The sequence below is a fragment of the Convolutriloba macropyga genome, chromosome 8, assembly GCF_964194025.1.
Source record: "Convolutriloba macropyga chromosome 8, txConMacr16.3, whole genome shotgun sequence".
In the NCBI taxonomy this organism is placed as follows: Eukaryota; Metazoa; Xenacoelomorpha; order Acoela; family Convolutidae; genus Convolutriloba; species Convolutriloba macropyga.
This window is the reverse complement of record NC_134475.1, coordinates 46077499-46221677: the sequence shown is the minus strand read 5'-3', so window position 1 is coordinate 46221677 and position 144179 is coordinate 46077499. Positions and strand designations below refer to the sequence as shown.

General features: G+C 36.9%; 3 protein-coding genes across 6 annotated transcripts in view; 2 read left to right on the top strand and 1 right to left on the bottom strand.

The window, feature by feature from the left end:
- LOC142344760 (kinesin-like protein KIF2A) overlaps positions 1-30574 on the top strand; it is a 127684-nt gene extending 97110 nt beyond the window's left edge. For 2 of the 4 annotated variants that reach the window (XM_075396673.1, XM_075396674.1), the window contains exons 5-11: positions 3490-3681; positions 4021-4202; positions 15451-15700; positions 22873-23175; positions 23911-24012; positions 24484-24619; positions 29390-30573. In XM_075396673.1, the coding sequence (XP_075252788.1) occupies positions 3490-3681; positions 4021-4202; positions 15451-15700; positions 22873-23175; positions 23911-24012; positions 24484-24619; positions 29390-29478 (1254 nt within the window). In that variant the 3' untranslated portion in view covers positions 29479-30573. Of the gene's footprint in view, positions 1-3489; positions 3682-4020; positions 4203-15450; positions 15701-22872; positions 23176-23910; positions 24013-24483; positions 24620-29389 lie in introns of all 4 variants that reach the window. The other 2 variants (XM_075396672.1, XM_075396671.1) reach the window with 2 other exon arrangements.
- A 34031-nt stretch (positions 30575-64605) lies between these two features.
- LOC142344150 (uncharacterized) lies at positions 64606-69159 on the top strand. Its single transcript, XM_075395676.1, has 5 exons — positions 64606-64741; positions 65513-66210; positions 66672-66908; positions 67735-67877; positions 68343-69159. The coding sequence occupies exons 1-5, from the start codon at positions 64720-64722 to the stop codon at positions 68800-68802; spliced, it is 1560 nt and encodes a 519-aa protein (XP_075251791.1). The 5' UTR covers positions 64606-64719; the 3' UTR covers positions 68803-69159.
- Positions 69160-74617: 5458 nt separating this feature from the next.
- Positions 74618-142999, bottom strand: LOC142344149 (uncharacterized). The gene is made up of 10 exons (XM_075395675.1): positions 142779-142999; positions 125808-126365; positions 119090-119290; positions 111224-111424; positions 110354-110690; positions 109693-109901; positions 84969-85150; positions 78708-78857; positions 77607-77794; positions 74618-75062 (listed from the first exon to the last, which is right to left on the bottom strand). Exons 1-10 carry the CDS (start codon positions 142984-142986, stop codon positions 74741-74743), a joined length of 2556 nt encoding a protein of 851 aa, XP_075251790.1. The 5' UTR covers positions 142987-142999; the 3' UTR covers positions 74618-74740.
- Positions 143000-144179: the final 1180 nt, after the last annotated feature.

Below are 144179 nucleotides of genomic sequence, written 5' to 3'. Positions count from 1 at the left end.
GGAAATTTCATCTGTTTCAGAAAGCCAGGTTTCAGTTAAGCAAATTACATCAGGTTGTACATCCAGACTATAAATAAAAGCTTCTAAGTTCAACAAATTTTTTCTGAGAGATCTCACATTTACATTGAGGATAGACATAGTTTTTTTTTGCTTTTATGTATAGAACATTCAGTATTGGGGACGAAAAAAGATCTTTCTCCAGAACTTTGGTCCGAAAATCTGAAATTTGGACAATTTGAGGGCATCGCTGAATGATGTTGGGTTTTCTGTTTCTCGTATGTGAAAGTTGGCTGACGAAAAGTTTGATTATTGATATTTGCGCGTGGTGGTGGAATAAAGGAGTTGAAGCAATTTAGTACACTTTCTATGCTCTAATTGAGATCAATTCCACCTTCGTACAAACCATGAATTTTGTAGGCTAAATTGTCGTATTTCCACTCATAGAACAAAGTGCCCTCCCTTGACCATACTGAATTAATTCTATTATCTGCCTTCATCAAGTTGATAAAATTAACTCTCGCTTTACTCAAGTCTTCAAACACTTTGACGTTTTTGACATAGCAACATGACACCACCCCCTTTAGAACCCCTATTCGTGGCTACAAAACCATTGTATCCAGTAACAAGATAGTTGGAAATTTCATCTGTTTCAGAAAGCCAGGTTTCAGTTAAGCAAATTACATCAGGTTGTACATCCAGACTATAAATAAAAGCTTCTAGGTTTAACAAATTTTTTCTAAGAGAGCTAACATTTACATTGAGGATAGACATAGTTTTTATTTTGCTTTTATGTATAGAACATTCAGTATTGGGGACGAAAAAAGATCTTTCTCCAGAACTTTGGTCCGAAAATGTGAAATTTGGACAATTTGAGGGCATCGCTGAATGATGTTGGGTTTTTGTTTCTCGTGTGTGAAAGTTGGCTTACGAAAGGTTTGATTATTGATATTTGCGCGTGGTGGTGGAATAAGGGAGTTGAAGCAATTTAGTACACTTTCTATGCTGTAATTGAGATCAATTCCACCTTCGTACAAACCATGAATTTTGTAGGCTAAATTGTCGTGTTTCCACTCATAGAACAAAGTGCCCTCCCTTGACCATACTGAATTAATTCTATTATCTGCCTTCATCAAGTTGATAAAATTAACTCTCGCTTTACTCAAGTCTTCAAACACTTTGACGTTTTTGTAGGTTTCCGGTTGCGCCAAGTTTCTTTATTTTCATGAAGTCAAGTTTTGTTACCCTGCGCACAAATTTAGCTATAATTGGTTTTCTTTCGGAATTTGAAGGCAGACGGTGCGCAATTGAGATGGGTTCCTCCTTCAAATTCATACCGATGTCCGCTGCAACATCAACAACTAACTTCGATGTCTGTTGATAATTTTCTGTACCATCAGTAGAACATGGAGATAACCCAAGCACTTTGATATTATCTCTTCTGTTTCCAAGAGCTCAGATTCAGACAGTTTTTAGCTTAGATTTGGTAGCTTCTAAGTTGACTTTGCCATCGAGTTCATTACTTAGATCACTAATTTTGGCATCGACAATCTGATAGTATTGCGCAGTTCGGTCCTAATCGTTTCAAGTATACACTTAACTAAGTTATCAATTGATCTTTTAATGCTTGATTCTACTGTCTTCTCTAAATTGTTATCTGGATTTGCCTCTTCCACCGGACTAAGAACAGTACAGCTCCTTTTAACACTTTTTGCAACGGGATTATCAAGGTCTTTACCATTTCTAATTGGTGTTTCTCCATGAAATCTGAGTTTGGGCATTGCTTCAGAAATTTTGCGCAATTTTGCCTTCCAGGACTGTCGAATTCCGGGTATCGTTGAATGCGCTCCTATCCATTCGAACTTCATTTCCAACAGAGAATTTGTAGCTTCTGACATCATTAGAGGAATTCTAGTCGACTACCGAAGTTAAAATTTAAAGACAGATTACATAAATTTACAAAATCAAAGAACAAAAACAAATTCATGCAGAATAAACACGAAAAGTATGCAGAATAGTATTTACACTTCAGTCGAAAAGAATGTAAACTTCATTATCTTTTGGCAGCTTCAAGATATCTAAAACTCAAAAACTGCCTGTGCTGATGAAGCAAAATATCAAATTACTACGGAAGCATTCACTATTGTTGAGCGTTTCATAAAAATATAAGCAAAAATCGACTTCACTTATAGCACCACAGAGTCCATCCCTCAGCAATGATCTCAGACGGCAGCTCCAAAATAAAGAAATCTCAAAAGTGGCACCAGAGATCAAAGCTAAGAAACCGAAACTGACTAGCAAAGTTAATCATAAACCAAAAAATTGAATTACGAAATGTTTTCTTTCTTTGATTTTTTCTCATTTTTCCTCTTTCTGGTTTTTGATCTTTTCTTCAAGATTAATTTGTTCATTGTACGTTGGTGCTGAATAACTGTTCTTAGCAAATTCACTTCAATTCGTGATGCCGGATGAATTCGCTCTAGTTCTGCTTTATAATACTGCGACTTCTTCTTTCTTGGGGAAATCAAATGACGTCTCACACTAATAACAGGAGCATTTTTCAGATCGCACAGACTATTGAAAAGATGGGGTGCCCCAAAACGATTACAGCAAACGAGGCCTAATATTTGATCGCTCTATTTCGTCAGGATATGTTTCAATTCGTTGACAGATAAAGGATTGTTTCTATTGCTCTTGTGCTGTCACTGAATTATTCCGGAGATCATGCCAGATTATTGTCATTTCGTTGTTTCAAAGGCGATTTTTCGAGCAGCTGTTGCAGATGCAGGCCAGCGACGCTTCTATGATTTAAATTCAGACCTGATTTTGAATAAGTATGTCCTAGAATGTTGTACTGCTTGAGAAGAATGTAAGGGGTTCGTGTGACGGCTCTGTTAACGCGACTCGAACCAATAATTAGAACCATAAGGGGAATATACTAATCGGATCCCAGTTATTTGGGCCCCAAGTCTTTTCCGATTCGTCGGCAACTACAGCTGAAAAGAACTTATTAAACAACAACGAATTACTATTTAATAAGTTTATCACAACGATTAGGCTATTAACTATGCCATTCACCGAAACTTTTGGATTTGGAGGACATATGCATGGTTTGAAGTCTGAAAGGTGGTTCTTAAAATTTGAACTTCCTCACATTTATTTCCAATCCCCCTCCGCCGCTCTCCACTTCACCCCAACCCCCACCCACATCACCCCCTCCTAGTCTCCGCCCCCTGCACATCATTCCAACCGTAACCGATCCCGCTCGATCCCCCATGTCCCTCGTTCGCTCCTCCTGTCCCCCCATTTGCTACCCCCGTGCGCTCCCACCATCCCCCTCCCTGTGCCCCCCCCGCGCTCTCGCCACACCGCTTCAATTAAACTAATGCTAGCCTCACTAAACCGTAGCTAGCTAATGATGACGCGAAGTGGTTGTCAGTGGCTTTAGAGTAATTCACGCGACGTTAGTCGGTTATGTTTTGTTTGTTTCAGACCATGGGTGGTGACTTCACTGGAAAGACTCAAGACTCTACAAAGGGAATTTACGCATACGCAGCCCAGGATGTCTTTAAACTCCTGGAATCACCTAAGTATGCTGGCCTAAACCTTCTGGTGTCTTGTAGCTTCTTTGAGATTTACAGTGCCAAGGTGTTTGATCTCATCAACGAGAAGAAACGCTTGCAGGTAAGCGAGAGAAAAGTGTCAGAATTTTTAGATCTAAATTTTTGAAGTACATGCTTTGGCACAGTTGGAATGAGGCAGAATTATATCTTTGGTTCCAAGGCATTGTTCTTACCTTGGCAAAGTGATGTAATAATATCAAATTTGTGTCGTGACCGGTGAACAGTGATAAATATTTATGATTTTCAAGATGCATGTGATGTAGATGGTCGATGATGGCACGGCGAATTCGTTATAATCAAGTTAATTATTAGTTCGAATTCGGCAATTTCCCCCTCCATGAAGAACTTTCACGGTGACTTGAATTGAGTCTTTTGAAAATCCTGTGTTTGTGGAGTGTAGGTTTTGGAGGATGGAAAGGCGGAGGTGCACGTGAAGGGGTTGATGGAGGTGGTGGTGAACAGTGTGGAGGACATAATGCAGTTGATCCACTTGGGAAACAGCACCCGTACAAGTGGCACCACTTCAATGAACAACCACAGCTCACGCTCACACGCAGTCTTCCAAATCATACTTAGACCCAGGTATTCACAAACTTTTCTATTTAGGTTATACCAAATGCTGATGCGAGAGCTTTTTTACGCGAAACTTTTTCTGTATTTTACATTGCTGATGTTACTGCAACTTCTCTTTTGTTTTGTTTTTCGTGCTGGGTTAAAACGGAGAAAAGACGAACTGAAGCCGGCATAAATTAAGAAGTTAAAATCTGCAAAAGATAACCAGGTTAAGTTTATGTGTCTTTGGATCAACAAATTTGAACTCCAGAAACTAAAGTTTGAGAGCAATTCGCTCCACAGTGGTCGGTTATTAATTGCTCTCAAACGAAGTTTGTAGCAATTATATTAGTCCTGTCGGTCTTTTTTATGCGATTTTTCGCTTGACCAATTTTTCGTCTGACGCTTTTGACTTTTCGTCCTCAAAAACGGGATAAACAGGTAGCGCCCAGCGGGCATTAAGTGCTCTTAGAGCCTTTCAGCTCTGTTTCAGCTCAAACTGTTTTGCAGACTTATACTTATGGTATGAAGGGTGGTTCCTAGAGGTTGAAGACAACCCACCCCCACTGCTGACTCCCCAACTATTGCCCCCAAACCCCCCCCCCCCCCCCCACCGCCCCCGTGGCTCTGTTCGAACAACCGATCGCTAAAAACACGCAATTTTGTACTACTTTTCACAATTTTTAAGCTTTTTGAAAATTTTGGGTCTTTTTTGAGTTTTTCAGCCCTAGGTGTCAAAAAACCTCCTCTGTTGTTTCATATTAGGTTATTAGTTTCTATTGGTATTGGAAAGGTTTCAACATTTTAATATCACGAATTTTATCATTTTTTTTTGACAAAACGTGCAATTTTCTTTTTTTTTTACTTTTATTGTCATTATTCAGGTTTTTCACCCTAACAGAAAATCTCCATTAGGGTTTCATAATAAGTAATTGGAAACTGTTTTTTGGCCATGGATTAGTTTTTAACTTTTATCACAAATTTTAGCAGTTTTTTTTTATGCAACTTGCAATTTTTTTTAAGCTTTTTGAAAATTTTTGTCAATTCTGAGTTCTTCCAGCCCTAGGTCTCAAGGAACCTCCGCTAGGGTTTTAGAATCGGTTACTGCATAGTGGTAGTGGAATGGTTTCCACATTTGAACATCACGAATTTTTAGCATTTTTGACAAAACATTGACAAAGCAATTTTTTTCAGTTTTTTGACATTTCTTTTCCACTATTCACTTCTCTCCAGATGCAGGTGTCAGAAAATGTCCTTAAGGGTTTGATTATAAGTTACTGAAAGAAATTTATTTGCCATGGAATAGCTTTTAGTTTTTTAATATGACAAATTTTTAACAATTTTTTTTTTGATAAAGTTTTCAATTTCAAGTTTTTTGAAAATTTTTGTCGGTTTTTAGGTTTTTCCAGCCTCAAGAGCGGAGGAACCTCCTCTAGGATATGACAATTCGTTAATCTATAGTTTCTAAATGCAATGGACTGTTTTTCAAGATTTAAATAACAGCAATTTTAAAAAAAATGTTTGCAATTTTATCAAGTTTTTTGAACCTTTTTGGTTTTTATTTTTGTTGTCACCAGGGTCTTAGATACCTCCTCCAAGATTTGACCATAAACTGTCGCATTTTTTCTAGAGTTGATGGAATGGTTATCAGTATTTTGATGACTCCAGCTTAAGCAATTTTATGATAATATTTAATTTTTTTTTCAAATTTTCGGAAAATTTTTATCTTGTTCCAAGTATGGATCTTCATGAGCCATCGAAACTAATTAAAGCTTGAAATAGGGATGCTGAACAATCTCTGAGACAATGAAATGGTTTTGAAGATTTTATTATTTTGAATTTTAGCTGGATCTTGTTAAAATTTGGGGTTGTTTTCAAATTTTTTGAATATTTTTGTCCTGAGTTCAACGATCATTACTGGTCAACGAAGCTTTTCAAGTCTTGCAAACGGTTACTTGACTTAACGCCAAAGAAAAAAAATATATTAAAACATTTTCACTGAAATCTGGAAGAGTTTCTTTTAAATTTTATAATATTTTAACTTTTTAAAATACCAGCTTTTATTTGATTTTGTTTGACAAGATTTTATTTGACAAGGCTTGAAAACTAAAAGTTGAAGGGTCGAATCAAGCTAAAGCCAGCCTCACTAAACCGCGGCTAGCTACAGACGAAGCCAACCGCTCGCCGTTCGTTTGAGAGCAATTCGCCCGACGTCAGTCAGTTATGTTTATGTTTAATAGCCGTGATAATGGCTATTATTAGCTGGTTTCTACGACTCGAAGAGGAGTATTGGTTTTCTTAAGTATTTTTTTGGAAGTACTATTTGTTCAGATGCTGTTTTGACCAAAAAGTGCAAGTGAGTAAAATTGCCTTGCGAACCTATTTTTTCTGAGCGAGAGAAGTTTTTGATCATAAGCTGTGGTTAGTGAATGACTTTTTGACTTTAAAAATTTCTTTGACAGAATGGCACATATAGATAACCGTTTTTAGTTAGGCCTTTCGTCTAAATGGACCCGTTTTTTGCTTGTAATTTGGTATTTTGTTGAGATAATTTTTACGCGATGCCATGTTGAAATGTAACCCTCAGAAATTGATACCACATTTTTTTTCGGAGCCTGACAATGCGTATCAATTAAAATTAAAACGGGCACATATTTCTTTGATTTTTTAGTTAATTTTTGGCTTTTATCCATTAATTTCTTCATGTTTGTTGCTGCGAACCTGTGAGCTGAGTGGAGCTATATTGCGGTGCTCATGGTTTTTTAATAGCGGCGTCAGCAATTCCAGGCGGATATTATAGCGCTCCTATATTTTTTACTTCGTCTAACAGATTTTTGTTTCGTCTTACCCTGACTTCTTGGAATTGTCGTTTTCAATGACTTTAGTGACTTGTACTACTTTGCAGTTTAATTTTGTGTTCGTGACGTAATTTCTGCTTTTGGGTCAATTGCGTGGCTTACCTCACTCGAAAAGGTGACTTCTGAACTCATTTATGGAACTTTAACTTTTATGGACATTTACAAATTAAAGGTCAATAGTGCGCATCTAAGTAGTTCCAAACATATATGCCCTAATTCCAGAGTAATAGAGTCTTTAGTTTTAATCCCGAATATAATTTTTGAAAAAGCTCCATAAGGGTTTTTTCCTTCTAGAGCAAATGCGTCTCGTAAAATTGGCAGTCCGAATCTAACCCAAAAATTCTCATGGTCTATTAAAAAGCTGGTGGTCGATCTGTCAATCTTATTTCTTTAGTTGTTTCAATTCATGGTAGGCCACAAGAGTCTATCTCGGCTTTTTTCCGGCAATCTGCCGGTTATGTTTTTGTTTTGTCGTCTGACGCTCTTTTTCGTTTTACATTTCACACAGCAAAGTTGAAAGTCAAAATTTCTGAATAACTTCTTCCCCTCACTAACGGCGTTTGTGCGCGTGACATCATTTCTCAATCTCTTTGGCAAAGTTCTTTGCGTGATTAGATTTTGATCACAAGTGACGTGCCTCACTCAATAAAATGACTTTTGCACTTTAAAACTTAAGTTTAATTTGAATTTGTTTCAGTTCAAAGGAACTCATATGTGCAGTAAAAGTCCCTAGTAAGAGGCTTCTTTGGGATGAATTTTAACAAGCTTTTTTAATTTATCGCTGATTGTTTTTTACCTAGTTTTTTGAGCGGCGTCGATTTTTCAATTTAGGTCTGTCTCTGTTTCTATCTCTTTTATACGGCACGCAGGTCTATTCTTTTGCAGCTATTCTGGCAATCTGCGAGCTATGTTTGGATATTTCAGCCGTCTTTTTTTTCAAAAATTAGTTTATATGGCAACTTCGCATTGATAATTCATTTATCAACGCCCCGTCCTACCTCGAGCTAATTTTGTTTTTATAAAATAGTACACATGCTAATCCGATTTTGGTAGTTTTTTGTTTACAATTTTTCTGTTTTTTGTTTGTATTTTGTATTTTCTGTGTGTTCAAGAGGACGGCTCCTTGTCGCGGATGGATCTTTGTCTTTTCGATGTCTCGAATGCTAAATAATAAAATGTATTCGTGTTTCTGCATATATTTAATTTGGTTTTTAACTTTCAAAAATCAAGTAGACTTTTTGTTTCGGTGTTTCTTACATTGTGTCCATATTCTTAACATTCTAGTTTGTCTTATTCTAGCACTGTCCTGGCACCTATATTTATATTCGTTATATTGCTTTTTTCAGCTCTTAAAAAATTTATGATTTCAGATGTCTCTTAGATTTTCGTCATTTCTTTGGTTTGCAATTGATTTCATTTAGTATTATTATATCTTGAGTATTAGTATTGAGTTTTTGATTTTGCATATCAATTTTGAAAAAGCTTTATTGGGGCTTTTCCCTTTTAGAGCGTGTGAGCGTATGTATGTCTAGTGGTCTATTAAAGGACTGGTGATCAGTCTGTCTATCTTATTTCTTTGGTTGTTTTAATTCATTGAATGCCAAAAGCGTCTATCGCGGCCATTTTCCATCAATCTGCCGGCGATGTTTATTTTTCGTTTTGCTGTTTTGAATCTTTGAACTGCAATTTTTTATCAGTGTCTTTTTGTACATCCCTTTAACGAGTGTCTATTTTAAGATTTTTCTATTTCCGCTGTGTTTATTAAAATAAGCCGAAAATTTACACTTTAAATGATTTAAAGTTCTCGTTTGGCCAACTATTTTGTGACTTTGTTTTCAAAATTGAACGAGAAATTTTTACAATTGCAATATAAACATCTCTTTGTATGTTTTCGAAAGTTTCTCATTGATTTGAATCCTTGTATTTGATTTTCAGTGTTTTATTTCCAACAGACTGACAGTGCAATCAGTTTTAATGCTAGATAATTATTTTTAGTTATTTATTCTTTATAAACGTTTAAAATTAATATTTGGAAACTGCTTAAGATGTTCCTATTTTTTTGCGTTGTATACGTAGACGCTTCATACTAGTCGTTTGCGCCTTATCGCTTCTTGCAAAAGATTATTATTAGCTGCAAAACGATAGCTGAGGCTATTATTGCCCTTCTCATTTTTTATTGCGTCAAGATTTTTGTTACGATCATATGACGTCACTCTTTTTGTTCATTCATTCATGCTATTTCAACTGAATTGGGTGTGTTATGTCATTTTTTCACTCTGTTTTTTTTTCATTTGCGTGATTAATTTTTTGGTCACACGTGACTTACTCACTCAGAAATTGTGTGAATTTCTTAAATTTAAATGTGAAATGCAAAGAAATGTTAACAAACTCTGGTAGCTAGGCAATTATCAACTATTAAGTTTTCTGTGCTTTTTGGGCTAAAGTCTCTTAAACGTTTTCAAACATTTTTTCAGCTATTTTTGTCCAGCTATTTTTGTTCTTACAGAGCATTTTTCTCATTAAATTGTTACCGAATCAATGATTTCCTCAATAGAATTGCTATCCGCAACGACGCTCCTCTTTTGTTATGCTGATACAGTCTACAGTCCTTGATGTAATGTTGATCTTTTTTTTGTCGAGGATATTTTTGCTCTCAATCACTTGATATCTGCCTTTTTTCCATTTATTCATGCAATTTCAACTGAATTGCGGTCGTGACTTCATTTTTCACTCATATTAGAGAGAATTTTGTCCATCATTGGCGTGATTAAGATTCTGGTCACATGTGAATTACCTCACTCTCATAAATGATTTCCTCACTCTGAATTTGACTTTTCTTCACTTAATTTTAAAGAAATAAGGTCAAGTGAATGTGTGTCACTATGATGGAAGCTTATTTGAGGGCAGGTAATAGAAGAAACAATAATTTATTTAGATTCCTAATCAAAATATAACATCAGCATATAATATTTTTTCTACTTCTTTTGCTATCTTTTTGAGACTGCTGATCTACGAAGCTTTTACCGCTTTTCTTCCAGCTTTGTTTGCTATTTGAGGCTATGATTTTGTGATCTTTTTGTTGTATTCATTTTTATTGAATGATTTGAGCCTTGAGTATTGGAGAAGTCGGTCTTTCACTTTTATTGGAGTGAATTTTGAAGTAGGAAATGTAGCGCGTAAAAAAGTTTGGAGCGGTTTGGGTGCTGAACAAAATATAAGAGTGGAGGGAAAAGAGTGGTTTTTTGTTCACCGGTGTTTTCGAGGGTGCGACAAAAAAAGGTGTGAAAAATTTTTTTGTTCACGTGAAGATTGTTGTTGTTAATTTTTTTTTTCATTTTTTGTTATCATTTTGATATCTTTAAGGATTGTTCGATAGTGGGTTGAAGGTTTCTGGTAATAATAATGATAATAATATGAATTTTATGCCAATTTGTATGTTTTTCATCTATTTTGCTCATTAATTCATCAATTTTAGCAAATCTTAGCCATTTTTGGCTGATTGTTTTGTTTTACTGCCTTAAGTAGGGTTTGAATAGACGCCTACTGCTTACGGAGTTTCAAGATACAAATTGAGTACACATCTGTTGTTACAAAATATGTTTTTAGTTCAAATTATTTTTCAGCATGATTTTACTTCAAATATTTTTCGCATTAGTAGTTTAGGTAGATACTGTTTTTCTGATTGGTTAATTCTGTTTGGTTGGAGTTGTTTCCCGAATTCTTCTGGATATGCTTTTTTAGGTCGTCAATTAAAAATTAGTTGCGCTTGACCTCATTTTGTCGCTTTTTTGATATTTTGCTTGAATTTTCTTTGACTTCTCTGGGCTAGTTTCATTCTTCGCTAATTCTTCTCAAAGTGTTTTTAAACAGCAGTTACTCAGTAATGTAGTATAAAATGAATAGATTCAGTGGCGAAAAACGAAATCCAAATAGAAACGGGATAAACCACTGCCCAATTTTAGCTACTTGAACTTTGTTCTTATGTCTTAGTTAACATTTTTTTCTTTTTTTTGGCATTGACAATAGCCCCTGTACCCTCTCATTAAGAAATAGAAGTATGGCTAACTACGAAATCCAATCAAAGTAGTTCGCACACTCAAAATGTTTTAAATCAAAAAGCAACCAATTTTTGTTTTAAATCAGTGGCGGCCATTTGCTGGCCATCTGCTGGATATGTTTAATAGCCGCTCTTATCTTCTCAGCCGGCTTTTGTAGCGTTCTTTTTTGTACTCCATCGAACAGAAATTTGTTGCGCTTTGCCTGATTTTTTCGCTTTTTCGACATTTGAAATCTTTTTGACTTCTTAAGGCTGATTTCACTCTTTTCTCATTCTCCTCAAAGTGCTTTTAAGCAGCAGTTGCCCAGCAAAAGACTTCAGAATGATTATAGTCAGTATAAGAAGCGATATCGGAAATAGAAAAGGGATAAACCCATAAAGCCCATTTTTAGATGCCCGTTACTTGAACTTTGCTCATAAGTCTAAGTTAGCATCTCTAATGCTTATTGGTATTGATACTAGCCCCTGTATCCTCCCACTAAGAAACAGGAGTGTATTCAACTACGAAATGACATTAAAATAAATTGCACTTTCAAAATCTTTTCATACAAAAATCAATTTTTTTTCCATTTCAATTTCATTTTTTGTTCCTCAATCCCAATCGTGGTTATGCGAGTCAACGGCGGCTATTTTCCGACAGTCTGCTGTGTGTATGTATGCTTATTGTTAGTTGACTTTTTTTAATATAAGGCAGTTTATAGAATGCCTTGGTATTTTGGTATTTCTATTACGTAATGATTAATCTCTTTGGACCTATTTCGTGAAACCAGTCTTTGGTTGAAGCTGAGATTTTTTGCTTTAAGTTTCGATGTTTCCCTGGCCTTCTTCCTGTGTTTAAATTTTGCAGGTGGTTGAATCTTTTAGTCAACTATTGCTCCAACAGGGGAACTACTCTTGAATTTTTGGCATTGATATCTTGGTAAAAACCGAAAGTTATGAATTAATATTTCCGTTTTTTTCGGAATGTTTGCTGTTTGAGACCAAAATTGCTTTCTCAAAAGCTTAAGTCATTTTTTTGAAAATTTTCTGCTTTTTGGGTTGCATAGTGGTTTACGGGGATCTGAATTTTCGAGAACTAATTTATTTTTTTAGAAAACTAATAGATGATCATCCTTTTTCGTTTGTCAGTTTTTCCATTTTAAAAATTTGGCTATTTTACAAATTTACCAGCTAGTATGCTTTCAGTTATACAATACTTCGCATTTCATAATTACGCAGTAAGTTTTAGTTTCTTCGAATTCATGGAAGATTGAATTGTCTCCTTAATATTTTTTTTCTGTGATTTCCGTATGATCTCTCAAAGACTATTTGATTTTACTTGTTTCATGATGTCAGTGCTGAAGTTCCTATTAACATTTAAAATTTTAGTGATAAATGTTTTAAGTATGTTGTGGTGTGGCCGAGATTGGTTGTTTCGAGAAAGAAATTTTTTGTTTTGGCTTCAGTGGTGATTACTTTTTTGCTCCTAAAATTCATTTTCCGCCTCATTTTTTTTACTTTGGTTCAACTAAATTACGAATAATGAATTAAGTGCTTAGATTATGTGGGGTTTTCCTAGTTGTGTGATGAATTGAAGGTTTTTTGGGAATTCGCAAAGCTTGGAGTTGACTCCGGGATTCTTTCGGCTATGTTTTTATATTCATGTGATGCTCTTTCGTTTTGCATTTATTCACACAGCAAATCTAAAAATTCTCTGAATGGACTTCTTCTGACTGCTTTTACTCGCGTGACGTAATTTTTCTATATCTATCTATCTATCTATCTATCTATCTATCTATCTCTCTCTCTCTCTCTCTCTCTCTCTCTCTCTCTCTCTCTTTCTCTCTCTCTCTCTCTCTCTTTTAAGTCATTTACGTGGCTAGATTTTGCTCAAATTGACTTATCTCAATCAAAAGAAATTAACATTTAGCTCATGAAAATAGACTTTCCATCACTCAAGGAGATAACGTTTCGAAAGTTTAGCAATAAAATTAGCCCGAATGTTTTTTTGTGTGAATATTTGCTGGACTGATTCTTTGTTTCTTGTTTTCGCTCAAAAATGGGATCAAAAGGTAAAGCCCGCTGGCCAATAAGTGGTTGAGAAACTTTCTTAGATCCTTACGCTTTGCTAGTTCCACAGTATGCCAGGTTCACCCAAACTGTTTTGAGGAGAGAAATTGTGTGAAGGGCGGTTCTCAATCGAATAATCTGAGTCACCCCCTCATCATCCCTATCAATCTTCCCCCCACTACCACTCCCCTACGTCCACTCTCCGCAACCTAGAGATTTGCCCCCCCCCCCCCCCCCGTCCAGCCCTCGCAAACCACCACACCCCGGCATGCACGACCTAACGCTCGCATCCCTTGGCCACAATTGACTAATAGGGAAACTCCAGCTGCGTATAATGTTGTTTGACAAGTCTCAATAATGTCAGGTGACGCCGAGGTTCCAACGAAAACACCTATATAATGTTTTCGTTGGTCAGTTTAAGGTATTTACGAGTTTGAGTTATTTACGATATTGATACTTGTTTTCGTCAATTTTTAGTTAAGTTTTGCTAAATTTGTTGCTTTTTTCTTTGTTTTTTTTCTCGCCACTAGTAATAATGACAGTCTTCACTCTTAATAATGACAGTCTTCACAGTTTTATAATAAGGCATAACTGAATCTAAATTTCTTTTTCAGTTGACAGCTAATCCTTTCAGTTTTTGCTTATTATAGTGAAATAAAAAATTGATCTCAAGGGTAGCAATCTCACTTGCCTACTCGCCTGTCCTTTTTTGAGAATTAATCAAAGTTTAACTGATAAAACGTGAACTGCTTGTTATTTTCTTGAAAGTTTTCTATCTCTTCTTCAATTGGTAGATAATTGAAATTAGAATTTTAATTAGCGGGATCGAAACATTATGTGCCAATGCACTTAAGCGAGAATCCCGGTTAACTATATGAAGCAAGAAAATGTGTCGAAATAGATCGCTGCGTAAGTTTTGCTGAAAAAGTAATTTATAAGCCGTAGAATGAGTTTGTTTAATTGCTCTCAAACGATGTTTGTGTCAATTATATTGGTCCTGCGGTTTTTTAGCAATTTTTTGTCTGACCCTTTTAATTTTTCGTCTTCCAAAACAGGATAAACAGGCGAAGCCCGGAGGGAATTAAGTGGCTGAGATCTAAGTATGCGATTCACCTGTTTTGAGAAAATTTTATAGTTTGAAAGGAGGTTCTTTATTTTCCCCGCCCTACACCCCAAACACCCCCCAACGCGCCCCACGTCTACCCTCCGGCACCTGGCAATTTAACCCACCTCTTGCAGCCCTCCCAACTCCTCTCACCCCTCCCCCACATATAGCATCCTAAGCCCTAGCTTGCTACTACCGAAGCCAACAGGTCGTTGAGGGCAAATCTGACCACCCTCCTCAGTCTGGCTATTTCAAACCTCCCTCCCCCCCTCACCCCAAAGCTTGACCCCCCCCCCCGCTCACGCCCTCCCTGATGCTAGCATCCTTACGCCCCAGTTGGCTACCACTGAAGCCAATTGCTGGTTAGTAGTATGAGAGCAATTCGACATAGGTTCGTGATTTTGGTCACGCCGAAACAGGAAGTGGAGCGAAAAAATGAGTGGTTTTGCGATGTGAATTTTTTCACTCCAATTCCAAAGTAGAGTGAGAGAATAGCGTTTGAGCAAAAATTCGGTTTCTCAATTGTGACTTTTTGTTCACATATGGCAGTTTGGCTTGGATTTGCTATTTTTTTTCGATTTTTGTGGTTTTTTAAGTGGTTTTCTCAATACATTTTTTTGTACATTCTAGCTTTTCGGCTATGTTTTTTAACTTCATCGAATAAAAATTAGGTTTGCTTTACCTCATTTTGTCGCTTTTTTCGACATTTTGCATGAAATGTTCTCTAGGCAGGTTTCATTCTTCTGTTCAGGGGGCTTTTAAACAGCTCATCTAAAATGAACGGAGTCAAAAAGGAAATGAAACATAGAAACGGGATAAACCCAATTTTTCGATGACGGCTACTTTAATTTTCTTCTTAAGCTTAAGTCTTTATTACCATCTCTAATGCTTCTTGGCATTAATAATAGCCGCAGCCCCTGTATCCTCTCATTAAGGAACAGGAGTATGTCTAACGACGAAATGAAACAAAAAAGTTTTTACTTAAAAGTTGTAATCAGTTTTCATTTCCTTTTCTGTTTTTTAATGCAAATTGGGGTAAGGGAATCAATGGCGGCTGTTTTCCGGCAATCTGCCGGGTATGTTCATGGTTTCTTTGTCATCCTGTTCAAGGCCATGAAATTTTTATTGCGATTTACGAACAATCTTCAACACTCGGTATTTTGTATTTTTGGCTTGATTATAAAAACTCTCCAAAGTTGGTGTGTTTAGCAATCAGACGTCAAAACTGCACGGCAAGTTGTCTCTGATTGACTTGGCAGGAAACGAAAGAGGCAAAGACACCATCAGTTCTGACAGAGGCACTCGACTAGAGGGAGCGGAGATCAACAAGTCCCTCCTTGCCCTCAAAGAGTGCATTCGGGCTCTAGGGAAACCAGGAGCACATCTGCCATTCAGGTCCAGTAAGCTGACCCAAGTGCTGCGAGACTCATTCATTGGTGACAATGCCAGAACTTGTATGGTTAGTGTCAGCTTTGTGGGCTTGATTGATCAGGGGTAGACTGTTCTGTTGTGCACTTTTGTTGACAATGAATAGTCAGCTGGATTTTTGCATTGAAATTGGCTACAATCTGAAAAGGTAAAGAACGTGAATTCAAAGGTTTTTAATAGCCGCACAACGATAGCTGGGGCTATTACTGGCCTTCTTATGGTTTTTACGACTCGTAGAGGAGTATTGGTTTTCTTAAGGTTTTTTTTACCGGAAGTACTATTCGTTCTGACGGCGTTTTCACCTAAAAGCGAAATAGAGTAAAATTGATAACATTGTTTTTGAGAGTCTGATAATGCGTTTTAAATTCAAAATGAGCACATATTGTCTTATTGCTTAAATTGTATTTTATCTTTTTAATTGCTTCCAAGCGAAGTTTGTAGCAATTATATTAGTCCTGTAGTTTTGCAGTTGGATTTTTCGCTTGGCCGATTTTTAGCTCATTGTGTTGTTAGATTGAATTTAATGGTGAATGAATTAAAGTATCATGACGGTGAGCTCTTTTTACTACAGAGGTCACAAGTTGCTTTTGCTGGAAAGTTGTCTCTATGTTATTTGACAAAAATTGAGAAATTTAACAAAATTTTTCCCCATTTTTTCTCCTTTTCTTCAAAAATAGAGATATTTGTGAGCTCATTAAGACTTGGCTGATATTTTTTGTTTGGATAAATAGTTTTATTGCTTGAAACAGCGTTTTATGTACTTGTCTACATGAAAATCAAATTGAATTTTACTAAATTTTCATGTTAATTTACTCTGCATGGAGACATTAGCTTTTTTGACAACCGGTACCCGATGCTGTGAATATATTCTCAACCCTGGGATTTTCACAAAAAACGATTATGCCTCTGCTAGCCGTAAAGTTACACAATTATAAATGCTTTTAAAAGCATGCTTGACGGAAATTAACGAGGTAATGGCAGCTGAGGTGCAGCCAATATTCATCTAATTAGGTCTAATTAAATCTAATGTTTGGTGTGAAGAAGAAGAACAGATTCTCTGGATTCTTCTATCTGTAGTATAGCAAACATTAGATACATCAGAACCCTAATTGGATGATTGATATTGCGGTATGAATGTAATTCGACTCTTTCCTTATAGCTGCGAAGCTACATTCTAATACTCCTTCTTTTTGAAATCCAAAAGATTTGGATTGTATTGGCACCGGGATTAAATTGTATTTTTTCTCCCTTTTAATTGCTTCCAAGCGAAGTTTGTAGCAATTATATTAGTCCTGTAGTTTTTCAGTGGGATTTTTCGCTTGGCCGATTTTTAGCTCATTGTGTTGTTAGATTGAATTTTATGGTAAATGAATTAAAGTCTCATCACGGTAAGCTCTTTTTACTTCAGAGGTCACAAGTTTCTTTTGCTGGAAAGTTCTCTCTTTATATTTCATTTGAAAAAAAAATTAAGAATTTTAACAATTTTTCCCCATTTTTTCTCCTTTTCTTCTAAAATAGAGATATTTGTGAGCTCATTAACGCTTGGCTGATATTTTTTGTTTGGATAAATAGTTTTATTGCTTGAAACAGCGTTTTGTGTACTTGTACTACATGAAAATCAAATTGAATTTGCCTAAATTTTCATGTCAATTTATTCTGCATGGAGACATTAGCTTTTTTTTTGACAACCAGTACCCTATGCTGTGAATTTACTCTCACCCCTGGGATTTTCACAAAAAACGATTATGTCTCTGCTAGCCGTAAAGTTACTCATTTAACAATGCTTTTAAAAGCATGCTTGACGGAAATTAACGAGGTAATGGCAGCTGAGGCGCAGCCAATATTCATCTAATTAGGTCTATTTAAATCTAATGTTTGGCGTGAAGATCAGATTCTCTGGATTCTTCTATCTGTATTATAGCAAACATTAGATATCATCAGAACCCTAATTGGATGATTGATATTGCGGTATGAATGTAATTCGACTGTTTCCTTATAGCTGCGAAGCTACATTCTAATACTCATTCTTTTTGCAATCCAAAAGATTTGGACTGTATTGGCACCGGGATTAAATGGTATTTTATATTTTTTTACCGGAAGTACTATTCGTTCTGACGGCGTTTTCACCTAAAAGCGAAATAGAGTAAAATTGATAACAGTGTTTTTGAGAGTCTGATAATGCGTTTCAAATTCTAAATATTGTCACATATTGTCTTATTGCTTAAATTGTATTTTATCGCCTTTTTAATTGCTTCCAAGCGAAGTTTGTTGCAATTATATTAGTCCTGTAGTTTTTCGATGGGATTTTTGGCGTGGCTGATTTTTACATTGACCCTTTTAAAACTTTCGACTTCGAAAACGGGATAAACAGTTAAAGCCCGGAGGACGGTAAGTGACCCAGTAACTCTCTTAGAGCCTTAACTATTTATCCACCCCCTCTCCTCAGTCACATCACCACTCGCTCAGCCAATCCCCGCCTGACGAGTTGGTCCCCCTCCTCTTTCAGCCACTCAACACACCCCTCATTAGTCGCCCCTCCGTTTTGGTCCATCCCTAACACAGCACACGTGATCCCCAGGAAACCCCCACCCCCAAATATTTGCAGTTTGCATCCTTAAGCCCCAGCTGGCTGCTACCAAAAGCAACCGCTCGCCAGTTGTTTGAGAGTAATTCGTCCGACGTTAGTAAGTTATAATGACCTCTTCCACTTTACATACGTTACATTTTTCACGTTTGGCTTCTGACTTGTCTCAGTCACTGTTTCAGAGGAGGTAAACCAGTAAAACCCGGCCACTAAGACTTAATGCATTAAGTTATCCAAGCTTTTTTAGAGTATACCGCCTATTCCTATTAGTATTAAGCTTATTGTCCTCCAAATTGGAGACTGGATTCTCAATATCTATGGAATCTAAAACTGTGTACCATATTAGAACGCTTTTTGACGCTTAGGCTGTCGTCAATGTTTCTATCTTGCCAATTGTTTTAATCCCAAAATTGGGAAGTAGGGTCAACAGTCGCTATTTTCGGGCAATATGCCGGCCATTTTTAATTGCTCTCAAACGAATTTTGTAGCAATTATATTAGTCCTGTTGGTATTTTTTCATGCGATTTTTCGCTTGACCGATTTTTTGTCTGACCCATTTGACTTTTCATTCTCAAAAACGGGATAAACAGGTGGCGCCCAGCGGGCGTTAAATTCTCTTAGAGCCTTTCACCTCACTAGTCTCCAAGTGTGCGATTAACAGCCAAAGACCCCCTCCCACTGTTGCCCACCCACGGTGCACCCCCTCCCCCCGCTGCGCTCACCTCAGGCGCCTTCAATTAAGCTACAGCTAACCTCACTAAACCGTGGCTAGCTACCGACGAAGCCAACTGCTCGCAGGTTGTTTTAGAGCATTTCGCCCGACGTTAGTCCCTTATGTTCTAATTCAAAGTTTTATGCAATTTTTTGTTTTTGCCTTCTTTCTTACATTTTAACTAAGTTTTCGAAGAGCTGCCAAGTTATCTGGTCTCGGAGTTTAGCGTTTTTGATATGAAGCATTGGTTTTCAGTTTCTCAATGTTTGCAAATATTTATATCTTCTCTAAATTTCTGAAACTTGATTTCTGGTTTGTTTGGCTTTAGTCTTCAGGTGTTTCGTCGTCGGATGCTTTTTTATTCAAAATTTTTTAACGCTGAAAAATTCAAATCAGGTGAAATATTTCTCACTAGGGGCATTTGCGGGTGGCGACATTTCTTACTCTCTCGTGCAAGAGGTTTTATTTTGAGTAATTAGTGGCTCTCGAACTAAATTTGAATTAATTATTGCAGGCGTGTTGGCAGTTTTTTAAGCAGACTTTTCCCTTGACCGTTTTTTCGCTTTTATCGAACATTTTGACTTCTTGGGTGACTTTTTCACTTTTTAGTTCTTCATTTTTGAGTGGTCTAAATTGCTTTCGTTCTGAAATAAAGTTCGTTTGTAAAAGCGACTGTAAGCGACAGGAAATCAAAGGCGTTGAGTCTGAGTAGTTAAAATGTCTGAGTGCCAACCTGGAGGTCAGTTATTCGAATCCCTATTTTGATCTAAATTGCGTTCGTTCTGAAATAGTTCTTTGATAAAAGCGATTGTAAAGGACAGGAATTCAAAGGCATTGAGTCTGAGTGTTTAAGATGTCTGACTGCCAACCTGGAGGTCAGTTATTGGAATCCTTGTTGGTTATTCAAATCCCTGTCAGTTATTCGAATCCCTGGTTCATTTTTTTAGCACCCATAAAAACATTTCTAAGCTCCACTCCATCTTAATTAAACTGCCCCCGCCTGTCGTTCGAGAGCAATTCATTCCGAATGTTCTGAGTTTGGCCATATGTCACTTCCCTTGTTAAAAAAAATATTTTTCACTTCAATATTTTTCACATCAAAACTTAGTACAGTTTGAATTAGTTTAAGGTCAAAGAAAAGCTGCTCATGACGCTTTTGATTTTTCCGTCTTCAAATACAGATAAACAGGTAAAGCCCGGAGGCTGCTCAATCGCTGAGAAACTCAGAAACTCTCTTAGAGGTTTACTGGTCTAAATGTACAATCGGACAAAGCGCCGAGGATGCTGTTAATGGAATTTTGGCAGCTGCCCCCGCCACCCCCCCCCCCCATCGTCGAACCCCTCTCCGCTCCATTTTCATTCACTCCAGCCACCTCTCATTCACCGCATGCCCCCTTAACCTCACGCACCCCCACCCAACCCCCCCACCACACACACCCACACACACAAGTCAGGGACTCTTGCGTTTGCTTTGCATTTTCTGAAAATATTGTAACAGTCATTTCGTTTGTCTTGCTCTAGCGTGGAGCTGAATGTTATATCCAACTGTTCAATGTGACAGTTTTGCACTTTTCTGTTAATCAAATCAACGCGTTTTCATGTTCGGATTTGTGCAGATTGGAATAAGCGTGATTGTGAAAACATTCAAGCTGTGCAATTTCCTCCCCATGATAAACTTTGTGCCCGTCTTGTTCGAAAATATTTCTAGCAGTTCTTTTAGTTTCGATTGCTTTGTTGTTAGCCGATAGTGTTCTGTTTCCGAATAATAATGATTTCGATCCAGGTAAGATTTTTGTGTTTTTCAATGCATTTGATATTTTATACATTGTAAAGGTTTCATCGTTTTGCAAATAGTGTTTAATAGCCGCCTTCATCTTCTCAGCCGGCTATTATAGCGCTCCTATTTTTTTACAACTCGAAGAGGAGTATTGGAGATGTCCTTTTTTAATCAGTTTTATTGGAGTGATTTTTGAAGCGGGAAATGAAACGCGTGAAAAAATTAGGAGTAATTTTGGTGCTGAACAAAAGTGAAGAGCGGAGCGAAAAGAGAGTGGTTTTTGTTCATACCGCTGTTTTTGAGAGAGCGAGAAATTGATGTGTGAAAAAATTTTCTCTAAGCGAGCGAATTTTTTTTGTTCACGTGCGGCATTTAAAAGCAGTTTTTTCCAACTTTTGACGGTTATGAGGTTTGAATATGATATTGTATTAGTTTTAGTATAATTGAAAATTTCAAGTAGTTAATTAGAGTTTAATGATAATTTGTAGGTTTTTGATCAGTTTTGCTGATTTTTGGACGAAATTTAATGCTTTTTTGCCTATTTTTTTTGTTTTAATGCTTTAAGTGGGATTTTAATAGAAGCTTGTTACTTAAGGAATATTCAGATACCAATTGACTCAAGTTTTCTTGGTATGAAATATGTTTTTTTTTTATTAAAACTGACAGAAAAATTGAACCAATTTTCTTGTTTTTTTTGCAGTTCTTTTTTTAAATCTTAGACAAGTTTCTTAGCCTATTAAGACTTGCCCATTATGTTGCGAGGTTTTCATTGCTCTAATTGCAAAGGAATTTTACTCGGCTCTATGTTTCCTTGAACTATTTAAAAAAACTCATTTAGTTTTTCTATTTTTTTTGTTCAATTTGTTTTTGAATGCGGTTTCTATTCTTCCTTATTTTTAATGGCATTTGTAGAGGTTCAGGGTTCACAATAGTTGTTCTATTTGTTTAGTCATAAGTATGGACAATTTTCTCCTTCGAGTCGTTTCCGGAATTCTTCCGGCTATTTTTTTTACTTCGTCGAATAAAAAAATGTTTCGCTTTACCTCATTTTGCCGCTTTTTCAACATTTTGCGTGATATCTTTTTGACTTCTCTAGGCTATTTTCTCTCTTCTCTCATTCTGCTAAAAGTGATTTTGAACATCAGTTGCTCAGCAAAGCAATTCAAAATGAACAGAGTCAGTATTAAAAATTGAAATCAGAAGTAGAAACGGGATAAACCCATAAAGCCCAATTTTAGATGCCCGATATTTGAACGTCGTTCCTATAAGTCTTAGTTACCATCTCTAATGCTTATTGGTATTCATAGTAGCCCCTGTAGCCTCTCTCTAAGAAACAGAAGTACGTTATGTTCAACTACGAAATGCCATCAAAATAAATCGGACTTAAAAAATGTTTTTGTACAAAAATCTTTTTTTTTCAATATCTTCTATTCTTTTAATCGCAATCATGCGGCTATTTTCCGGCAATCTGCCGGGTATGTTTTAACTTTTCAGAACTAAAGCACAGTATTTGCTGCCCCGTATTATGATAACCATCAAACCTAACTAGTCAATGGTCAAATCAGATTAGCTCAGATTCCAAGTAAAAGCATAGGGAGAGGTAATGAAGACTTGAAAACGTTTTGGATACTTTCTTGAAGGATAAAATAACAAATAGAAATATTGCCAATTAAAGGTCAGATCTCACATCATTGTCAGATTTTGAGGTTTTTGTTTGCATTGTAAAGAGCTGCTTGTTTTACTAGTAGTGTCATAACTTTGCTAAAATATGCATCTATCAATGATTCGCTGGATGGAGTGTTCTGATTCGAGCGTAGTAACTCATTGGACAGTTGCGAGACTATTCCCAAGTTTCTCCAAAGGGTTGGCATGCAATTAAAGTTTGCACTGTATTAAAAACTGCTCGTGTGACGTGCGTGTTACAACTGTGCAATATTAATTGTGCATGGTTCGCTGGCCTCTGTTATAGACAGCGGTGTAGTTAACCTCGCTACAAAAGCGTTGCAATTTTAGTTCAGAAATTTAAATATAAAAAGTAATCTCATGCAATAAATTAAGCCAATTTTCTAGCGGTGATCCGCCTGCTTTGTTTATTGTTGCCCAGATTTGTTGATGTTTGTATGTGTTTAGATTGCAATGATAGCCCCTGTCTTTTCCTCATGTGAACATACGCTGAACACCCTGCGATATGCTGACAGAGTGAAGGAATTGGGTGCTACAGACACAGCCATAATGGAGGAGGCAGAACTAGAGGTGTATGACCCAGACGACCCTCTCAATTCCCCAAGTCCATCAAGGAATGGAACTGGGAATCCGCAGGAACACGGGGGTAAGAAAGGAGGGGACGCGTCTAAGAAGCGTCGATCTCACAACAGTTCTATGGGATTGCTCAGAAATGAAGATGTGGAGGCTAAAATGATGCGGACCCAAGATGTAAGTGTTTCTTCATTTTCCTAGGATCAGGTTTTGGCCCCAGATTTATGAACTGCCTTAGAGTTGGGGATAATAAACTGCCTTTGAGTTGGGAGAGAAGAGATCAAATTTTCTGTAAACAGTTGTGATTAGGTAGAATATATCCAACGCACGCACGTATGAGGTGCTTTATAGTGCGGTAATGATGTTCAATTGTACGTTAGGCTAAACATGCTATGATGAAATAAATTGGAGAGATTTCATTATCTATTTTGATTCGATTGGTGCACACCTGAAAAAATAGTTGTGAAATATTCGCGAGCATTTTTTTTCATAGGAATTGAGAGCACCAATTTGGATTACTGGCATGAAATATACAAATACGACTTAATTCCTCATTGGCTGATGCCAGCACCCATTTCCTACTTCGTATTAACTATGAACTCTGAATTGTGGCGAAATCCCTTTGCCCGAGTAAAAGGTGATCGCTAGATTTGACAATACTTGATAGATGTTTCCTTCGCCTTAAAATTTTTGTTTTAGTAAATTATTGTGAACAAAATGACTGTTTCTGCACTGATTATGATTTCTATTGCATTATGATGGCCGCGAGTAGCCATTTTATTAATCTATAAATTCCATTATAAGCTTGTGAAAAGAACAATTATAGATGGCTATAATCTATTTGGTAAAGGTAAACAGCACCCAGATGACTGTTTGCAGAAAAAGGTGAAGGAAATTGAATTGTTTCTTTAGGACGAGGAGATTCAGGAGGATTGGTATGCAGTAATGCCTCTGTGCGATGAGTTAAGGGAGATGGAGGAGAAGCTACTTGACAATGTCAGAGCTCATATCGAGGTTAAAAGCTTACTCTCAATTTTTCTGCTGTTCGAACTTAATCGCAAATAATTGTCATAGTCCAGCCAATTTAGTTGGCGTATTTAATGGTTATTACCGATTTGACCAACAGGGGCTGACAACTAAAGAGTGAGCCCACAACCCTTTTAAGCCGACAACCCGAACACACCAATTGTGTAATGGCTGCACAAACTATTGATAATTTGACCGATGCGAGTTTTTGACCGGCACGAACTAAGCCTGGGTTAAATTTCTCCATTTTTGCTTGTCGGCTGAATTCCTGTCGGTCAATATTCCCAGCACCGTATTTAATACAGTTATCTGTACGTTTTATTATGAAAGTGATATTTTATAATTTGCGAGGTTCCTCTTCCATATAAGAAATGAACCTTAAGGTTAAGTTTGGGGTCGGTTAAGTTTTTCGATACAGACATCTTCTTTGATATAGAACAGACTAAGAATTGTTTGTAGAACGAGATGGAATTATCTGAGCAGAAGCGCAACCTGTACAATGGGACCAACAATCCAGACTACGACATTGACGACTTCTCTGCGCAGATGGAACGAATGGTCGACGGACAGCTTGATGAACTCCTCAAAATCAAAGGTAATTATCTTCACTTTGAGTTGCTCAAATTAATGTCTATGGTTGTTTCGCGCCATAAAAATTGTTGAAGCTGAATTTAGATGCTTAATTTTGTTCAAACAAAGTTTTAGAAATTTAGTGCGGTTGCTCTTTGGATTGGTCTCCAACGAAGTTTAACAATTATTAATAGCGGCCCTCATCTTCTCAGCCGGCTATTATAGCGCTCCTATTTTTTTACAATTCAAAGAATTTGAATTGTATTGGGGCGCTGTCTTTTTTTTTAAGATCTGTTCACACATTTTCATGATTTTTGAAGTCAAATTGGAGTAGTGATTTTGGTCACGCCGAAACAGGAAATGGAGCGAAAAAGCGAGTGGTTTTGCGGCGTGATTTTTTTTCGCTCTAATTTTAAAGTAGAGTGAGAAAACGGTGTTTGAACAAAAATTCGCTTTCTCGCTTGTGGTTTTTTGTTCACATGCGGCAATTTCACTCTGATTTTTACTGTTTTTTTCGATTTTTTGGATCGGATATTTTTTCTAAATGGTTTTCCCAATTCATTCACAGCTCATTCTAGACCTAGTTTTTTTTGAATTAATTTTTCATTTCTCGCTAGTGGTTTTTTTGGTACACATGCGGCATTTTGACATTGATTTTCTGTTTTTTCTTATTTTTTTATCTGTTTTTTTTTCTAAAATGGTTTTCTCAATTCACTCATAGTCCATTCTAAGTCTAGTTTTTCTGTTTAGTCAATGAAAATTCTTTGAATTGTACGTCAGGACTTGTCCTGCTATGTTTTTTTACTTCGTCGAATAAAAAAATGTTTCGCTTTACCTCATTTTGCCGCCTTTTCAACATTTTGCGTGAAATCTTTTTGACTTCTCTAGGCTAGTTTCTCTCTTCTCTCATTCTGCTAAAAGTGATTTTGAACATCAGTTGCTCAGCAAAGCAATTCAAAATGAACAGAGTCAGTAGAAAAAATTGAAGTCAGAAATAGAAACGGGATAAACCCATAAAGCCCAATTTTAGATGCCCGCTATTTGAACGTCGTTTTTATAAGTATTAGTTACCATCTCTAATGCTTATTGTTATTGATAGTAGCCCCTGTAGCCTCTCTCTAAGAAACAGAAGTATAATCAACTACGAAATGGCATCAAAATAAATCGGACTTAAAAAAATTGTTTTTGTACAAAAATCTTTTTTTTTCAATATCTTCTGTTATTTCAATCCCAATCATGCTTATTGGAATCAACGGCGGCTATTTTCCGGCAATCTGCCGGGTATGTTTAAAACACTCACATGCACATTTTAAAATACTGAAAGTCTGCAGTGACACAAGTTAAAATGCCAGAGGTTCCTACTTAGCCACAAGTTGACTTCCGCCTTTTGTGCGCGTTTCGTGTCTTAAGCATGGTTACGTGCAGAAGTCACTTCGAAATTCTGACTTAATATCTCAAGCTTTTTGAAAATTTATGTCATTTTTTTGGTTTCGCTAGCCTCAAGAGCCAAGAAACTTCATCTAGGGTTTGATAACAGGTTACTGTATAATTTCTAGATGTAATGGAATGCTTTTTTTCAAGAATTTAGCATCACGAATTTTAGCTTTTTTTTTTTACAAAACTTCCAATTTTCATTTTTTTTTCGACATTGTCATTCAATTTTTTCCAGACCCAGGGGCCAGGAAACCTCCTTATGGATTTGATAATAATGTACTGAAAAATTTTTATTGGCTATGGAATAGGTTTCAGCTTTTTAATCATAAAGTTAAGCAATTTTTTGATAAAACTTGCAATTTTTTTCAAGTTTTCTAAATTTTTATTTTTTTTTAATGTTTCTCCGGGCTCAAGAGCCACAGAACCTCCTGTACTGTTTGATAATAGTTTACTGTGTAGTTTCTAGATGCAACAGCACGAATTTAAGCATTTTTTAAACAAAACTTCAATCTGTTTCCAATTTTTTGGACATTTGTTGTCATTATTCAGGTTCTTTCTGCCTCAGGGTTCAGAAAACCTCCTCAAAGGTTTGATAACAAGTACTGAAAAACTTTTTTGACCATGGAATAGATTTCATTTTTTAATATCACAATTTTTAGCAGTTTTTTAATAATTCATCTATGTTTTGACAATAGATTACTGCATAGTTTCTAGTTGTAATGGAATGTTTTTCAAGCTTTTAATACCACTAATATCAGCAATTTAAGAAATAAGTTTTTTTGATATGGTTTGTCTTTTTAATGTTTCTCCAGCGTCAAAAGCCAAGGAACCTCCTCTAGGGTTTGATGATGGGTTATAGCACAGTTTCTAGATGTAATAGAATGTTTTTCAAGATTTTATTTTCACGAATTTAAGCAATTTTTTTAAAAAAGTATTTGCTATTTTCAAGTTTTCAATATTCTTGATTTTTTCAAAAAAATTTTGTGGCACGAGGGGCCCAGGACCTCATCCGAGTCTTGATAATAAGCTGTTGCATAGTTTTTAGATTTAATGGAATGGTTATCAATATTTTAATGACTCGAGTCTTAGCAATTTTTTGATAAAGTTTAAATTTGTTCAAATTTTCGAAAAATTATTATGTTCCAAGTTTATGGATCTCTATGGGCCAGTGAATCTATTTAGGGCTTGAATTAGGATACTGGATAGTCTCTTGAGACAATGAAATTGTTCTGAAGATGTTAATGTCACGAATTTTGTCAAGGTTTTAAAATTTGATATTTTTTTTCAAAATTTTGAATATTGTCCCTTTCTGAGTTTAACCATCATTACTGGCCAAAAAATATTTTTAATTTTTGCTGATGGGTTAAATGACAGAACTCCAGAGACAAATAATGGTTTTGAACAATTTTTTAACTGCGAAATGTGGAAACTTTTCTTTTTGAATTTTGTTCTTTCAGTTTTTCTAAGTTGCAGAGCCGATTCTCATTGTGGAAAATATTCCTAGCTCGCTCTTTCTGTTGATTGAGGTTTCTTTCCTTCTGTTTCTCGTTCACGTTTTATCTCTCGCTTACTATCTGTGTGTGTGTGTCTTTCCTTAACCCTTTTTTGATGCTGCACTTCAGCTGCACTGTTATGTGGCGTCGTCATCAGCTATTACCCTCACCCCACGCGCTTTGAACTGAGCTTAAGCTAGCCTCACTAAAACTAGCTACGGACAAAGCCAACCGCCCGCTAGTCGTTTGAGAGCAATTCGCCCGACGTTAGTCGGTTATGTTATTGTTTTAAAAAAGCGTAATTTGCATATGCGTTTTTTTTAAATCCTTTTCCGTATTCCAGTTGACTCCATGGCACTCAGTAAAAGTTGTTTAACCGACAATCTGACGATCAAATTCGGTTCAAAGTAGCCTAATTATCAAAAAGAAAAAAGCCACAAGTATGAGGACATTTGTTTTTTATTTAAAAAGGATTATCTTTTATTGCTGCAAGTTTTAATAACTTTCCTCTCATCAAAATCGTATGCCCGCGTGACTTGATTTCTCAATCCTTGTAGCAAGAGTTTATAGGCCACGACGTTGTAGGCTTAGCACAGATTTTTTGAGATACTCGTGTGTTTTTGACTCTTCGTTTTAAAGTGCTTCACGCAGAAAAGCTAATGAAGTCAGATTATGCAGTCAAATTATTAACTAATAAGTAGAGGGTCATTTTCTTCATTAATGTCATGCGCTTCTAGGCATCTCTCTTTGTTTCCAGTGAGAGTTTTTGTGGCATTTTCGTGAATTGATTTGATCGAAACTTAACTGACTCCGGACCAAAAATGACTTTATCATTTCGAATAGTTGAATTAATATTCGTTTAAGGTCAAGAAGCTCATTTTTGATATGAAAGTACTTAATAACAAGACATCCGTGGAATGAACTCATTTCTGAATAAGCTTGTAGCAAGTCTTACGGCACGTAACTCTATTGCACAGCTATATTCGGCAGTCTGTCGGCTTTTTTGAGGTCATTCACGTGATCAGATTTTGATCATGGATGATTTACTGCTGTCAACAGAGCGACTTTTGCACTTGAAAACTTTTTTAGTTTTCAATAATATTGAGGTCAAAGAAACTAATTTTTATAATGGAGATCAGTTATAAAAAATGTTCTACGGAATAAAGGTTTTAGTAAACAGGTGTGATGTTTAATTGCTCTCAAACGAAGTTTGTAGCAATTATATTAGTCCTGTCGGTCTTTTTTTAATGCGATTTTTCGCTCGACCAATTTTTCGTCTGACGCTTTTGACTTTTCGTCCTCAAAAACGGGATAAACAGGTAGCGCCCAGCGGGCATTATGTGCTCTTAGAGCCTTTCAGGTCTGTTTCAGCTCAAACTGTCTTGGAGACTTATACTTAATGTGTGGTGTGAGGGGCGGTTCTTAGAGGTTGACACCCCCCCCCCCTTTGTTGACCCCCCACCCCCATGGCTCCACCCTCTCCCCCCCCCCCCCCACCCACCCAATGCTGCCCCCATCAGCCACCGGTGCACCCCCCCCCCCCCCCCGTGGCTAGCTACTGACCAAGCCAACCGGTCGTTTGAGAGCAATTCGCCCGACGTTAGTCGGTTATGTTTATTGGTGTCGATGCTGTTTCTCTCATCCTCAAACAGGTGTGTGCCTATTTGCGAAATCAGAATGCTAACAATCACTAACTTATGAGTAGTGGAGGACACTTTCAAGTTGTCTTTGTCAAATTGAAAAATTCTCCAAGTCGGCAAATGTACATAATAACGTCCACAACAGTTGCACCGTTTTGCATCAGTGTTATGATGCTCTGGCCAGTTGAGGCTCTTTCAGAATGTACCAGTGTGATTTCTGTGTTTTAGAAGACCTGGCCAATATTAGACTGAAGATCAAACAAGAAGAAGAAACAGCGAAGCAAATCACAACTAAAAAGCAAAGCGGCAAAAAGTAGCAATTCCTACACTAATGTGTGGCTAGGCACTATTATTTTAAACTATGCGCTTCGAGATGAAATTACAAAGCTGCAGTTCGGAAGTATTGATCATGTATCTAAACTTGCCGGATGTCATTTTGACTCCCCTCGCCCCCACGAACTCATAAAAACACAAATCGACTAAATTAATTTAACTCAACTTCAAATGCACCCATTTAGTTTTTATCGGCAATCGACTAATTATATTTTATTTGTACAAAGTGAAGTAAGTTTAAGTCCCCCCGAAGTTAAATTACATCTTTTATCTGCTGCAGAATTTTGAGTGCTTGTGTATTGAAGTATGGCTTTCGGAGATAAATTATGAACAATGAGTATCAACATAACTCAAAAACGAGTGTGCTTTCTTTGAATTGCCTTTTAAAAGCTGAATATTTTAAAATTTGTTCCCGTTTTCTACAGGTTTTTTGGTGCTTGTTATCCTATATATCCCTATAAAGTTATGCCCACCCACCCACCAATAACTAACTTAAGTTTTTTTTGCGAAAAAAGGATCTGTTTCCTTTTCCAGCCGCGTGAACAAAATGACTTGTTTATCGTTTTGCACCTATGATAAGTGGCATAGCCTAAAGAAATGTTTATTTCAATAATTATATAACATCATAAGATTTAAATGTTAATTATAGAAGGTTAAATTTTAACAGTTCCAAAGGAAACGCTCCAAAGTTCTTTCCTGACCGATTATGTTGTAAGGTGTGGTATTAGAATACTTAAGTATTGTTGCAATATTTTGAAAGAATTCATTTTTGCGCGTGTTTTCACTTGACTGGATCGAGTATGTACAGATGATGATGTTGATGATATATGAAAAGTAGTTTTGTATGTTAGCCTGTTCGTATTTTCAATTCAAATCACCCTGCCTTCATTATAGAGATTACGTGCAGAACTTTTTGGTGGAATATTCTGTTCAACTTTTGTTGAGTTAATGTTTTTATTTTTACGGCAACTACTCTGGAATCATTAGATCATTTATTGTTTTACTCTTCGATTTTGCTTTCATTAAACCATAAATGAACTTCTGTTAGACGTGTGATAATAAATAATCTCTTTAGCTTATCGACGAGTTTTATTTCCTCCCATTTGGTGATCATGAAGGTGAAATGTTTTGAATTGGTCAATTTTTTAAGCATTTTCGAATAGTTGCCGTAACCTTCAATTTTTGACCAAGATGACAAATGTTGTGGAGATATGGCTACTGTTGTAAAAATGAAGTAGATATTATTTTTGCTGTCTTTCATTTGATGCTAACTTAGATGCATAATTAAGTTTAATTGAGTTTTATCCAGTTTGCGGGCAACCAGACAGGCTCGAGTTTCCTTTTAGATTGCTCCGAGGTCACTGCGAAATAATTTATGCTCAGTGTTAAGTTTAATGATAGCCGCCCTCGTCGAATAAAAATTTGTTTCGCTTTGCCGTAAATCAAAGCTTGTTCATCGCCGCTCTCATCTTCTCAGCCGGCTATTATAGTGAGCTCATTACAATCCAAGAATTGGATTGCATGGGGTTCTGTCTTTTTACTGTTCAAAGAATTGAATTGTATCGGGGCGCATTCTTTTAACAATCCAAGAATTGGACTGTGTTGGGGCTCTGTCCTTTCATGATTCGAAGAGGAGTTGGTGGAGCGTCTTTTTAATTGCTCTTGAACGAAGTTCATAGCAATTAATGTAAACGTGTGTCCTTTTTTATGCAAAATTTTCGCTTGACAATTTTGACATTTCGAGTGACTTCTACGCACTTGACTTTTTTCGTTTCGCGTGATCTAAAATTCTCAATCACAATTTCAAGCAGCTGAATTCAATTGGCGGCAATTTAATACTAAAAGTCAAATGAAAAGTGCACCGAAACTGGTGCCATTTTTTACTTTAAATCTTAATAGTGGTATATTTTAACCTCTAATGTGGTTATTTGAAGCCCACTATTGAACTTTTTAGCCCCATTTAGGCTCCCCTCCCTCTCTTCTCCCCCCTCCCCCGACTGAAGCAGGCTGCAATTGATTAGAGCTCCCACTAGTCGTTCGAGAGCAATTCTTCTGACGTTTAGTCGGTTATGTTTTATCGATGATTTTTGGAGTGATGCAGTAGTCAATGCCGAACGTGTGAAAACAGTGTTTAGGCCAAACGGCTGAACGAACTGAGGACTAGAGAAAAGAGTGAATTTCTAGTCATGCAGCGTTTTTGAGAGCGAAAAAAGTTTATCGAATAAAGTTTTTTTTGATCACGTGAGAAGCTATTGTAACCTTGTTTGTCTTTTTTATGCAAATTTCTGGCTCGATCGTTTTTGCGCTTTTCTAGAACATTCTTTCACTTTTAAAGTGACTTTTTTGCGCTCCCGTTCTTGATTTTTGATCTTTATTTTTCTTACTCCGAAGTTAAGCTTGTTGCTAAATTAAAATCGGTTGCGGCAGAGAAATAATAAGGGCCTGATAGCCGATTGTCATTGCTTCTGATTAGGGATCGGGAGTGCATTGGTTTGAATCAGGCCGTGCTCAAATGTTTTACCACCAGCCTGTCTTTCGAGAGCAAATCTTCCGACATTAGTCGCTGTATGTTTTTTCTGTTTCCTAGCAACAAGTAAATGTGTCTCTGGGAGCAGTTTTAACCATGCAAACATTTACTAGTGTTTGGATTTGGAGTTTTTTGGATTTCGTCTGTTTGGATGTTTTTCAGCCGTTCTTAATGTCTGCGAAAATTGTTTTTGTTGAAATTACGTGTGCCTTGTGACTTGTACCACGAGTTTTGTGACTTCGAGTTTTGATCTTTAAGTATCAATTTAAGTTTGTTTTTGTTAAACAAAATGGGTCAAATTTGAGCATTTTTTCGCTTACTTTTTCTGTTCTGAGTTTTTGCCTAATTCTTTTTTTTCAGTACTTTCAAAACATTTTTGTAATTTCAATTATGTATTATGAAGTTTTGGTATCGGTAGTGTTGCTAAATGAAATCAAAAGCTTGATCGAACATATATTTCTAAAATAAATAAATAAATTCATTCAACCCCAAATTTGTAGTTTTCACCTCTTTATCGTTATATTTCTTCTAACTGCTCCCAAAAATGTTCGGAGCAATTATATTAATCCTGTCAATTTGTTAATGCGATTTTTTGTTTCTACGATTTGTCATCTGACTGGTTTTTTATTTTCGTCCTCTAAAACGGGATAAACAGGTAGCTCCCAGCGGGCATTAAGTGCCCTTGGAGCGTTTCAGCTCACCTGTCTCTAAGTATGCGATTCACAGAAAATGTTTGAAGACTTATGCTTATGGTCTGAAGGGCAGCTTTTAGAAGTTGTTCGCATCCCCCTCCCCCCCAGAAATCCTCCCTCCACTGCAGGTCGAAGATATCTCATTGTGAGCCAAAATCGACCATTGGTGGTCCTTAGAGGGTCAGGCATGTCTTCGAATCGCGTCGAGAAGTAGGGGGGGGGGGTTGGAGTTGGAGGTTGGTCAATTTTTCTCAATTGAATATTTACGTCATAGCGCTGTTTCGACTTCATATTTTGGCTAATTTAAAGTTAATATCTTAATATGTCAAATACTGGTTTGCAACTGGTTAATCTATTAAACAACTGAATGGAATCCCAAACTCTCTTTACTGATCTGACAATACTAGAAATCTATAGTTTTACGAGTAACTTCAAACCTATTAATGGTACCAATAGTGGGTATTGCAATCCCACGTTTACGAGTAAAATAGTTTTAATTGCTCCTTTACAAAGCTCATAGCAACTATTGTAAAGTTGTTTGTCTTTATGCAAATTTTTTGCTCGACCGTTATGGCGCTTTTCTAGAACATTCTTTCACTTCTGTAGTAGAGTCTTTACACTCTCGTTCCTCATTTTTGATCTCTATTGTTCTCACTCCGAAGTAAAGCTTGTTGCTAAAATAAAATTGATTGCAGCATAGAAATAATAAGGTCCTGATAGCCGAGTGGTCATTGCTTCTGATTAGGGATCGGGAAGGCAATGGTTCGAATCGGGACATGCTCAAATGTATTCCCACCAGCCTGTCGTTCGAGAGCAAATCTTCCAACATTAGTCGCTTTATGTCTTTTGTAAACCCTATCAACAAGTAACTGTGCTTTTAGGAGCAGTTTTGACCATGCAAACGTTTAACTAGAGTGTTTTAAGCAACCTTGATCTTCTTTTGGGATTTCGTCGGTTTAGATGTTTTTCAGCCGTTCCTAATGTCTGCCGTATTTGTTTTGGTTGAAATTAGGTGTGCCTTAGGGTTTTGCGACTTCGAGTTTTGATTTTTTTAAATATCAATTTACATTTGTTTTAGTTGAAGAAAATGGACCAAATTTCAGCAATTTTTTGCTTATTTTTTCTGTTTCTTATGTTTTTGCCTAATTCGTCTGTTTTTCTGCACTTTCAAAACATTTTTGTATTTTCAATTGAGTATTTTGACGTTTTGGTATCGGTATTGTTACTAAGTGAAATCAAAAGCTTGATCGCAAATATTTGTCTAATATAAATGGCTAAACTCAATGAAACCCAATTTTTTCCATAACATCACCCCTGCATTTCGTCCAGGCCGTTACGGCCCCGTGCAGCCAAAAACCGCCCTCCCACCGTTGTCCCCCGATGTTGCCGCCATCAGCACCCCTGCCTCCACGCTGCACTCGATTCACGCCCCTTAAATTAAGCTAAATTAGCCTTACTTAACTGTGACTAGCTACTGACGAATCCAAATGCTTGCCTGTCGTTTGGGAGCAATTCGCCCGATTTTAGTCGGCTATGTTTCGATGAATTGGGGTGTCGTGCGGGTATGGAAAAATTTGTGCGGGTTCTGCAGTTGTGTTGGGAGCAATTTTTGAGAAGGCAGTTTTCGGAGTGTTTTCAAAACTTTTACAGATTTCGGTTCTTTCCCATTATAGCCCCTCATAAAAATACAGCCCCCCATTAGGGTATAATTACCATGATTGGGTGGTATAGGTTATTTGACCACCAAGCCCAGGGGGGTTATTATGGGAAAGACCCCATATTTCTTAGGTTTTGTCCTCTAATTCTTCTCTTTCTTCTCTTTCATTCAAATGTTGCGAGATCTATTTTGGTTATGATTTCCCATCATTTGTTGAGCAAAAATTAATAATGCATAACAAATCTGGTTTCCTAGATTGTTTGCAATTTGAATGTTTTTCCAAGAAAAGTTTCCATGAAGTTTTGTTTCCATCCGTTTTGTTTCTCCGTGATAGTTCTATTCCTGTTTGTTTTTTTTTTCAATTTAAGCGATGGAATGAAATTAGGTAATGGTTACGTGACTCTGCTTGAAGTCACTGAGAACTTCTGGCATTTATCGAGAACCAACCGCAAAGCGGTTCGAGCTATAATGTCAGAATTTCGAAGTCACTTCTGCAGAGTCACGTAACCATTTTAAGACAAGCACTGTGCAAGTTCAGTCGGAAGCTTTGCGGAAGTGATTTTAACCGATTGAACAATCAAAATAGAAGTTTTTTTCCGATTGATGAAACGGAGAATGACTTTCGCAGACAAATGGCTCTTTTTTTTCCAAAGCACTATAGGAACAAAACAATTTCTTAATTGCGTTGTTCTTTGATTTTTCTGTTTGATATAAAAAAGAGCCAATTGTCCCTGAAAAAAAATGACCGATGATAATTCCATTCTTGCAAAAACAACATGTGACAAGATTTGATGGTTGGAGAATCTGTGGAAACAATGGGTTCAAGTTAAAAAAAGGGAAGATCCAGAATTTTTTGAGATATCTATGGATATGATTTTCGCGAGGAGTCTTGACCTAGCCGACCAATACCTTTGTCAATTCATTCGGGGGATTTTGTCCGATTCTCAACCCCCCAAGATTTATTTCGTTTTTGCAAGCCCACCCAACCCCTCACCCCACACCCCCACCCATCAGTACTTTAATCCTCATGTAAATCAGAAACAACACAATTAACATTACACAATGAAAAATCCAAAATCAAAATCCTGTTAGGGGAAAAAATTATATGAACCAACAAGCAGCAGCAAAAAAGCGAAAAATTTTTTCAAGAAATTCGAACAGTTAAAGGAAGAAATATCACCCAAGCTTTCTCTACAATATTGCCATGATGATTCAAATATATATCAACGAACGTGTAGATAACAGAATCAATAGATTGGAGGACAATGATTTTCATGGTTTTGTCACAAATTGACATACCAAATACGTTTTCATTTGATGGAGCTGCTTTTATTAATTGCACAATTAATTTTAAATAGAGAACGCTTTTTAGATTTTTTTGGAGTCAATTTTTAAAAATTTCAACTTCTGGCTAAGTATATAGGAACTTCTGGCATTTCAACTTCTGGCTACGTATATAGGAACTTATGGCATTTCAACTTCTGGCACTCGCGACTTTCGGCATTGTAAAACTTAGACTTGCGTGTTTTCATATGTTCCTCAGTTAGTTGTGAAATATGGAGGTTGAAAGTTATATTTTTCTTCGAATCGATTCCTTAATGTTCGGGCTATAATTTTAAAGTCTTTTAAACATGTAAGGGAGAAACATCGGGATAAACATGTAAGGCTCCGTACCCAATGAGTTACCTTAGAGGGCCAAAGCTAGCTTGAGTAGCCCCTGAGTTGCTTGGAGAGGTGCCGTTGTGGAGAAGGCCTTAATTTAATGTTAGAAGGTCATTTTAGGGAGTTTTTGAAACCAAAATGGTGAATTTTTTCACGTTTTTTGATGTAACATCGCATTGATTATGTTTGAGGTTTTGAATTGACTTTCGTCAAGTTTGATAAAGGTTTTTACCAAGACATAATTACTTTTTTTGAAATGTTTATGAGCTATTTGTTTTGGTACTTCAGACATAACCACGAAAAATTCCACTAACTTTTGCAGTATTTTTCAAGTTTTGAAAGTCATTTTTTGAGTTTCTCTGGCCTCAAGGGCTATAGAACCTCCCCCAGGGTGCAATAATAGGTTACTGGATAGTTTTTACTGGAAATTATTTTGTGTTCAACACTTTATATCACGGATTTTATTAATTTGTTGTAAAAACAAACAATACATAAAATATTTTGTGAAAAAATTTGTTTTTCTTCAATTCTTCTTGCCTCAGTGGCCACGTTAGCTCATGTTGGGTTCGATAGTATGTTTCTGCATAGCTGCTAGGAGCAATGGAGTGGTTTTCAACATTTAAATCTCACGATCTTGTGCAGTTTTTGATTGTTTACTTGATACCCCTGAAGACAAGGAAATGGTCCTGCAAATATCAACAATACGAATTTTAGCATTATTTCATTTAACTTTGCATTTGTTCCTAATATTTGTAAGCGATGGAATGAAATTAAGTAATGGTTACGTGACTCTGCTTGATTTCGCTCAGAACTTCTGGCATTTATCGAGAACCGCGAAGCGGTTCGAGATATAATGTCAGAATTTCGAAGTCACCTCTGCAGAGTCACGTAACCATTTTAAAACAAGCACTGTTCAAGTCCTGTCGGAAGCTTTGCGGAAGTGATTTTAACCAATTAAACAAGCAAAATAGAAGATTTCGTCCAATTGATGAAAAGGAGAAATTTTTTCGTAGACAAATGGCTCTTTTTATTCCAAAGCACTATAGGAACAAAACAATTTCTCAATTGCGTTGTTCTTTGATTTTTCTGTTTGATATAAAAAAGAGCCAATTGTCCCTGAAAAAGAATGACCGATGATGATTCCATTCTTTCAAAAACAACATGTGACAACATTTGATGGTTGGAGAATCTGTGGAAACGATGGGTTCAAGTTAAAAAAAGGGAAGACCCAGAATTTTTTGGGACATCTATGGATATGATTTTCACGAGGAGTCTTGACCTAGCCAACAATACCTTTGTCAATTCATTCGAGGGATTTTTTCGATTCTCAATCCCCCAAGATTTTTTTCGTTTTTGCAAGCCCACCCAACCCCTCACCCCACACCCCCACCCATCAGTACTTTCATCTTCATGTAAATCAGAAACAGCACAATTAACATTACATAATGAAAAATCCAAAATCAAAATCCTGTTAGGGGAAAGAATTATATGAACCAACAAGCAGTAGCAAAAAGGGGAAAAATGTTCAATAAATTCGAACAGTTAAAGGGGAGAAATATCACCCAAGCATTCTCTTCAATATTGCCATGATGATTCAAATATATATCAACGAACGTGTAGATAACAGAATCAAAACATTTGAGGACAATGATTTTCATGGTTTTATGTCTCAAATTGGCATACCAAATACGTTTTCATTCACTGGAGCTGTATTTAATAATTGCACTTTTAATTTTAAATAAAGAACTCTTTTTAGATTTTTTTGGAGTCAATTTTTAAAAATTTCAACTTCTGGCTAAGTATATAGGAACTTCTGGCATTTCAACTTCTGGCTACGTATATAGGAAATTCTGGCATTTCCACTTCTGGCACTCGCGACTTTCGGCATTGTAAAACTTGCACGTGCGTGTTTTAATATGTTCCTCAGTTAGTTGTGGACTAGGGAGGTTGTAAATTATAATTTTCCTCGAATCGATTCCTTAATGTTCGGGCTATAATTTTAAAATCTGTTCACAATTCTTTCAAGATTTTTCAAGTCAAATTGGAGTGACGATTTTGGTAACGACAAATAATGTAATGGAGCAAAAAACCGAGTGGCAACGTTTTTCTTTTGTTTTCACACATTTTTCAATGACTTTGATCAATCTAAACGGGATAAACATGTAAAGCCCCGTACCCAATGAGTTCCCTTAGAGGGCCAGAGCTAGCTTAAGTAGCCCCTGAGTTGCTTGGAGAGGTGCCGTTGTGGAGAAGGCCTTAATTTAATGTTAGAAGGTCATTTTAGGGAGTTTTGAAACCAAAATGGTGAATTTTTTCACGTTTTTTGATGTAACATCGCATTGATTATATTTGAGGTTTTGAATTGACATTCGTCAAGTTTGATAAAGGTCTTTACCAAGACATAATTACTTTTTGTGAAATGTTTATGAGCTATATGTTTTGTTACTTCAGACATAACCACGAAAAATGCCACTAATTTTTGCAGTTTTTTTCAAATTTTGAAAGTTTGTCATTTTTTGACTTTCTCTGGCCTCAAGGGCTCAAGAACCTCCCTCAGGGTGCAATAATAAGTTACTGGATAGTTTTTACTGGAAATTATATTGAATTCAACATTTTATATCACGGATTACATTAATTTGTTCAAAAAACATACAATACATAAAATATTTTGTGAATAAATTTGTCTTTTCTTCAATTCTTCTTGCCTCAGTGGCCACTTTAGCTCATATTGGGTGGACAGTGTGTTTTTGCATAACTGCTAGGAGCAATGGAGTGGTTTTCAACATTTAAATATCACGAACTTCTGCAGTTTTCGATGGTTTACTTGATACCCACTGAAGACAAGGAAATGGTCCTGCAAAAATCAACAATACGAATTGTAGCTTTATTTCATTTAACTTTGCATTTTTTCATAATATTTTTTGGACCTTTTTAGTTTGTGCGCTCCGGCTTAGTGGGTGCATTTTATTTGCACCTCCAGGCGCACGTGTCATATTTTTACGTAACAACACATTATTTGTAACTGGTGGTCATAAAAAAACACGCTATAGGGGGGGGGGGGGGCAGAATAGATCCTAATTGTAATATTTCTTGAAATTTGTCCTTCCTTTTTGACCAATAAAACTCTTTCAAGGCTTCTGCTCAGGTTAATGTGTACATCATTTATATGGATCAATTTTCGTTTTCAGGGTAATGCAAGAGTTTTAGCAATGAATACGTTTTTGTTTAGTTTGTTTGATTATTTTTGTTTCTCAACTTTTAATATTGTTTGTCTTTTTAGCTGGCGTTGTTCAATTGATCTGCTGGTCAGATACACTACTTCTAAGTTTTTCATTAAATTCCTTTGACTTTTCTCTATTTTAAAGATCTGCTCAGATTTTTTTTGGCTTTTTTGCGTCAACGAGAAGTTCAATTAGAGCGATGGTTTTATTCACGCTGAAGTAGTAAAGGGAGCGAAAATGGTTTTGAGGCGTGATTTTTTCAAACTGCCTTTAAAGTGGAGTGAAATGTTTTAAAACAAAATTTTGGTCTTCCAGAGGGAGTTTTTGTTCGAGTTAGTCAATTTGAATTCTGTGTCCAGTTTCTTATCTCTCTTGAGTGCCTTCAATATGATAAATATGTGCTCAGGTTGCGCATTTTCGCATTTGCTTTAATTCATCAAGGGACAGTTAATGCTTGTTATCACTTTGAATGAATTAATAGTCATAAGGTATTAGTGAACTTTTTTTATCTTCGCCCGGTTTTTAAGTGTTTCTGTTGTCTTATCGCCTAATGTCATCGATGACAGGTCGGATTGACAGCTAATGAGAGACAATTAAAAATGGCTAATGTTCCCAGTGAACGGCTGCTGGTTGTCATGACATTGACAGCATACTCAAAGATTTTCAGTGTATTTATGCTAGGAAAAAAATCAGCATTTATTTTTTTGAAAAAAGCGTCAATATCAAGCTGATACTTTTTGATAAACAAACAATGTAAAAAAGACAGAACTTAGCAGCTACGGTGGTAAAAATTTTTTGGCTGACTTTTATTGACATTATTGAACATGTCATCTGTCATTATTGAGACTAAACGATAATTCAACAAAGTGGCCAAAAAACGTGCCAAACCCAAAAATTCGGTAAGTTTTCTACAAAACTATCAAAATCATAAAAAGTACGGGGCTCGAACAGAAACATTTATATCGATTCACAAAAAAATTTATTTAGCACCCATTGAAAACTGTCCTCCAGCAGATTAAATGATTAGACAAAAGGTGCACCGTGTGATACCCGTGGATGTCTTATGTTCATTTTATTTATTTGGTGCAGTAAAATTTATATGATGTATTTATTTAGTTCAATTCAATTTGCCCTTCATATCATATTTTCATTATTGTTCAAACCTTCTGTCACGAGATGCTCTTGATTCATATGCATTTTGTCGATCACACGTTCATGCTTTGTTGGTAAGCACTTGAGTTATAACTTCATTTCCTTAATTCAAATTCAGTTCTCTCTCTTTCTGTTTGTATCTCGCTCCGCAAGTCAGCGAATGTAATTTAAGTTCCGATTGCGCTCCGCGAATCGCACTTTTGAAAGAAGTAAGCTAACGCGCACTGCAAGTGACTGTCGAATTCTAATAGTGTATGACATGGCGCAGTCAGCAAACAAACGGACACCACTCGGGATAAACGCTTTTTGGAACAAACCGACACCCGATCCCCCTCTTCGATGGGAAAATTGGAGAGTTGCAAAATAAATTGGCAGTGCTCGCAAAGGAGAATATAATCCTCGACTCTTTACTTGGACCAAAACCCGAGATGGTGGATCTCCCGTTTTAACCCATATCTATGCAGAAAAAATAATGGGTTCATCGGCACAATCAGAAAGAGAAGGAAATGCCCGAAACTTTCAGCAAAAAATGAATTGGCAAAACAAATGTCAACGACTAATCGAAGTTCTCATAATGTGTGGAGACAGGCCATGGCCACTTGCGGATCGAAAAACAGTCCCACTTCTCTACTTGAGAATTGGGTGGAAGGACGTTGTATCCTGAACTGTAAAAACCCGCTTATAATGATCGATACATTGTCAACTGCAGAATTTTGGAAGATTGTGGATGCCGCATTCATTCGACCTCGAAACATCACGTTCGATCGCCACGTCTTTCTAAAAACAAAACAGCTTCGGGGTGAAACTGTCAAACATTTCTATGGCAAGCTAAGAGAATTAGCTGAAAACTGCGGGACTTCGAAAATAAAGAGGAAACCCTGATACGTGATGTATTCATCACCAACTTGATTGATCCGGAGATTCAAAAAGAACTCCTCTAACAGTTAGTAGAGCCGCGTCAGGTATTGAAATTGGCCATAAATCTGGAACTCGGTATGCGAAATCAGCATCAAATTCAACAGCAAAACAAGACACTCATCCCAACCAGCGTGATTGCAATTCAATTTCCGAATAACCCCCAAAAATCAAACTGGTCATTCTCGAACAATTTCCGGAAGCCGAATAATAGACCTCCCCTATATTGCTCAAATTGTGGTGGGAACTGGCTACCCAGACATTGCGATAAATGCATCCCGAAGGGCAAAACTTGTAACAACTGCGGGTTAATGAACCACTTCGCTAAAGTCTGCAGAAAGCAAAAGAACGCTGAACCTCAAAACACTCAGAAGAGAACCCGGAATATAGTGGATGAAGAACCGCACCCGGAATATTCAGTAAATTTTCTTCGTTCGACCAAACCCTACGAATCCGACTACAGCAGTGGGGAAGATAATACGGTTGCACTAATCGAGAACGACATAACAAAGATTGAACCCCTTATTATGCCCATCAAAATCGGCAACATTTCAAATACACTTCTCGTGGACTCCGGGAGCGCGTGCAGTATTCTAAATCGATCACTCGCGTTGCAAGTAGTCCACTTTCTATTTGGATTAATGAGAAGGTCAGTCCACAACTTAGAACATTCTCGAATGAACCAATTCACATTGAAGGAAAAATACAGACCCCATTACAAGCAACGCTTGGACATCAAACTCGGCCACTTTCACTGTCGTTGCGGACGGTCTCAAATTTCTAATCGGTAGAGATTTGTTCGACCAGATGGGCCTAGCTGTAACACAATCTTCTTCATTTCAAGTAACCAAGTAAACAACCTTTCGATACGCATCTATTTCTCAACAAATCAGTGCTCCCGCACCGCAGAACACAACATATTTTTTCACATTGGATTTGAAGTAGGCGTATAGCCAATTAACTATAGATCCTAACACAGCAATTCATTGTATTTGCAATATAATGAGCGAAGAAATGACACGCACGTACAAATTCCAAACAGGATTTTATGGCCTAACAGATATGCCGACAGAAAATCAAAAAGCTATGGATTATACTCTCAATGGTTTTAAAAAAATACTTATTGTTTTCTCGACGATATTCTGATTGCAAGTTAAGGATCGGAGGAAGAACATAAACAGTACGTTTTGAATTGTCTTAAACGTTTAGATGACAAAAATCATAGGATCAACCTTCCAAAATGTCATTTCTCTAAACTTGAAATAGATTGGCTCGGTTACCCTATTTCACAATCAGGTATCTTGCCTATCGAGAGCAGGATCTCCGCTATTTTGACTCTTGAGGCTCCGAAGGCTTTAAAGAAACACTTTTCTGCGTTCTTTTCTGGGTTCAGTACCCTACAACAGTAAATTTATACCAAATTTAATTCAAATTAGCCACCCACTCCGTCCTTTGTTATAGACGTCATCAAAATTTATGTGGACTTAGGTGCATGAAAATTGTTTCATTGAAGTAACGAACCGCATTGCGAATGCCACGGAAAATAGCCATTATAACCCGCAACTCGAGACGCTTGTAAGATGTGACGCCTCCCACTCTGGTCTCGGGGCAGCCCTTGAACAATTAACAGTGGATGAGTGGAAACCAATTGCGTTTACATCCCGATTTTTAATTTCATTTGAAGAGCGATATAGTATCAATGAACTTGAACTTCTTGGGGTAGTTTGGTGTATTGAATGTTTTAAAAATTATCTTTGCGGTAAACATTTTACAGTTATTACGGATCACAGAGCTCTCCTATATTGAAAGCACATCGACCCAATAAATCATACAACAGCCGTTTAACTCACTGGATTGACAGACTGCTCCCATTGCAATTCGATATTGAACTCTTGCCTGGGGCAAAAATGGGATTAGTAGATTACATTTTCCGACATCCATATCAAAAAGCTAGAAAAATTTCTGCCTGTGATGAGGAATTTATTGTGGCAAAATAAAAACCTATCTCTGCGTCAGTTAATTCACTTAATTTATAACCTACTGATTCTTAAATTCATTTAAACAAATTAATGCAAGCACATGATCCCGCACATCAAATCACACCTAAAATTGAGGCTACAAATAATGCGACAAATTTAATTAGCACACACGCTACCCGCGTACATAAGCATGATTTACACTTATCACTCGCGCCCGCGAAATCGAATCGCAAATACTAGCGGTAATTTCAACAATTTAAGATAAGCATATCTGGCGTCGCAAATACCAATGCTAAGCAAAATACAACTCATTATAAACAATCCTTCCAAAATTGGAATGAATTATCTCTCGCAACGCGCGAAACTCAATCCATCAAGTCTACTTTCCCGCCAATTAGGGGACATTCCACAAATATTTTCAAAGTCACCACCCAGAAAAAGAATCATTGCTTTTTGCCTCAAATCATCTTGGGAATCAATTGCTCAATATTATTCAAATAACTCTCTTCAATTCAAAAAAAACCTTAGACATTGACTAAATTGACAAAAATTCATACAACATGCTTTCAAAAAGCGCATCACTAGAGTTCGTTTCACTGACGCCTCTCGCACGGCGAATCAACCATCCACGTCTCCAACTACATATCGCGCTGCAAATCAACGCTCTAATTCCCCAAGTGGCACTCGCGCCGCAAGTTCTACCCAAATTTCAACCCCAACATTCCTAGCCCCTTCTCCTAACGTCAGTACCCCCTAACACCTAGCCCACAGATCCCAAAATTTGATCATATTAAAAATAAAATATTCAGTAAGACCCTAATTGCATCTCTAACCAGCAAAGACGCTGTCTTAAAAGAGATACGTGACTGTATACTCACGAACAACGAAGGTCACCTAAACGAAATCAACCCATACATAAGTTCTTATTGGAGAGACCTCCATGTCCATTCCGGCTGATGAAAAGGTGGCTATACCAAACGTTCTCCAAGAAGAGTTAGTCGATGACATCCACGCCAGCCACCTAGGTACCTGGGGAATGATTTGCATGCCCACGCCCTGCTGGTGGCCATATATGAATTGCGAGCTCATAGTTAAAGCGACGGAGTGCAAAGCGTTTACAGTAATCGATGAAGACACAGTCACGCCAGAAAAAATTCTACCGGACGAGAAGTGGATAAATGGCTACAGAAGTGACATCGAGGTAGAATCTGGAATGACTCGGGCTACGCGGGAAGCTCAAAAAAGAGAAAGAGAGAGCACGGACGGCGAGTCCCGCTTCAATCCGGTGAATGCCGGCCAATTCCACTGAAAGAACGAGCAGTTTAGCTCAAATTGGCCAGGAAAATACACGGCAAGCGGCGCTCAAAGGCGAACTTAGAGGGCTTATACGAGGTTCTTGCTCCAGGCTCAAACATTTTGAAAGTGAGCCCTACAACATCCACAATAAAAGAGCCTCGAAAACTTATCGTCACGATACGAAACAGTGACAGAGCAAAATTTGGCACTTTGCGAGAAAGACGGACTCCAATGAAAGTCTACGCGGACCGACAGGGACCACGAATCGGAGAAAAGTTGATGGAGATGCACATCCAAAGCAATATTAAATAATTAACCCGGGAAATCAAGGGTGAATAAAAGATGAAACACCGCAGGCGTGAACCGGGCAGTGTAGTTTCATCCTAAGGATTAACATTTCACGCGCGATGCGAGGGCGCATACCAAAGTACCAAACTTTCTCGCCCTCCGAAATCAACGACGGGAAGAGAATGCCGCTTCAAACAGCGAGATGACCATTATTCCCCAGCCTGTATCATCGTCCGCTCCAGCAACTTCAACTACAAGGGCTAAAAGATCCTCCGATAGAAACCGCCGTAGCCCTTCAAACTACGGATTCAATAAATCATCTTCGGATTCAACAATTGCTGCTCCACCTAAGCGCCCACGCCGACCCCCAACCTGCATCGGTTGTTGAAACTGTTTAAAGTATTGCCGTCCAACAGCTAGAAGAAACCAACATTTCTCCAATTATTGGAGAAGTCTCGCCAACTGCCCCGCAAGCTCTCTCAATTCTCGAAGAAGATACTCCGACATTGGTGAGATCAATGACGGTTTAAGAAGCAGAAAATCAAAAAATGTCAGACTAAATTCATTACGCAACCAAAACTGCATTAACCATAAACTTATAAATTAGTATTTTTGTATTTTTAGCTATGATGACCATTGCATATATTGTTATTATTTATTTAACCGGGGCCAAGCATCAATTTGTAAATATTGTTATTAATAGCAATATGAAAAATTGCTAATGTCACAATTTTTCTTGGTCGCAACAAGGGGTATCTGATAACCGTGGATATCTTCTCTTCATTTTATTTATTTGGTGCTGTAAAAATTGCATGATTTATTTATTAAGTTCATTTCATTTTGCCCTTCATTTTATACTTTCATTTTTGTTCAAATTTCCTATCACGATCAGTTCTCTATTCATTTGATTTTTCTTTCCCGCCTCGTGATCAGACATGTCTGATCACACGTTCATGCTTTGTTGATAAGCACTTGAGTTATAACTTCATTTCTTTAATTCAAATTCAGTTGTCTCTCTCTTTGTATCTCGCACCGCAAGTAAGCGAAAGTAATTTAAGTTCGGATTTCGCTCCGCGAATCGTACTTTCGAAAAAAAGTAAGCTAACGCGCACTGCAAGTGACTGTCGAATTCTGATAGTGTGTGACACACCGCATATTAGCAAACCTCACTAAAATAGTACATGCTTTGTTGGTTCTCGTAGGGTATTGTTGCTTTGTCTCAAAAGTAGTAGCAAGTACATATTTTTGTTGGTTCCCGTAGGGTATTATCGCTTTGTCTCAAAAGTAATTCAACAAGACATTCAACAAGACATGTACATTTCCAAAGCGCCTATTTATGCCATTTTCTTACCTTGCTACTCTTTTCCAAATTTTTCATTGCGAATTTGATTGTTGCGGTTTTTGGCTGCTTTTGATGTTTGTCATTAATTCCAACGAGGTTGTTGTATATTGTACCCCATAAAAAAATTCATTCGAGTCAATATAGCATTATTGGCTTTCTTGACTGTCTTGTTTTGATGTTAATATAATATTGCTAGTTGTCAAGTCATCAGTAAATTATAATTCAAAGCCTGTCCTACTACGTTTTTTTGGAAGATGTTTTCACACGCTTTTAGATAACGTTTCTGTTTCAAAACTGGATTAACAGGCAACGCCCAGTAAGCATAATATTGTTATTAGAGGTCAATGATTGTTTTGGGTAGTCTTGCGGGTGGGGTGCCTAGAGTAGTTCAGCTGCTGGATAGGCCTTAATTCAAGGTCAAAGGTCGTTATTACGATTTTTAGAGCTCAATGTTGCAATTTTTCAAGGTTTTAGTTTAATTTGTATAGATTGACGTTTGTCAAAACTAATTGAGTTCTTTTGCAAGATATGACTACTTTTTATTACCATTTTAGGAGCAATATGTATTGGTGCTACAAACATAAACACGAAATACGATACTAATTTTCAAAATTTTTTCAAGTTTTGAAAACCTTTTGTCAATTTTTGAGGTTTTTCAGCCTCGGTGACGTAAAACCTCCTAGAGTCAGATAAAAAGTTAATGCATTTTTTCAGTGGCAATGGAATTGTTTTCAACGTTCTATATTAAGAAGTTTAGCAATTTTTTAGATACAATTTGCAATTTTCAAGTTTTTGAAATTATTGACTCTTGTTCAGATTTTCATGCTTCAGCGGCTAGATAGTCCCCTCTATGGTTTGAAAGTTTGCAACTGCACAGTTTCTAGGAGCAATGGATTGGTTTTCTACTTTTTTAAATCAAGAATTGTTGGCCGGTTTTCTATCACAAAAATCTGATACTTTTCTAATTTTTCCGAAAACTGTTGTCATATTCCTAGTTTATCGATATTTATGAAACAATTAATCTTTTAAAGGCTTGAAATTGATTCACTGGTTGGCCTTTGGAAGAAGAGAAATATTTCTGGAAAAAATATTATCACAATTTTATGCAACTTGTCATAAAATTCTGCTTTTATTTTAATTAATTTTTTTTCTGGGTTTTTTGTCTCTATTAGCCAATAAAAAATATTAGGAATTGCCGAATGGTTATGGGACAGACTTATCTGTTAAATTGTTTCAAATGTTTTTATTTCAAAGCTGGGAAACTTTCTTTAAAAACGGAAATTTTCAATTTTTAAAAAAAAATTATTTGTCAGATTTTTCGATCGGCCAATAAAACTTTTTCAAGTCTGCTGCTTGGGTTTACGGATATATTTAAAAAGAATCAGTTTTGGGCTTCAGGGTAAAGGCTTCAACTGTTTTAGCAATGAATTTTTTGTTTTGTTTGTTTCATTACTTCAGTTTGAGACTGTTTGTCTTTTCGGCCGTCATTTTTCCCTGGATCTGCTGGTCAGGTAAAGTAGTTCAAACTTTTTCATTCAACTCTTTGGATTGAATTTCAGGACTTGTCTGCTATGTTTTTCCGTTTTTGCGATCCAAAGAGTATCGGAGTGTAACAGTGAGATGAGAGTGATTTTGTGTGCCTGCCGCGTTTTTGAGAGGAAGAGAGAGAACGGAAAAAATTTCCAAGAAAAGTAATTGTGAAACAATTTTTGCGAATTAAGGTAAGTTGATCACATGTGGTTTTTTCAAAGCACTTTCCACTTAACTTTAATGGGTAATATTGTTTTTCTAAAACCATAATAACAAGTAATGCTTTTGGGAGCATTTTATAAAGAGAGTTTATTACAATCTGGGGCTTTTGTGACTTCGCTGTATTAGATTCTTCTAGGTGGTTTTACGGTTTTATAGTTTTTATGGTCTGGAGTGATTTTTCGCCTGGTTTTTGTTTTGAGAAATAATGTGTAAATTCCTTTACTGGGAAAATCTTGGTTCACGACCGGTCCTTGTTATCAATATCAGTTCAGTTTGAATCATCAAGGTAAATAAAAACTCTCTAACATTATTGGTACATCTATAAACTATTTGTCCTGTATTTGATCACAATTTTTTTTCATGCCACTAATTTGCGATACCTACGGTGAAAATTAAAATTTTTAGCTCTCCTTCCATTAGGTGAGACACCAAAACCTCATCAGAATTTTTTGTGCCCTCATTATGTGTGCCCTCGACACCATATTCGACCAAGACTCCACATCTGATGGGTGAGACAAGACACCAAAGAGTAGCTCTCGTTTCATCTGTGCCTATGACCTCACATCTCTTACAATCAGCTTGATAACGAACTCACGGATTGCTGTATCAGAGACCGGTTGCGATAACCTACTAAAGCTGCAAATTAAACCGCAGGCTGCAAACTTCCGTTATCAGCCAGAGTAGCGATATATTTAAGGGCCTTAGGAACTGCTTCCGAAATTCCTCTATGAGCTTCGAAGGCCAAAAAAATTAGTTGAATTCCAATTTCGCTTCAATTCTGGCTTACTGTTCGTACTTTCTGTTCTCAGCAGCTGACAAGGACAAATCACACTTCTCCGACGTGTTTGCAAAAAAACCTGGTTGGAAGGGAGAAGTTACGGTAACATCCAATTCTGCTGGCTGACCAGCATTCCTTACAAATAAGAATATTTCTCCCGGTCTGGAGTTGTTGTTGGGCAGTAAACTCTTCTGCTCACGAATGGAGGACAGTTGGGCTCCCGAGGAAGCTGATTTAATTTACGATCATGACGAGCAATCATATCACCCCGACCAGGGCATGATCCCAATTACATCTAGGGTCCCAGATTTAAAGAAAGGACATTTTCTCTCGTTTTCGTACAGCTAAACACCCAGTCGATACTTAAGGGCAACGCGGAACTCATTCGGAGATAATTGAGATCCCAGAGCTGTATTTGGGGCCGGGCTGTCCATAGCCAGGCACCTAATGAAGGGGATAGCAAACAAGCTCTTTCTCCAGAGGCGTTTTGTCTTCCTAACAAGTTGTCGTAATCTGAATTATCAGGTTTTTCCTAAATGGTTTCTAAGAGCGAAGAACTGTCAAATTTTCACCTCACTCTCCAATTGTCTTAAAAAAGAGATGTCTTTAATTGCATTATGCCCTCTTAGTTTTTCTGCCAAAGCAGAGGATTGGAAAACAGAGCCAACATAGCAGCCTGAACTTGATCAGTTGGTCTTCTTATTCCAAAACCTTTTTTGTTTTTTGAAAGGCATGCTTAATCCCTTGAAGTATCTGACTATAAAATTCCCAAGATACTATCAAAAGTTTTGCGCTGGATCGAATCGAAGGTTTGAAGGATTTTTTCATTCTTCTGATGGAGAAATGCTTTGCAAAAAGTAGGCTATTCTGGGGCCCCGAGGCAATCGCGAAGAATAACAAGAGAATTTTGTAGATCGTTCATAAACGGTAAGTTTTTTAGAAATTTTTTCATTTTTTAACGCGTTTTAATAGGCGAAATAAAAGCATCATAGCCCTTAGTGGCTCCTAAAACTTCAATTCTATCTACGCTGTACTTCTTGGTAATACAATCATTTCCTTTCATTCGTTTGACTGGCAATAGCTCGCACTTATCCTTCCTGAGTCCCGAACGGCACCTGATGCTGTGAGATTTTCCAATGTTTGCGCAGATTGTTCTCAATTCCTTTCTCAAGATACCAGAAGTGTTCCATGAGGTTTGGTTTATTTTTTAAATTTCCATAATAAGAAACCAGATTGCCAAAGAAAACAAAAGTGGATCTCCCGGTTGAACTCTAGTCTGAATCTCAGCCGTTGAATTATTGAACAACAAATGGCTATGCCCGGATTGGCAAAAGGAGGCAAAAAAACAGTAGGCGTCAAACCTTTTAACGAGCTGAGGATACTTCTATTTTGCACTGAATTAAATGAGTTTCTGAAATTAATTTGTAGTATGTTCCCACTTATTAATTTCTTAGATTTATCTGAAATTTTTATTTGTGACATGCACTGCGCTCTTGGCTCCTCCCTTGACAGCAACTCCTAGCTGATTTGCTGCAAATAATTCTATTGCCTGGGAAGCTGCTTCTGTTGCAATGCATTTGTCAACGAGACGGCGAATAACTCCGCACAATTTTTTCTTTATCAATACTGTTATTCAGACAGTACATAAGCAGCGAGCCACAAAACTTGACAGCTAGCATTTGCTGGCCAGGTTTACTAATTCAATTATGGAAGTCAAGGCCCGATTAGATTAATCGAAAATTGAACAATTTATATTTTGGAAAAGATGCTCTGGGTACTTTTTGCACTACCTGTCAGCTGTAAAATAAGAAATAGACTGGAGCCGTAAGAGCACATTTGCTACATCGAATTGAAAAGTTTGGGCGATATTGTATCCTGCAAGATCATGTATTTCGTTTTTCCTTTGTATGCAGTTTTTTGGGTTTAGTTTGGGTTTCCTGTTGTAAGGTTGTTTTTACCATAGAGCAACATACTCTCCGCTCTCCATCGCTAAAATCTATTCATCATTGAGCCTTCTTGTTACTGCTTATGTTTTTCCCAACCCTGTTGGAGGCCCACAAAAGATATTTACTTAATACAGAAAATGTCTCCCAGTTATCAACGCATTAAGGATTTGAGATGCAATCCGCTTTGATAAATGTAAGATTTTCTGACCAATGCAAACGAAGTTTCACGGTGACATGGCACAGTTATGCAACATTTTTGCTTTCAATTTTTGGTAGGTCTGGTAACCTATTTTATTTGATATTTGAACCTCGTGAAATAATTCCCAGTGTTGCGGATTGGACCACCTCCTCTATGCGGGTAGATATATCTTTTGGTATCTTTTTCGCTGTAGACGAAAGTTGAGTGAATTGTAAATATTTCCCAGATGACTTAGAACACTTCCATTCATCGTAGTTTTGACCCAATTGCAGGTATCTCACCATAGAGTTGACTGATTCGTGGTCCACGGTTAAGACCTAATCAAGATTATCTCTTTTATTGGGACAAAAAAATACGGTACCAATTGGTATCAGGAAACGAGAAAAGTAATCCTCATTTGTCAGTTCACTCAGCTGCTGTCTTAAACTAGTTTTGGAATCGGATAAGGGGCTTCCTCTTGAACTGCTAGTGGTTTGTTCGTGTGAATTGCTATTGTCGGGGATAAATAATTTGGCAGTTTGGTTTTGGTATTCGGAGAACATTGAATAAGCGATAATTTGTCAATTGTATACTAATTCCGAAGGTGCTTTAGCTCATAGGTATTATTGCATTGTCAAAACGCGACTGAGATTACAACAAGCAAACCGCTTCAAGAATCGTAAGCTTTAATGATTCGAGTGGGAGTATTGGAGGTCTATGGGGGCTGAAAAGATAGGATCCAACCAGTTGTGACGAAATTCTACGACGTCAACTGGATGATATTCTTCCTTGACACATCTCTCTTAGAATGCAACTCAGAAGACAGAAAAAGATGGGTCTTGAAAATGGGTCCCAAAGATGCAAAATCCAGTTTGGCTGAATTGTTTTGCGGATAGCTTGAAAAAGCTATACAAATAATTTTCGATCAAAACTCTCGACATATGAGTGCATAATATTTTGTACAATTCAAAAGCACAATTGTTTCATAAATCACTAATTTTTTGCATTTTTTCAATGTTTTTGCTTCATTTTTGGTAGATGACATCAGTGTATGTAGCAACATTTTTTTGGTTATAGATGCAGTGAATGTATCTGTTTTTGATGTTCCGTTTTTCAAAAATAAAAACGTCAACATAAAGGTCCAAATCCGGCGGCTTTTTGTACAATTGTTTTAAGCTGCTTACTTTATTTTGGTTTCACTGCTTTTGGTGCAACTGAACAACTGAACAAACTTTTGGTGCAATTTCAGGGAATTCGATTCCGTAATATTGATGATTGGATTATTTTTGGCGTTAGGTGTCCAAATTTCGTTCAAAATTGCTTATCATAATTGGTTGCATTTTTAACAATTATTTTAACATTATCGGCAAAATATTCCAATTGTGGCATCTTTGAAGGCAATTTTCGTTGTCGTAACGTATCTGTGGATGGTTATGTGTTTTCACAGAACTCTAATCATTAGATTTTACGTTTGCTCATTTGTTTTTCTTGTTTACGATTGATATCAATTAGGTTTTGTGCAGCCTCGATGATTTCTTGGACTTGGAATGATACATTAAACTAACAATTATGACTAAATTTTATGACGCTTTTTCTCTGAATATTATTGGGATTGCGTTTTGGTAACGGTTTTCTTTGCAATTGAGTATTCAACTGTTTCCTCTGTCTACTTCATGATCAATTCAATTTTTCACTCAATTTTGAAACTGTTTTTTAAAAGATATCTGCAATGGGAGAAAATTTTTTGTCACATGTTTTGAAGTACTGTCAAGCCAAAACAAATAACCCACGGTTATTCTGAGAACTAGATTTTTTTTTCATTTTTAAATTATAGTACGATTTAGATATAGAAATATTATCTGCCTGAGTTTTATCCGATGGGTTTCTTGTGTCACAGAGCAATTTGCAGAGAGTTTTGTTTTCCTGAGAATTGTTTGATTGTGCAGTTATTATCTTGCTCCGTTATTCGAGTCTGTCAATTTTGAAACGTTTCCGCTTATATTTAACAAAAAATATATATTTTCTATAAAACAGATTTTTGCGGTTTCTGTATGTCGCTGTTATATTTAAAAACAACTCTTCTTAAAATTTGGAGCTGTGCGCTTTTTTTGTTGCAAGGTTTAAAATGGTTCCTAATTATGCAAAGTCGATTTTCAATGATAATCGATTCAGTAAGATGTAAAAACAATGCGGAGCACGTGCAATTAATTATTAGTAGGCTTGGCCGAAATTAGTTTTTTTTGGTTTTTCGAGGCCTGATGATTGCACTAGTATCTATTTAAGTTTGTTTTAGTTGCTGAAAATGTGATAAATTTGTACAACATTTTTTAAAAATTTATCTCAAATAATGTTCATAGTTTTTTGTTGGTCTTGTGGTCTTTTTGAATGTGACATTTTCGACTTTTCGTCCTCAAAAACGATTTAAATGGATACCACCCGAAGCAAATTGAGTTCTCTTAGAGCTTTACGCCTTACCCAGGTTGAGTTGAGGTGCCATCCGGAAGTGACCTCTGATCAGACCAAGTCCAACGCACACGGTGTGTTCCCAGACCGAAATTACAGTGTCTGGGATATGGATCGAGCGCACAATAGTATTATCAGAGGTCACTTCGGTCTGGGGATGGTATGATCAGAGGTCACTTCGGTCTGGGGATTGTATGATCAAAGGTCACTTCGGTCCGGGGATGGTATGATTAGAGGTCACTTAGGTGTGGGAACCGTATGATCAGAGGTCACTTCAGGATGGGAATGGTCTGATCAGAGGCGGATTCGAGTGCGCATTAGTCTGATCATAGACCATTTCGAGCGGAGATTTTTTCTCTTGATTTTTTTGATTTGTTTAACCAAGAGATGTTGGCTCTGCCAAGAGGCAACAGAAAGCCGCATTCTGATCACATGCACATCTAGAGTCTAGTGGATTTGATCGGAATCAAAGTGGTCCAGCTGATAGAAAACGCCGGTCCCCTTAAAAGGAAATTTTGATTAACTATAAAACAAGACGTTTTATATGAAAAATTGTCTGAATTCATCCATTGAGCTCGAAATATGCACTAATGGTATACTAAATAAATTTTTTCTCAGCAGTTGGCTTTTCTTTTCTTTACCAATAATACTTTTAGAATGGTATTTTTAGAGATTAATTTAATATTGCAAAAATCAATTTTTACGAAAAGAATATATTATAACAAAACTTGTCCATAGTGAAAACCATTCACTGATCAGACTATTTCGAGCGCAATTGAGTCTGATCATGGGTGATTTCGAGCGCGCAATTGTCTGATCAGGAGTGACTTTTGAGCGGACAATAGTCTGATCAGAAGTGATTTTGAGCGCACAATCATCTGGACTATGGTCTGGGTTTGGTCTGGGCCATGGTCGCGCAATCGTCTGGACAATGGTATGACTTTGGTCCGATCAGAGACAGTTTCGAGCGCACTTTGAGCGCACACGGTGTTTCGAGCGCACTTTAGTCTGATCAGAGGAAACTTTGGTCTGGGAGGGTCTGATCAGCGGTTACTTTCGTCTGGCACGGTCTGAGGTCACTTCCAGATGGCACCTCAACCTGGGTAGTAGTCGGAAAAAGTTTCATTTTGATCTTAAGAAACCCCTCTCCACCACTGAATCCACTTCCACTCAAACCCCCCCCCCTCCCACCAACACCACCACCACCACCACCAACGATCCACCAATTCATCCTCCCTCCACCTGGTGGTTTGTACCCCCCTCTTGTCCGGCCCTCCGAACCCTATCCCTCCTCCCAATCGCTTGACCCCTCCCCTACTCCGCTCACACCCCCATCTCCAAAGCTTACATCTCTAAGCTCTTTGGGTACCACTGAAACCATCCGCTGGCTGGTTGTTTGAGAATAATTCTACCAACGTTAGTCGGTTATGTTGGAGATTTGGCAATTTCTAGAGGATAATATTTAAAAATTTTATCACTTCTTTATTTTGTCCTTTAATTCTCATTGGTTTATTTTGTCTTCCGTTTAGATGGGAACGACTTAAAGTTCGCTTGAAGATGGCGATCTTGGCTAAGAATTGAATATCAATTGACGCATTCCTTCACTTCTCAGTCTTCCACTCGTTCGTGTGATTTTGCCCAACAAAACTGTTTATCAAAAAAGTTGCTCAGTTCGAATTTAGTGAGCTTGCTCATCAAAACTGTGGTGTCCTTATAAATATTTTCCGTAAAATCAAATTTCTTTGTTCTCTGTTCCTTCCAAATCGGGATGATGAAGTAGATGTTTAAAGATTGATTGATATATGCTTTGGAAAATTTGCGATCACGAAGCAGCCTCCTTTTAATCATTCCTCTGTCTGGTCGCAGATTGGCGCCGCGTTCTTAATAGTGGAAATCTTTTGGAAATGTCAGTGATTTATCAACTGATGATCTGTGGGGTTTACTGGATGATGCATTTACTAAACAGCATCTACAGCACGTAACATCACCTTCTATTGATACCAATTTTTAAAAGGGATAAAAATTGAGGTGCTTTCGGAAGCCTTTATGAACTTGCAGACAACTGTGATCCTGGAGACTACGAGATTCTATTGTCCTTAATGCAAATAATCTTGATAGGATGAGAACATAGAATTCTTTTGCCAATTTTGTAAATTTGTTTGACAATTTTTGGAACGTTTTTGCCTGGGAAAAAACTGGCTTCCAGTTTGAAGAGTCAAACATAAATTCTGCTAAACTCGAATTTTGATTTATTGCAGTTTTTTTGAAGGAAACTTTTGTTTTTGAGCTCAGTAACAACAGTCAGAACAAATGACACTAAATTTCAAGCAATTTTTTTTTAGTTTTATACTTGTTCCATCAATTGTAATTAATAATTGGAATGCTCTCTATAAAAAAAATAAACGAGGGAAAACTTATCTCTGTTTTGGCTATTACAAAGCGTTTGTTTTGTATTGAATTGTGTTATTAGTAAATTTCACCTGCTTGGAATTCTCTAATTTTCAGATGGCAATTTCTAAATGCATAAACCGATCAAATTGTAGTTCAAAGAAAGTTTTTTTTAAAAAATTTTACATAAACTTATATACAAACAAATAAAAGATACAAAATTTTCGGACTAATTTGCTTTGCCCGCTCAAGCACAACCGTATTACTCACACGAAACTGTACTTTTTCCCAGCTGAATATCTTGACACATACATGGATTTTCTGTTTCAAGTCATATCATTTCATGAGAACATTAGTAAGTTTTTATGTTGTGTTATGTTAACAACGCTCATCATTCGGAAGCCTTTATGAACTTGCAGACAACTGTGATCCTGGAGACTACGAGATTCTATTGTCCTTAATGCAAATAATCTTGATAGGATGAGAATATAGAATTCTTTTGCCAATTTTGTAAATTTGTTTGACAATTTTTGGAACGTTTTTGCCTGGGAAAAAACTGGCTTCCAGTTTGAAGAGTCAAACATAAATTCTGCTAAACTCGAATTTTGATTTATTGCAGTTTTTTTGAAGGAAACTTTTGTTTTTGAGCTCAGTAACAACAGTCAGAACAAATGACACTAAATTTCAAGCAATTTTTTTTTAGTTTTATACTTGTTCCATCAAATGTAATTAATAATTGGAATGCTCTCTATAAAAAAAATAAACGAGGGAAAACTTATCTCTGTTTTGGCTATTACAAAGCGTTTGTTTTGTATTGAATTGTGTTATTAGTAAATTTCACCTGCTTGGAATTCTCTAATTTTCAGATGGCAATTTCTAAATGTATAAACCGATCAAATTGTAGTTCAAAGAAAGTTTTTTTAAAAAATTTTTACATAAACTTATATACAAACAAATAAAAGATACAAAATTTTCGGACTAATTTGCTTTGCCCGCTCAAGCACAACCGTATTACTCACACGAAACTGTACTTTTTCCCAGCTGAATATCTTGACACATACATGGATTTTCTGTTTCAAGTCATATCATTTCATGAGAACATTAGTAAGTTTTTATGTTGTGTTATGTTAACAACGCTCATCATTTGTTTTTTTTTGAGAAAAATTTTCTTGACTTTCAGACATTTGCCTTTACTATCAACTTTTGTATGAAAAAACTGTATTCATATTACAGTACTTGAAAATCGGAATAAATTGGTCTCATCGTCATGAGAATCCTTTGCACTAATTTGGTTTAATACTTGAAAGGTGCAAATTATGATTAAGATATATTAAAAAATCAAAATTTGTACAAATAAAAATATATGTACTTTCAACGATTTAAATTTTCTCCCTCCGAGACCCTGCAACGCATATCTCATATTTACGAACCTAATATAGAGTGTATTAAAGTTTTAATCGATTTTAAATAAATGTTTAAAAAGAACTGGCTAGCGCAAGAAAGATTTCTAGGCGATTGAATTGGCTCTGAATGTGTTGCGGGCTAATGAAAGTTTGTGTTCAAAAATGGATAAAATCCTTATATTAGCACTTAATTTTTGAAACTCAGTGTCACCGTTATTTATCGCACTTCAGCATTTTCCCTCTAAGAACAAGCGCTGAAGTAGCTGTGACATCTCGGTTTAGTAGTTTCCAAGAATTTTTTTCTTTCTTTTTTGTTATGACTGTTGGAAAAGGCGTTATGGCTTTGTTTTCTTAAGATTCGAAGGGGTATTGATTTTGTTGACTGTTTTTTTTTAACTTGAACCACTATTTCTGTAGCCGAAACGTTTAGACCTAAGGAGAGTAAATTTGCAATGTGAACTAATTTTTTTATGGGTGGGAGAAATTTTTTGTTCGTGCGCTCCGTTGAGTGAATGACTTTTCGACATTGAAAAGTGTTTTCGAGAAAAATGCGCGCATAAATAGCGTTTTTTGTCCATTTGGCTCAATTGTTTTGTGTTTAGCTCATATTTTTTATACAAACAAATTTCGATCGATGCTCAGGACATTTGATTGCCGAGCCTAATGTTTCTTTTAAAATGCACAATCTGTTCATAACTCTCTATTTTTTGCAATACTTTCTGTGTTATTGGATCTAATTTTTTGTAGTTGTAATCCGTGTGCATAGCAACATCCCTTTGGTAATAGATGCAGTCAATGCATCTTTTTCTGATGTTCCCTATGCTTTTAAATAAAGGTGTCAACATGAAGATCCATCTCGGCGGTTTTTTGTCCAAATTTACTAAGCTGCTTGCGTTATTTTGGTTTGACTACCTACAAAAAAAACATTTTGTGCCCTGTCATAGATTTCATTTCCTTGATATTGATGATTCAATTTTTTTTGGCTTTCGTTGTTTAAATTTTGTTCAAAATGTGTATCATAGTCGCAATTTTAATAATCATTTTAACATTTTTGTCAAAATATTTTATTTGCATTTTTGAAACCAACTTCGTTGTTTCAACATAACAGGGGAAAAGTCATGTGTTTCTACAGAACTTCCAATTTTTAACACTAGATTTTAAGTTTTTTTGGAAAATTTTTGTATTGTTTTTGGTTGATATCAATTATATTTTGCATCTTTTATAATATGTTCAATTTACTTTGATGATGTTTTAAACAAATAATTTTAAGTAAACTTTATGACGCTTTTTCTCTGCAGTTTGGATTAAGGTTTTAGCAACGTTTTTTTTTGCATTTGAATATTTCAGCTGTTTTCTCTGTCCACTTCATGACAAATTCAAGAATTTGCACTTGTTTTTGAATTCGTTTTCAAAAGATATTTGCAAGAACGAGTGCAAATTCTTGAATTTATCATAGAGAAAAGTATTTGTCATATTTTTTGAAATGCTCTCAGGCCAAAACAAATAACTGGCCGTTTTTCTGAGACCTAGATTTTTTTTTTCATTTTTTAATTGAAAAACAAATTAGATTTGGAATTAACATCTGCCTCATTTTTATCTGATGGGTTTCTTGTGTCACAGAGTTATTTCCCGAGTTTCATTTTTTTGAGAATTGTTTGATTGCACAGTTTTTATCTCGATCAGTTTTTTGAGTTTCTTATTTTTTTCCATCTTAAAACGTTTTTGCTTTTAACTAACAGAAACGTACATATTTCCTTTAAAAAAAGTGTTACGGTTTCTATATGTCGTTGTTAGATTTAAAAACTTTTCTTAAAATTTCGAGCCTTGCGGTTTTTGTATGACATAAATGATACCATATTTGTTTTTATGTTTGCTTGCTACCATAATTTCAATGCTATTTTTTTGATTGTTGACAGTGTTTTTAATATTTACAAAAAATGCCATCAATTTTTTTTACCAAGAGTAAAATTTTTGTCAGACAAGGTTTTTCTTTGGGGGTGGTGGGTTTGAGTTGCTTCCAGAATCACTCCTGCTATGATTTTCTTAAGTGAGCAAGCAAAAATATCGAAGCAAGTTCAGAGGTGAATGGAGTTTGAATAATTGTTTTTGTGAAAAATTTTTTCAAAGAGTGGACAAAAGAAAGTGATTATGTTGTTCATGATTTCTTTTGTGAAAAAATTTCTCAGAACCAGCGAAGTTTTTGTTCACATATGTTTTTTTTCAAGTTTTTCTCTGGTTTTGAAATATCTGTGTTGTTGAAAATTTTCGGTGTTGACAATTTTTGTTGTCAATTGTCCTATTGTAGACTGATGACAAAATATTTGGGTTGTTCTGACACCCTTTCCAGTTTTTTATTGAAGGAAGCATTTCGTCAGTTTTAAAGAATTCTAAACTTTTTCAGTAATTTTTGTGCTACTTAATAATGCATATAGCTTTTTAACGAGATTTGATCAATAAACTGAGAAACTTGTTTCAAAGAATTTTTAAAGTTTCAAAGAATTTTTAAAATTCTTTGTTTCAAAGAACTTTTAAAATGAAGTTCTTAACTAACTGAATTTGACGATTTTGGGTCATTTCCGAATTTTTTTCGGCTATGTTTTTTTTCATTAATTCGCGTTCAGAATATGTTCAATTTTAATATAGATCTGGCTTTGCGCAATTTTTAAAAATTTTTGTCTGAGTGTAAATGTAGAAACTTTAGCGCCAATTTTTTTTCTAATTTGATTCCTTGAGTTTTGAAAAAACCAGAAGCGCCATTAGATTTTGACGCCCTGGCGCATAAGACGCGATTTGCTTGCTTAACTATGTGTTTATGGAGTGCTTCAAATAGTCAATATTTGGTCATTTTTGAGTTGCATGATAAATATAAAAGCGTATCGAGTGCTTTTTGATTGTTTTGTGAAAAACTGGCTTAATCTGATTGGATTTGGATCATATTTTTGTTCACAATCAAGATTAAACTATCGACTAAAATGATGTTAGCTCGCACTCACTCTTTCAGCCGAACATTCAATTTGCCGATAAATATGGCTAATTACAGATTGATGTTTTCTGTTCATTTGGTTGGATTCCACGAGGAAAATGGATGCGGAAAAATGAAATTTAAGGTGCGGGTTTAGCACAACCAACCCATTCGAGTTTGCTGGTTTGAAATCTAGGAGTGTTTTTAAATCAATATTTTAGCATTCTTTTACTATAATAGCTGAAAACAAAACTGGATTCGATGTTAATTTTGAATAACTCCGATTAGAATATACTGAATCAAAAATGGAAAATATAGAACTAACGCAAAAGTTTCGACAGGAAAATAATATAGTATTTTCTCAATTCCCTGGTGAAACATTTTTATTCCGACATCACTTTCCAAAATTTCTAGGGTGTCGATTTATTATAGTACGTCTTTTTTCCTGTTAAATCCCATTAATCGTGAAGAGAGTATTAGTAGTCTAATTGGGCGTTCGGCTGTTGAGTGTGGTAGAGTGCTTTGTTTGTGTGCTTATGTGTGTGAGTCGAGATTTCTGATGGCTAGCAAGCGTTATGTGGTGGTGGTTGTTATAATGATGGTGGTGGTGGCGATGGTGTCGTTTTGTTTAGTTGGCGCTGGCTCGCGAGCTGAGCTGAGCTGAGCTGACTGGCTGTTTATTTTCAGAGGGGCCAAGACCGGCCCTTTTAGTCGCGCTTCAATCAACCAAAGGCGCCATGAGACTGACTCGGTTATGGCCTGCGCTTAGCCATGATTGGCCATGATTGCTGCGAGGTTTGCTGGTCGGATAATTTGGTGCTTTTAATGGCTCTCAAATTGACTTGGGGGCAAAAGTGAAGAAAACAATTGTTATCACAACTATAATGCAATTCAAGTCTCTCGAGTTGGTTAAGTAGATTAGTGTTGGTATTAAGCGCGTTTCTGTGAGTTTTAGAAGTTAATTAACGTCAATTAATCCGCTTGCCAGGTGTACTTAAGAGGGCTGCCGCCCTGGGGGTATGAGCGAGAAAGCAAAACAAAAAACAAAGTAGTTAGCTATTCAAAACTTACCACACAATCGCACAAAATATGGCAAATTAGCTGAAAAGCTATTAAAAAACAGAGCGATTCATTCAACTCTCAACTCTCTCTCTCTCTCTATCTCTATCTCTATCTCTCTCTATAGCTCCTCTAACAATTATTCTACTGCTGATTCTGGTGGTGACTTTCTATAAACAGGTGAGCACATACGAGTGGTCTCTGTGTATATACAAAGACTCAGAGATAGACTGAAAGAAATGAGTTGAATAATGGTGTGTCTTGGTCCTGGCAGCTTCTTTATAATAAGTTATGGTTATTAATTTATTTAAACTAATGACCAATTATCATGATAGATGTTTGTTGACAACTAATAGTTTCTCAAGATGCCGGCCGTGCGATATTATGCATGATTGAAGCGTCTCTTCAGCTAACTTATAGACCAGTGGAGAAGAGGCTTACCAAAATAAACAATGCCTCCTCGATTGCTTTTGTTTTTTCACTCACTCTCTAATCCAAAAAACAACCCCCCAAGGCAGGCAACACACAGCGACAACCATTTTATTATTATTATCATAGACACAAACAACATCCATCCATTGATGAATTAAAGAAGAAACGGGAAGGTTTTGATTGTGTTTATATCTCTATCAAAGTATACAAAACGGCTCAAGTTTTGAACTTTGATCTCTATGGTTTAAAATTGTTCACTTGTAACTCAGTTTAGCACCGGAACTTGTCCCTACAGCGAAGAAAGCGCCCGCGGGTAATAGGAAAAATGTTTATTGTTATGGATACAAAAAAAAACACGATAAAAACTTCTATGGAAAAATCCCTAGGTTCTGAAATCGCCGTCCTTACTTCTTGAATTCTCTGTTCTCAGAGGCTGCACTATTAAAAGTACTGGTGCCTTGAACTGACCCCCCGCTGAAACTACGTCTAGCGTAACTGCCTACAGGATACCTTGAAGTTCAATTAAGAAAAGTTGTTGTTTTGTAAATGCAAAAAAAACACTTTTCATATCTGATTAAGACAAAAACTGGAGTTCAAATAAAAACCAACCCTCCTTCGGCATTCGAGACACCTGAAAATGGACTCTTTGATGATCCAACCCCCCTCCCCATGAAAAAAGTTTCTTTTTTTGTAAAAACGTATGATTACTGGTTGTGTATTCAAAAAAAGGGAATTAATTGGTTATAAAAAAGGTCAGACTCTAAAAAAGTTTCAATCAAAATTTGAATTTGAAGCGGTGTTGAAATAACACAAGTATCGAAATCGATTACAGGAATCGGTGCAATGATGGCTAAATCAATCTAAAATAGATGTTTGCCTCAGTATAAACTGGTATTTTGCATTAACATAACAAATATTTGAATTAAAAACCAGAAACAGATAAGCTTCATCTGCTCAAGTTACTCACTAATTAAGAAGATTCACAACCTCCAATCTTTACAGCATGATAATTATGTCAATGGAAAATGAAAGTTGTTGGCTAATAGTCTTTAGTAGGACATTCAGGCTTCAATTTCTGAACTTAAAAGTTGACTTCATCACGACATTCTCTATGAAAATATTTTCACAGAATAAGTAACAGATTAACTCGGGAGATCTGATTAGTAATTCAAGATATGTTAATTTAAATTTCGGGGACGGGGAATTACTCAAAAATTGCTCTTATTTACACTTAAGTAATCACATCATAGCGCCGTAAGAAGAAGCGTCCCAAGACTGATCATATATGGTTTTTTCTTTAGTTTTTGGGAGCTCTTTGCACGTACCGTAGAGTCAAACTCAAAAAAGTTGGAACAGTAGGGGATAAAAACTCGAATAAGAAATCTTACATCTGTTCAAAACTAACAAAAGTGAACTTTCACTTTAAAATAACATAAACAGAGGTATTTTAATTTCTAATTATTAGTTGTATTTTGAAATCTTTTTTGCTAAAACAGAAGCCAGCTGTCTAGATCAAACATGATGGATACGTGAACTTTTAATTTCACATTAAATGGATCTTCATTTCGTGTTTGAAATCCATTGATCCAGCACTACTAGAGATAAAGCCAATAAGCTGCAAAAAAGATTAGAACCTGTTCTTTTTTTTATTAACCAAATTTTTAGCCGACTTTATTGTTTTTATCATGCGATTGTTTGACTATAGCGTATTTTTTTTGTGTTAATATACTTTATTCAAGAACAATCCGTGTCTTTTGCATGCAATCATAGTTTGTCGAAGTTTTTATTTTTCACGACCTAACGACTTCGTACCACCGTGACCATTTGTTCAAATTATCATTTCATATTGAAGTATATCGAAATATTTGTTTTCTATGACTTCACCTAGAAACTTCCTACCAACTTACTTTTTACTGATGTTTTGTTTTTGAAAGTGTTTTTAGTGTGGATATATTTTTTGGCTTATATTGTTTTTGCTTGATTCACGTAGCATTTTGTTTAACGCAAGAGTTTTTCGTTCCATTTTTCGTCATTTCGTGCGTAACTTTAAAAAAATTTGTGTCAAGTTTCTTGCTGGTAGATTGTAAATTGGTAGATCGTAATAAGTTGAGAGAATGACTTCAGCAACGTAACTACATTGCGTTTGACTAAACTTGCATGCATGAAAAATTTTTTCAATTTTTTGTCATTTCGAAGTTGGAAGAATTAATCACAATTAATGATAATTGTTTTTTAGTCGTGACATCTAGTCGGTAAAATGTATTCTCATCATAGTTTTAGCAAGTAATGTTGCTAAATTTGCGTTTAAAAACTTCTCAGTTCATAACTATGAAAATTATTTGCTTATTAACCAATATACATGGTCAGAAAGTTTGTTCTAGAATTTTTATTTCTTTTTCTTATGTTAATACATTGATTTTTTTATTCTAAATACTAAATTAAGGGTAAGGCTATTGAGAGCATTTTTAGACAGATTATAACCAATTGTCAACTAAAGGCTATTATAAATGACTCGTAAATTCCGTAATTTCTTGTTCATTTTTTTCTGTAAATGGTCTGGGTACCGCTCATTTTTAGTTTTGCTTTGATCCCGCATTCTTAATTTTGTTTCTGGATTAATCTTTCCACACTTTATTTCTGAGAACAGTTAAGCAATTGAATTTCACCCTAAATGGCAAAAGGTTATGATCGAAATGGAACTGTCTAGAAAGCGGTTTCTTGAATTTCATCGTAAAATTAGAGATCAACTTAAAAACTCCTGGTCAGTAAACCAGAAATACCTTTTGAAGGAATTTTTGACATGGAAATGTGTTCGCGCTGAAACGAGGGATAGCCTAATTAAATTGATTGCCAACAATGTTAAGTTAACGCTAAGTTCAAGCATTTCGTCAAGTTTGTCGTTTAGTTTAATTTATTCAATCAATATTTTTCAAGTGTCCAATAGAGAAACATGATTGGCTAATTCGGTCCAAATTTGTTGTTGGCCGAAGTTTGATGTGTTTTAGTTTCACAAGTATCTGTTGAAAAAAGATGAGCCAATAGAATCTGAAGAAGCTATCAAAGTTTGCATAACAGGTGTAAACTAAGTTATAAATTGTTTTAAATTGGCGTTAGAGAATAGCCTAGTTATCAAATGCTACCTACGGTCAATTTTGGTAAGTTTTTTAAACATTTGTTTTCCTTAATGTTTTCTTCCGCTAAGATTGTTGTTCAGGTTGATAAAAGTTGAAAACTTTTTGTACATTTTAAATTGACCTACTATTGTAATATTGGCAAAAAGGTGTTTTTTATCATAAAAAACGTGAAACGCTATTGTCTGATTTCGCAAAAATAGTTTTTGATAGAATTTGGAAAACATGCTTTTTGTTACATTTCGTTGAATAGGTTTTTCAGAAAAAAATAGGTTTAAGCATCTAACTATTAATAATTTCTGGTACTTTATTAATAATTAATAAATGATTGCAATTTGAGAAAAAATTGAGCGGTTAGCTCCCTGTGTAAAATAAATGGGAACCAGACTGTCAGTCGAGATATTTTTAGAATATAAGAATCAAGACAGCAATTTTACAGTTCAAATGTAAAGCTTATTTTTTTGTCGTGGGAGGTTGGGGCAGTTGTGGAAAGTATTGATTTTATGACCATGACTAAGCTGAGAGAGCAATAAATTTAAATTAAAAATCAAATCGGACCTGATATGAAAAAAAAAGCATTTTCAGCCAATCTAACCCAATTAAACAGTGAAAAGATTATCGATTCAGGAACATCGATTCAACTGTTTTTCACCCCTCCCCCAAACGTGTCGCATACTTTTTTGCTTTTGTAGAATACCATGTAACTTGTCGCTCGAAGTTGAAGAATTAATTAGAAGGCCAATACCTGAAATGATCTAAACTATTAGATTCCTTTCTGAGAAATTATAATTCTAGGTCGAGCTCTGGGCTCTGGAGTTCCAAACGAACCGACTCCAAACCCAACATGGCAACTTCCAATTCCAATTCCATTTGCAACAGCCGCTGCAGCCGCTCACCCCCAGCTCAGAATCCCAGTCACTTCCCACCCCGCCGAATTCATTCACGCCCAAAACGCCGGGCTCAGTTTAACCCAACACACACCCACGCAATTTTACCATCCCGCCATGCAAAATGCGACCGCAACGTACCTGTTTCAAAATCGATTAGCCCAACCACAAACTCCTGCCGCTTGTTATTTTAATGTCCAACATAGCTTGCAAGCTATTCCGCCGTTGGCGGCTAACAAGCCTCACCCCAAAATAAAAGTGACGCTTGAAAATAGTTCGCTTTGGAGAATATTCAACAAAATTGGAACCGAAATGATAATAACAAAAAGTGGACGAAGAATGTTTCCAGTTGTAAAATTCCGGGTTACCGGACTAGATCCCGATCGGGAGTATTCGGTAATGCTGGATATGATGCCGATGGACACTTGCAGGCATAAATTCCACCAATCCAAGTGGGTAATTTCGGGCAAAGCGGAACCCAGAATGCCAGGACGAGTTTATTTCCACCCGGATTCGCCTTCAACTGGACGGACATGGCTCGCAACACAGAGTATTTCATTTCATCGCATCAAACTGACAAATAACAATTTGGACAGAAATGGCCATGTTAGAACAATTTTTGTTTTTCAAAATTCAAAATTTAATATTTCTTTGGTGAGATAGTTCTTAGTATCCATCGTTTCCCTTATAAAACCGCTATGGGCCATTGTTTAAAAAAGCAACGAATTGATTCGAATTGTCAACGGTAAAAACTAGCAAATAAAAGAACTGGATCAGTATTTTGAAGAATTTCGGTGTTCGGTGGCTTCATTCTATTGTGCTTAATTTGAAAGGGTTTTGATTGTGTGCCCGATCTGATTTCTCATTCATTGAATAGGTTTTATTATATTACGGCTATATCAAGAGAATAGTTGTGTTGCAAGAATTTTCAAGTGTTCTTCCTAAAGATACAGAATCTTATAAGAGCACATTGTACGAGTTAGTCCGATCGGTTCTGGAATGTCTGGGGACCTCATACAAACATTCCGTAACTCTCGAAATTAACTTTGACTGTTTGATTGTTTCAGGTGATCTTGAACAGCATGCATAAATACGTCCCTCGACTCATAATAGTGGAGCATGCAATACCCTCTGCGGCTTCGAGTGCAGAGTCACGGGCAGCAGCATCTGCAGCGGGAGTGTCAGGTCATTCTGTGATTGGTGGAATGAGCGGTGGTGGCGTCTCATTGGATGAGAACAGCTTCTATACCTACTCATTCCCAGAGACTGCATTCATTGCTGTTACTGCTTATCAAAATGATGCGGTGAGTAAACGTATGGCATTTTTTAATCCGTGGAAATTGAAATTATAACCATGGCTGCTACAGGCTCATAAAATAATTCATCCAAAAGCTAGTTTGAAAAATTATCAGTAATAATTGTCGCTGGGTTGTCTTGTGCCTGTTCGACTGCATATTATTCTCGCTTAATAATGGTGGAATACGGGTGGACACCTCGACCCCGATACGTGGAAATACGATTTTGAGGAGTAAATTTATCGAATTTCTTTTTCAAACATCTGAGTTCCGGTTGTAACTGTTTCGGTTGTGTGTTGTGACTATTATTTAAACGTGCAAATACGACTTAAATATTTCCAGCTCTGCTCAGAGATCATATATCCCATTTTGATGTGTCATAACTCCTAAAATGGTGTATGAGATCAATTTTACTGCTTATATTTGTTAAAACGCAGTTGCATTTGCATAGAATGGTTCAGTGGCTTAATTACAATGAAACCAGAAAACTGGCATTGGATTAATTAGCATAAATTTTCACGGGTTCTCGGGTGTACCAGAAAATTTCTTGAATTTTGTTTGAATACGTTTCGGCAATCATAGTACTAATTTTAATCCTTTTTAAAAATTCTCTATGAAATCATCTGCAAAGCTCGTGAGCAAATTATATTAAGAACACAGCAAATACTCAATTAATATACAACTTAAGAAATCACTATATAGTTTGACATTGCTATCAATATCTGTGCTTTTGATAGTATTTTCCATACATTGCAGTTAGCGTGACAGCAGCCAACTCAAATTTGATCAAAGAGCCTCTTATTTTTTTTTAAATTGGCTCATGACTGTGTTTTAGATAACCCAATTGAAGATAGACTACAACCCATTTGCAAAAGGCTTCCGTGAGACAACTTCAACAACAGTTCCAACAGCATCTCAAATTTCACCATCATCTTCATCTTCATCGTCTTCATTCTGTTCACACAACCGCAAGAAAAGGTCGGTTGAACAAATGTGAACAAATTTGACGAAAAAACCGATTAACTGATATAAGATATGGACAGATTGCCACATTCTTGTGAGCGTTCCATTAAGACTTTTGCAGAAATTCAGCATTATTTTTTAATAAAAGTTTTAGTTGAAAAAAAATTTTATACGATAAATAAAAACATCTAAAACGTAAAGATTATTTTAGTTAAAAAGTCAATAAGTTGGGTAATCCCTGTTTGGATTTTTTTCCCAGTTCAGAAGAAAAACATTACTTCTTTATTTGGTAGGAATATCTTGCCTACAATAATAGCTCCAATTAATAAACACGTCATAATAAATTTCGACTCGTGACAGAACAAGGTTAGCCGACTGCAAAACAAAATCTGTTTAATTATCCTTTTTTATTGCTAAACAGGAGGAAACTATCGATCCTAGTATTGTCGAAAATTTTGTATAGCAGATGTCTTTTTTCAGAAGGGCAGATTTCGACCTCAGTTCCGATTCGGACGATTCACGATCCTGTTGTGAAGAAGAAATCCCGAAGAGCACAAACAACAACCTCGCCTCCCCACTCGATTTCTGCTCCACAAACAAATCACCCGATTGCGACGCCAACACAACAACAATAGAATCCCCAGAAAAAGAGGGAAAACAATTTTCTGCTTCATTCACGTTCGACAAAGTCGATTCTGCAGAAAATAAAAGAATAAAACTAGAAGAGTCCCTGGAAACCGACACTGGTTCTAAAAACTCAACAGATTCAAAAAATATTTCATCAGCCGTGCCTTGTCCAATAAGCCCAGATTTTAGGGTAATGTTTGAGCTGCCTGAAAACTCACCAATCGCGCCGTATCCTAAACTCAGCAATCAGTTTTTGATTCAATCGACTAAATTATTGAGTGCTAGACGGGACGGAATATTCAAGTTTGAATGACAATATTTTAATTTGTGAACAAAACTTTCTCTGCTTTCGTTAAAACTTTGAAATCTTTTTTCCTTTCTTCGTTGTTCGACTGCCAATTTTTTAAATCACTTATTGTGTGCGAATTGGGAATTTCATTGGGAATTTCATTGGGAATTTCTGAGATGAAAGAAAAAAATTCGAAGCAATTTCCAAATACCACCCGAAATAATAAGTGCTGCATATTATTATGACAGTTTTGTCAACTTTAATCCATGTATAAGATCACTGCTATTTTTACTGCCATATTATAATTAGTTTTGATAGAGATAATTTTGTACAAATTTCTAATTTCCAGTTGCTTTGAAATAAATTTATGTTCTTTTGCTGCTGGGAATATCTGAGACAATCAAGCTAAAGTATTGGAAGACACAGAGTAAGTACAAAGAAGGAGTCATTCCCGAAGAAAGTTAATCTATATTAGTTTCTCCTGAATTATGGTTTTTACGGTCGCAGCCCGCAAATAAGAGGTTTCCCGAAATACTAAGGATCGCACAGAATTGTAGGATACCCTAAGGTGCTTAAACTACTGTAAAAATGGGACTTTAATTTCTAAAGACTTACAAAGAAATCCTAGATATCACATTTTATGATTTAAACAAAAACCATCCAACTCGAAAGCTGCAAATAGACATATTCCGGCAGCGAATCCATTTGTGGAGCTTGAATAATTTGTCTTCAAGACAACATACGCCGTTAATGATGTTATGACCGTGTCCGGACAAAGCAATGCCAGAAAAAACTCTTCGAACTGCTTTTCTTGGTCATCAAAGCTTCATCTCTATCTCAATTTACTTTGAGCAAATGAAGAATCTTGTGTTACCAAGTTGTACCAAGATCAACTTAAGCACAAAATTTATTGGGCTGAAAAGCAAATACTTTTGACGACCAAACGTTCCTGAAAACTATCTACTCTCGTAGTTAGGTTCAACATCTTCAACTTTGTGATATGTCTCGAAGATCAGAACTTAGAGTTTAAGTTAAAACTTTGATACAAACAAAACTTTTTAACCTAATGTTGGTGAAGTAATTTTAATGAATAATGTCTACTAAATTAAACCGAATCGTTGCTTCAAATTTGTTCATACCACAAGCTTATCAGTGTACATAAACCTTAAATTTGACCGATTAGTTCCCAACATCAGTGATGACCATAAACTAATTCGATCATCCTCCCTGTAGATACCAATGTTGCGTTCTCAGATTAGGAGAATAGGTGTTAGGTGCAAAAAACTGCTTGCCATACACGGCAAGTGGAAAATTTGTTCAAACTTAAGGCAAAATTAACCATTGTTTAATCTAGATATTAACCATTATTTAATCTAGATATAGATATAGATTAGTTAATCTATATCTAGACGGTTTTTTAAACTTTCATACTGATAGCGACTTCAAATACCTGTGCGTTTTTGTAATTTTAGGTCATTTCGGACGCAGTTATTAAATTAAAAAACTCTTGTTATTCGTGCTCGAGACCACAACTTTGTGTCCAGACCACCGACTGGCCGAGAAATTGTGATTCTGCGGAATGCTGAATACTGTACTGCGCGGATTACGTCTTTTGCGGCGAAATGACACACAGAGAAGAAAGAAGACAAACACCGACGGTACAATTTTGGACCTACAGGTAACGAAGCTTTTTCTTAGTATGTGTGGATAAGACGCATTTCTGAAAATTAGGAGACCCTGAAAACTGCTAGACACTCCATTAAAAGAGATAAAAGTAGTAATTTAAAACTATATTTCTCCCAAAGAGAGAGTTAAAAAGGTAGAAACGACTAAATTGCTGTCCGTTGTTAAAGGCGATGAAGAATCCAACGATAATTTTTTAAGCGCGCCTAAGCGATGAAGCACGCTTTTGTGACTTCCTTCCAGACACTAAAAACAGTGACCAACCCCAAAGTGGAGTCGATTAAAAAAAACTTATCTCAAATTTGAGAAAACATTAGGCCCAATTAAGACTATTAGACGGCATCAAAGCTAAACCAATAATGATTCCCTCTGAAATGACAGAGAATCTACAATTCACAATTCAACCAATAGCTTTTGCGACTTCCTCATCAGGTAATAAACCGGTTATAGTGAAATAAGTAGTTGGATACAACTTCAAAAAGACCTCCAAAAAACCAAGTGAAAAGTTCAAGGGTAGTAACGGCAATGGTCACTTGTTTATTAGATGTGGAGGTAGGCCACACAGTGGCAAGCTGTGCTCGGCTTTGAACAAGAAATGTAACTCGTGTGAAAAACAGTGACACCTTGCAAAAATATGCAGATGCAAAACTCAGCCTAGATCAGGTAAGTTCGACCAGCACAACAACTTCTGTGAGGAAGGGGTTAAGTTTATTGGGCAAACATCTTGCGAAATGACGACGGGAATGTACAACACAGGGGAAAACGTGTATCTTATGTCAGGGACATGGGAGTACATTACAGTAAAAAACCATTAGATAAAAATGCAAAATGATACCGGTGCTGAAAGGACTGTGATATCATCATTCTTCCTTACTGAGCTTAGATGGGATAATCATAAGTCTTGAGGTCTATTGTTGTGATCAACTGACGTTTCTGGGAACACTAACATATGATGTTGAGTGGAACAGAAGAAAATATAGGCAGCAACAGCTTTCTGAGGTGCAATCCGACAAATAATTTGGACTTCTTGGGAGAGATATTTTACCGCAACAATGCATCAACACAGTATGTGATGGAAAAATATTGGCAATCAAAGGATACAAAGTGCATGAAAAACTCATATCTGTATCAGAGCCGATGTTCTACAAGGCTAGAAAGATACCTATAACTCTACAAGACAGAGTCAAAATCTGAAACGATGGTACGACAGGGCATATTGGAGCCGTTGCCACAAAGGCAAACCCAGTAGTTTGGCGGAAGCAAAATGGAACTCTAAGACTTTGCGTGGACATAAAAGTTCGCATTAACGGCTTAATTATGGACTAGGATTGTCCAATCTCAGACATGGAGATCCTTTTCCATAATCTCTATAGTGCCTTTTATTTTGGCAGAATTGAGTTGTGAGACGCATATTATTAAATCGAATAGGACGAAGATGCAAAAGAAATTTGTACAATCAGCACACCTCCAGGATTGTTCAAGATGTACAGGCTTCCTAAGGGCTTGAAAGAATCAAGAGTTTGTTTATCTTCCAAGATGATGTGCTGGTATATGAAACAACAGAGCAGCAATAAGAGAAACAGAGACTTGCGGCCAAAAGTCAACTAGGTGAGAAGTATTTCAGAATTAATAAAAAGCAGTCAAAATCCAAAGCAGTCTCAAGCGTTAGTTTCCTTAGTTATTAAGTTTTAAAGGAAGGAAGCGCAACCAACTTTAAAAAAGTTGAAAAAATCAGAAACGCAAAACTACCATCAAATTTGAAACAACTAGATTCTTTTGTTGGCTAAGCAATTGTTTATGGACAGATTCATACCTGATTTTGCTAGAAAAATTATTTACGTTTGAGCGAATCTCGAAAAGATGACTTCAGATGGAAAAGAAGAACAGAATGTTTTTGAAAACATAAAAAAATGAATTGTGTGGTAACCTACTTTTTCAGTCTTACAGCTTGACGAAAGAAGCAACCGTGACAACAGACGCCTCTGAGAAACCAATACGGGGAGTGCTCTCTCAAGAAAGACACCTTGTAAATCTATGTCTCAATGAAGTTGTCACATGCCGATCAAAATTACTCCAAAATTGAGCGAGAGGCGCTTGCAATCGTCCTTGTGTTCACAAGATCGAAACAGTTCATGCTCGGAAGGAGGTTCACTCTACAACGTGACCACAGACCTCTCAAAAACCTCTTTGCACCAGACGAAGAAATTTCTAAAACGTCATCAACAAGAATCACGAGATGGGCAATACTACTAATAGGAGTCAACTTCAGATTGAAATATACACCCGGAGGACCAATCCTCCATGCTGATGGTTTGATTGGACTAGCTTTTGGTGACGAAAATGACAATGATGGAGTGTGCTTTGCTCTCTACGGTATTTATTTTGTTCAATCCGAACTGGTGAACCAGTCAAACGTAAATGAACGAATCAACACTTCTAAGATGTCGCCAAAAGAATAAAAACCGGAAACTGGAAAAAGTGCTCCCAAGCAGACGTTTCGAACAACGGAGAGAAGACCTAACTAACCACAACTGAATCATTTTTCGAGGAGTTTTGCCTTTCATTCCACCCAAACCATGACATTTGGTAATGGTCAAAGCTGATGAGACAAACTTCGGTTAAATTGCAACTAGAACTGCAATCCGATTGATATGAGGCCCAGCATCAGTCAAGATAATCTCCGATGTTTCTTTAAACGTAGGGAATGCCGAGAGAACAGGTCTGGCCTGGGGATAACAGTATCTGCTTGGCCAGAAGCAGAAGTTTGGGAAAGACTCCATATGAATTGGGGTTACGTTAAGGACCAAGGTAATATCTTAAAGATAACAGACGCGGGATGCAGCTAGATAGAAGCCGTCCGTACGCGAAATAGATATTCACCAACACTGAAGGCGTACTTGAGTCAAATATTCGCAAGATTTGTGATGCCTAAAACGTTAGTGTCAGCGACTGGTCCCGAGTTTGTAAACGCTGACCTAAAACATTGGTGGGAATTACTGGCAAATAAAAAGATGAAGTCACCCATATACCAATGAGCGTTTCAAACAACGAAACGGGTCATTTAAGCTTGGTGTCTAAATCTGAAGTTGTCAATTGGCGTTTTTCTACAGCGGGCTTTGATGACACACCGCAAAAATTCCAAGATACGGGAAAAAACTCCTGTGGAACAACTGCTGGGACAGAAAGTGAGATTTCCAGCCGTAACTGTCATTTTTGTTTGAACTAGTTTTTTTTAAGCCAACAAGCACATCACCAAGAGTCCCAGCTACCTCCGAAATACCCGAAAAATTGAGCACTTCCTTCATCCAGCCAGATTTCAAACAAGACAGTGCCTGTAAGTGACAACCAAAATGCTGATGACATCAAAACTGAATCTACTGATCACCAATCTACTGACTCACAATTTTAGAGCCGTAGAGACAATATAGATGTGGCATCACCCATCTCCAATAGAAAAACTTCGGTTACTGAAGGAGAACAACTTTCAGGAGCCATGAGATTTTTAAGCAGCCATAACAACAACCAGAAAGACTAAGAGAAGCTCTACAAACTTTTTAAAAGAGGAGGGAGGATGTGATATGTTGCGAAGATCAGAATTTAGAGTTTAAGTTAAAACTTCGATATAAAGAAAACTTTGTTAACTAAATTTGGTGAAGTAATTTTATTGATTAAGGGCTACTAATTTGAACGGAATTGTTGCTTCAAACTTGGTCATATAACAAGCTTATCAGTGTGCATAAACCATAAATTTGAGCGATCAATTCGAAGTTCCCACCATCAGTGATGACCATAAACTAACTCGATGACCCTCCCTTTAGATACCAATATTATGTTCACAGCTTAGGAGAACAGAGTGTTTAGTGCAAAAAACTGCACTATTATTTGCCATATACGGCAAGGTGAAAAGTTTGTTCAAACTTAAGGTGTAAATTAACCATTATCAGTTTATCTATTACTACACGGTTTCACACTGATAGCGACTATAAAACCTGTGAATATTTGCACTTTTAGGCCATTTTGAATTCAATTTTCAAATTAATAAAACTCTTATTGCTCCTGCTCGAGACAACGACAAACTTTTTTTTGATTCCTGGAAAAACTGTTCCCTTATAAAACTCTGATTTGTTAAAAATTGTATTAAATTATATATCATTAATATTTAAAACTTCCAATTAATTTACAAACGTACTCAATGCATTCAATACTAAATAATGAAACCAATATTGGGGGGGTTTGAAAAAAACAGAAAACAATTCCTCATTTAGTTTAGAGCAAATGTTTATCTTCTTGTTTTAGCACCTCTCACACTTTTCTTTCTTGTGGGTAAATCGATGCTAATCTGGGTTTTGACAGCCCTGTACGGGTTCTCCATCGGGTGATACGGAGCATTTCGGGAAGATTCTAGTCCATTTTTCTGAATCAGTCTTTCCAGTTTTGAAACTATCTCGTAGTCTGGAACGTGCATGTTGGTAGGATCCAGTCCCAACATTCGTGCTATCATATTTCGGAATTTCACAAACTTGTCCATTTGAACGTTTGCGTCTTTCACACAGTTTTCCATTTCAGTCACGTGTTGAGTAAGGCTATCAATTATTTTTTGCCTAAAGCACAATCGATAACTTGAGTTGATTGTGAAATATAATGCATTGGTTTTCCAAGTTGCTGAAACTAAAAGCCTTAAGATTATGATTTTTCTATGCCCGGGTCGAATATCCTCCCTAAAGTCCTCCCATTTTCTTGTAAGAGTGTGTGTGTGTGTGTGTGTGTGTGTGTGTGTGTGTGTGTGTGTGTGTGTGTGTGTGTGTGTGTGGGGGGGGGGGAATTTGTCGATGGGGTCCAAATTGATGTAAGAGTGGGGCTGCAATTGGAAGACTTTCGAGGTATTACCCCTTGAACAAAATTGCGTTGTGAGAGTGAGCTGCAATGAGCTGCAATGGCATGACTTTTGAAAAATTACCCCCACCCACTGGTCATAATTGTGATGAAAGAGTGGGCTGCAATGGGAGAACTTTTGCGGAATCACCCCTGCAAAAAATTGCGATGTAAGAGTGGGCTGCAATGGGATGCAATGGGAGGAAAAAAAACTATAAGAGTTTTGAAAAAATATTGGGTCCAAAACAATGTAAGATTAGCGCTTACAAGGGGGGTAAAATGACGTAAGAGTGGGAGTAACGTGATAAGAGGTGTTAAAATGATGAGATAGTGGGACTGTTAAGGGTTTAAATTGGAATAAGAGTGGGGCTTCCAAAGAGGTGTAATGATATGAGAGTGGGGCTGCAATTGGAGGATTTCTTTGGAAATGTAGCTTAAAACTCTTACATTTTTTTCGGACTCCAGTGGGCTGCCAGGGGGATAAAACCATGTAAGAATGGAGGAGTGTAAAAGATATATCAACCTTCACTCTTACATCTTGGCGGTCTATCAAGGGGGTAAAATGATGTGAAAGTGAGATGCTAACAGAAAAACAATCACAAAACTCTTACAACCTTTCACTCCCCTTGTAAGCGCTAATCTTACATTATTTTAGCCCCCATACTTTTTAAAACTCTTATCGTGTTTTCCTCCCGTTGCAGCCCTTGCAACCCACTCCTACATTGCAACTTTGGCCGGGGGGGGTGTAATCCCCAAAAATTCTCCCATTGTAGCTCTTGCAGCTCACTTTTACATCGCAATTTTGGCCGGTGCGGGAGGGATTAATCCTCAAAAGTCGTCCCATTCCTCCCAAAAGATGTAAAAGCTTTGAGCTGCATTTTCCTAGAAACCCTCCTATTGTAACCCACTCTTACATTTTTATAGGAGAAGAAATTTGGTTCGGGCGAGGCGCAAAAAACTCTCCAAACGGTGCTATGATTTTTAATCCAAAACATAGTGAAAAACAAGTTGAGCAGAAAAAAACAGCAAAGAAATAACATGAAAAGACAGCGCCGAATCCAAAACAGAGTAAAAACCAAGCTTAACAGAGAAAAACAGTGAATCATCATTCTGATGCTGATAGTAGATTCTTAAGATAGCCCAGACCGATAGTCATTTCTGAATATCAGTATGCAATGTATAGTTAGTTAAAAACTTATTTAGCTTTTTATTCTGTCAGCGAAAGTCCATAATCCAAAATCTGACACTTTTGGCTGTTTTTCCTTTAGTAACATGCTATAGCTGGTAGGCAGTTAAATTCAATAGCTCAGTACGTTTTACCAAAATTATTTCACCAAAGATATTCCTAGCAACAATTACATCTACTCTTTCAGAGGTATATATAAAAACAAAAAAATAGACCTCGAGTTGTCAAAGGATTACGCTGGAGCAAAAAGTAGTACGAATTTAGCCGCCTGTTTCAATTAGTCCATGAACAGTCTTGAGCTCAATTTTAGTGGTCATCTCGAGTTTAGTGTGACCCAAATTTTTGCTGCTAGAATTTATCTCATGTCATTTCTTAATGCTAGTTTTTAGCTTGACCTAGACAAAAATTTGATGATCGACAATCAATCGGTCCACATTTGATGCTCGAGTTTAAATTGGCACGAATTTGAGACTGGAAGACTAAGAAAAACAATTTCTAACAAAAACCAAATGTTATTTTTGTTTCACGTACCTTTGGTTTCTTCCCGACGCATTATTACTAATTTGTTTTCGTTTTGCGTGATGACATTGATGATTCCGCACAGTGAAAAACCTTAGTTTTGCCCAGGACCAAAATTAGCCACACTTTAGCTAAATCAATTTTAGCTACGCACTGGACCTTGTATTTGTAGTCAAAGTTCTCCCACGTAAAACTTTTTTCATAGGTCGAGATCTGAACCTGAGTCTTAAACGTGTAGCGGTTTATAAGGATACTCCTTAAGAAATGCAGCCACCGAAAAAAGTATTAAATTTCTAGATGCCATTGCAACCATTGCATAAGATCTGTGTTTCCAGGGCAATGTTTAGCAAACAGTTAAAATTTGATAAACGTGAATAGTGTGTCGTACTTTTAGAGAATCTCGGAAAACCTTCAAACGATAAGATTTACTTAATTAGACAAAAATTATCGTTCGAGCATTTCTTACCAACCACTCTGGTGAAATTTATTTTCGAATTTTGACAAAGTATTACCTTGTGAGATACCATCTGATAGTGATTGATATCCTGGCATGATTAATGTTGCTTACTTTTCATCCCCAACTTCATCAGTTTGGTTGTTGGTCGACCTCTTTTTAGACGGGTCCACATTGATGAGCAGTGGCTTTTCGTGCCCCAAAGATGTCTCCACCCGGCTACTAGTAGTCCCCCTTTCCCCTCCCCCAACTGCACTTTGATCGTCACAGGTGCATTGAGGGTTTCCCATGGACTCCAGAATCTATCCAAGATTTAATCATTCCAGAACTGGTTTCAATGTGTTTTGCGTTTTTGAATTTCAAGGTTGGATCTTTTGCGTACGTGCAACCACCCCAGTGGGTTATGTACTTCCAGTTAACGAACACGTTCCATTACACAGTAAATCATTGTAAAAAATGGCGCGTCTCTCTGGGGGGGGGGGGGGTCAGTTGGCAATAAAAGAAAAGATCCTCAATGTTTTTACGAATTATTATCATTGCTATTTTAATGAAGAACAATGAGAGAAGTTAGTGAGCGAAATGTTTTAAAAATGATAAGCACTAATGCTTTCTCTGGAATACGATTATTCGGTGAATGATTATGATGGCACCGGAAGTGTGAATGAATTGTTAGAAAAGTGCAAAAGCCTTCTATACATGGTATCCATTGTGACTGATTTCTAGGATATACCGCTGATTTTTTTAGTCCTTTTTCATCTCCAAAATCATTTCCCCATCTTGAACTATTAATTAGATCTCTCCTATAAATCTTTTAATTCTACTGTTAAATATCATTTTGTTTTCTTTTTTATGAAAAATTAATTTTTTTTTCTATTTAGATAAAAACGCTTGTATTCCGCTTGCGAAAGTCCATAACCCAACAGAAGTTAGTGAGCAAAATGTTTTGAAAGTAATAACCACTATTGCTTCTTCTGTAATACGATTATTCAGGTTTCTGCGAGTCATATCTCCGCAGGCTCTTAGAAGAGCAGAAACGAGAATTTTTGGATCGATTCTGCCCCCAACAAATTAAAATTTTGTAGCAGCATTTTGCAGTTCTTATGAAACATTGTATGCAAAACAGAAAGCAGATTCGAATTTTCCGCAGCCTATAACGCCTAGAGCTTTGCGAGAAATTGAGTTGTTTTCTGGTCGGTTTTCGCTGGACATTTATACCTGTTCATGCACATCTGGTCCCATCATATGAACCATCTCTTGAAGGGTCAAAAAATTTCCACAGTTTCCACATTCTACTCCTGGCCCATCTAGACCACCTCCTCCCCCTCTTCCGGAAACCCAATCACTTGTGTGGTGCGATCGCTGGTGCTAAAATTGGTTCTGAAACTTTTGGTTTGTCCAAACAATTTGGCTCATTGTTCTAGCCTTGTAATAAGAGTTACAATCCACTCTCGTTGCGATAAATTTCAACAAGCTTCATCTCGGAAATTTTCCAACTTACCGATGGCGATAAAAATTGTCAATTAAAATTCATTACAACACACTGCAAAAAAAACCACATATCTTCTTACCCGGGTCGAGGTTAGGTCGAAAAATAATGTAAGAATTGCGGTGAATAGCGGTGAAAAAAAAAATAATTTTCACGGCAAAGCGCCCGCATCTTTTTGCGATGAATGCGGTGAAAGCGGTGAAATTTTGTAAGATTTACGATTTTTAGCGGTGAATTTTTTCCCGCCGCATTCACCGGATTTCTTACAATAAGAAACTGCCGTAAACGGATTCGAACTTCTCACCTCCTGCATGTCAACAAATTCTTATTCCAGTGCGCCCTCTGTCAATTACTTTATTGATATTTCTTTCCAATTTAAATCAGATTTAATAAACGTAATGAATAACAAATGCGTTGAAATTTTGTAAAATTTGCGGTTTTTAGCGGTGAATTTTTTATTTTCACCCCTTAAGCGGTGAAAGAAAATAATTCACCGCTAAAAACCACATCTTACAAAAATTTACCGCAAAAAATATACAGTGAATTTAACGGTGAATTTTCGTAAGATTTGCAATTCTTAGCATTCAATTATTTTTTTCACCGCATTCATTGCATTCAACGCTTAAAATTGCTGTTCTTACATCTTTTCACCGCATTGACCGCATAGCTTACATTTTTTAGCAATTTTAAGCGTTGACACCTCGACCCGGGTATCATCAATTGGTCATCTTCATTTTTGTACGGGTTTAAAAAGTAGTTATGTAAAATAATGAAATGTTGAGTATCTCATTAAAATAAAGCTAGGTACATTGATAGCTGATGAGTAAAAGACAAAGACACTAAAATTCAACAATAACACAGAAGCGCGAGCTATTTTTATTGCTAAAATGGTAAAAAAGATATCGCTAGGTTTCAGGATTTGAAAACAAATGACTTTGTGTCATGTTTTGTGCCATGAAATGCGAAAGATGAAAAGATGTCAAATTAACTTAAAACCGTCGGCTTAGGCTGAAAAACGTACTGCTCGTAAATAACAAAATCAGAAGCTGAGCAGAACTTACTCAAAAGTTGATTCGTTTAATGATTAGCAGTTTGAACAATTTGTTTCATAAAGCCTCATTAACATTCGCAAAATGGCATATAAATGTCCGGAATAGCCAACACCCAGAGGCCATGAGAACTAAAATTATAGAAAGAGTAGTTCAATTTAAGCGGATCGATTTGCGCAAGGAGTTTTGTCAAATTATTGATTTCCTTTTAATATAGAATTGGTCTTAAGAAAGAGAGCTTCTAACACTCAACTTTTGCTAAATAGAAATTCAAATAGCGTTGCAAAAACAGAACATTTTTTTAACTTTGCTCTTGACTTAAGAATGTTTTGTCTATTTTTGTCGCGGTCTTCACTGAAATGACATGATACTGGAAACAAAAATTGGAATATCGTAACAGGAGCTTATTATTAACAAGGTAAGGTCAACACAACAAGACAAAAACTTACAGACACTCAAAGGAATTTTTCCTTCCTATTCAAAAAGTTGTGTGTTCTACAAAAATATTTATCAACAGCGGCCAAGTTTTCTCAATAAACCAAGATTTCTCAATATAACTAAAATTCTTGTTCAAGTTCTCATCTTGATTCGGTGATCAGGAACTTGAAGTTAACCCAGTCAAAAGTGACCGCTCATTATCTTTTATCGAAATATAAACAAATGGTATCAGTGAAAAGCCTATGACAAAAGGAATTGATAATTTCAGAGACAATCGAATGTATTCTGATTTCTCGAATATAAAGGCAAGCTCAAACTTTACAGAACCTTTTAAACCAAAATGCCTCAAACGTCACAATTATCTCCAAAAGGATACAGATGGAATTCGAATAGACCAAAACCTAAATTTATTGACAAATTAAGGTGAATTGTGATCAATACTTTAGCTCCTTTGTGAAAATTTTTCAAATTAAATAGTTAAAAGCTTTCATTACCGCCTTTTTTAAGTTGTCATTCCTGTAGGTACACTTCTTTGATCAATCTATATTGCATTCGATTGTTCTCAAAAATACAATTGATCATAAATATTCACATGCCAGTGTCTGAAATGAAATACAAAACAAAAAAAACTTTGAAAATTTATGATAGAGAAATGGAATTATGGATATTTTTTTTTCATACGATAAAAATTAAACTTTTTTTGCCACTTAAATCGTAAACAAACTTTTGCTTTTTGTAATTTTTTTAAAAAAAGATGCGAATAGTTAAATTGAAATAGTTTTTAAAGCCTGAAAACAACTGCTCTGCCCATTTTTACCGCGGAAAACCCATTATTCATGCGAGTTGTTTTTTGACGCCACTTAAATTTTATCGATCAATGATTACTACAAGTATGTTATCAAGCATTGCCAAATTTGACTGTTGTTAATAGTGAACTCTTTTTTGACAGGTGACGTTTTATATTCTCAATATTAAGTTCTGGAGACCTAACTGTAAGAAATAATGTAATCAATTTTGTCCCTTCACGGGAGTCTTTTTAAGTTAGTTTTGCGTTTTAAATTTATGTTTCAAGCGGAATATCTTGCCGCTTTTTCATATAACAGCATCTATGTTTGATTTATTAAAAGAACAGTACTTTTAAGTTATTGAGAAGTATAAAAGTGAAACAAGGCGGCTCAGCAATGTGCGATGGCACATAAGGTTCCGTCCCCGCCCATCCACAGTTTTGGCATAATTGTCTACCAAATGAGGAACAGATAGAAAACCCAAAAATTATTTTTTGGGAATCCCAAAAAACCCAAAAAAGCCCAAGTATTTTTCAAAAAAATTGTGTATGAACGATAAGATAGCCTCCAAAGCAAATAACTCAGTGGAGTAAAAATTGAAGCAATAAATTGCTGTGATATGCTAAAATTAAGAAAGCGAGTCAAGACGAACATCAAAATCAAACAACAACAACAACAAACATTAATTACATAAAAAATTTTTGGTTCGTTTTAAAAAACAAAATTTAATAACAAAGTCAACATACCGTCAGATGAACCTAAAACTAAACAAAATAACTTATAAATCACCAGAAAAGATATGGACCAGTCCATAAAAAGATTTGGTAACAATTAGACAAAACAGAACAAAAACACCTAAGTTAAAAAAATTCGCATATTTTTTTTAAAACAATTAACTTCAAAGTAATTAAAACCATTAGAAATCAAGTAAAATATCCCAAAGTTTGACAATTACCAATGCTTCTATAGAACGGCATTAGGACCTGTCCTTATTCATTTCTTTAAGCGGCTAAAAAGAACAACAAAAAAACAACAAACAAAAATTCAATTGAAACTTGCCAGAAAACGCTGTCAAAACCGTCAAGATATATTTCGGCCCTCAAAGTATATTCGTTTGCGCCTTCTTCAAACACCGATAATGTAATATTTGGCCATTTATGAGTGAGACTAGGTAAAAAGTAGACCAAAAAGAGAAAAGGGCAAAAGTATGTAATAATTTTGATTTTTTTTCGAATCAAAATTATATCCCAAGTCATGAAAAACATTAATTCCAAAATGAAATATTTAAATATGGTCGTTTAATCATCCAAGGGAATTATTTGAGACCTGCAATTATCCAGAATAATTCTTGCGTCTAAAAAAAGAACTTCAAACACGACAAAAATCAAATTAATTTACTTTTTGTGAAAAACCGGTGTCGAAGTCAGTGAGGTCATAACGCATTGTTTAAAAAAAAAGATTTTGGGAACCAATCCCTTTTGACAACTTCCCTTGACACCCACAATGTCAAATTTGACCTGTAATTAACGAGATTAGGTACCAAAAAGAAAAATAAAAAGAACAAACTTGCGAAGTTAAAACGTTTTTTATTTTTAGTTTTGGAAAACGATTGTTTTCAAAGTTATGAAAGCCATCAGCTATCTTCTGATATCAGAATTTCGGCTCGTCTTTTCTTCCATAAAAAGTCAGCGAAACCTATCGCTATGCAGGAAATTTCATACAACTGAAATGACAGAGTAAAAATGACAGTTAAGGACAAAATTAAAAAAAAATCAATTAATTTCTTGAAGAAAGCAGTGTCGAGGCCGTTAAAACGATAATCTATATCTTTAAGTATTTTAATATGTTCAATTGTGTTTCATTTTGAACGCCAATAATGTGATATGAGAACTGTCAGTAATGTGATAATGTGACTAGAAAACGTGAAAAACTGGCAAATTTCTAAAAACTAAAAAATATGAAATCTAATAGTATTAAATCCAGAAAACAAAAACTTCAGGCTTAAAAACGCAATTGTGACTAAATTTTTAATCAGTAGACTGAAGAAGCATTCTGTTTTTGCTGACACTAAGCTGCAACTTGACCAAATTAAGAAAAAAAGGAGGAAAAGTTCATTAAGCCATTATTTATTTAAAAATCAATTAATTTTAAAAGTCGAAACGATATGTTTTGTTCTTTATCATTTTATATGTTCTGTTCTTTATTATTAAAAAAAGTCTTTTTTCAAAAGAAGAGCGACTGATTGCAATCCGAATTCATTTTGGATTGTAACAGTCCAAGATTGGCCCAAAACTAGCCCTGCTAATGCTTATTGTCCGTTAGGAACTATTGATTTTTCGAATATTGTAGGTATAGATAAATTGTTAGTTGAAAACGCAACAAAAATTCTGGAGTTTAAATTACAGAACACTCTCAGCGGAAGTTGAAGTAGTGAAAGCCCCCTTCTGAGTCTACAAAGATTGTATTAGTGTTGTTTGGGGGTAAAGTGACGGCAAATTTTATCAAAGTGGACAAAAGTAGCTTATTTCGTGCTGTTTTTGATGAAAAAGGCTGAATTTTGAAATATTTATCCAGAGTTTTTGAGTTTCTGACCAAAAAATTTAATCAGATTAATCAACAAGGCTTTTTTGTCCTTAAAAATAAAATCATTGACACTTTTTTTCTAAAAATTTCAACAAATTTTAGCAAAATTGACGAAAAATTAGGCAAAATTTTCGGAAAATGTGAAAAAAACAACGTGAATTCACTCTACTTTTTTCAGAAGTTTAAACCTCGATAACTCCCTGTAGAAAACGAAAATTTAAAAAATCTTTTTAATTCCATATTCTACGCTGGACGAGCTTTCTAATGATACCAGTCTCAACTCTCTACGATGAATATATCGATCGGCGAAAATTGACTGAACAAGAAAAAACCCATTTGAGTATATAGTTCCTCCCCCCTCAAGAGGGGCCGGAACAATAACTGGTTGTTCGCAATTCTTTTTTCGTGCATTACGATTTATTGCCCTAATTTCACTGTCGGTAATAATTTCCTCCTAAAATTGGTTGATTGGGGTTTTTGGTTGAGCTCTGATGAAAATGCCTGAATATGCACCAGGTCTTTACATACAGAAAATTAGGCAAATAACAATGTGGTCTTATTGCGATGCTTGACGACTTTTTGATCAAGGCGAGACAAAAATTTTAAAAATTCTAAGTGCTGATTTATTATTTCCCAATTTTAACAAAAGTTTCTCAACTATTCAGCCACTATTTTGTTGGGTAGATATGTTAAAGGAAGACTAATAATTTCGATTACATAATGACTAGGTGTTCAGTGTTTGAATATGCCTGGAAAGAGTCTTACAAAGTCAACGGTTATCTGGTAAGAATCTTATATGAACAACACTTATCTGCTAAGAATCTTGCAAGATTAACGGTTATCTGGTAAGAGTCTTGTAAGAGCCCTTACAAGATGATGCATAATCGTACAAGAGTCTTGCAAGAGTCTTGCAAGATCTTAGCAGATAACCATCCCAATTTGACTAGGGTTTTACGTTCGTTTATAAAATTTAGCTTAAGCCCGGTTGGAACTTTATGTCAGGACGCAAATTACCTTTTCTCCTTATAATGTATAATCATTCCATGTTTCGTCGAGGAAATCAAGATCCTGCATATCTTGGGACGAAACTTTGTTTTATTGCGTTAGAAGAGCTTGAAAGCGCATCATTACCAACCCTGTGTGGGGCCGTGTTCCGTTCGTCTCTCATTCTGTCCAGTTCAATTTTGAGTCTGGAGTTTTGCTTTTCAGAAGCTTGCAGTTTAATATTGGAGGCTTCTTTGGTACTTTTGAAGCCCTGCATCTTCTCCTCCAGCTGGGCTATTTTCTTCCGGAGCATGTCCATGTGTAGCTCTTTACCTGGACACAATTTTAGATTGGGTGATTAAAAAATGGTGGAGGTACATGTTCCATTTGGAGATGGGATATTTTAAATTAAATAGACGTGATCAAACGAGAGTGTGTCAACTGATTTTTAAGGATAGGTTACTTAAGCTGACAAGAAGATCAGAGTTGCTTATCCTTGTTTCCTTCGCTGCCTTTCTTTAAAAGTCTCCTCTAAAGTTAACTTAGTTTTTTAAGTTATTTACCTTGATTTAAGTTTGATCTTAAAACTTACCTAATCTTTTAAGTTTGATTTACCTTGATTTTTGCCTGAACCCTGAATGAAAAATATTGGCAAAGCCATTCAGGTTAAATTGAGGTGAAGTTGCCTAAACAGCTAAGATAAGAATTTTTGGTAATGTTAAGATAAGTTTACGTAACGTGTAGCTCTTTGTGAATGTCGCGAGGACTTAAAATCGCGACATTCTGGCTAAAGAGAGGTGGAGATAGCGTAAGTCAAGGAAAGTTACGAAAGTTCAGATTTCAGGTCAGTTGAGGCTTTGAGGTAAACTTACCTCAACGGTGCTCAAATTTGTAATTGATTTCTCAAAAAGACCTTCAACAGTGAAACCGAAACCACCTTTAACAGGGGGGGGGGGGTGGTTGGTCGCTAATATTTGGAGAAAGCTATCAAAGGGATATTTTTCGATTTAGACTATAACTACGTCTGAATTTGTTGCTATCATTGTCCGAAACTTGATAAAAACTGGTTATTAACTCATCATACTGTCCGATATTAATCTTCTTCAATATCAATTTCAATAGTTCACATGCTCAAGAGACAGTATTCAACAATTCTTAAGGAGTTTGTTTAGTTCCCTTTATTACGTGTAAAATCGTAACCAATAGGCTGAGACCACAACTATTAGAATTTTAGTCGTGAAACATTTTTTTTAGTTAAACGGACAATTAAGTAATGCAACTAGTGACAAAATAATAGCTATTAACACCGGACAACTTTGGAATACCTTTAAGTGAAAATAAAATGTGGACAGGGAACAAGCTAACAAGCAGATTAGGGTCAGTGACGGCTGTAATGAGAGACTGAGAGCGGATTAATTTTGTTAAAACGGTTTACTTTGAACTCTTAGAAGTCGCAGGTATTCTATTAAAGATTGGGGATTTGTGGTGCACTGATTGAGAGTTGGCGGAACCCCGGCGCATGCTGTTGTCATAAGGACTGGAGTCATAACAAATGTCGTCATTATACTGTTATCATGAAAATGATTATATCATTAAAGTCGCTATAAAAGGGTTAAGCCATTTCTTTCTATTTCCTGCGAGAATTATTTATGGATATCCTAGCTCTCATGATGCCTGACAAGTGCAAATGAAAGGCCGTTGCTACGCAGCTGAAGTTCATAAACAGAGGATAACGTACTACTGACCTCAATGCATTTTAAAGGGATTTATATGAAATTGCGTTCTATACTGAATACTAGGTTGCTGTAATCCGCGAGTAGCTTGTTGCAACGAAAAAAACCGTTGGTAGTCACTGACATGCATTATAATTGAAATAAATTAGAGTTTTACAAAATACCCGATTTTGGTCAAATCTGAAAATTTTTACAAGTTGGGACTGAAAATTTGTCCACCACCCCCCTGATTTTGCGAACCCGATATTGCCGAACCTAACCGGGATCACCAAAACCCTAGAAGACATCTAAGCTCTCTGTGTACAAGAGTTTGTAGTGACAGCTTTACTAGGCGGGTAGCCATTAACACTTATAGGAGGAAAAGTGATAATTTTAGGGGAAAATCCGAAATCGCTAATTTTTGAGTTTCATGTACGCCACCTATTACAGGTTGCAATAAGGCCTTGAGCCCATGCCTGATTAGGCCGAATGCGAACCGTACCCCCCAAACCGCCGTATGTAAACAAAAGACCCGGAAACGTAGGATCGGCAACGAACTAAGCATATACCGGTTTGTCGACCAATTTGAATTATTTCGCTTATCACGGACGTACGACGCAACCAAGCCGTAAGCCTGCGGCGGGTCAGCTGACACGTGGACGGTACCCTACGAATTCCCCTTTGTAAACAAATTGCATGTAAGGACAGAAAAATCCGGAATTCACATATACGTAAATTTGGCGGCCATCTTGACTGACATTTAATAAGTATGTGTTGGTATTTAACACGTCACCATATTACGGCTTTGGAATTACGAACTTTCAAAGAAGTAGCCAATAGCAGTATAGAAGGCTGAAAACCTTGTGCAATAATGACGGTTGTTTGGTTTGAGTAAACAAACTGTTTGCTCGGCTCAGTATATAAGCGGCTTACACTATAAGCGCAGCGCAGAATTTGCTAACCGTGAACGAGTTAATATTCGATTGTTTGACATAGTTTGCCGGTATTATTGAGCGAGAAGCTCTGTGAATCGTTATTGAGCGTCGTTGCGTTAACTTTGCCGGAGCGATTGAGCGCGATGCTCTGAATTGTCGCTGTTATAGAATTAGAGTTATTTGGCTAAGTTTGCCTCATTTGATTGAGCGAGAAGCTCTAGAGTAGTCTTTGCAGTTCGGTTACATTTTTGAGAACCGACTGCTGTTGCAAGTGAGCGAGAGGCCAAGGGACTTGCGTTGTTTGATTGAGCAACCGGCTCGGATTAGTTATATGTTTTTGGCAGAGTTTGCCTGATTGAGCGAGAAGCTCGGACTTATGTTAGACTGTGGTTCATCAGTCTGTTACTAGCTAAGGGATAATTCCAGCTTTTGATTGCGTTTGAGTATAAGCGGCAATCGGTTTTATAGTAGAGTTGAATCGAGAAACAACTTAGTTAGTTATTGTTTCAAGCTTGTGGTTGCTTGTGTTAGAATTAGTTATAGTAGTAGTTATTTTGATTGTCATAGTGCATGTTACCTGATCCATATTGAGTAATTGTAATTAGCTATTAGAGTTACTTAATTTAAGTGTTTCACCATCGGCACTTTTGAAGAGCCAAGAGCATAGTACGGGAAATCTATTGTTGTTAAGAAGAAGACGAACCACCAAACTAAAAACCTTTCGAATTGTGAGATCTGGGCGCTATCGTTTTTCCGCAATAGGCAGCGTAATCAAAATTCAGAATCTTACATTGGCGCTCCAGGGTGGGCTTCTTCTTCAGCGGGACACAATAGAGCGGAAATCTACGAGTGGTGATAATGTATCGGAACAACGACAGATGCGAGGGGGATGGCAACGAGCGGTGTGTCTTTCGCTCAAGTCCAGGACAAGTGGCGAGCGTGTACGGCGAAGAGAACAAAATACACAATTGACAGAGGAATGAAGAGATGGAACTGTTGGAGATGTGTACACAGCTCTACAAAATGTTTCGATCATGTTCTAATGGATCTGTTGTGGATTTGGAGCAAGTAGATCGCTGGATTGCGGATAATGGACTTAACTCAACAAACGTGTTAGAAATGATGCGAGAACAAGTAGAGGCGGAACCCGCCCCCGGTTTCCACACGTGGCCGTGCAACATAGAGGGACGTGAAGACTCTAGAGCACGGACGGTGAGCTACACCGAACAGGATGTTGAGACGAAGACTAACCTGGACGAGATAAGTCCCAGACTGCAAGCCATTCAACAAGGCATTCACGCATTTGAAAGACAGGGACCCTATGAGATGGTAGAAGACTTCGCACAACGTGTTCATCTGTGGAGTTTAGAATTGAGTTGCTTGGATGAGGGGGCACGAAATGACATAACCATCGACGTGATGTGCACAAAAGCTCGCGAGGCACTGAAGGAGGGGCTCGAATTAAACCACTACTATAGCTATATCGAAGAAGTTGTCTGGGAGCTCCAGAGATTAGAAATAGAAACTGGAATCCTCGTCCCAGAGTCAAAGACCCTAAGTGATGGCAGCGAGGTGGCGTTGTACCAAACATCGAACGAGTGATCGAAGAAAAGGAGACGCAGTAAGGGAGAATATTTGAAACTGAAAAACTTGTAGAGGAAGCCGTCTCCTCTAAAGAGAGTGGCAATTCCACAGTACAATCAATTCCGAGCACTGCGAGGGAAGTGGAAAAGGAGACTGATGTGACTCTCAACAATCTCGAACTGGAGGACTCAGTAGAGGCAAGTGCCAAACCTGGAGTACTAGACATCGACTGGTCCAAGAGTATGGTGCTACAAGGAAGCGAGCATGAGTTGGACTCGCTGATAGAAGACGAGTTAAAAACTTAACTTTTCAAACACCAGAGGAACTGGTAGCCGATTTTGCGGAGCGGGTAATTGCTTGGAGCACCAATCTTGATCTCAATGAGGCGGACATAGAGTACGCCAAGATTCAAGCACTTTGGTTCAGACGGACAGATCAGATCTACCTTCAATTGCCTAGAGACAGAATCTGGAGCCACATGCCAGGTCTAGTGGAGGACATGCAGGTGGTGGAGAGGCAGATCAATGAGAGACTGCAAGAGTCGGTTTAGTGCAACGAAATAGTGGCAACTGAATCAGCAGCAGCTAGTGCAGTCCTGGAGTTTGAGGAGCCCAAAAACACTGATCAGTGGGACGAAAGAAATCAAAGAGGGTCTACTGAAAACATTCTGGGTGACAGTAAAGAATCAGAAATGAATTATTTAGCTCTACCCACCAGTGAGAGGACAATAAAAACCTACCCCTTTCCTCACAGCGATGAGCGAGTGGACGAAGTAATCACGTTGTGCACTCAAAAATATCCATCACTGCAAGTAGTGGCAGTAACAGACGGAGACGAACTGAATTGCGAAAGTCTTGCCTCCCAAACTGGCGCGCAAGAAAGAAAGAAAAAGCTAGAAAACGATTTAGAGTTTGTCACCAAAAGGAAAGGAGATCGAGCGCAAGGCAACGCTACCGGAGCCTACCGCAAAACAACAAGAGAAACTCTGATTCCACAATAGGGATCTGCCAATTGCTGAGGTGTTCAGTTTCTGCAATTCTACAAAAGACGTTGCTCATTTTGACAAAACTGATGGAGATTGTATTTCCTACGGCTGCATGGAATGAGGAACGGCAAAGCTCTGCGAATTTTATGTAAGACTCTGATCAGGACACGGCCCGGGAAGTTCCAGTCGAACTGAACGCAGACAACAAAGAAAGCTTATCTGAGAAAGCCTTGCACTCTGACTTAAGCGACAACACCGCTTCAGCAGGAGGAGAATTAGATGAAGGAAAGACAACTCAGCTGGTCCAAAGCAATTTGCAGCTATCCCCACGACTCCAGACAAACGAGGGGCCTGATGAAGGGCCGCAACACAGCCAAGAACACGCTGACCTCGGCCGTCCGACCCCGGATTGCGAGGAGAGCTATTCAACAGATTGGGAGCGTCCACCCTCTTCCCCCGTGTTGATAGATGAGAGGCAAGGCAGTCAGAATCTGGAGGATGCACAACCACAGGGAACAAATTTTACGGTCAAGGAAATAATTGATGTGAACACGGCGAACGAGCAGCTAGCCGTCGAACATTTGAGTGCACATCTTGGCTCAGGCACAGACTATAAAATTGAGTTCAAATCTCAGTTGCATGCGGCTGACCATTGGCGGGAAGCGATTGGTCTGGAGGAACCAGTGGTAGCTAACAGTCAGGAATTGTTCTCCAGTAGTACCACGGAACTTGATCCGGCAAGTAGCGAGAGAAGCGGCTGCCAAAAGGAAACCCCTTACCAGGAGGAGTTGACGACAGTACAGAACCCAACAGCAACTAATCAAAGCCGACGAGCGAACCTGGCTGCGCAAGAAGCAGGAGCGACGGACAATCAAACCTTTTTTCCAGCGGGCGGGCGGGAACAAAACCACAGATGGAGTCAACCCCTACATGCAGGCCAGCCAAATTCTGGTCAACTTCCGGACGGGAGAAACATGTCTCTCAGCCGATGGGCAACACTGAAGGGAACCCAGTCAGAGTGTAGAAGGGAGGAGAAGCAGGAACAAGAAAGAGTAATCATGTGGAACCAACAGTCTGAAGCCGGTTATCACTCAGTTGGCAACGCGAAACCGCTTAATTAGGCTACTTAGAGAAAATACGGAGAAAACGAAAACTATAAATGGATCCGCAGTTTAGCGTGAGGCAAGCACTGCAGGACGATGGATTGGATTCTTCTCATCAGAAGAAGTCGAAGCTGCTGCCAAGAACGTAGCGCGAAGCCTGGGAAGGGAGCTTAAAACTGATGTTGACCCGGCGATGCTCGAACTGAAAGTACGGCATTTCAACACGTGCTTCTTTGCCCATTGGGATTATTCTATCCACCAAGTGCTCCTCTATGTGGATCAATCGTACATTGGACAACCAGCATTGATGGCCAACGAGATACACAGGCTCGATGTTTTCCAAAGGAATGGGGGTACTCCAACTAAAGATGGGAATATTGGAGGAGTCTCTGACGAAACACTAAAAATACTGCGATTTTTTGAGAAGGGTGCAAAGTTGAAGAAATATAGAGAAGTATCAAAAGTGTGGTGGAGCCCAACCGAGGGAGAGCTTTTTCGGAGTTTGTATGACGCTCTTAGGGAAGGGAATGTTAGTGGGGTCATTTTGGCAGACGATACGCTCAGGAGCTTGATTCTGAGGCAAGTGATAGAGCGAGCCGATAAAGAGGCGGAAGCTTAAATTGGACATTTAAATATGATGAAGAACATTGACCTAATCGAAACCTTTTTGTGTGTTCAAAAGTCTTGGGTTAAAAGTTACAATTTCACTGATAGTGCATTTTGATCTGATGTTAAATTTATCCAGGAGGATAAAAAGTATAGAAGGGAGTTATGTAAAATCGTAACCAATAGGCTGAGACCACAACTATTAGAATTTTAGTCGTGAAACATTTTTTTAAGTTAAACGGACAATTAAGTAATGCAACTAGTGACAAAAAAATAGCTATGAACACCGGACAACTTTGGAATACCTTTAAGTGAAAATAAAATGTGGACAGGGAACAAGCTAACAAGCAGATTAGGGTCAGTGACGGCTGTAATGAGAGACTGAGAGCGGATTATTTTGTTAAAATGGTTTACTTTGAACTCTTAGAAGTCTCAGGTATTCTATTAAAGATTGGGGATTTGTGGTGCACTGATTGAGAGTTGGCGGAACCCCGGCGGATGCTGTTGTCATAAAGACTGGAGTCATAACAAATGTCATCATTATACTGTAATCATGAAAATGATTATATCATTAAAGGCGCTATAAAAGGGTTAAGCCATTTCTTTCTATTTCCTGCGAGAATTATTTATGGATATCCTAGCTCTACGAAGTAGCCAATAGCAGTATAGAAGGCTGAAAACCTTGTGCAATAATGACGGTTGTTTGGTTTGAGTAAACAAACTGTTTGCTCGGCTCAGTATATAAGCGGCTTACACTATAAGCGCAGCGCAGAATTTGCTAACCGTGAACGAGTTAATATTCGATTGTTTGGCATAGTTTGCCGGTATTATTGAGCGAGAGGCTCTGTGAATCGTTTTTGAGCGTCGTTGCGTTAACTTTGCCGGAGCGATTGAGCGCGATGCTCTGAATAGTCGCTGTTATAGAATTAGAGTTATTTGGCTAAGTTTGCCTGATTTGATTGAGCGAGAAGCTCTGAGTAGTCTTTGCAGTTCGGTTACATTATTGAGCACCGATTGCTGTTGCAAGTGAGCGAGAGGCTCAGGGGCTTGCGTTATTTGATTGAGCAGGCGGCTCGGATTAGTTATTGTTATTTGGCAGAGTTTGCCTGATTGAGCGGGAAGCTCGGACTTATTGTTGTTGTTAGACTGTGTTTCATCAGTCTGTTTTTAGCTGAGGGATCATTTCAGCTGTTTGATTGCGTTTGAGTATAAGCGGCAATCGGTATTATAGTAGAGTTGAATCGAGAAATAACTTAGTTAGTTATTGTTTCAAGCTTGTGGTTGCTTGTGTTAGAATTAGTTATAGTAGTAGTTATTTTGATTGTCATAGTGCATGTTACCTGATGCCTATTGAGTTATTGTAATTAGCTATTAGAGTTACTTAATTTAATTGTTTCACCATTGACACTTTTGAACAGCCAAGAGCATAGTACGGGAAATCTATTGTTGTTAAGAAGAAGACGAACCGCCAAACTAAAAACCTTTCGAATTGTGAGATCTGGGCGCTATCGTTTTCCCGTGATACGCAGCCTAATCAAAATTCAGAATCTTACATTACGCATAGAGTTCTATAAGTTGTAACTAAATTTCAAGAGCAGTTCATTTCAATATTTTGTTATTTAACGTTTGATCGGTCTGACAAAAAAACAATGCAAACTGCATCTGTCGCTATTTGTTCTAGTTTATTAACATTAGCAAAACTAACATTATACCATGCTGAATTATTGTTTCCATTAAATTACTAATGAAAAATTCATGAGTGACCTCCATCAGATGACCGTTATCTTTTGTAATTTTAAAATTGTTTTGGAGTGTAATAGAATTTCTTTTTCATTTTCTTGTTTTAATGTGAATGCCAATAAACGATATTTGATCATTAGTTGTGATAAAAAGAAGTTGAGTAAAGTTCTTGAAAGGATTCAGATTTTGGAGTGTAATACTGTCCTTTAATTAGTTTTGAAGCTATTCAACCAGGCTGCTTAAAGGTGCTTTTTAATTTGCAGAAATGCTTGATATTAACAGTAATATGTTGTCTATCAACGTGGGAATTTGGAAGGCCATATTTGAAATTTTTGATTTAATTGTCATCCATAACTAAGTAGTTGAAAGATTCACTAAACAATTAATTCATTTATGCAAGTTTTTTTTAATTACTATTTAAAAAAGTTAGCAGAGTTTACCAGTAAAAATATTGATTGCGAGTTTTACAGCAATTCAAGTCAGTTCAACACTTCAGTGGACCAGGTCAACCTGAACAATAACGAAGCAGCGCAGAGAAAGAGCTTTTTTGAGGTTTAAATACCGGTTAAGGACAAAGACATCAAAAAGTTGAACTACTAACTCTCCGTGAAATCATGAGAGTTAAAAAATCAAAATTTTGGCACTAGCCAACTGAAAAACAACGTTATGAGCTAATGAGAAAACGTCAAGAGGCGATGGAAGGTTTTGTAAAATTCAACCAACAGTATTCAAAGTTGCGTTACAAAATAGAAGACGTTTTGACCCTGTTCAAAAGAAATCATCGATTTATCTGTATTCGGCGAGAAACAAACAAGTACATCGCCGATGAAGAAGTTCGAAAGCCACTGGATATAAATGATGAAGAATTCAGCAAAACAGTTATAAAAAGATTTTAAAAAAAGAACAGATTTAAGATCGGTTTAGGCCAGAGCAGCCCCAAATACCATTATAGAGATTAAGCATTATAGAAAGGCTGCTGCATCACAGTAAAGCAAGATTGTCTGTTTTGAAACTGTTTCAGTCATTTTGTCCATCCCTGTTCATGCAATTGAATGAATCGGAGGCTCCAACGCTGCAACAATTGGACCGTCGTTGTATAAACAAGTCATAAATCAGCAAAGTTTAACTGAGAACGATCATTTTTTCAATCGTTCTCTCTCTGAAAACAATCATATCAGGAAGTGAATTTTGAAGCAAAAAACCAAAAGATATAGTTCATTGACACAAGGAAGTCCAAAAGCGATTGGAACTTGAAAAGCGGAAAATTCAACCACAATTCGAGCAGGCTCAAAAGAAACAAGGAGAATCAAAAGTCGATGGAAAAGCTGACAAACAAAAATTTTAATTTGAAATTGGTTAGTTGAATGTAAAGCCTCATTTAACAAGTCGAATTAGGGAAAACTTTGCCAAAGAGGGCAAAGACGAAGAGGACGAACTTTATTTGACAAATCATTGGCACAAGATTCTACTCTCGATGTAGAAACACCACAGCACAACAGCAGAGCACTGTTTTCTTCAAAACAGTGTAGACAATTGGTCTATTGATAAGTCATCCATAAGCGGTGGAATCTTAGACGAGACAGACAATCCATTTGCCACGCAAATCAAAGTCTCGAGTCGCCTCTACTGAAACCCTGAATAGCCAGAAACAACGTCGCCGATATCAATGACCGAGCTTGTTCTCTATCCCTTGGTAATTTATCATTTAATTTTCACAACAAAACGTGCGGAAGTTGAAATTGCAAGACTTCGACCGCAATTTTTTTCATTTGCCAGGCCGGATATGGACATTATTTCCATGATAGAAATCAACTCGCCCAGAAATGAAGAAATGATGGGACATTGGAAATGTCTTGTCAATGGAAAAAGCCATCAGAGATATTTGGATGCAATGTAAGAAACTGTAAAAGGAATGTATTTCCAGCAAGAGTCATTGTATCTGCTAAACAAAAAAAAGATTTTGAACATTCTTAGAGTTTATTAAAAATGACTCCTCTCTGGTTGACTACGTTGCTGTGAGAACAGCGTTTGATAGAAGTTTATGGCAGTTTGTTTACACTAAAAATCTTAACTAAAACAGTAATTTGTGTTGCTCGCAACAGTTTTCCAAATGACATCAAAAAAGATGGTTAGCATATATCGAGAGCCGTATGCGAAGAAAAAACAACCAATTGTGATTGAGTCCTGAGCTTTGTGGTCAACTACAAAAATAAACTGAAGTGTGTGAGAGGTTGGTAAATTGTACCAATATATTGATTTATGTTGACTGAAGATTAATTAGACCTCTAACAACCCCAGATCTGAATCGAAATACTTGTCTGCGATCTAGTCAGAAAGGTATTGAACTCAACAAAATAGTAAAAAAGTGTAAGTCTTTTTCATCCGATGAAAATCTCGTGGTTGCGGCAACGTATATGATGAAATCACAAGTGAGCACTTAAATTCCCAACAGAATTTCAACTGAAAGATATGATGTTATTTTTCTTAGAAACGCCATTGTCTAAAGCAATCATATCTAAGCATTCGACTACTAGTCCAGTGTGTGATCTCTGCAGACAAAAAAAGCTCTTAGTAGGGAAGAATCGACTTCGACGTAAGCTAAAATGCATAACTTGTGTCCCTACTTGACTTTGATTGAGTAATGCGTGCAGCTGCAAAAAGCAAACATCATCTTTCAAGCAATTTTTTTTATCATACTCAGCCTCCAGTTGACTGGATGAGGTATCCAATGTATGAGAACCTGGTCTTCCAATTTAATACCATTGATTAACACTGGTGTTGACTATTTTGGAGCGATAGAGGTAAGGATATTTTGGAAAACCGTTAGAAAGGTATATTATTGTTTACTTGTTTGTGTGTAAGTGCAATTCATTTAGAGCTAGATGACGGCATTGACAATCACATTTGTATTTAAGCTGTCTAATACTGTATTTTGCTGCAGGAAGAGGACAAATTTCAACAATGTTACCATAGAATGACACTATTTCCATTGTAGCAGCAAAAACAGATCAACGTTTTTTGTTTTATCTGGAACAAGTTGAAGTGACCAGAAAATTTTTTTTTATATGGAAGAGGCTGAAATGACCAAATGTAAACTTCAATGATTTTGATCTGGAAGAATATGTTGTTAACAAAAACAGACGTCAATGTTTTCGATCTGGAAGAATATAACGTGACCAAAAACAAACGTCAATGTTTTTGATGTCGAAAATATGACGTGACCAAAAATAGACGTCAATAGTTTTGATCTGGAAGAAAATGGAGATAGCAAAAAAAAATGGAAGTAAAGATCAATCAATTTGACACTCCAAAACTCCCTATCCTGGGGACAATTGATATAGGCTTGTTAGTTTGTTCAAAAACGCCATTTCTAACATCTCAGGAGTTCACTCGAAAAAAGAAGATCCAGTGAAAACAACGTTGCTGTTAGTAACTAAATAGATTTAAAGCGTGTAATATATATCAAAATGCGTCATTTTATTAGCCAATCAGAATCGAGTATTTAAATACGCATAGAAATCGTTCCAATTTACGTACAAAGCTCGGAAAAAGTGCAAATAACATAATTTCGTTAAACCTAATAATTAAACCTATCAAGTAAGAATCGTTTGAACTTAATAATTTTCGGTTTTTTGCACGGTTTCGAATAGAATGGTGACCAGCGTTGATCACAATTATCAAAAACAGACTGATACCAGTTAAATGAGCAAAAAGACTTTGCCGTCTAAACTCTCACTTGTTGCTATTATCGTACCAATGTTATTACGTTGCTATGTACGTACGATACTTAGGATCTTTTCTGCTAGCGCCCCCCCAGCCTTATATAGCCGATAAATTTGCACCCCCCAAAAACCTAGTTTTCGTGAATTGTAAGAACGATATTTTCATTTCATTGAAACAAGAGTGTTTAGTTAGATTGAAGGCACTTTTAGAATAGTTTCCTAAAAGTTTTGAAAAATCAAGCTCTTATTGTAGCCGATATCACCAAAAATGATCTAATACAGACATTTTTATTGATGCTTACGTTATATGCAACAAATTTTGGTTGAATACGTAATACTTCCAAACCAGAGCTGTGCTAGCTTTTAGTAAATGCATATTGCTCATATATGTTCACGTATAAGATTACTTAGCGTTAACAATATGTTTACACATTTATAAATGGGGGGTGCCTAACGAAGCGGAGGGGGGGGGGGGGCGCTAGCAGAAACGATCCGATACTTATACGTGGCTGTGTTCGCCAAAACTTAAACGTTGCTTCATGATGATTTATAGTCGATTCTGATCGTTTGCTACATAATACGAAAAGATTGAATTGAAACTCCAAAACGGTAGACTGTTTTACTTCTCAGCTACATTTTGTTGCCGCTCCCGATTTACGAAAACTTTCTATTAAACATTTGTGCAAAAATTTCCGTTCAATTTGTAAACCGTAGCAAAGTTTGTGTGTGTGAATCAGCCTACGCAGAGATACTACAGCGAACTGCGGCTACACCGGCTAATCTCCTTACTGTCTATAGAGCGAAAGCGAATTACTAGTCAAAGTTATCGACACGATGTCGAGATTTATTGTTGAAAAGTGAGTGCAAGACAATGACGTTGTGGTCTCGTATCCCATTTGAAACAAGCGCACTTTCATCCCAGCAGTTCTGAAGCGAGCGAAGTTGTCCCTCATTATTTTATCTTTCCTCATTTCACCGATTGAGCGCCGCCAACACACCGAGAGAGACAGTGGCAGAATTGACTCCTCAGGGGCGCAGTGGGGTAGTGTTGCCTGCATCAGGAGAGGAACAACAGAAGCTGGCAGCTGGAGATTGGGTGCTGATATCGAGCAACGAGGATAGAGCGAAATCGCCCAAAGAGAACACGGAGAATGAGCAGAGGCCATGATACCTACATTGGACCAGAGAGCTAGGTCAAGTACAGCAGAGTTCGATGAACAAAAATGAAACGTTTGTTAGTTTCAATTCTGCAGTAAATTAATGTGAATTCAGACGGCAAAAAAGAAACCCAACCCCTAACGGAAAATTTGATAATTATTTAGAGATATAGTGCGTTAACAAGATCTCTAACGGTATTGGCTTAACTTATGGATAATCGGTCACCAATAACCCTCACAGTTGAGTTTAAAAACCCTGAGGCTCAGAGTTAGAGCAAAGCCTCTGAAAAATCACATATCTTTTTCCGCCAGATTGTAAAGAAAAGCAAGTAGTACTATCTTGACAAGTCTCAGCGAAATAGAATATTTTAGGAAAGGGAGCTGAGAAACCTTTATATATACTTAGACTTAAAATACTACAAATCTTTTTCCGCCAGATTGTAAAGAAAAGCAAGTAGTATTATCTTGACAGGCCTCAGCGAAATACAATCCTTTTCGGAGAAGGGAGCTGAGAAACTTTTTTAAGAGAAAAAAAAACATCGATTTTGAAAATTTTTGGCTGAAAGTTGGGAAATTCAGACAAAATGGTCCTTTATGGGTACATAGCAAGAAATAACCTCAAATATGAGAAAAGAAAACGTGAGCACATAATGCTAAATTGTTCAATTTTGGAAATCTTTGGTCAATTTTGAGGCAAATCAAAAAATTTAGAAAATCAATACCGAATATTGATAAATCGTACTTTCGAGCTTAAAACCGTCCAGTTTACTGGATTACCGTTCCGTAAACAAGAATTTGCATAAAATTGACCAAAACTTGAGAAAAATTGGACAAATGCATAAAGTTTTGACAAATTTGTCAAAAAATCATTTTCTCAACAAGAAGGTTCGTTTATTGAGTGAAACTCATTAAACAGAAAAAGTTGTGAAAATTTTCACTTTTCACAACCTCCGGCCTACAAAAAATTATCAAATTCCTATAATTTTTTTTGTCGCTCGTTTATGTACCGTTTTTTGTCCGCGTTCTTTTCGTTCTTTAACTTTAAAATTCTCCGTTTTCCGCTTTTTTATTCAATAACGTCGCTCTCCCAAAACTCCGCTTTTCGTTTTTTTCGCTACTTTTCCCATTTTCGATGTAGTATGTTATATGTGATGAAGTATGTTGTTGTTTTTGTTGCAGTATGTTGATTAAGCTAGTATGCTGGTTAGTTGCTTTGGTCTTGTTGCTTTCTAGGGTGTGACTTAAGTTTGTTCTAGAGTTACGGCTAGTTGGTTTCTGGACTTCTCCAATTTACTAATTTACTAGCACCCCTGTTGTATTATATTGATTTTTGCTGCTGTATGTTTGCGTGTAACTGTATGATTGTTAGTTGGTTTAGGTTTTGCCTTCTAGGGTGTGACTTATGTTTATTCTGGAGTTACGGCTAGATTGTTTCTTAACTTTTCCAGCTTTCATTGACTACAAAAGCACTGCATATTACTTAACATTTGCTGTACTTTGTTTAATATTGTTGGTATGCTGATCGGTTGTTTAGGTTTGATTATTGCTAGGGTGTGACTTAAGTTTGTTCTGGAGTTACGGCTAGTAATTTTCTTGCTCTTTTCATCCTTCTAGTATACTACCACTTGCCGTAATTTAGTTTGTTATTTTCATATGTTAAGCCTCATATTGACTTGTGCTAGTTTGTCTCTTGCAGTAGCATCTCTCCTTCTCCCTAGGGTGTGATTTAAGTTTGTTCTGGAGTTACGGCTAGTTTTTGTTTGGTTGAGTTTGTTGCTGTGGTCTGCTAGCATAGTGGTTTTCGACCTCCCCGCTCGCTGCGTAATCGTCTCCAGCCCGTTCCGACCCGCCTTCCCGTTTCTTTGCGCGCTACTCGCTCAACGCCTCCGTTCTGTCCGTCTCATTTCTTCGTGCGTCGCTCGTTCAGCGTTTCCGTCCCGTCCGTTGCGTCGCCCGTTTACTACCCGCGTTTTCGCCAGTTCCGTTCCTTTCTCTGTTGCGTTGCGCGCCGTTCTCCCGTACTTCCCGCCCCGTCCGCTTCGTTTCCCGTTTCATCGTGCTTCGTCCACCCAGTCCTCTTCCCCGGTTGCCTGTATTCCTGTTTTGTTTCACGTTGCTTTCAAGCACGTTAGACGCCCTCTCCACTTTGTTACTCACTTTGGCCGAGTAATTCATTACTCGGTAACTTTTTTTCTGCTCTTCGACGTCTTGATTATCAAGTCGTCGTCATTTGGGTTCGGTATAACCCTCGTTCCACGTGTTTGGTTGAAAGTTACTCTACATTGATAAATTAGCCATTTCAAAATCATGGCCGAACATCAAGAAAAATTGAAAAAGCTCTTTAATGCAAGATCTAATCTAGAATCTGAGTTATGTAACATCCATAAAGACATCACAGATGCCATAGATCGTCAAGACAGGAAGGTGAAAGTTGAACGCTTGGTTTCTAAGTTGAAGGATGTCTTCAGTAAACTGGTGCAGAAAAATGAAGAACTATTAGACTTAGCCAGTAAAGCGGAGAACCCAGATTCAATTTACCCTGTCCTTGAGCAATGGTTGGATGATAAAACCAAGAACAATGATAAATTCTTGCTTGCGGCTAGAAGCTATATTGACTCAGTTGCTGACCGAGACAACGTATGTGAGGGCGTTAATCCTCAACGCCAATCTAAGAGAAGTTCACGCCGAACAACATCATCAATGTCTAGCCAGCGTAAACATGATTTTCTCATGGCAAAACTAAAACGCGAAGAGGCCGAGAAACAAGAACAAGCTGCCATGCGCCTCGCTAAACAAAAACACGAAATTGCCATGAGAAAAAAGGAGCTTGAAATACAAATGGAACAGATGGCACTTCAAGAATTGGAGGAAGACCACCGCCAGCGTGTTGCAGCAGCTAAATTAGATGAGGCTGATTTAATGGATAATCATTCATTGTTTAGTCACCACTCAAGTGAACTGAATTTGTTTAAAAATAAGGGATCAGATAGAAGTCAGGGACTTGTTCAGGATTGGGTAAATTCGTTTCCAGCAGGTAATTCGAGTGAGTTAAACTTTTCTCGTCCTGGTTCAGCAACCGCCGACCCTCCTGTTAAAGATACTTCCCCTAGTAATCATCCAGAAAACCCAAGTAATGTTGCCGATAACTTGCATCATCTTGAAATGCTTTCTCAGTACACACGGCCAGGAGTTGCAATTTTTGTTGCCCAGCAGGAAGATTTGTATCGGGAATATCTCCAGGCTCAACTGCAGCAATCACTCATTGATCAAAGGGCACATAGTCCCTCAGGCAGTGGTGAAGTGAACCAAGTACCAGTCGACGTACAAAATGTCGCACTCCCACCACCTCAACCACCTATGCAACCTCTCCGGCCACCGACACCCGTTATGGCACCAACTAATTCCCTTTTTGTACCTAATGTTTCAACAAACCCACAAGTAAATAAGTTCTTGGGTCCGAAAAGCTCCAGTGTGCCTGGTCAATTACACATGTCGATGCCTCATGTTCCGCAACTACTGAATCCATCTCAAAGTAACATTCCACACCAAACACAAGTCCCTATTGCCCATTCCCCGCATAATATCCCTCCACCTCTAAACCCACTCGTGAACCCGCCTCCCGTGTTCCCATCTCAACATCTATTTATTCCTCAGCCTTCCGTGATTCCGTCGCCCCCTCCAGCGAGCACAGCAACATACTTACCCGTCCCCAACATTCCACAACAAAACATTGTCCATTCACCTCAAGCCCGCCTGTTACCATGCCCTACCGCACCCAAACTTCCCCTTAACCGTAACCCCGATTATAATTTGTGGCGTTTTCCTCAAAATATTCTCCCAAACGTAAACCAGGCGAAAAATAATGCAACCGTCTATAACAACGTTCAATCTAACCTACCCCCAAGCACAGCTAACCCCACCATCAGCCATCCCATCTTGCAAATGAGTGCACAACATAATCCAAATAGCAACTACGCAGCTAACTGTAGCATCCCTGTTAACCCCTTTAGTACAACTACTAACATCGCGCCACCTTTCGTCACGCCGGTTATACATCCAACATACGGGAATACTGCTCCGATACCATTGTGTTGGGGTGGCCCACCGCATCCCACGCCTCCAGCGCCAGCATCTGAAAATGCAAGCTTGATTAAGGCATTCACTGACGCCTTATCTAGCAAGAGGAATGACCCACTACCCGAATGGAAGTTGTCACAATACAGTGGGGATCATCTACAGTGGCACGAATGGTATGGTCAGTTTAAAAGCGCAATTGACTCTCAGTCCTTAACTGATGATGTAAAGTTGACATACCTTAAGACCCTCGTTACAGGTAGAGCTAAAACAGCTATAGCTGAGTTCGCCTACTGCGGCGCAATGTACAAAGACGCACTGAGGACCTTAGAACGTAAATTTGGCCAACCACAGGCGGTCGTAAGTGCACATTTGGACAAACTCAACAGCTTTCCACCATTGAAGATGCACAATAGCGATAACATCATTAACTACTCGGGGTGCATTTCAAGTCTTGTCGGGGTATTTAAATCGCTGTCATACGATTCGGATTTAAAGAGTGCTGCGCTTCTCAACACCGCCGTACAGAAGCTACCACCCAATATGAAGGAGTCATGGTCACTCTTCACGGTCAAAAAGCATTGGGTGAAACCTAATCTTCTTGATTTCAACGATTGGTTGAAAGAAAAAGCCGAAGCGCACGATTTAATGAAGAATACCGCACTTAAAGCAAGGACTGAGGATACCAACAACTCAGTAACCAGATCAAAAGTTGCTTCAAAGGCATTTGCTGCAAATACGCAACAGAAGAGTAACTTAAAGCCGCAACAGAGATCTCCGTCAACATCAATCTCTAGTTGCATTGTATGCAAAGGCAGCCACCGGTTGTGGGAATGCCGTGTCTTTAAGGAAAAGACCCCCACACAGAGAGCCAAGGTTGTGGCTGAGGCAAAGCTCTGTTTCTCTTGTTTGCGTGATAAACACATGTTTAGGCAATGCCCAAGTCCCCGTAAGTGTAAGAAAAAATGGTTGCTACAGCTCCCATAACACCTTACTTCATGGAGCTGAAAGGGTTTTTCCAGCTAAACCCTCAACAAACAACAACATCGATACTTCGAAGTCGAACGCAAGTAGGCCATCTACTGGTCAACAGCAACCAAGCAAAACAACCACTTTGTCTTCCGTGACGGATGTCAAAGGCCTCCTTCAGTTCACGGAACTGAAAGTTACTAATCCTTCTGGTACTAGTACTACGGCGTTGGTTTTATGCGGTACCGCTTGCAGTAACTCTTGGGTGTCCGATAGTCTCGCAGCTAGACTCGGTTTGCAGGGTACCGCATTAAAACTGACCGTCAAGGGTATAAACACGGAAGAACTCATAGACACAAAGGTGGTTCAATTGACTGTGACACCTCATAAAGACCAAGACTTCGAAGCATTCACTGTGCGTCCCTACGTGAGGGAAACATTAAACGTAGGTTCCGACATCATTAACGTCAAGTCCATGCAAGAAACTTACCCACATTTGGCAGTTCTAGATCCAGTAAGATATAGCTATGGAGAAATTGAGATGATACTTGGACAGGATGTCTACCATGCCATCCGCCCGTTAGAGTATTTTTCAGCCGACGAAAAGTGCTCACCGTTCGCCGTCCGCTTACCCATAGGTTGGGTTTAAAGTGGCCCACTCCCGTCAAGTTCAAGTTTAGTCTCGGTGTGTTTCAAAGCCAGTATTGAACAGGATTTTGAATTAGCTTGTCAGGTTAAATCTTGGTATGATATGGAATCGTACGGCGCGTTCAAGCAAGTTGACCCACGATCCGCAGCGGATCCTCGCGCGCAGGAAATACTTGAAACAACAACCTTCCATAACGGCCAAAGATACGATGTCGGTATGTTATGGGCTGATGACAACATCCAACTCCCGAATAACTACTTTTCATCACTGGTACAACTCAAGTCTCTCGAAAAGCGGCTCTCGAGAGATACATCATTGAAAGAAAATTATGCTAGTACCATCCGTGAAGACTTGGAAAAAGGTTACTTGATTACAGTCCCTGATGCTCACAAGGTTGAGCAGCGGTCGAATAAAGAGTGGTACCTGCCACATCATCCCGTAATCAATCCAAACAAACCGGGGAAAGTGCGTAGGGTATTAAATGGTGCAGCAAAGTTCCACGGTACTTCTTTGAATAAATCTTTGCTCACTGGCCCCGACCTGCTCCAAAACCTAATCCACGCACTACTTAGGTTCCGTCAGCATCAATTCGCCGTGTCCGCAGATATTGAGGGTATGTTCCTCCAAGTGGGTGTCCCTGACTGTGACCAGCCATCACTGCGTTTTTTGTGGCGGGAGGACCCCACAACAAATGTTGTAGTGTATCAATACACGCGCCATATATTCGGGGCTAAAGACTCGCCCACATGCGCTAACTATGCACTGCAACGCACGGCCAGAGACAATGTTATTCAGTACCCGGAAGCAACCAAAGCCGTCCTAGAAAACTTCTACATGGACGATTACTTAGATTCGGTGGAGTCACCTGAGAGGGCTCTCAAAAGATCGAAGGAGTTGGTGCAACTTCTCCATCTAGGTGGGTTCAAGCTTACTAAGTTTGTAAGCAATGTACCAAATCTGGCTGATCGAATTGATGGGTCAACTCAGTCTACCGAACCAAAAGTAATTGCCTCATCTAAGGAGGAATCTTCGCACGTGCTTGGGTTGAAATGGGATCCCAACAACGATACTCTAGTTGTGAGTCGGGGTACCTCCAGTACAGTAACTAAGTCCTTAAGACAACGCTTGGTATTGAGTCTAATGTCTAAGGTGTTTGATCCCATCGGCCTAGTGGCACCATTTACTGTTGGTGCCCGATTGTTACTAAAAGACATCTGGCGTGTCAGCGGGCAGCACTGGGATGACGAATTACCAAAAGACACTGTTGAAAGGTTCCTCGAATGGAGTGTAGAACTTCCCAAGCTTGCAGAAATCACCATACCAAGGAGCTACTTTTCGGGAAACTTTAAACACATGGAACTACACATGTTTGGCGATAGCTTCCAAGAGGTCTTCAGCGCTGTTGCATTCCTCCGAGCTCAAGTAAACACTTCTAGTGGGCCAAAAACAGAGCTTGCATTTGTCCTGGGTAAAGCTCGCGTAGCACCTATGAAGGTGATGACAATTCCAAAGCTAGAGCTGCAAGCTGCTTTACTGGCCGCTCGGTTGAAACAAGATATCTGTCGAGCCCTTACTGTGCATGTCAACAAAGTTTATATGTGGACTGACAGCACTACTGTCTTGCAGTGGCTCAACTCCACAAGCAAGCAGCCAATATTTGTTGCAAACCGCGTATGCGAGATTTTAGAACACACTAGCGTTGACGAATGGAACCACGTCGCCTCAAACGATAATCCAGCAGATGCCGGTACTCGTGGTATGTCCGCTGAGGTTTTGCAATCAAGTAGCTGGGTGAGGGGTCCAGATTTCTTAAGAACCAAGGAATTCCCGTTCGAACCAAGCATCGAAGTAGTTAAAAACATCAAACTTGGTATAGTAACTAAGGATACTGACGAAACCAATACATCATTGGCCGCATCCGTAACCAAGTCAACTAAGGAACCACCCCCGCATTTAATTCCCTTTGATAAGTACAGTTCTTATCAGAAGTTGCTTCAGATAACAGAATACATACTCCGGCTGTTACCCTCACACGAATGTTACCGTAATGCCGATGGTAGCATCATAGATCCCACTGAGCTTGACGAAGCCGAGCGTCATCTTCAGTATCTCGTTCAAGGAGAATCTTTTACTTCCGAAAGGAAAGATCTCCTGGAAATCAAACACGTTAAACGGAGTAGCCGTATTGCCCCTTCGTCGGACCAAATTGTCTAATTCGTTCGGCTGGCCGCATCAAACGGTTGGTTGAAGTTGATTTTGATGTAAAACACCCTATCGTTCTCGACGCGCGCCATTTCTTTGTAAAGTTGTTCCTTAGGCACACCCACGTTAATCATCATCATCAAGGTATTGACTACCTGCGGACTAAAGTACAAGAACGTTATACCATCCTTAAATTACGTTCCTCACTACGTTCCATTAAATCTAACTGCCTTACGTGCAGAAAATTTCGAGCCGCCACTATCCAACCAATCATGGCTGACCTCCCAGTAGAAAGACTCGCATACCAGTCTCCTCCCTTCACAAACACTGGGGTCGACTACTTCGGCCCGTTTTACGTTACTGTGCGTAGGACAACCGAGAAGAGGTGGGGTTTCCTCTTCACATGCTTAACCACTCGTGCCGTTCATGTGGAAATTGTTCCGTCCATGGACGCCAGTTCGTGTGTAATGGGAGTGGAGCGTTTCGTCTCACGTCGAGGTACACCGGCCATTATTTGGTCAGACAATGGCACTAACTTTGTTGGCGCGGAAAAAGAACTACGCGAGAACATCGAAAAGTGGAACACCATCAACATCGCTGTAGAACTTGCCCAAAAAAGCATCAAGTGGAGGTTCAACCCGCCCAGTGCGCCACACCAAGGTGGCATCTGGGAGAGGCTAGTACGTAGTTTCAAGCGCGTACTTTACACAATCCTTGGAACACGTCGCCTCACAGATGAGGTTTTAAGTACCACTTTTTGCCTGGTCGAACATGCACTTACTTCACGCCCGTTAACGCCCGTAAGCGCCGACCCGTCCGACCTAGGCGCATTAACACCTAATCACTTTCTCCTCGGTAACCAAGCACGTAGTCTCCCTTCCATCATTGGCGTAGACGAGTTTGATCACCGTAAACGTTACGCCCGCGCGCAGTCCTACGCTAACGCTATTTGGTCTCGTTGGATCAAAGAATACGTTCCGGCGCTGAACCGACGTTCCAAGTGGCAGACGCCTGCCGACCATCACCTTAAGACCGGTGATTTGGTTTGGGTAGTTGAAGAAACCAACCCGAGGGGTTACTACCCCACTGCTCGGATCACTGAACTCCGTTACGGTTCCGACAGCGTCGCACGCTCCGCCGTATTGCGCACGTCCTCTGGATCGCTCGTTCGCCCGCTTGTAAAATTAGTACCCAATCTCCCAGCATGTTCTTCTGGGCAGGAGGATGTTAGTAACTAAATAGATTTAAAGCGTGTAATATATATCAAAATGCGTCATTTTATTAGCCAATCAGAATCGAGTATTTAAATACGCATAGAAATCGTTCCAATTTACGTACAAAGCTCGGAAAAAGTGCAAATAACATAATTTCGTTAAACCTAATAATTAAACCTATCAAGTAAGAATCGTTTGAACTTAATAATTTTCGGTTTTTTGCACGGTTTCGAATAGAATGGTGACCAGCGTTGATCACAATTATCAAAAACAGACTGATACCAGTTAAATGAGCAAAAAGACTTTGCCGTCTAAACTCTCACTTGTTGCTATTATCGTACCAATGTTATTACGTTGCTATGTACGTACGATACTTATACGTGGCTGTGTTCGCCAAAACTTAAACGTTGCTTCATGATGATTTATAGTCGATTCTGATCGTTTGCTACATAATACGAAAAGATTGAATTGAAACTCCAAAACGGTAGACTGTTTTACTTCTCAGCTACAGTTGCGGCTGGTGAAACATATTGAACAATCATTAACAACAATTGGCGGAGTAGTTGCGATGTGGAACATTTGGAAATGATGAAAACATATCCTTTTCTTGTCGTTTATTCAAATACAACTGGGCCGAACAATTTTTCTCCGGCGCCACAGCCAGTTAGAGAATAATCATTAGAGACTAAAAGCAAATTTTTACAATTTTATGGGACGAGCGTATATTCAGGAAGCTGACTTAACGAAATATGCAAAAACGAAATATGGGGTTATGTATTGAAAATACTAAAACTGGGAGATTTGCTTTGGTTAATCGCAAAGGATACTGAACCTTTCAACTATCCATTTGGTATAATACTTCAAATGTTTGGAGGACAAGACCCAGCAGTAACTCAGCAATGGTGAAAACTGCGACAAGAAAATACAGAATGCCATGGGTAGAACTGATACTAGTGCAAATTGATTGCAAATAATTTAACACATTTGCTTCATGTTTAATAAAAATTTCCTTGAAATGCTCTTTTGAAGTGCTCTTTGAAGACTGTGTGAAGCTCACAAGAGTTTAGAGAACGCAATACAGCGTCCTGATTTTAATAATAAACACCTAATTGTGAATGAATTGCAAGAAATCCTTGTAAAATGTCGGTTCACCTCTTAAAAAGTTCTGATTTTCAGAACAGACTCATAAAAATTAAATTAAATTCAGATTAAATTAACCAGCAAGTATTCGAATTCTGTTAACCAAAATCTTTTTTCCAGTTATTGCTGTATTATTCTTCTCTAGGAATAACATCTATGTAAATTCTAATGATTCATACGCTTTAACTATCGGCATGCCAGATGCACTATTCAACATTACTTGATGAATTTGTACAGTTCCCTTTATTAAGCTTACAGTTCTATAAATTGTAACTAAATTTCGAAAAGCAGTTTTTTCAAATGCTCTATTTTCTTAAATTTTTTTCTCTAACGAACTGCAGTGCAAACTTCAGTTTATCACCATTAGCATAACCAGCACTATGCAATGTTGAAATTATGTTGAATCAAATTACTAATTTAAAATTTGTGAGAAATATTTATCGGGTGACGTTTGAAAATTATGAACTTTGTTTTGGACTGTAGAAGATTTTCTTATGCATTCGATCATCAGTTTTTTAGAGTTGAACTATAGAGTGAAGAGAATACATCGGCTGAAAAATTTACATTTTGAGTTGAAATACAGTCCTCTGATTAATTTTAGAAGTTAGCGAACTAGGCTGCGTAACAGTGTTGGCCGATTTCAATTTTTTAGCATCAGCGGTAACAGAGACAGAAAAAAGTAACGGAACAACCGAAAGATTGTTATAACGGTTTTAGAGAAAAAGATGCAACAACAAAAGAAGATTGGCAACGAGAGAGCGTAAACATTCTACTTCATTTGCCAACTTTGACACCTCTATATTAAAAATGTCACGTTGAGTGAGTCAAAGTAAGAAGCATACTTACATGAGGTTAGTGATAATTATCTATAGGGTAATCATTTTTCTTTGAGCAGTTTTGGCAAGACTAATAAAAGCCCTTAGATTTGTTCGTCTTTTTTTCAAGTTTCTTCCCAAGAGACATCACTCGACAGCTTTCGGTCTAATTTAATATGCCTTTCAAGCGCTGTATGTAATGTATAGTAAAAACTATACAGCATTTGAAATTTCAAATCTAATCTAATCTGATCTAAACCCGGCGTACCTTCCAATTCCTCTCGGAGGAGTTTGTTTTTCCGGGAGAGTACTCCGGCACTGAAGTTGGTGAAATGCCCGGGCAATCTCTCAGCCGATGAATATCTCTCATGCTCTGCTTTCTTCACCATTTGTTCAACTTTCCTTATAATGGCTTCCTGACAAGCCTCCAGACCAAGTTCACCGCCAACACGATCCAGCTTTAGTAGATTGCTCAACCTAGTTTGAGAGGCATAACAATATTCTCAATCGTTACTTGGAGTGCTTGCCAAATCATGTTTAGAGGACCCGGGATCTCATAATGTTCATCAGCGTGACCTATACAACGTCATGTGCTTTCATGTCTCTGACTGCGACCTTAGCTTGCTTAGCTTGACCTCATCAATTCACTTGTAAGCTCGACAGCGTGTTTTTTTTTAGAATACCCCCCTCCACTCAAACCATGACTGTTTCACTGTATGTATAGCACTGATCTGAAAAAGGGCTAATATAATTTCTCTTTGCGGATCTTCTAAATATTTACTTCACCCACTACTGCCAGGCCCCTTTTTTAGATTGCTCGTTCAGAACCAATAATAAACATTTCAGCTACAGATATTTTCTATCAGTTCTTGAAAATAAAGCAACACATACTAAGCAGTATTAGAGATGGACAACCGGATGACACTAACCGCTCGAGGAACCGCAAAAACGCCACTCTTGCTTTTAAGCGGGTGTCGTCAACGCTTGCGACCGATCCGCCATTCCCACCAGTTCCACCAACGGAATCAGCTCCGGAACCCGCTGCCCCATCCCCGATCTGGCTCTCAATCTCTGATATCCTCTTGCCGTGCTCTTCCAGCCTGCTCTCGGCATCCCTGGCCCGTTCCAGGGCCTGTACCAGGACGTCTACGCCTTTCTGGCACGTGTCGGCCATGTTACTGAGACGGGACTGGAACTCCTCCTTGTCTTGGGTGATGTTGGCGGCGTCTATTGATGAGGCTGGAGGCGAGAAAGGCTCTGATTGCCCTAGAGATAAAAAGCTATTAGTTTTTCAATTCTGAATCGGTCACACGATAGTTGCACAAAATCTTTTAGGTCTCATTAGAGGTCAAAGTCTGAGTCACACAGTCTGGTTAGAGGTCAAAGTCTGAGTCACACAGTCTGGTTAGAGGTCAAAGTCTGAGTCACACAGTCTGGTTAGAGGTCAAAGTCTGTGTGATGGTATGTCTGATCAGCAGTCAAAAGCCAGAAACGTTTTTATTGTCTGATAGAGAGCCATTATGCTCCTGTCTGGTCTGGTCTGGTCTGATCATGCGCATCAAAGAGCTTGTTAACAGAAGTCGTTATTCAATTGTTATGCACTCTTTGAAAGTAAAGTTGTGATCATAAGATGAAGCTTGAAATTATAGGTCAATATAAAAGAGAGCATAGTAAGACTCGCGCAATGTGGACCAGTTGGCTCAGTGGAGAGCACAGGATTGCAATCAATTAGGAGAGTTCTGGGGTCGCAACCCACAAAGGTCCCAAAAGTCGACAAAGGTTTCATCTGACATGCTTGCCTTCAGATCCCTTGGATCCGATGTTTAATGCTGGAACAGACGGTGGAACAAATTGAGATGACTGTTGGTCCTCGGAGGCAGTGGTTGGCTTGGAACCAAAAGAGCGAAGTTTCTTCCTCCGACCACTCTGTTCTGTCTGAGTGTCTGCGTGTTGCTTCGAATACTGGGAACCTGAATAGCTCGGAATTGTGGGTGGTGCACCTGAAGTATATTAATTATCTACCCGGGCTGAACTGTACAACGATAACAAATGTTGCAATCTCTTATCCCAATTTTCATTGGTGGGAAAGGCTCCACAAAACCTCGACCAGGGTATGGAACCAACTATAGCTAAAAAAAACTTGCACCTTGCATTCATACAACTTCGCAAACTTGATTACAATTGGCTCCTAAAAAAACTGTTTCTTTCAAAACTAAAAATGATTTTTGCTTACAATCAATAGAAGATTTATGTTTCGTGACTAGATTCCCAAATGTTCAATTGATTGTGAGAAAAACGTGCATTTTAAGTTCGATTAGATGTTTGCAAGTTTTCGAGACATGCTTCTAATAAATATTGTGAAACGGTATGTTGTGATAGCAATGATTACAATTGCATTCTCAAGATAAATGATAGCAAATGTTCCTAATTTCTTAGAAGGGTATGTCACAATTTTTGTCGATGGAGGTGCCCGGGTCGAGGTTTTTGGGTGAATTTTTGTAAGAAATACGGTGATTGCGGTGAATACGGTGAAAAAATATGTCACAGCATTTCTTACAAAAATTCACTGCATCGAATTTTGTGGCAAATTTATGTAATGCGGTGAATGTGGTGAAAGATAATAACTCACCACATTTCACAGCATTTCTTACAAAAATTCACCGCCAAATTCAACGCATTTTTCCAAAAACTCTCCGCATTTGTTTTCCAACGTTTACTTAAATTCACAAGAAAAATCACAGAAACAAGTGACAGTTTTCGCAGTGAAATAAGAAGACATACAGGATTTAAGAGGTTAGAACCCGTGCATTTAACTGTCTTTTTTGTAGGAACACAGAGATCCCGGTGAAAATAAATAATTGACCGCGATTCACCGCATTCACCCCCAAAACATTTAAGAAATACGCGGTGAAAATTATTTTTTTTCACCGCATTTCACTGCCAAACTTTGACGCAGGTGGGGTAGAGGCCGTGAGGTGGACGTTTATCTATGTGAATAGATATTCTTACAAAGTGTGTACATACGTTTCAAACCGAAAGTATGATGAGTTATATCAGTAAACTAACAATTACTACATCATGGTTAACGTCTCACATTTATACTTCTCTTAAATACCATCTAATATAACAAAGTTGGCTTTTAACTATAACAGATTCTAATCTTGGGCATGCCAACCTCAACTTATGAACAATTTTTCCTTTGGCTTTTTTTTCAATAATTCAATATTTGTCAAATTAATTAAGTTAACTTAAAATGGGGACTGAATAATTCTATTGTTAAAGTGTAATTTTCCTGGTTGAAGGCCCGGGCTTTTGTAACCACTGCTTATTCAAGGTTACAGATATTGCTCTCTGATCATAAATTTTTCAAGTCTATGTCGTTTGATTGAGCCCCGGCCTTTTCTGTTGTTTCCCCGGCTTTTTCTGACGCTTTTAGCTTTTTTCTCGACGTTTCCCCGGCTATATCTGACATTTTTTTGATTTAGTCCAGCACTTTACGTTTATTGAGAGCATTTGGACCTAATTCTTATTACTCTTTTAACAAAGTGTGATTATAATGTTTTCTTAAAACTCTCACGGCTGATGTTTATGGATTTCTTAGTTATGATTCAATTTCCTGTTGCGCCTTCGATTCTATTTTCAATACCTTGTTTGTTATTTGTTTGCATCATTTGGATGACTGACGGATCACGCAGATGTTGGTTGGCATTCTGGAGACGTCTGCCCAAGTTCTTCAGCCATTTCAGTACGACGTGTACATGTCCTAATTAAAGCGTGTCCCCTGCAGTTGACGACTGAAGCGTGTTAGGTCAAAGGTGAATGCTCAAAATTCAGTGCACATGGTCAGATGCAAGGAATGGTATGGTCACAATACCAAACAAAGAATGCAATATAAACTGACAATATCAAATTGTAGAAAACTGTGCAAAACATAAACTTCTTTAGAATTACAGTCGAGAATAAGCATATGTTTAAAGTCTGTTGTGAATATCCACATGATAATTAATTCATTTTTTTCATCGCCTCTCAATTTTTTTTCGAAATTACGGCCGGTGGGGATTTTTCATGCTGTTTAGTGCAAAAACAGACTGAAAATTAATTTTTATTATGGAAAATACAGTTTCTGAGGTTCATAATGTTCTGCAGAAACCCAGAATTTTACTGACGTTTTAAACTATATCTGACGTTTTAATCAATTTTTTTCTTGACGTTTTCCCGGTCTTTTCTGGAGTTTTAAGCAGCTTTTTCGACGTTTTCACGGCTATTTCTGACTTATTTAGCAATTTTTTTTTAACGTTTCCCCGGCTACTTCTGACGTTTTCAGCAATTTTTTCCCGGCTTCTTCTGACCGTAGAGGCGGGGGGGGGGGGGGGGGGGGGCGTTGGGGAGACAATTTTTTTGATTTAGTCCAGCACTTTACGTTTATTGAGAGCATTTGGACCTAATTCTTATTACTCTTTTAACAAAGTGTGATTATAATGTTTTCTTAAAACTCTCACGGCTGATGTTTATGGATTTCTTAGTTATGATTCAATTTCTTGTTGCGCCGTCGATTCTATTTTCAATACCTTGTTTGTTATTTGTTTGCATCATTTGGATGACTGAGGGATCACGCAGATGTTGGTTGGCATTCTGGAGACGTCTGTCCAAGTTCTTCAGCCATTTCAGTACAACGTGTACCTGTTCTAATTAAAGCTTGTCCCCTGCAGTTGACGACTGAAGCGTGTTAGGCCAAAGGTGAATGCTCAAAATTCAGTGCACATGGTCAGATGCAAGGAATGGTAAGGTCACACTACCAAACAAAGAATACAATATAAACTGACAATATCAAATTGTAGAAAACTGTACAAAACATAAACTTCTTTAGAATTACAGTCGAGAATAAGCATATGTTTAAAGTCTGTTGTGAATATCCACATGATAATTAATTCATTTTTTTCATCGCCTATCGATTTTTTTCCGAAATTACGGCCGGTGGGGATTTTTCATGCTGTTTAGTGCAAAAACAGACTGAAAATTAATTTTTATTATGGAAAATACAGTTTCTGAGGTTCATAATGTTCTGCAGAAACCCAGAATTTTACTGACGTTTTAAACTATATCTGACGTTTTAATCAATTTTTTTCTTGACGTTTTCCCGGTCTTTTCTGGAGTTTTAAGCAGCTTTTTCGACGTTTTCACGGCTATTTCTGACTTATTTAGCAATTTTTTTTTAACGTTTCCCCGGCTACTTCTGACGTTTTCAGCAATTTTTTCCCGGCTTCTTCTGACCGTAGAGGCGGGGGGGGGGGGGGCGTTGGGGAGACAATTTTTTTGATTTAGTCCAGCACTTTACGTTTATTGAGAGCATTTGGACCTAATTCTTATTACTCTTTTAACAAAGTGTGATTATAATGTTTTCTTAAAACTCTCACGGCTGATGTTTATGGATTTCTTAGTTATGATTCAATTTCTTGTTGCGCCTTCGATTCTATTTTCAATACCTTGTTTGTTATTTGTTTGCATCATTTGGATGACTGACGGATCACGCAGATGTTGGTTGGCATTCTGGAGACGTCTGCCCAAGTTCTTCAGCCATTTCAGTACGACGTGTACATGTTCTAATTAAAGCGTGTCCCCTGCAGTTGACGACTGAAACGTGTTAGGTCAAAGGTGAATGCTCAACATTCAGTGCACATGGTCAGATGCAAGGAATGGTATGGTCACAATCCCAAACAAAGAATACAATATAAACTGACAATATCAAATTGTAGAAAACTGTGCAAAACATAAACTTCTTTAGAGTTACAGTCGAGAATAAGCATACGTTTAAAGTCTGTTGTGAATATCCACATGATAATTAATTCATTTTTTTCATTGCCTATCGATTTTTTTCCGAAATTACGGCCGGTGGGGATTTTTCATGCTGTTTAGTGCAAAAACAAACTGAAAATTAATTTTTTTTATGGAAAATACAGTTTCTGAGGTTCATAATGTTCTGCAGAAACCCAGAATTTTACTGACGTTTTAATCTATATCTGACGTTTTAAACAATTTTTTTCTTGACGTTTTTCCGGTTTTTTCTGGAGTTTTAAGCAGCTTTTTCGACGTTTTCACGGCTATTTCTGACTTATTTAGCAATTTTTTTTAACGTTTCCCCGGCTACTTCTGACGTTTTCAGCAATTTTTTCCCGGCTTCTTCTGACCGTAGAGGCGGGGAGGGGGGGGGGGTTGGGGAGACAGTTTTTTTGATTTAGTCCAGCACTTTACGTTTATTGAGAGCATTTGGACCTAATTCTTATTACTCTTTTAACAAAGTGTGATTATAATGTTTTCTTAAAACTCTCACGGCTGATGTTTATGGATTTCTTAGTTATGATTCAATTTCTTGTTGCGCCTTCGATTATATTTTCAATACCTTGTTTGTTATTTGTTTGCATCATTTGGATGACTGACGGATCACGCAGATGTTGGTTGGCATTCTGGAGACGTCTGCCCAAGTTCTTCAGCCATTTCAGTACGACATGTACATGTTCTAATTAAAGCGTGTCCCCTGCAGTTGACGACTGAAACGTGTTAGGTCAAAGGTGAATGCTCAACATTCAGTGCACATGGTCAGATGCAAGGAATGGTATGGTCACAATCCCAAACAAAGAATACAATATAAACTGACAATATCAAATTGTAGAAAACTGTGCAAAACATAAACTTCTTTAGAGTTACAGTCGAGAATAAGCATACGTTTAAAGTCTGTTGTGAATATCCACATGATAATTAATTCATTTTTTTCATTGCCTATCGATTTTTTTCCGAAATTACGGCCGGTGGGGATTTTTCATGCTGTTTAGTGCAAAAACAAACTGAAAATTAATTTTTTTTATGGAAAATACAGTTTCTGAGGTTCATAATGTTCTGCAGAAACCCAGAATTTTACTGACGTTTTAATCTATATCTGACGTTTTAAACAATTTTTTTCTTGACGTTTTTCCGGTTTTTTCTGGAGTTTTAAGCAGCTTTTTCGACGTTTTCACGGCTATTTCTGACTTATTTAGCAATTTTTTTTAACGTTTCCCCGGCTACTTCTGACGTTTTCAGCAAATTTTTCCCGGCTTCTTCTGACCGTAGAGGCGGGGAGAGGGGGGGGGGGGGGTTGGGGAGACAGTTTTTTTGATTTAGTCCAGCACTTTACGTTTATTGAGAGCATTTGGACCTAATTCTTATTACTCTTTTAACAAAGTGTGATTATAATGTTTTCTTAAAACTCTCACGGCTGATGTTTATGGATTTCTTAGTTATGATTCAATTTCTTGTTGCGCCTTCGATTATATTTTCAATACCTTGTTTGTTATTTGTTTGCATCATTTGGATGACTGACGGATCACGCAGATGTTGGTTGGCATTCTGGAGACGTCTGCCCAAGTTCTTCAGCCATTTCAGTACGACGTGTACATGTTCTAATTAAAGCGTGTCCCTTGCAGTTGACGACTGAAGCGTGTTAGGTCAAAGGTGAATGCTCAAAATTCAGTGCACATGGTCAGATGCAAGGAATGGTATGGTCACAATACCAAACAAAGAATACAATATAAACTGACAATATCAAATTGTAGAAAACTGTGCAAAACATAAACTTCTTTAGAAATACAGTCGAGAATAAGCATATGTTTAAAGTCTGTTGTGAATATCCACATGATAATTAATTCGTTTTTTTCATCGCCTATCGATTTTTTTCCGAAATTACGGCCGGTGGGGATTTTTCATGCTGTTTAGTGCAAAAACAGACTGAAAATTAATTTTTATTATGGAAAATACAGTTTCTGAGGTTCATAATGTTCTGCAGAAACCCAGAATTTTACTGACGTTTTAAACTATATCTGACGTTTTAAACAATTTTTTTCTTGACGTTTTCCCGGTCTTTTCTGGAGTTTTAAGCAGCTTTTTCGACGTTTTCACGGCTATTTGTGACTTATTTAGCAATTTTTTTTAACGTTTCCCCGGCTACTTCTGACGTTTTCAGCAATTTTTTCCCGGCTTCTTCTGACCGTAGAGGCGGGGGGGCGGCGTTGGGGAGACAATTTTTTTGATTTAGTCCAGCACTTTACGTTTATTGAGAGCATTTGGACCTAATTCTTATTACTCTTTTAACAAAGTGTGATTATAATGTTTTCTTAAAACTCTCACGGCTGATGTTTATGGATTTCTTAGTTATGATTCAATTTCTTGTTGCGCCTTCGATTCTATTTTCAATACCTTGTTTGTTATTTGTTTGCATCATTTGGATGACTGACGGATCACGCAAATGTTGGTTGGCATTCTGGAGACGTCTGCCCAAGTACTTCAGCCATTTCAGTACGACGTGTACATGTTCTAATTAAAGCGTGTCCCCTGCAGTTGACGACTGAAGCGTGTTAGGTCAAAGGTGAATGCTCAAAATTCAGTGCACATGGTCAGATGCAAGGAATGGTATGGTCACAATACCAAACAAAGAATACAATATAAACTGACAATATCAAATTGTAGAAAACTGTGCAAAACATAAACTTCTTTAGAATTACAGTCGAGAATAAGCATATGTTTAAAGTCTGTTGTGAATATCCACATGATAATTAATTCATTTTTTTCATCGCCTATCGATTTTTTTCCGAAATTACGGCCGGTGGGGATTTTTCATGCTGTTTAGTGCAAAAACAGACTGAAAATTAATTTTTATTATGGAAAATACAGTTTCTGAGTTTCATAATGTTCTGCAGAAACCCAGAATTTTACTCTAAATTTTATCATGAAATGTCTAATAAGTGCCATGATCAGAGCTATGCACATAGCAAAAATCATAATGAATTTTTTTAGGATTCAGTTCTGAAACATCATGAGACTCAGGTCCGGGTTATTGTATGCGTAGTCATATGAGTGGATTAAGATTTTTTGCTAGAGGGATGAAAATTTGTTTGCCCAAATACGATTGATAATCGAACAATGATTGTATAACAAACAGTATTTACGTGATTCAGCATAACCATGATTTTTGTGCGTAATAGACTACGCCTCCATACCGATCGTGAAAGTTTTGAAGCGCAACAATGTGTCATTTCTCACAATGAGAGCATTTAGGCCGAGTACAAATAGCTGTCGCTGATGAGTTCCAAGAGCACACATATAAGAGAGATACACACACATACAGGGCGAGAAGAACAAAGGAATTGAGTTTCAGCTTGTTTAACAAGGCAGAATTTTTTGAGAGGCTCTTAGAGAATGTGTTAATTCTGGCACTTGGACAAAAAATTCTAATCTGGAATATCAGTTGGGCTACTGTGAGCAATTGGGTTAAATTGATTTTGAATGAAAACTGTGGAAATTGTGTTATTAATGTATTTAATATTATAAATTAACTCTTGGAAGTTTCTTTTCACTAAAGCGCAAGTATATCTCTCATTATTGCTATTCGATTGAAGTGAACTAATTAAAAAACTCATTGAGAGTTTAGACTAATTTTGAGACAATCTTATTTTCTACAACGCGCAGAAGTGGAAGAGCGGAACCAGTGGAAATGATCATACGCTTTTTTCACAACTAGATGGTTCTTCTGAGCAACAGAGGCTTTTCGCTCTGCTCCATAGGAAAAATCTAGAACACAAAATTTCGAAGAAAAATTTATAAGACAATTTTATTAAAACTCTGCGAAGACTAAGCACCTTTTATCGCCTGTGCATTATCGTCATTATCTTCCCCGTCAGAGGAAGTACAATTCTTATGGTAAGGTGATTTGGACACTGGAACGTACTCCATCCCAGATAGATCACTCACAACCGACTCACCCCCCTCACCACCCTGTTCAGCCATATTGTTGAGACGGCTACCTCTGCGCCCGTTCCTTTCGTGCCCTCCGGTCACCTCTAAATAGAAAACAAACATTTCAGCGCAACAGTCAGCAACATTTATCGACAATCAGACTATTTAAACATCCAGTTATCTTTTTTCCATCAATTTGATTGGAATTATTTGATCTTTATTGATGTTGTAATAAAAATATAAAATTGTTTTCGAGCTGTTAACATGGATTGCGTACATATTTATACAAAACCTATAATCTCGAAAGGACATGAAAAAGTCGCAAGATCTATCAAGTGATGCCTTTTAGTTCTTCTCGAAGTCTTTTTTTTACAATTCAAAGAAATTAAATTGTATTGGGGCGCTGTTTTTTATTACGACTCGAAGAGGAGTATTGGTGGAGCGACTTTTTCTTTCGATAATTTTGTTGGAATATGTTTGAAACAGAAGTGAAATGCGTGTACACAAAGTTGTTACGAACTAACTTTTAGAGTTATTATCTCGGTGTTTTAGCGGCCATTATTAGGAGTAATTACCTAGAATTATCGCCATTTTACTAAACCTTATTATGGTTGTTTCATAGTGCGATTTTAGTTGTTATAATTTGAATAATATTTGCTAGTCATAGCCTTTAATTGAGCGGTTCAAATGCGTGATATGTCAACTAGTTGCCTTGTATTACAATAGCTTTTCACTGCTATTTTCAAGTTCTGTCAGAGTCTATTACAACTTAGAGGTTTTTGATAAAATGTCTCCAGTTCAACATTCAATTATTTTATCCAAAAATAAATAGAATTTTTCAGAAGTAGAATAAGAAGTTTCAAGAGCTTTGTCGAGTTTTCTCAGTTTTACTATCAACTGTTTATCAGACTAGTTCCCCGGTGTTCTGGTCATCGTAGATTTTGTTGAGATGTACCTCCAGCTGTATTGGTCCTTCGCAAGAATTCACTGATTATCAAGTTTGGCAATTTCCGGTTTTTGTACGTTTCTTGATGTTAGTTGAGAGCATATACAATATCTGTTTAAGCACGAAATTTATTAGCATAAAAATTCACCAATTAGATAACTTCTCATAAATTTATTTACCAATTATACTAATTCGCCTTCACCAAACTTAAAAAGTAAATATTGAGTTGGATACACGGACTAAATATTGCTTCAAAACAATCTGAATATGAGCTAATTTACAGTAATTTATATGAAAATTTAAAGGAAATATCATCACGTAACTATGATCCACGACATAGGGGCGTGATAAAAGCGTGTATGTCGAATTGCAGAAGAACTGGAAGAGAGAGACACAGAGAAAGAGAGAGAGAGAGAGAGAGAGAGAGAGAGAGAGAAAGAGATGTTTTCTTTTCAAGTCGCTTTTTCGAGAGAGAACGAGAAAATAGGTGTGACAAAAATTCATTGCGTGCGGCTTTCTTGGAACAGTTTTTTAGTTTTAACACCAACTTTTTCAGCGAAAGCTGTTTTCCTCAATTGTCATAAGTGGCATTATTTCGCTCAGAAGCACTTTTGACCATTTAAAGCTAAAATTATCTTTTAATTGTCAGTTTTCAGCTGTTTTTAAAAATTTGGCTCGTTGTAATGTTTTTTTTTTTTCAATTTTTGCCTTCTTCATTTCTTGATAGCACTCTAGTAGTTTTCTGGTTGGAGTAGTTGGTTTTAACGCTTTTGATTGTATGTCATTGTGATATATATTTTGTTTGAAGTCGTTTTTGTAACCGAAGGCTAAGTAAATTTGAGTAATTTTCTTCCACATTTTGTCTAGTTTTATGTGATTTATTCCCATTTCATTCAACATTATGATTTGCTGAAATTTTACTTGTTCCTTTTTAATTAAGAGCAATTCAATTGGTTTTGTTACAATGTAGTGTTACTGGAAAGCTAGTCAGGGGACTTTTTCATTGAAGTAATGGAAATTGCTAATTTCTTCAAGTTTTGTTAGTTTGGGAATTTACGTTTGGGAAGTCGCTTTTTACTGTTTTGTAGAGAATTTTATTTTATATTTCTGGAAAATATTTTTTCTTCGATTATTGGTAAGAGGTTGTTGTTAACTAACTGTATTTCTGTATCACAATGTCTTTTTCCAATAGATTGTGTGGAGTCGCAATTCAAAGTAAATGTTATTAGATGCCGTATCAGTTTTTATTAGTTAATTTTCTCAAGTAAAATTTTTAATTTAAAAAAATTTTTTTTGTGTATTCAAGCAGGAGATTAATCAAAGCAAAGGGGATAGTTAGTTTTCTACATCAAGTCGTTTCCCGAATTTTTCCGGCTATGTTTTTATAAAGATCTATTCACAAATTTTCAATGACTTTTGAGGTCAAATTGAAGTGATGGTTTTAGTCACGTCAAAACAGTAACTGGAGTGAAAAAGTGGTTTTGTGGCGTGAATTTGTTTTGCTCCAGTTTCAAAGTAGAGTGAAAAACGGTGTTTGAAAAACAATTCGCTTTCTGGCTTGTGGTTTCTGTGTTCGCATGCGCCACTTTAAGGTTTTCGCAATACATTTAGTGTCCGTTCTAGGTCTGGTCTTTTGTTTAGTCAATGAAAAAAAATTCTCTGTATTGTGCCAGTATTTGTCTAATTATTATTTTTTATTTAGGGTACCCTTTTGTATGAACAAATATGACCTGCTAAAATTAAACTTTAAGACCAATCAGAACAAAAAACAAAACAAAAACCATATAACCTGCGTATTTAAGGACAGGAATTAAATGCTCAGAAACGCTGCGAACAGATTTTAGTTCGTTTGTGTTGTTTTTAATCAGATTTCACCTCACATAAAGTCAGGCATGATCAATCAAATTTCGCCTCTGTCAAAATTAGTTATGAACAGATTTCTATTCACTTATCATAACAAGTTTTGTGCTCGTGAGGGTAATTTTGAAATCACCCCTTACCAATCGGACCCGTTCAAGATGGCCTGATCATGAGTAATTTTTAGCAAGGACCTCAAACTGGGCGTTAAGAAAGGAATTATGTTGTCACAAACTCTTAATTAGGTTGGTGTTACATAAAAATTAATCAAAGCGTTGGAGTTGAATCGTACATGCTTTCATCTCCAGTACAAATTTGTGGTAATTTTCATGTACTAGCTGTTCAAGCGTAATTTATCTAACTTTTATCACATCATAAACATTTTGAGTAAATAATCTTGTTAACAATCTTTGTTTTACTTTAACGAGCACGCGAGAACTAGCCGATTCTCTCAATATGCATTTATCATGAAGAATTTATAAAATAGAAAATAGAAAGAACATATCTATTTTAGCACAGATACCTATTTTTAGGAGGTCTAGGATGTTATAAATTAGCAAGAAAGATAGACATTAAAAATTTTCCGGTCGTTTGAGATTTTTTGAAATTAAACATGCAACACTATTTAAGCATATTATTAACATTGTACGAATTGTTAAAGAAGTTTTTTTTGAAACTACACATACAAGTATCAACTTGTTGACAGAAAATTTTGCACTGATTCATATATAGAGAGAATATGACGACGCTTCATCTAATTACACAAAGTGACTTATAACCCTATTTTATCTCCTATTATCGGATTCCGAGTGATTTTTTCGCATGAAAATGAACATCAACATACTCTTCTGGACGCATTCGCAGAGTTGAGTAGAATCAATCTTTCAAAATGTGGAAAAAAGTGACGCGCGGACAAATTTTCGTATGCCGTAGAATAGTTACAAAGTTTTGTCACTATTCTTCTAGCTCCAACAGCACTCATTCTTAAAACTAGTTTTGGATATCGAAGCTTGAAGATAAATTGAACTCAATACGCTTACTATAACTAATTTTCACACACAGTTATAAAAGAGTAACAAAATCGGGAAAATTCACTTGACTTGAGTTCACGACGTTGGCCACAGAGAGCATAACCTCTATAGCAAGTTCCACGATTAATGACAAAAGTTTTTAATAACCCTGACACAAAATAAATTTGACTGGCCCAAACATGTTAGGAGTTTTGTTATCATCTTCTAACGTACGGTACAAACACAGGTTTTCTTGCTTTCATTTTACAGTTCATTCTTCGCATTTTCCTTTTACAGATTTTTTTTTGTTTCAGTTGCTACAATTCAGTAACACCACCACTGCTAGTCTATAGCCTGGAATGGAAATTGAGGAGGGAAAACCCAGCATGATAATAATTAAAAACATAGGCGGCAGATTGCCGGAAAATAGCCGCGATAGACGATTGTGGCCTACCATGAATTGAAACAACTAACGAAATAAGATTGACAGATCAACCATCAGCTTTTTTAAAGACCACAAGACTTTTTGGGTCAGATTCGGACTACCATTTTTATGAGACACATTTGCTCTAGAAGGAAAAAAACCTAATGGAGTTTTTCAAAATTAATATTTGATATTAAAACTCAAGACAGGAATTAGGGCCTTTAAGTTTGGCACTACTTAGATGCACACTATTGACTTTTAATTAGTAAATGATCATAAAATTTAAAGTTCCATAAGTGAGTTCAGAAATCATTTTTTGAGTGAGGCAAGTTACGCAATTGACCTAAAAGCAGAAATGAAATCACGTAAAAAATTTTAACTGCAAAGCAGTAGAAGTCACTGAAGTCATTGAAAAAGTCAATTCCAAGAAGTCAGTGTGAGACGAAACAAAAATCTTTTAGAAGAAGTAAAAAAACATAGCAGGACAAGTCCTGACGTACAATTCAAAGAATTTTCATTGACTGAACAGAAAACTAGACCTGGAACAGACTATGAGTGAATTGGAAAAACCATTTCTAAAAAAAATCGAATCCAAAAATTATTTTAAAAAATTTGATGTCAAAATGCCGCTTGTGAACAAAAAACCACTGGCGAGAAATGGAAAATTAGTTCAAAGAAAAAACTAGGCCTAGAATGAACTATGAATGGATTGTGAAACCGCTTTCGAATAAATCTAATCCAAAAAATTTAAAAAAAGAACATTAAAAATCAAATGGAAATTGTCGCATGTGAACAAAAAACCAATAGCGAGAAACCGAATTTTTGTTCAAACACTGTTTTCTCACTCCTTTAAAATTAGAACAAAAAGATCACGCCGGAAAACCTCTCGTTTTTTGCTCCACTTCCTGTTTCGGCGCGACCAAAATCACTACTCCAATTTGACTTCAAAAATCATGAAAATATGTGAACGGATCTTAAAAAAAGACAGCTTTTTTAGAGACCACTAGACTTTTTGGGTCAGATTCGGACTGCCATTTTTATGAGACAAATTTGCTCTAGAAGGAAAAAACCCTAATGGAGTTTTTCAAAATTAATATTTGATATTAAAACTCCAGACAGGAATTAGGGCCTTTAAGTTTGGCACTACTTAGATGCACACTATTGACTTTTAATTAGTAAATGATCATAAAATTTAAAGTTCCATAAGTGAGTTCAGAAATCATTTTTTGAGTGAGGCAAGTTACGCAATTGACCTAAAAGCAGAAATGAAATCACGTAAAAAATTTTAACTGCAAAGCAGTAGAAGTCACTGAAGTCATTGAAAAAGTCAATTCCAAGAAGTCAGTGTGAGACGAAACAAAAATCTTTTAGAAGAAGTAAAAAAACATAGCAGGACAAGTCCTGACGTACAATTCAAAGAATTTTCATTGACTGAACAGAAAACTAGACCTGGAACAGACTATGAGTGAATTGGAAAAACCATTTCTAAAAAAAAATCGAATCTAAAAATTATTTTAAAAAATTTGATGTCAAAATGCCGCTTGTGAACAAAAAACCACTGGCGAGAAATGGAAAATTAGTTCAAAGAAAAACTAGGCCTAGAATGAACTATAAATGGATTGTCAAACCGCTTTAGAAAAAAATCTAATCCAAAAAATTTAAAAAAAGAACATTAAAAATCAAAGGGAAATTGTCGCATGTGAACAAAAAACCAATAGCGAGAAACCGAATTTTTGTTCAAACACTGTTTTCTCACTCTTTTAAAATTAGAACAAAAAGATCACGCCGGAAAACCTCTCGCTTTTTTGCTCCACTTCCTGTTTCGGCGCGACCAAAATCACTACTCCAATTTGACTTCAAAAGTCATGAAAATATGTGAACGGATCTTAAAAAAAGACAGCGCCCCAATCAAATTCAAATTCTTTGAATTGTAAAAAAATTAGGAGCGCAATTATAGCCGCCTGGAATTGCTGACGCCGCTGTTAATAATAGCCGCCTGGAATTGCTGACGCGGCTTTTAAACACTATCAATTTGTTGTAATTGATTGGGTTCTAACTTCACGACCATTAATACCGTTCAACAGAATTCTTAACCTTGCAAGAGAATTCAATTCAAAATCTTCGTGAGTTCTTCAAGAACTTTGAAAAAGTTGCATCATTTTTTCAAGAAGATTGAAGCCGATACATTCTCTTGCGAGATAACTTCTAAAATCCTAGAAAGCATGTTAATCTTCCGTCACAAAGGTGTCATATTCGCGTCACAAATTTTCACCCAACTGTTCCTACATGCTTCAAACGGTAACTCCGACGTTTGACATCCTTTTTAGGACAGCTTTATAGGGCAGATTATATTCTGTAATTAAACTGTTCTGAAGGACACAAACCTTGCTGAGATCCTTTACCGAGGCTTGAGTGCTGACCGAAGAAATTCCCTTTATTCACTGCATGCTGTGAATTGGCCTTCGTTGAGCTCGGCTTTTCAAATTCAATCACGCCGCTTCTTGTGCTTCTGTTAGTTGTCATTGCTTCTCCTTTTTGACCGTTTGTCGGCGTTACCGAGAGCTGCAGTAACGAACTTGCCGCCGATTGAAAATCCGAACTGATCTCTGGACTTTCTGACCTTGAAATTGTTGAATCTTTCAAGCCAGTCAAAGTGCAGGTACTAACTGAAGACGGTGGTTTTCCTTGTGAAACTGCGGAATTAATTGTCTGCTTTGTGGCGAAAGAATCAGTTGAAAAATTTTTTGATTTCTGGATTCCAGAGCCCTTGGGTTGGGTTTTTCGCGGAAATTTTGGGGGTAGGAGTGGTCTGGGGGATTTCTCCATGCTTTGTGATTGGTTGGCAAGGAAGTCACTATTTGGGTCATATTTGTTGGCTTTTTCGTCATCCGAGTTACAATTCTCATGAAATGAGGATTGCGCTGAAGGGACATATTCAGCTCCTGAAAAGCAGTTTATGTCTGAACTGAATTAGTAGGAAATTGCTTTGACTATATTTATGTCTGAATGTTGCCGTCTCAATTAGAAAAGCACTTATTTTCAGGTGAAAAATGTTGTTGCTTTTTTGCGTACACTTTACGAGTGTTTAACGGTGCCGCTTTTTTGAGCAACTCCCGAGTTGAGATCTTTGTTCAGTTTAAACATTTATATAAATGCCAATGTCACAAAGTTATCTTGTTGCGTTCTCCTTGTTAACTCCATTTTTTATCAGTACAATAACATTAACGCTGAAAGCACCTCTAATAACTCTAATAAATAACAAACATTTTTAGAGGTAGACAGAACAAGAAATGTCAACTAGTCATAAAATACCTTAAAAGAACTGACAATATTCATAGCTGAATGTAATCTACTGAAATTAGCATCAAATCAGACAAAATTTGATCGATTGGAAGCCACGTCTTTTACATGTCGTCGTACTCTTAACTTGTGATATGATGACTGCCAGATTTGTTAATGTTCATCAGTCTGAGTCTTTTCAATCTAGTGTTACAATCACTTGCTAAGCTAACTGTTATAATTATAGTTCACAGAATTTTATAATCCACATAATTATATTTCACAGGATTTTAGTTTCAAAGCATTCGTTTCAAAAACTCTTTGTTGCTTAAAGCTGCAATTAAACACTTTTTCCCCACGGCAAAAATTATATTTGATGTTTGAGAAGAACGTTTGTTTTTTTTTGTGAGCTAACCGACGCTCCTTACAGAAAAGCTGACGGTTTGGACAAAAACCGATTATCATAATTATACTCGTCTTCTAATTGGGAGTATACAAAGAAAATTTAGCTTTGATGTTCTAAAGATAAAAGAAAAGGTGCACATTAAAATTTTATTAAAAAAGGTAGTTGAAGAATAAAGTACAATAAAAGATTTCAATACAAGGGATATCATGAATGGTAGCAACTGGGAGAGAAGTAATAGCAGTAGTTTTTCTACTTTAATATTTGGGATACTGTTTGAATACTATTTGAATACTGAACGGATAAAAAAAACGTCTCCTATTTATAGGCGACAAAGTGTGAGATAACTCCAATTTTATTAAAAGTAGGATAAAAGATACCATTATTGGATAAAACATCCCATTTTCCGTTTTGGGATAAAACTTCCCATTTTCATATTGGAATAAAACTTCACATTTTACTTATTTCTTTTTAGTACATTAGTACATCTCATCCGGCGGCAAAACACAATTAATCGAAACTAGCCAAATAGAGATTTGTAAAGTTGATAAACAGGTTAGATGTATTGTTTCCATTTCTTAACGGTTTATAAAAATTTTATGTGTTAATATACTGCACATTTTTAGAAACATTAAAGCGACAAAAATATTTGAAGGGCAGAACAAAGTTTGAAAGTTTATGAGTTTATTAATTTTGTGATCCCTCCAGTTCAATTATTCTTTTCTGTAGAAATTTGATTTTGTTCAGGTTCGCGTTCTTCTGTTTCTCAGGTAGAAAGTTTTGTTCTAGTCCGAAAGTAGTGTCCCGTTCGTTGCTCTGATCCGCTGTAATGAATTGACAGGAGACTGTTAGATTTTGTTTATCAAGCGTGATGTTTTTCAAGCAATAGGTCTTCAGCTTCGAATTATATGATTGGATTTTGTACATTTTTTCTTCGGGTAAGAATCTCTACTGCAGGCCTCAGTCCAATTTGGGGTGCCCTCGGAATTGTCTGCTTCTTGTTTTCTCCTCACTGAACTTCTGCTTTTCCAGTCGTTGGTTCATAGTGAGGATATTCGTGATTAGGCATAGTTTTATGATAGGTCTTAAATGCATTTCCATTGCGGCAATTGTCACTTGTGTCGTGTTTAAATTATCGGTTTTTTCTCTCTTCTCCCGTCGTAGAGGTTATGTACACTTTTTCCTGGTACTGATCATGTAGCCTGTACTTGTTGTTGCTGTTTTTGTTCTCCCATAAGTTCCTCAAATATGTCTGGCAACTGAATTCCTCCAGATCAGGCATATCGTCGTCTGCGTCGTAGCCTAATTTCTAAAAATAGAATGCAACTCCTTTGGGGCAATTGTGTCTCCGTCTTAAATGCGTCTCCTTTGGGGCAATTGTCACTTCTGTCATGTTTCAATAGTCGATTTTTTTCTCTCATCTCCCGGTGTAGAGCTTATGTACACTTTTTCCCGGTACTGACTCTATAGCCTGTAATTGTTGTTGCTGTTGTTGTTTTCCGATAAGGTCCTCAATTGTATCCGGCAAAATTGTTTCCACCAGATCAGGCATATCGTCGTCTGCGTTGTAGCCTAATTTCGAAAAATGTAAACAACATAAATGTGTATTATGGATAAGATATATAAATTTATGTATAGAAAACCAACTAATTGCATTATTTGTTATTTATAGTTCGTTTAGACAGGGGAATTAGGATTTTCTCCATTTTCTTCTTTTGCAGCATTGTTTTCATTCCTATTTGCACTAGATAATGGGTGCGGAATATGTGGATATAGACTAAAATTTGTTTCTTTCATTTCAGATAGTAAATGCTCATCATCATTTGGCTGTTTTTCATTGGCTGTCTCATTTTTAAAGATAGAAGTCATAATAAAAGTGAAAAAATGATTATAAGTGGCATATAAAATAATTTTGCCAAAATTAACAGATGCTCCAGTTAATTTATGCATCTGTCGGTCTTTAATAATTGTTACAGCAATTTGGATAAAAAATTTCAAGAAAAGAAAAGCGGCAAAATAAATCCCGCTTTGCTTTAAGATAAGTTGTGTTTTACCAAAAATTTCTATATAGCGGTTATCAAAGAAGCTAAGAGAAATAAAATAGTCTAAGTAGACTGTTCTCTTTGGAGAGTTAAGATAAGGTCTATCCTCACTTTTAAAATTATCTTGTGAAACAACAAGTTCTTTAGAGAACGTTTGTATAGCATCTCTCATTTAGTTATTAAATTCAATTTCGCGCCAAGATTTCTTTAGTTCTTTGCCAGTAAATAATATATTTCATCACTATCTTTAAAATTGTATTTTGTTAATCTCTTTGGAGCCATATTAGGCTCAAAAATATAAGTTTCTTCGACTCTAGTTATACCTGGTGTTAATTCAACGCAGGAGTTATCATCTTCAAAATCTAGTTGAAACAATTTATTGTGTTTATCTACACACGATAGTTATTCGGCGCTAGTATATAGCTATTTCTAGAAATTGGATCATAAAACTGTATTTTATTTTGACACATTATTGGGATTCTATTATAACATTTGTCCATTTTTTTAATGGTGAAAGATACTTTGGGCAATGATATAGCCACGCAAAATTATCAATTGTCTTTAAGAACAGTGAGCGATTATTTGTTAGTAAGAATCCAGCCATACGTGGATTACTATGTGAGTAGACTAAATTTTAAATTTGTTCTCTTAATAGCACGCTCTAACTCACAGTCAGTTTTTACCATTTGTAAATCTAAAAGCTGTAGTCTCTTTTTATTAGTATAGTCGTAATAGTTAATTTTCGTTCTCATATGGGCTTCATATTTTTTCCTGATTCCAAATCAACAATTTGCTCTCCATTTATGTAGGAAGGTAGTTTTACAAGCAATCTGCCTTTTGTGCTATTTATAAAAGTTTTTTTGTATACATTCGGAATTGGTTTTTTTTTGCTTTTCCTGTATCCATATCGAATCCCCTTCATAATGTATGCATAGAGAGTTATGATGGGTAGGATAAACTATTTTGTTTGAGTCACAAATTGACTGTGGATTAGTGTAGATCTGAAAGATGAATGTATTTCTGGGCCCTTTAAATGGTTTCGCACATCTAATAACGGCTTCTGTTGAATCAAACTCAGTTTCATATTCTCTTACTATATAATATTTTCTATCTATTTGTATCCTTGTTTTACTGTGTAACTCTTCTTTTATACAGTTTTCTCTATTCTCCCATGTATATGCATAAAGATCAGTTGATCCAATATCACAGCCTTTTTGTTTGGGCTACAAGGCAGGGGAATGTTGTAGTAGTTATTTATTTTTCCATCTGCTAATTTTACTAGTAATTTAAAATCTTGCATATACTTCTCATAAGTATCGTGATAAATCCATCCTGTTTCTGCACTCATTACTATATTTATCACGAACGTCGCCTTTATTATAAATGTTTGTTTCTTTACATTTTTAGTAAATGGAACTTTGTGAGTTTCAATAGTTGCAGAGCCTGTTTTCTTAGCGCCAAGACACTAATTCAACATCTGAGCTAATAGTTGCTTGTGTAGCGGATAAACCACTATCGTCAAAAGTATCACAATACAGCTTCAATCGTTGATGTGTAGCTTTACACATCGTGGCTTCTAATTCAGTCTTATAATTGCGCTGCATAATAGCAGCAGTTGCCTCTTTTATATTTATTTTCTCAAGTTCGATATCGCACGGGGCTTTTTTGTTTAGTGAATACATTTTGTTAGAGTCCATTTTAGAACAATCAAAATGTCCTACTTTCACTTGCTTTAGAGTGTTCTTAATTTCGGAGTCTGCGTTTGCTCCATGTGTTGAGAGAAACGTGGAACTTATTAGTGGTACAATTACAGGTACTCTCACATTAAAAGGATAGGAATTTGCTGGAAGTGAAAAAAGGAGAACAATAAATTTACCTACTTCGATTATTTCGTCCAACACTTCTGGATATGGCTCATGGGGAACTCAAAGCTGGTTAGCTCATTTGTTTGCTGTTCTGAACTCATTTTACTTTTCTATTATGTTATCGAAAGTACGAATACTTGAAGCAATTTTATGCCCAAAGTCAAATTTCAAGACAGCGAAGTTGGAAATGTCTTTCACTGGAAAAGTCTCTGTTGTTAGATCATTAAAGAAAAAAAATCGTGAATAAAGCTCAAATCGTCAGCGGGGAAGAAAGAAGATTTTAGTTAGGCTAACTTGCCGTTTATTCTAATAAGCATTTAGTCGATGAAGGAAGAAAGATTTTTTGGTTGCTTTTGTTTTCCTATTTATAGTGCAGAAAATGGGCTGTTTCATCTCATTTTAGAAATATGTCTCAATAATCCCATTTTTAGCGGTGGTTCCTTTCTTTTCATTGGCTGGGAAGATATTCTCATTTCTTGAACCAGTTTGAGCAACTTCATTTGGTTTTTTTATTTGGAAAATTTTATCCCATTTTTTATTCTTTTTTTCATTTTTTATTGATTTTTAGAATTGGTAATTTTTATTCTTCTTTTATTTATTAAGGCTAGAATTTGACTGGCTAATTACAAAATCATTTTATTCTGTAAGAACATTTGCGTGTACCAAAGATTTTTTTCCTTTTTTCTTTTAAAGCGTCCCATGGAATAGGATCATTAAATAATTTTGTAGCAACTGCTTGTCTACTTGACCTTCTAGGTTCAGAAGGATTTAACTTTTCATTTACTGATTCATTAGCTAGTGGGGTTGTAGGTTGTAGTAATTACTTGTTAACTACTCTGAAAACTAAAGGGACTTATATCATGCGCTAAGGGTTGGGGACAATAAGGTGTTTGTGGATAACTTAGAAGTCCTCTTGGAGATGGGGTGGGTATATGCTGGGGTCTAAATGATTTACTAGGCGAGATGATTTGTTGTGTTGTATTAAAAAACGTTCAGAGTCCTAATGGGTCCATGCCGGAATCAACCGGAGGATTATCGTTGCTACATCTAGTAATAGTATTAGTAGAAGCCGTAATAGTGGGTCTACTATTTGGGGGTTGCGGCGGCGGTTCAACTTTGTTGAATACTGGCCAAGGCATGTAGTACATATTCTTATTAGGTTAAGCAGTGTTGAGTTTGTCTATCTAGTGCTTATTATAGTTATCATAGACTTGTTCGAGTTCAGCATATACGGTAGTTTAATCGGCAATTAAGAGTTGTATTTCTTTTTCTATCGGAAATATTCTACTAAATGATTCCTATGCACTACTCTTTTTGTTGAGTCTCGTCTCCTTGTATTTCGTTTGTTTTATTAGTTATATGTTTTGTAACAGTGTATGGACCGGACCGAAGTGATTTTAGCTTCTTAGATATAAGTAAGCTTTTAGAATGATTTTCTAGTACAACTTTGCTTCCAATGCTGATTGGTCGTCCGAGTTTAAATCAATTTCTATTTTCATGGGCTTTATTTGTAACTTGACGACAACGAGTATATGTGTTACAACATATAAATATACTTAAAATCTGTCTCACGTTGTGGTACAGTATTAGATAACCTATTTTGCAGTAAAATATCCATCTTTTCCTTTACAAGAGTTTTTACAATGTCTATGTGCCAGCAGGCCTGATAATATTGAGATTTACAATTCTTCTTATTAGCCCGCAGCAATCCTAGTCTAATTAAGATATGTATTTGTGGCTATATCCCGAATATAATCTCGTACGGTGTATAAGCGGTACTACAATTATGTTCTCTACTTTGCACAAATGCAAATTTGTTAACAAATTTTGCCCAATTGTTTCCAGTAGTATTTAGAAAATGCCTAAGGTAGTTTGTAAGCTGCCTATTTTGGATTTCTGCTTTCTCATTATTCCAAGGGGATTATGCTGTTCGTGGCCTCAGTGTAATTCCAAGCTCAAAGGTCCAGTTTACAAAGTCACTACTCAAACAGGCAGTACCGCTATCATGTGCTATGTACTGAAGTATACCTTAGCTAGTTATGAATTGCTCCCTTTGTTCTATAGTCTCGTCAGAATTAGCGGACTTAACAGCATAAATTTGTACATATCTAGAGAATGAATCTACAACTACAAGACAGTAGTGTTTGCCATTACTAGAAGCTCGGAAAGGTCATTTATGTTCCATATGTATAGTGTGCAAGAGAGTTGTCTCCAATTCGCCCCATTGTTGTAAGGGTGCTTCGTTTAAATCGTGTCCTTTACTTTCATTTTTTCAATAATCTAAGCAATCGTGGATTAACGTTGTAACCCATTTGTACATTCCAGGCCAGTAAATGAATCTAGACATATTTTTTAAGGTACTAGCGTCACCACGGTGGCCACTTATAGGATTACTGTTTGCTAGCTCAAAACATATAAGAAAAAGTGAGATGGGAATACATTTTTTTAGTTCGAACGAACCGTTTTCATTAGGTTTATTGAAACATAGTTGTTTATAACTGTCATCTAGTTGTACTAGCTTATATATACTCTTGTGAGCTTTTAGTGATTTAGACTGTCGAGTCATATAGTAGTGTTCAGTTTCGTTGCCTGATTCTATCCATTTGCGTACTTTTTGTAATACAGGGTCTTTACATTGTTCTTGTAATATAGTGTCAATATCTAAATGGGCCTTTTTAGCAAACTCAGTTAACTTCGTTAGCAAATCAGAGCAATCTGATTTGACTTTCTCATTATGAAGTACTGTGGACCCTATGATAGTATAGTTCCCTGTACGCTTTTTGTAGATTTCTTTTGCCTTTCCTGAGTAGACAAGTACCATATGCATATTTTAAAGTTGGATCGACTGAATTATCTATGACTTCATTAAATTCGTCGTCATTATATCTTGAGTCGTCCAATTTTACTTAGTTTACTTCTTCTTGTACTTCACTATATATATTATCCGATTGTTTACTATCTGTGAGTTTAACTATTTAATTTAAATTTTTTCAATTTCAAAATAGTCGGCTACGTGATGTATACAGGAGTCTGCAAATCCTTCGGGTGTGTCAGATACACTTAAATCACTATCCGATATATTAATTACTTTTCTTGTCGCACCTTGTACTTGTGCTAGTATAGGATAAGAATCGTTAGACAAGTTAGTTTTATCCCCTTTAAATCCGAAGTGCAGAATTTTTTTTCTTTAGTTATTGTTGTATGTTCAATCTGAAATTTCTTTACCTCCTCTTTTGGCACTTGTCTACTCAGTAAATCAGGAAATGTTCTTGCCTTCGGTGTACATAATTTTCAAGTTCTGAAATTTAGTTAGGACGAAATTATACTTGAAAACTCTAAGCGACAGTTGTCTACGCCTAGACCATAGAAATAGTATTGTCCTATGATCGCAAAATAGATATATAGGAAATTGGGAGCCTATTAGAAAAAATTCGTATGTTTGTAGTGCGGATATTATTCCGCATAAGTCTCTATGCTGTGGGGAGATTTTTTGGTTCAGCTTTGTTGAATACTCTAGAGTTTGTTGATACACTTCTCTTTCTATCAGGGATTTGTTGTATAAGTATACAACCAGTACCAAAGTTAGACAAGTCAGCATATATATGAAGGGGATAATTTGCATTTGGGATTGCTAAAGATATCATGTGCGATTTTTTCTTTTAGTATATTGAATAGTTTCTCGTGTTCTTCTTCCCATTTAAAACTTACATCGCCTCGTGTTAATTCATTAAACGGCTTAGCATCTATATGAAAATTTATAACATAATTTGAGTAGAATCCTATCGCCCCTAATACTCTAAGAACGTCAGTCTTTGATTCTGAAGTTTTTCAATTTTTAATATCGTCAATAAGCGATACAACTGGAGAAAGTGTATTTTCCCATATAACGTGTCCGAGAAATTTTACTTTGCGTAAAAAGAACATTTTTTTATCCGGTGCGGCTTTTAAATTAGCCTTTTTTATTAGAGCATGATATTCTGTTATTATATTAAACATTTCTTATTTAGTAATAGATTGTAATAATTTGTCGTCGATATATGTGATAGCCTTCTATTCTTTTATAAGGGGGCCAAATGCATAACGCATTAATTTACTGAAGAATTTAGGTAGTGGTTTTAATCCATGAAAGCCGACTTGAGAAGTATACTGTCTTCCTTCTATTATAAAACCTGTTAACTTTTGTGTCTCGGGAGTCAGTGGCACTTGATGATATGCACAAAAAAGATCGCTGCTTGTAAAATATGAGCCATTTACTCGGGTTATTAGGACTTGTGGTGCTTTTAACGGCCAACTTGAACTACTAGTACGATAATAGAAATCAGATAGCGAGCATCTATTACTAGTTTGACGTAGTCCTTCTTTGGAAGGATTATGATTCGGTTAACGAACCAGCTATTCATATTGTCATATTCATCTAGCTCTCTTATAATCACTGCTGGTATTAATTTGTCCATTAGTGATTCAAGTTTATCCCTTAAAAGGAAAAGTATTTTACTAGGTCATTGTTTTTTTGAATTCGGCATTCTTAATAAGGGGTATAGTAAACTGTTGTTTAGCACGACCATTGTCATATTTATGATGGGACTACATTGTTGTCTGTAATTAGTGTATCTGCAATTTGGTAGAATTCGTTTTCATTTAAATCTGTATGCATAATATCAAATTTTTGTAACAATTCTGTTTTATTGAAGTGAGTGTTTTGTCCAGCATGTAAACTCGTAGTGAATTTATCTGTTATTTCTTTTACTTAAAACGCTGAGTGGAATATTGGAAATTGTTATTTTGATTTGGGTCGGCCTATCTTTTTAGTCTCTTTAGAAAAAAATCTGTTGCAATTTCATCCTCGCTTTTACATTTCTCTACGAGTTCTCCTGCGGATAGAACTATTATTCCGGCAAAATTGTCGTCACTGAGAGGACGGTTTTTATATTATTTGTTACTGTAGTTCTTTGCCTTGAACGAATACATAAATTGTTATTCCAGTGTGCTTAAAGTTTTCCTCTACTTCTTCAGCTTTTTTTCTCCATAACTTAGGGTCGCCGCCACATGCTATCTTAGGCATAGCAACACATCTTATATCGTCAAGCATGAGTGTTTTTTGTAGTTCGCAAAATAAAGTATTGCATGCTTCGGATGGGGGAGAGTTATAATATTCTTTCATCATGAGACTTTACATTATTTGTTGACTATACTCATCTTGAAAGTATATTAGATTGTGGTTAGCCTCACTATCCTATCCAACATTCTAAAAGTATTGTACGATTTTCCTCTTTAATTTGGGGGTATATTTTAATGAGGGAGGCATTAAAGCATTTGTCTAATACTAAGTCTCTTGATATAGTATGAATAGTAGGCATATTGGCGTCGAATATTGAATGCTCGTCAACAATATTATACCTAATGCACTCAGCAGTTAGGTCAGTGGATTCGGATATATTATTAGTAGTTGTTTTTAGCAAAAAACAACTATCAAGCTCATCGCATCTTTTGATACTGAATAAGTAAACTCGTTACAGTTGCGAAAACTATATTTTTGTGCGTTGCTTGAAAAATCACATATAGTAAATCCAAATATCCCTTTGTTTAGTTTAACTTGATGATTTTTGTGGTTTTCAATAACTAAGGGAATTTGTTTTTTTTTCTTAGTACGAATAGTATTTACGAAGCACAACTCGGTTTTTACTGTAGTCCCATTAGGTACAAAAGAAGTGCTTTTCGGAAAAGTATCTTGCTCATTACGCTTATGGTTGTAGAGGATTGTAGATTTAAGTGAAATATTAGAGGCTGATATATTATAACTGCAATCATCGTAGAGACTTGGGGATATTTCTTTTTATTATTTAGTGAGTCATAACTAAGAACTCATTGATGGAACTTGTGGAATATCAAAGTATAGTGCCTCAAAAAAAGTATGACAGAAATGTACTCCTAAGAAATTGGAAGTTTTCTCCTCAGTAATCCCTACTCTGAGACTTGCTTTATATTTCCCATCTGTGTCAAAGTATGAAATGATTAGTATAGTGTAGCCTAACATGCGGATTTCAGAGCCGTTATAAGCTCTTGTTCCATTGCCTGAAGTTTAAATGTTTATTTGTTGCCCCAATTGGTTCAGCTCAATAATTTTTGGATAATTTATTCTAGTGCATGTTGACCCCGGTTCTATCATAAATTCTATTTCTAAGCAGTTATGTTTTTTTTTATTGTCTCCGGTAGCAAAATGATATTGATTCAAGAAAATTGGAGCTTTCGGATTTGATGTGCTATTTTTATTTTTCGGAGACCTTATTAGTTTAAGGGAAATAAATCTAAGATAGCGTCACAATTTCTTCTTGTTGAATACAACTAATATTGTTTTCTATATGTGTATTGTAAGACTTTGTGTCTTGCTGTAAAGTAGGCCTTATATCACTATGTGCTTGGTTTCTATTGAATTGGCTGTTTTCACGCTCATAGAATTGTTTAGCAGCATATCCATTTTGCCGAAATGAGTTTTCTCGGGGGAATCTTTGATCATATTGCTTGTTTGGTTAAATCTATTTCCGTAATTGTAACTGTTCTTGTTATTAAAGAAGGAATTTGGGTTTTGAGCACGGTTGTTATAACTACTATTGCTTCTATTCATTAAATTGATTGTTATTCCATGTGCATCGTCTGTAGTTATTACTAAATATAGGCTAGGTCTCTTTTTGCTCTATTAATTCCTTTCTAATTTTTGTACGTCGTCGTCTAATTTCTTTTTGTTACAAGTAGAAATAGAGTGTCCGTGATTTCTGCAATACACACAGAATCTAGTATTATTTGCTCGTCCCTTAATATTCGGGTCTCCATTGAAGTTATTTGTACCTTGTATAGCATTAACTTCGTTGCTTTTTATTAAGCGTGTAATTTCCTTAATTTGAGTCTCTAAAAACGATTTTTTGGCTAATGGTTTTTTAGCCGATTTTTCATTAATAACTATGCAAATTAAATCTTGTGTTATTAGATGTTCTTTTAGATCATTCCAACTTTCGTTATCTTCTTGATACGCCGTTCATGGGCCTTCTGCTTCAGAGAGGAGGGTTGTAGTCCCCTTATAGCAAAATCAATATATTTTTGTTCTCTTTGTCTAGATTGTACTAATGTTTCTTGGGCTCGATTAACATTTGTTAAAATTTCAGGCCAACCTTTATCAACAGCGTGCTTGACTCTAAGAAAATATTTTTTATTAGTTTATCCTTTTGTGTAGAAGCATTTTCTACCACTAATCTATACTTAAATTTATCACGACCGTCAGTAAATCTATCAAGGTAGTCGTCTTTAATATCATTTAAGACTTTAGCCTCATCAACAGTGTTGAACCATTCTAAAGCTGTATCAATTCAAAGAGACCCAACTAATGATCTATGTCTATTTTCATAACTCTTTTTCTTATCAGCGTCAGTAGGAACAACTCCTAACAAAACTTTTACTTTTTGATCAACAGAAATCTAAAGGTCAAGAGCACTCTGACTTGGATCGTTACCTGAAAAAGTAGTTAAAGATTCATTACTCAAAGGAATAGGAGCATCAGCCATTTTAATTTAAAATAATTGGACGTTGCCAAGCTTTTTTAATCTAAGATAAGTTAAATATTTTTGTGAGAACCATAGACGACTTTAGACAATCTAAGAATTACAACCTCTGGTTACAATTTAGTTTTCTTTGAGAACTTAGAAAGTTTTCTAACCCTTTTGCGAACGTCAGTTAACCGACGAAAGATAGAATGTTTTAGAAATAGCTGCTATAAGTTTAATATAGAATTTTAAACAAAGTGTTAATATCGACTTATCTATGTCAGGAAATGAGACAACTTGAAATATTTTCCTAAGTTTTTGACTCGCAGCAGATTTTTTATCAGTTAAAAATTAACGTTAGAGTCATTAGAATATAACGTTGAGTGAGCGTCACTGATCGCACCAATTTATACTCTCCTTCTAGTTCGCCGTATACAAAGGAAATTTAGCTTTGATGTTCTAAAGATAAAAGAAAAGGTGGACTTTAAAATTCCATTAAAAAGGGGAGTTGAAGAATAAAGTAAAATAAATACAAGGGATATCATGAATGGTAACAACTGGGAGAGAAGTAACAGCAGCTGTTTTTCTACTTTGATATTAGTGATACTGTTTGAATAATATTTGAATACTGAACGGATAAAATAAACGTCTCCTATTTATAGGCGACAAAGTGTGAGATAATTCCCATTTTATTAAAAGTAGTATAAAAGATCCCATTATGGGATAAAACATCCCATTTTCGATTTTGGGATAAATTTTCCCAATTTCATTTGGGGATAAAACTTCCCATTTTTACTTATTTCCTTTTAGTACATTAGTACATAATATACGAAAACGATAATAATCTACAAAAGAGAACAATAACCCGCTCCTTTTACGAATAGAACAGTCATAACCGATAAAAGTCGCTCAGAATCAGTGCTTCTCTTCTTACATTGCTTTTGTTGCTTTCCCCGACACTGGCTTCACTCACTTTTGAAGCTGTTTTCCCAATTTGTTCCTCAATACATCCGAAAAATGGGCTGTACTTACCTGTCTTTAATCCTTTTAATTGGTCCGTCAATCTCAAATAGTTACTTAGTTACTGGCTCTACCTATTAGGCAGAGGCTCGAAATGCACATAAATAGACATCCAGCCTTATCAGAAATAGATATCATAACACCCAATCAATTTAGGAAAAGAGTGGGCAAGTGGAAATGGGCGCTTTTTTTTCGATAGTTTATGCAGTGACTAAAATAAAAATGGGCAGTTGTCGCCGAACCACTTGTGCTCTTGTCTAGCACGTCTGTGAAAGACGTAAAGCTTCATTTAAAAACTCAGCAGTTGCTCACTTTTTGTCATGATAGAACGATAGATTTTCATAGCACTGTACAAATTTTGCATTTCCGACCTATTTTTAGTTATTTTGAGACGTTTTTCAGACTTGCCAAGTCGTCTAAAACTTGCAAGTACAAATGCAAGTTTCGGCCAAAATTTACCTTTTAACGTGCACGTCTTAGCCAAAACTTGTATTCGGACTTGCAAATCTCAGCCAAGACCTGCATTCCAGGGTCTAGGTACAGAGTTATGGAAAGACAATGCTTGGCCCAAACGTACTATGAAATGACCATACTGTGCTCATTTGAGCTATGAAACGATTTTAGCTGGACTTAAAGACATTCTGGACTTTAGCTCGACTCAAGTTTTTCGCATAAGACTTTCGCTGGACCCAAAATTATACAAAAGACTTTAGCTCGACCCAAAATTTGGGTTGGGCTTAAGCTCGACACAATGTTTGCACACAAAGTCGAGTTAAAGTCTTTTCTTGGGTCCATCATTGGTCTTTTCACAATTCTGCTTTTTGCCATTAAAATTGTCCGCGCAATATTGTATATAATGTAGTCAGCGTGTGTGCTCCTTCATTTTCTACGATTCAGAAGAACCCCCCCACTAACTTTTTATCTTAAGATTTCACGAAGATCTTAAAGCTTATGGCAGTTTTTCAACTGTTTCTTAAGTTGGACTGCTCTGGTGCAAAGCTATTTGGTCTTGCTCCGGCTCTGCTTCTGTATGTACAGAAGCAGCAAAAAATGAAAAAGAGACTTATGAAAAGACTAATGGTGGACCCATGAAAAGACCTGTACTCGACTTTTTTTGGTTATAAAATGACTAATGGTGGACTCATGAAAAAAGCTTAGCTGGACTTTCTTTGTGATTAAAAGACTTAAGCTTGACCTATGAAAAGATATTAGCTTGACTTTAACTAGGAAGCTCGACCGTGTAGTTATAGCCAATATTGCCCCCCTCCCCCTACTAGACTTTTAAAGTCTTTTCATAAGCCGAGGCCTAGGCCCGGGTTTAGACTTCTAAGTGCAAAAAGTGACATGATCAAAGCTCTGGGTCAGTATTCACAAAAGACTTGGGATTAGACGTGCCAAGTACTTATACTGGATTGCCGTTAGATCCAGGATGTCTCATAAAAAGCACAAACCAAGTTATGACCATAATTTTTGAGGAGACCGGTTTTATGTAGACAATTTGGGCTCGACATTAACATGGATGTCGATCGTGTAAATTTATTCAACAATGAAATGCCGCTCTTTTTGAATCATTTCAAATTCGAAGTCTAAAGATGAGCAATTATCTCATATTATACTGACTTTTAGGATTGTGTCAATTAGTCTGATACCCAGGTGTCGGGCCGAGGCGTCAGCGCTTAAAAACGCAAAAAAAAAACATGATTGCCGGTGACTGCGTTGAATTTATACAAGATCTACGCTAAATGCGATAAAAACACAACACCATTTTTAAGCGTTGAACATAATTTAGTGTTTCCAAGCGCAGTTCTTAAATAATTTCAGCAATCATAGGCGTCAATTCTACCTAATTTTAGAGTTTTTAGTCGTAAAACCTACATATTTTTGGCGTTAGTAAGTGTATATCTTACATAAATGTGGTGTTTCTAACCATATATTTTAATTAGTTTTAGCGTTTCTAAGCGGAGATCTTAGATAATGTAGCGTTGATCTCACCTAATTTCATCATTGTAACCGTAGCTCTTGCTTTACGAGAAAAAGCCTGAAATTTATAGTTAACATTACAAAATCATGCTTGATTTTCCTTTTTGGTGTTGCAATTAGCAAACTGTTGGGTTCCACACCCAACTGTATGGAACTGGGCTCCATACCCAATTGACATCATCAGTCACTGCAAGATTTATTATGGTAATTTTTTTTGTTTTTTTAAACTATTTTTTTTTCAATACAGAACTTGGATTGTTTCAAGTCTCACAGACAGAGGTCTAAGTGTTGAAAAAAAACAAGAGCAATGTCTGGATTCACTACCTGTAAGTAAGGTCGATGCGTACAAACGCTAGAACTATATGAGATCTGCACTCAGAAACGCCAAAATTATGTAAGATCTACACATAGAAACGCTAAATCTATGTGAGATCAGCGCTTGGAAACGTTAATATTTTGCAAAATAAGCACTTAAATTCAAAGATTTCGCAGCAAAATTATGTGAGAAAATTTCGGGGAGCTTTGCAATTTTTCAACGCTTATAACTCCTTGACCCGGATTTAACCGGGTCGAGGTTTGGTTAAAAATAATGTAAAATAAGCGGGGAGTAGCGATGAAAAAAAAATGTTTTTCACCACGAAGCATCCGCATCTTTTAGCGTTGAATACGGTGAATTTTCGGTTTTTAGCGGTGAAAATTTTTTTTCACCACTTTCGCCGGATTTCTTACAAAAAAGAAACCGCCGTACAGGGGCTCGAACTTCTCACCTCCTACTTGTCAAGAAAGTCTTATTCCACTGCGTCATCTGTCACGTGATACAACGATATTTCCTGTGAATTTAAGATAAGCGTTGAAATTACCGGTAAATATTCGTAAGGTTTGCAATTATAGCGGTGAAAATTTTTTTCACCGCGTTCTGCTGGTAGCGTTGAAAAGTTTTCTTTCACCGCTTAAGCGGTGAAAAAAAATTTTGACCGCTTTAAAGTTTTTTTTCAACGCATTCATCGCATGGAGCGCAAATCTTACAAATTTTCTCAAATTCACCGCAAGTCTTACATCTTTTGGCGATATTTAGCGGTGACACCTCGATCCGTGTATGTCAAAACTCCTTATGCCAAAACTACTTGACCCGGGTTTATGTGATCTGAGAACAATAACGTAGAGTGGTCAACAGATCACCACGGGTTGATCGCCCCAATTGCCTACAAATCCAATTCCAGTTTTGAACATATACCAGAGAGATCGCTGACAACACTGGCACCCATCTGTGATCCAGTAGGAGCAAGGGTTTCAGCACCAAGGATATCCGGGCCAGAGTTGCCGACAGGGGAGTTGTTCCTTGTCCTTGTTCCCATGGATGACTGTGTTGGGTTGTAGCTGAAGGGGTTGTTGGGTGCTCCCGAAGCTCCCTCATCTTCTGATTTGCCATCTTCTAATGACATGTCTTCTTGATCCTTTTCCTGCTCAACAAGCTAACGTTTTTCTATCTGTATCATAGAGTTCATTGGGATTTACAAATCTAAACAGTTTTTGTCTAAAACGTTGTCTAGATCAATGAACACAGAGAGGACCTTAGTTCTCATCGAAATTAAGATAGAAGTAAATGTAAAAAATGAGCTGCTATTTACAGTCTAAGATTTCTGCAAAAAAATCAATCAGAGTTGATAAGTCTTATAAATGTTTAGTTACTTGATGTAAAATACTCAAGCAAGTTCAGTTAATTTAATTACTAAGAACGATAAGAAGATGCAATTCGGAACAAGACCGAACAAAAACGACGTAGGAAATATTCGGTATGTTATGTTTGCTTTTCCAAATAAAAAATCGTCGGTATGTTTGGCTTGTTCATTATGTTTGGCTTCAAACGTAAATCGTCAGTAGTTTCGATTTTTTAGATTCGGTATGTTCGGTTTTAAACGTAAGATAATCGTCGGTATGTTCAGCTTCTTAGATTTTGTATGTCTGGTTTCAAACCTAATTTTCAATATGTCCAATCTTTTAATTGTCAATATGTCCCCAAATTGTCAGTATGTCCGGTCTTTTAGATTCGATATGTTTAATTTTTTTTAAGATTCTGTATGTCCGGTAATAACTTAAGAAATTGTCGGTATGTCCAGACTTCTAGATTCGATGTTTAATTTTTTTTTAGATTCTGTATGTCCGGCCTCTCAGAATCGGTATATTCGCTTTCTTAGATTCGGTATGTTCGATTTTGAGCGTAAATTACTCGCCGGTTTGTTCGGTCTCTGCTTTGATGAAGTGGATATGAGATAACAGAAAGAATGTGGATTTCAATGGAAGCAAGGGATTTTTCGAATGAGATCAAATTGGTTTGTAAATTACACTATATATGGGGAGTCCAAAACGCCAAAAATTTTTGATTTAGTTTTTCTAGAAAACATTTAGATTTCCTCAGTTTTTAGTCGCAGATGAGCAAATAAAGTTTTTCAAAAACAGGGGATTTCAATTGGGTCAAGAAAATAAAACAAACTAGAAATCAGAGTTGTCTTGCGCATGAGAACTCCAAAAACTCTAGATTCTGTATGCTCGGTCCCTTAGATTCCGTATGTTTGCTTTCTTAAATTCGGTATAGTCAATTTTTAGATTCGGTACGATCGATTTTAAGCGTAGTTTA

Bases quoted from the DNA above. Each gene is read 5' to 3' on its own strand.
- LOC142344150 (XM_075395676.1), top strand. From the start codon at position 64,720: ATGCTACCTACGGTCAATTTTG. The intron at 66,211-66,671 runs GTTAGAACAATT...TGATTGTTTCAG, and splicing joins ATTTGGACAGAAATGGCCAT to GTGATCTTGAACAGCATGCA. The intron at 66,909-67,734 runs GTGAGTAAACGT...ACTGTGTTTTAG, and splicing joins CTGCTTATCAAAATGATGCG to ATAACCCAATTGAAGATAGA.
- LOC142344149 (XM_075395675.1), bottom strand. From the start codon at position 142,986: ATGTCATTAGAAGATGGCAAATCAGAAGATGAGGGAGCTTCGGGAGCA. The intron at 111,425-119,089 runs GTGCTTAGTCTT...AATATACTTCAG, and splicing joins TAATGCACAGGCGATAAAAG to GTGCACCACCCACAATTCCG. The intron at 85,151-109,692 runs GTACGCCGGGTT...AATTGTGTCCAG, and splicing joins CCTCCGAGAGGAATTGGAAG to GTAAAGAGCTACACATGGAC.